Below are 142028 nucleotides of genomic sequence, written 5' to 3' on the forward strand. Positions count from 1 at the left end.
CTGGTTGTTGACCAGTACACCTCCAAAATATAAGAAAGTAAGAATCTCCCAAAAAAAGGAGAAGGCCCTTTTATAAAGTGTGAAAAATGTCCTTGATTGAATTAGAATTTGGACGTTATGTGGGCAAGAGATTGGTCCTGTCCTGGATCACCCTTAAAAACAGTTTCAGAGTTAATGTGAGAGTTCAAGATATAGTTGAAATGCATCTAACAGGGACACACATGAGAGACACACAGTCTTCAGAAAAACACAGACTCAGGGAAGGAGTCTAGTTGAGGAACTTATGTCAGAAGTAAGTTGTGGGCAGAACCTCTGGGAGCAAAGAAAAAAACCTGGCTATGGACTAGCCTGGCAATCAAGAATCAAGCTGGTGAGAAAAACAGACCCTGGGAGCACATCTAGGTGACCTGTCCAGCAGAGATACTGCTAAGAGGAACAGCACAAGGAGAGAAAGGAAATCAAGGTCCTACAGTAATAGCCGTGGGAGTTGCCTTGTTTTCCTGTGTTTCCTACGTGTGGGACTCACTGCCATTATATTCATAAGTTTGTACTCACTCTTCCCACTGTGTGTATTTGTGGGAATGCATATTCCAGGCTTATGGAAGGAATGTTTTGAACCTACTGTTTTTACTATGCCATCTTCTGTAAGTGTTTTTTGCTTTGAGTTAATTGTTAAGAGGATGCCTGGCGGTTTGTGAACTAAAGTTTTAGGATTGTAGACTCATAGGATATCCTTGAAACCTGGGAGCATCCAGTCCCTCTCCTACTCTGGGGTCTAATCTGCAACCTTCAGGATGAGGATTAGCTCCCAGAGAAGGGGCTACACAGAATTTAAGAATCTTGGTGTTGGACAGAGCCACAAAGGCCATCTAAGCCAACTAGTACTTGAAATTGTTAGAAAGTTTTTGCTTAAACGTACTTAAATATTTATAATGACAATCTTGGTTTGGGACCAGAACGAAACTGCGTGTGTTTGTCCTTCCTTGCCGAAGAAGACCATGCCATCAGAGAAATAATGACATGACTTGCACTTGACTTTGTTTTGAGTGAGGGAGGGCTGTGCAGGTCACCAGCCTCACTTCTCCTCCAGAGCCATCTGAATCCAGTGACCAGATATTCATCAGGATGACTGGAGATGACCCAGGATGAGGCAATTGGGGGTAAGTGACTTGCTCAAGGTCACACAGCTAGTGAGTGTCAAGTGTCTGAGGTGAGATTTGAACACAGGTCCTCCTGACTCCTGCACTGGTGTGCTCTATCCACTGCACCACCTAGCTGCCCCTCTGAATGAAACTGCACAAGTTATGAGAAAGCAGGATAAAGTGTGTGTGTAGGATTGCTCAGCCCTATCCCTAAACCTTTTTTTTTGTGTGTGTGTTAACAAAAGAAATGAGATTGATCCTAAAGACCTGTGGTGATCATGGCAAAGATCTGAAGGTAGTAACCTTTACATAAAGTTGTTTTAATAAATCATGTAATCACTAGAAACTCAATCATCTAAGTCTTATAAATGAAGACAATTGGTGAAAAGTAAAATTTTCAAATGTGGGCTGAAGGTTTTAAAGGATAGATGACTGATTTTCTAGTTTAGTAATGCTGAAATATATTCTATATTATACACCTTGAGCCATATGAAGTTCAATGATAAATTCAAGGTATCATGAAATGGCATAGCTCCATGAGGCTCAGTGTTATGAGTTTATAGGCTGAATAGCCTGGAGGGTGGAGGGAGCCTTTTGGGAAGGTGGTGCATGAATACAGAGTAACTTGGCTGGTAGACCCAGAGTTGAGCCACCTGTGGCCATATTCCCTTGTAGGTTAATTAATTTTATTGTTATTCAATTGTTTTTCAGTCACATCTGACTCTTCATGACCCCAGTTGGGGCTTTCTTGGTAAAGAAAATGGTTGGTTTGCCATTTCCTTCTCCAGCTTATTTTACAGATGAAGAAACTGAGACAAATAGGGTTAAATGACTTGCCCAGGGTCATGTAGCTAGGAAGTGTCTGAGGTCAGATTTGAACTCATGAAGATGAGTCTTCCTAATTCTAGACCCAGGACTCCATCCACTGCACCACCTAGCTGCCAAGGCTAATTAATTAGCAAATGAATTCATTGATAGCCTGTTTTTCTGAAGTTTTCAGAGAGTAGAAAAAGGGGCTGTGGAATAATATTCCTTCTGCAGCACCAAGTGTACACCAAGCCCATACCACCACTAGGGATGAAGCCCAAATCTGTCTCTTTCAAACTTATATATACTTATTAGTCCTAGTTTAGGGCCAGAAAACCCAAGTTTTAGAGAGGACCCCCTTGTTACATCTGCTGAGGATAAGAATAATATATGTTGAAGGTCAAAGACTGTAATTTTGCCTCCCTGATAAAAATATTATTGTTCTTAGAGCAATTCCTTTTCTTTCAACATACCAAATTATTTGCACCAGAAAATTCCTAAAGCAGTGAAAGCTAGAGTTTTTTTATAACATAATAAAGTGTGTTTAGTTAAAATTTTTGAATCTGAATCACGTCATTTTACAGAGAAGGAACTTTTCCAGGGTCATATAGATCCTGTAATGATCATCATCTAGCTTCTTCCTGAAAACGTTCTTTTGACTCCTCCAGTCCACAGGTAGCTCTTCCCTTCTAGGTCAGGGCCATAGCTGTGGACCTAAGCAGGGAGAGCCTGACCTAGGCTTCTGGAAAGTCCGTCCACACCTGCACCATGCACCTGCCCCAAGCTCCACCGAGCAGGACCCATGATGAAGAGGAGGAGGAAAGGGCGGGGGGAGGGGAGGACACGGTGTGAGATTCACTCCACTCTCCCCACCGTAGGACTCGCCCCGAGTCCTGGGCGTGCGGGAGAAGGTGACCCTTCTCGCAGCTGTCACTTTCGGACTTGAGGACTTCCAGAGCAAAGCCTGAGCTCCACCGGACGGAGGCGCCAAAGTACCAGCACACGTGCGTCCCCGCCCAACTCCCGCGGGCCCAGAAGGCGTCGTCACGTGGCCCCAGAGGCCGTCCTCCCCTTCATTTCCCCCGCCCCGCCCCCGGGCGTGCGTCCTGACCTACGTGCCCCGCGCGCGCCGGCGGCCGCGTGCGACTACGTAGCGTGCCTGCGTGGCTGGCGCATGCGCACAGGGAGACTGCCGAACCGCACCATTGCCGGAGTCATGTTGGGGGCGGAAGCCGAACGTGTGTTGCTCTACCTGGGGGAGGTAGAGGAGCTGGCTGAGGAGGTGCTGGCCGACAAGCAGCAGGTTCGCCAAGGGCCCAGGAGCGAGGAGAACGCGCTCTCAGATTCCTGCTCTCCGTACTCCTCCATTTTTTCCTTTCCCCGACTTTGAGCCTGGTCCTTGCACAAAGAAGGAAACTGAGGCCCGGGGGCGGAGGATGGGGGGGAGGAACGGGCCAAGATTGCGCCTCTGATCCCCTCCCCCCTCTCGGCCCCACCCTGACGTCTGGCTTTCTCCTAGATAGTGGACCTGGACTTGAAAAGGAACCAGAACCGGGAAGCCCTGAGGGCCCTTCAGAGAGACCCCAGCCAGTCGGGTGAGTTGGGGGCGAGCGGGGTCTGGGGTCATGCGGGTCACTCCCCGGCCTCTGCACGCCCTTCCAGGGGTGACCCTGGAGTCCACGTAGAGCCGCCTGCCCATGCTGGGGTGCTTCCTCCCCTGCGCCGCTTGTGGGGAACATTCGGCCTCTGGCCCAGCTTTGGGTTCCGAGCACTGACCCTGCGCCCTAGAAGACTGTGCTTGGAAACGGCAGCTTCGGTGGAACTGGTGTTCTCTAACTTTTAGGAATGTTGAGTGTCAGCAAGACTGGATTTACTGTGACTTTTTTCTTTTAGGGTCAGTATCAGTTAAACGTCTTTTATTCTACATCACAGCAGTAGAGCCAAGAGGGGAGGGAAAGACGAAGAAAACCAAATCAGATGGAATATTTACATCCAGAATTCACATCACTTACATATTGGGTCCAGAACACTATATACAGTAAATGCCTTTGGGGACATGGATATAAATTCCTTTTTTTTTGTTTGTTTGACATTACTTTCCTGTATAGTAAGATAGGGTTGTGGGGCTTTTTTCGGTATTTTATTTTTTAAAAACATGAGTGTACAGAAGTGGTTAGAGATCTCCATTTTCTTTCTTTCTTTCTTTTTGGCCAAACTAGGTCTTAAATTCTAGCACCTTCCTTAGGGAATTATGGATACATGAAGTCTTACAGAGAATACTCGTAATAGTGGACATATAGCGCTTGAGGATTTGTGAAGTGCCCTACATGTTATCTTATCCAATTCTTACAATAACCTTGTGAGATAAATACTAGTATCCCTGTTTTATAGATGAGGAAATTGGGACTGAGCAGGGTCAGACAGTAAGGATGAGGAAGGATGTGAGGCCCTGTCTTTCTGACTTCCAAATCCACTAAAAACTCTGCTTCAAGAGTCCTTGAGTATCACTAGCTAAATTTGGCATTAGCCCCAAAGATACTGGCCTCAGTGAGGGGTACGACTAGTGCCCTTATTCTGGCTTGTCTCCTTATCTTTGTAAGAGCCTTTTTTGATTCTCCACATCCCCCAACAGCTTCTAGCGTCCTCCCTCCCAAACTACTTTAAATGTATTTGTATCTCTTGATATGCCACATATATACCTGTGGTTTCCTCCATTAGAATGTAAGCGTTTCAAGAGTAGGAATTGTTTCATTTTTAGTATTTGTGTCCCACAGTGCCTGGCACATAGTAGGCGCTTAGTAAATACTTGCTGATTTATCAAGCTGACCATGCACTATTTACTGTTTCAGATAAAGTGATGGTTTGCTTTGGAAACATGTTCATCAAACTTCCTCGACCACGGACAAAGGATATGATTGAGAAAGGTAAGGAGCCCGAAAACTGTACTGTGAACACCAGCTTCACCTCCTAAATCAAATTTTACATAGCATTTAGGCTCAGGTTTTAATTCAAATTGATCACAAAGTCTGAGTTTCAAAAGTTTGATAGTCTTTGACCTGGAGTTTTAACTTTGGGGCATATACCTCAAAGAAGTCAAAGACAGAAAGGCGGGGTGTATGTGTGTGTGTGTGTGCATGCTTGTGTATACACATAAATATGCATAGATGTGTGTATATATATATACATATATACATATATATACACATATATCCCAAATTATTCACAGCTACACTTTTTATAGTAGCAAAAAACTTGAAACAGTGAGTATGTGCTGATTAAGGAATGGTTGTAAGAAACAAGTATGAGGAATTCAGAGAAAGGGAACATAACATTTGAATTGATGCAGAGTGGAGTAAGCAGAAATAGTAAAATGATAAACACAGTGATTACAATTTTTTTTTTAAAAAGTCAGCCCCTAAAACCTTCTTCTTGGGGTCAGTTTTTTTGGAGGGAAAGGGGTTGTGGGGCATCAGTGCTGAAAGACAAAACCAGGATCTATATCCTTCACTGGGGAAGAAGGAATTGAACATCCCACCATCCTGGTACAATGGAAGGAGCACTGGCTGGGCGGTCAGAATCTGGGTTCAAGTCCTACTTCTGCCTGAATTTGTAAAAAGACGTTGTCGTCTGTGTGATCTTGGGCAAGACACAACTTTGCTGGGACTAAATTTCCCCCTTTTCAAGATGGACTAGGTGGCCTCTGATGTCCCCTCCAGCCCCAAATGTCTGATCCCTGTGGAATCAAAATTAATCAGAGTAGAATGGTATGATTTGAAAACAAAGTAATTGACAGTTCTTGGTATCCTGCCCCAGAAAAGAAATTCCACAGTCTGACCAAGCCTCTCTTACTGTATACTACCTCTTTATTCTAGCCAGACCATCTCTTCACTTTCCGTCTGGCACGCCACTCCATGCTTTCTCATTTCTGTGTGTTTGATCTTGCTGTTACCTTTGCTTACAAGCATCTTCCTCATCTCATTGGTCTTCATAAATTATATACATTCTTAAAGGTTGAACTTGAGTCCTGACTCCTGCATCCTTCCATTTGCTGAGTCATTAATCTGTGCCACTCATTAGACAATTAAACATTTCCAGCGAGGCATTCTCTTTGGACAGTCAGTTTCTTTGGCTAGATGGTATGTAGTACCTAGACGTGTTCTATAATTCTTTGTTAATGGGAAGCTCTTGACATCAGGTTATAAGAATCATAGAAATGTCAGATTGCAAGCAATTTTAGAGACTGTCTAGTCCAACTCATTTGTTTTTCAAAGGTGGAGTCTTCAAGGAAAGTCACTTACCTGTGGTCACCTAGCAGTTTGTATGCAGGCTTTGTTTAATAAGTCTATGACTTCCTCCTTTCAGCCCAGCTTGCATTATGGTTCACACATTCTTAGCCTCAACTAACCCCTCCTCTTCCTCTCAGACAACAGTAAGCTTCATCAGCCTGGTTTCAACATTAGGCTGCCTCTCCCACCCTAAACACAACTGCCTTTTTTCTGCTATTCTTTGGGACCTTGGTAGAGCATAATAGAACTCTCATTCCCACTCCTCCAGATCCTTCTGTTGACAGGCAGTGTGGTGGTATTGTGTGGAGAGAACGCATGGCTTGCCAGGACACCTGGAATGAGTCTTGACGTTGCCAGTAGCTCTGTGACTGTGGAGAAGTCATTTGCTCTCCTAGCTTCAGTTTCTTCCTTTATGAAATAAAAATAATGCTACTTGCACTACCCACTTCATAGGATTTGGAAAGAAAGTGCTTTCAAAACCGCAAAATGGTCTGAAAAATGTTAGCTGCTGTTGTTTTTTTTTGTTTGTTTTCAGATCAGGAGCACCTGGATGAGGAGATAGAGAAACTCCGGAAACAGTTGAAAAGGAAGGTCAGCCGTCTCTTGGAAGCCCAAGGTAGGTTCATTCGTGGGGACTGAAAAGTGAGAAAAGCCAAAACCTGAGTCCCAGGTTAGCATGGATCTCAGAGGCTGGGGTAAAACAAGTAAATGTAGGCATCCAAAGAGTGAAGAAGAGGGGCACAGTGGACTGGCATGTGCCAAGGGCCTGGGCCATTCTGAACTCTTTATCTACAACAGTAATCTAGACCCATTGAAAGTTTCCTCACCTGTGCTTTCCAATTTGTTATTACTCACTTTGGTCGCATTGAATTAGCTCATGACAAAAATTGAGTCTAAGAGAGGGGAAAGGCAGGTATCACCCATGGGAGATCTTTATGATTTTGGGTGAAACCAAAACTGATTCCTCTTCCATGGCAGCAATTGAAGTATATCAGTGGGCAGGAAAGCCCCTGAGATAAATGGGGAAATAAAACTCTCGGAACCCTCAAGAGTCTTTCCAAACCCAAGAGAAGTGAGGGAATCATTGTTGCTTAGTTAGCACAAAACTGTTTTTGCTTAGCTTTTCTTATGATCCTATTAGTCCTTCCCATGGTAGTGTGTAGAAGCCAAGGAAGCTCTCTCAGCTAGAATGTGATGGGACCAGCCTGTACCTCCTCCACATCATTCTTATATTTCTCTGACCCATTGACTTGATTCTCCCTCTAGGTAAACCAGAGTTGAAAGGATTTAACTTGAAGCCCCTGAGCCAAGAGGAGATGAGAGCCCTTAATGTCATCTTGAAAGGATGAGGTGTGGCAACCAAGAACCAGCATGAGGACTTAAACCATTGACCCGTAGATGCCCACAGAACTGCTTCACAACCGTGGCGATAGGATATAGTAGGAACTAGCTTCACAGATCAGATAGCAGTTTGCTACTGAAGACTTTTGTTTATAGGATTTGGCTGCTCTATTAAGGCCAGGAACCTACAGCCTATTATTATCCACCCAGGACACCACCAGGGTGGGCTGAAACACAAAGCCTATTGATAGTCCTTGGAGAAGATCCAAGATGAGAGGCTGGGGCAGCAGCAGTGGGAGCATTAGAATGACTGCCACAGGCACTTCCAACAATGTCCTGCTGTCTGGCAGGGTGCATTTTTCCTTTGCCTCAGACCCACAGTTTGACTATTGTTCTAGGACTAGGGAAGGGAGTGGGAGAGAGTGAGCACTTCATTCCAGCATAACCCCTCCCTTCCCTGCCCTGGCTGTAGGGAAAGGGTGGAGAAGAGAGACTTGGTAGGATGGTGATGGAGAGTTTATAACAGGAATAGAACAGCAAAGCTCAATGGTGGTTTGTGATAGACAGGAAACTTTCTCTGTTTGTGGTTCACCACACAGCTCATGCAATGAGTGCTGAAGACAGAGCTCACATTTTCCAACACAACTCCCTCTTTTCAGTCCTTGAGTTCTGATTACATTAGAGCTTTTAATGGACTCCTGTTAATATCTTGTAGATCAGACTGAGACTTTGTCTCCTAAACCTCTCTTAGGCAAAGGGAAATTTCCCAGCAGTTGTTCCTTCGGTAATTGTAGGGCTTAGGGGCAACTTATTGAACATTTCTTGATGATAGTGTCCCTATCTACACTCCCATAGCTTCACAGAATTTCCCAGAGCCCATTCCTTGAGGTGAACACCCCACATATACCAGATGAACATCCAAAGACCCATAAAAAAACTGAGCAGAATGAAGACCCTGGATGGAATATCTAGTATCTGTGATCTGTGTTTGTTACACCTGAGATAGCTTTCAGTGTTTGCAAATGGTATACTCTTCTGTAAAGTCTGTGGCCAGTGAGATCAGTGGTAACCCACTGCTAGAGAATGTTTTTTTACCTTGTATATAAACTACTACACTTCGAATATGAGATCACTTTGAAAGGAAAAAATGTGTACTATAGATAATCATGCAGGAATGTGCAGTTGTAGGTTGGACTGTGGTTTTCTGTTAAGCCAGACTGGGAGCAGAGGGAGGAAGGGTGAGGCTTGTATTGCAGCCAGTGACTCCTAACACTGACATAATGATGCCCATGGCTGCACTGATCTCTTATTGACTCTTTCTGATGGGGACCTCATATGTCTCACTTAGGCTTCCTTCTCCCCACTCCAGCATGTTCATTCTTGGTTGCGTTAGAGTGCCTTCTGACCTTGAGTAAGGAGAGGCTTGGTCTCCCACTGCCACGTGTGCCTTGGAGCCACTCACTTCCCTTCTTTAACTTCCTTTTTCTGTCATATAGTAACTCCACCTTCAGATCTTAAGTGTGACTTCTGTGAAACCCTTCCTGATCTTTGGCAGTTTGGATGTTTTTTTCATAGTCTTTGAGACCTTACATAATTAGCATTATCTCAGCCCCTTCAAAGCACTTGAGTTTGTGTTATATTATAGTTCTCTACATTCTTGGGTCTTGTATGGGCTACATAAAGGGTTTGCGACGAGACTTTCCAATTTATGTCACCCCTAAACTTTTGTCATGATGCTTTGCATGAGTTTTTTTCTTTGTCTGGACCTGTGATTTAGCTGAAACAACTTCTCCAATACAGATCAATCACCATTTTGTAACTCAGATCCTTGTCAGGAGGGATTTTTTCACTGATTATACTTGGGTCCGCAACACAGTATTTCATAAGGTAAGGGCATAATAAAGTGGTGATTAAATAAATGACATGCTCAGGGTCACATAGCCAGTATGTATGTATTAGAATTAGGACTGCTCTGTCCTTAGAAATTGCATAATAAATGGCTAGTTGCTTTGTTACTCCCATAGGACAGATGTGAAGAAAGGCATCCTGACATTAAATAAAAAGCTGACCTTGGAAGTCAGGGAAACCTGGGTTCGTGCCCCACCTCTGACCCATGCTGACTGTGACTGGGTAAATCACTTATTCTCTCAGGGTCCCATGAAAAGTGCTGCAGAGCAACTGTTACACTGCATTAGAAGAGGGGCTTTCCTCAATAGATTGGAGTTCCTGATATCAGTGAAGTCACATGTAGTCCACATGGATGAGGAAACAGGTCCTGGAGGTTGTGACTTTTTTGAATTCCAATAGCTAATAAATGTTGGAGCTAGTCTTGTAATTGAGATCTTCTAACTTTGAGTTCACACTGTTGCAACCTGGTGGAGGCAATTGCTCCCTTGTCCTTCCTGAGCTGATTTCCCATCTCTAAAACCGGGGTGACTCTGCCTGTCTGCCTGGAATGGGGGAGAGTCCCGTGAGCTTATGTGCATAGGTGATGTCCAGCACTTCAGCCAACAGGACCCTAGCCTGATCAGAAAGAGAAGTCAAATGATGGTTTACTTTTATTAAGAAAGCTCTCTAGGACTGCAAGGCTTGCTGCATTTCTCTTTGTATAGGTCAAATCCTTAGTTCCTGATACAGAACCAGTGCAGACTAACCCCTATCAAGGTCACAGATCCATCCAGCTTCCCAGACTGGCACAGCTCCTGAGCACGCTTCACCCACAGCACATCCCGGAGCCAGCAAGTCCAGGAGGCTGATGGTTGGTGACATGCTGAGCCAGCAAAACTGTTGGCAGGCCTGAGAGAAACTGGAGGCACTGCTCCAAAATTGGGAGGGGTCACTGGGCACCTGCTTGGGCTCAATTTCCCCCTGGCCCACCATGATTAGCTGATAACTTTCTTCTGGCTGTGAAGAGAATGGAAGAGCTGTCTCAGCTGTTTCTTTCGATCGTTGTTGCAGCCTGAAATAAAGCAAGAGGAGGGGTGCTAGCAGGACCCCCTTATACTCACTGACTGCATGACCTGGAGCTGATAGGGAGAAGAACATGGCTTTGGGCAAACCTCAGTTTCTTCATCTGTCAAATAGGAATATGAATAGCCCATAGAGTACTTAAAGGTTTACAGGTACACCTCATGAACTCTTCAGGGTAGAGTGCAATAGTTACTACCCACATTTAATAGGTGATGAAACAGGCCTGAAAAGAAGTGGTTTGCTCATGGAATATGTCCTGGGTCTAAGATCAGCACTCCTTCCCTTGCTCCACCTCATACTATCCTCCCTCCAGGCAATTTCCAGGGAAGTGCCTTGAAAAGTAAGGCACTAAAGAAATGTAAGCTGTTAACACCAAATGAAGTTCAGGCTCTCTGACCTGCTTTTGAAGGCTCTTCACAATATGTGATGACTGCCTTCTGGGCCCTCTTTCACACTCCTCCCATCCATGGGCCTGTGCTCTAATCCATCTGGATTACCTGTCACATCCCACACTTGCCCCATCCTATGCCTCTGCCCGTGCACATAGGGAAACCCCACCCGGAGTCTAAACACCATCTGTAAGCAGCTTTCCCTGAATGTCCTTGTCCTCATGATCTTTCCCCCTGAGTTCATCTGATTGGGAACCCATAGAACCATCCCTGCTCACTCGGAGAGTTTAGAATGAAGCAGAGAACAGGCAGTTGGAAGTGGCTCTCAGATCTAGGGAGAGCTGACACAAAGGGCTTCAGAGCAGGGGGAAGTAGGTTCCCATGGACTGAAATTCTGGCGTGAGGGGAAAACTCATTAAGGAGATTATAAAAATGAGAGAACAATTCTGATGGGGACAAAGGAGTGTTGTCTAAAGAGCCATGCATGTACAGAGAACTCACTACTGACTGACAGGTAATGGTAATGTGCAAATCCAGTAGTTTTTCCACTAGACCACCCTCACCCCTCCTCCTGCTTGTATTTCCCTGTCCCCAGATCATGTCAGGCTGGGAACATGACCCCTCTGAGAACCTGCCGAGAAGCCCCACGTACCCAGGTGGGTGTTGGCCACAAAGTTCCCAGTCCCTGACGTGTCGATGCCCTCTTCCCTGCTGACTGGTCCATCGTTCCACATGAGATCAAAGCCGCCAACTCGCTTTTCCTTTCCTGTGAGCCTAGGGGACAGGCACAGCGGGGATGGCAGGGATGGGTAGCAAATCCCAGGATAGATGCAGCCCTCTAACAAGGGAAGCACCAGCCAAAGATCTAGGAGACTAGCATGAGTATAAACGATAGGCCCTGTGAGGTCAGTGGTGTGAGGGTTTTTATCTCCATTTTACAGAGAAGTCAGCTGAGGCTCAGAGGCCAAACAATTTGCTGAAGATTACAAGGCAACAATGTGGCAGAGCCAGAACCTGGACCCCGCTTTTCTGACTCAATTGTAGCGTACATATACCCTCCCTCTAAGAGGTGAAAGCTATAGAAAAGCTGTAGTGGGGTGAAGTTTGAGGAGAAAATACTGGGCTCATAATTAACAGCCCAATAACTGATATCTATAGCATTTTAAGATTTCAAAGACACTCCTTATCTATGATCTTATGTGACTGTCACAATAATCATATGTGACAGAGAGTAAAAACTCTTTCTGATGGCCATGGAGATAGGGAGCAGGGGGACCCACACCTATGATTCCATTGTTGCTTGATGTGGGTAACTTAACCGTTTGGAAATTCCCCCCTCCAGTACCGATTATACATACCCTTATCTGTAACAAATAGCTTTAGAAAGCTACCTGGAGGCCAGATCACATAGCCAGTAGGTGTCAGAAGCAGCATTTGCACCCAGGTCTTCCAGACTCAGTGAGATACAGCTGCCTCTAATCTAAGTATTATTACCTCCGTTTCACAGATAAAAGAACAGGCTAAGCAAGGAAGTGACTTACCTAGGGTTACACAGCTAATAAATGACAAAGTCTGAACTCAAACTCAGCCCTTCTGACTCCAGATGCTGTATGTATTCTTTCACATGCCACACTACACTCACTACTGGCTTTGAGTTCTACCTCCCCTGTTTGCCAGACTTCGCCTCTGCGGGCCTGTTTGTTCCTGTTAAGCCCTCCCCAATTCCCATGGCTGCTATGTGTACGTGTGTAAGAAAGTGCTTTGTAAATTGGCACGAAAGGGATCATCATCATTTTGATTATTTATATTACAGAGATCTCCAAAACAATCTCTGCCACTGTTTCTAGCCTTGACCCAAGGAGGGGGGAAGCCCTGCAGTAACTGATCACCAACATGTTTCTGTCTTGGCCAAGGACAGATCTGAAGACTTTGTCTAGGTCTGTGCAACTCCCCCTTTGTTCAGGGAAGAGTCTAGCCTGAGGCCTTTGAAGGGAATGGATCTGGAGTCAGTGGCTCCAGGTTTGTATTCCAGCTCATCACCCTTAGACCTCAGGCCAGCAACTTCCATTCTCTGCACCTCAGATACCCCATTTGGGAAATAAAGGGGCTGGACTGGATAATCTCTAAGGTGCCTGCCAGCTCCAAAACCCCATGATCCTTCTTCACGCTCTGGATTTCTCCATCATGCTCCAAGTTAGGTATCTTCCACCCCTAGCTCTCCAGCTTCTTTTTGTGTGTTGCCTTCCCCAATAGACTATAAACTCCCTGAGAGCAATGGCTGCCTTTTTAATATCCCTGGTGCTTGCTTAGAACAGTGCCTGGCACATGTCTTCTCTATTAAGTGTTCCTCACCAACAATTATTCTTTTCCCAGTAGGAAAAAAAAATTATAGTGTTGGTTAGGTCTGCCTTAGGAGAACTGGGGCAAGGGCTTCTATCAACCTAGTTTTTTGTATAGTTTAGCTATACAGAACATAATGGACAGAAAACTTCCCTCAGAGTCACTCTGTCAAATACTTGCTGATATTAGGCAAGTCATTTAACCTTCCCTTCATCCTCCTCTCCTAACTCTCTAAGACCATAAATTACAAAGAAGGTGCTGATCTGCTTCAGAGAGCTCAGCAAGAGCTCTCTACAATGAAATCACAGCTAGGTCTGTTAAAAAAAAAATTAGCTCCAGTTTGCATCCATAGGTCAGGAGTACCTTGATTTGTAAGACAACTATGTTCTTGAAAAGTTGAATAAATCACATTTTAAAAATAATTATAATAATTGGAAAAATGCAAATTAAAACTACTAAGTGCCACCTTATACCCATAAAATTGGCTAAGATGATAGAAAAGGAAAATGACAAATGTTGGAGGGGCTGTGGGAAGACAGCTATACCCAATGCCCTGTTGGTGGAACTATGAACTGGTCCAGTCATTCTGGAGAACAATTTGGAACCGTGCCCAAAAAACTATTAAACTGTCTATACCTTTTCAATACCACTACTAGGTCTATACCACAAAGAGATCAAAGAAAGAGGAAAAGGAGCCATATATACAAAAATATAGCAGCTCTTTTTGTGGTGGTAAAGAATTGAAAATTGAGATGTCTATAACTGGGGAATGGCTGAACGAGTTGTGGTATATGAATGTAATGGAATACTACTGTGCTATAAGAAATTATGAAGGGGAGTTTCAGAGAAACGTGGGAAGACTTGTATGAACAGATGTGAAGTGAGAAGAACCAGGAGAAGAAAGTACTTAATAACAAAATACTTAACAACAGTAATATTGAAAAGACTTAGCAACTTCGCAATTCTGATCAGTATAATGACCAAACAATTCCAAAGGGCTCAAGATAGAGATCTGACGGACCCAGAGGGCAGATGGAAGCATATTTTTTTTTGTGGAGGGGGCGGGGAGATGGAGATATGGTTAATGTGGGGAGTTTTTTTTTTGCATGATTTTACATATTTTTAAGAATTTTGTTTTTCTTGCCTTAATGAGTAGGGGAAAGGAAGAGAGTGAGAATTCAGAACTGAAAATTAAATAAAACTGAATTTTAAAAAATCTTATGTTAAATGCATTGGGAAAAAATAATCAGCCACAAATTTGGGGGCATTAAAAGTGTACAGAAAGGGCATTGATTAAGGTGGGAGTCAGGAGAGCTAGATAATAATCCTGTCTCCAAGAATTAAGAAATTATTTTGTGTAAATAATGGTTTTCATATGCTTAAAGTGAAGGCTCCTCAGAGCTCTTTAGGTTGGCATCAGTGTCCCTACCTGGCCTCCATGTCTACAATGTGCAGTGTATCTTCCAGAAGGCAAGCCTTGAGCTGATAGTCCTCCTGGCTGCTGGCAGCAAGGGATGGGGAGGCATTGACCTCAAGAAGCCACCTGAAGGTTAAGAAAAAGGAAGGTTGGTGATTTCTCAGTCCTGTAGTAAGATGCCAGATAACCTCAGATGGAATTCCTGGTTTATTCTCAACCTAGCTCACTGGTAAGAAAATGAATGTCCATCTACTTCAAGGAGAAATCAGCATCATTTGTTTCTATGATGATAATGGACCCTTTGTATGAACATTTTATCCTCAGAATGCTTTGAAGCCTTGTGATCCCCTAGAAGGAAAACTACTTGTCCAAGATTATACAGGAAACCAATGGCATATCCAAGGCTAGAACCCCAGTTGGAGCCCATTCCACAGTGTTACCTCAGTTACTGTCTCAAGGTGCTCTGAGTCTCTAGATCTAAATTTTCATATTTGGAATGTGGAATGCTGGTTGCCTTATCTAAATATTCTTTGCACCCCTTACTTAAGTTGTGACTTAAGACAGGTGTTTACCCACCCTCTCGAGTCTGAATGGAGAAGGCTGTGTTGTATTTGGCAATTGTTGGGGACTGGTGTTTGGTGTTCTTTGGGTATGGGGACAATCGGAACATACTGAGCATCTTCCTCCAAGCTGCATGACATGTGGCCTACTAAGGGAGAGGCTCTGTGGACACAAGTTTGGTTGGAGTCACACGGCTCTTGTCTTTGTACTGGTAACGGTTAGATATGGACCATCCTGTAACCTATAAAATGACCTGCCCTAAGAAGAAGCCATTCTGTAGGATGGATCGCTCTGTAAAACAGGTCTCTTAGCTCAAATGAATCTGAAATGAACTGTGGAACAGGCCAACCTCAGGGGCACCCTAAGCAAGGGGCTAGCCCATGGAATGGACCATTCCAAAGAATGGTCTGTTCCTGCCCACAATAAGCCCCTTACGGTTTGAGGTCTTGGTCGATGAGAATGTCATAGCCATATAGCTCAAAGCAGTGCTTATCACTGATGATGACTTTCTGCACGCTCTGCAGGCTTTTGATGAAGATGTTGTCCATATCCTGAAAGAGTGTCTCCACCGCCTCCGGGCCATGCTTGGAGGTCAGATACTGGCGAAATCGCTGGATCATCCATTTGCAACCCTGCCACAGAATCATGGGGTACATGGAAGGAACCTCAAGCTTCAATATCCTGTAACTAGTTCACAGGGATCAGGGGAGATAGGAAAGATTTAGAGCTAGTCCAACCCCATCCCACCCCCATCATTTTATAAAGGAGATAATGGGGACCCAAAGATGTGAAATGTCTGCCTCAGTCACAAAGGCAGCAAGTAGCAGAGTCTGGGTTTGAACCTGGGGCCTCTGACTCTCACTCCAGGGCTCTTTCCTCTGCACTATACTGTTCTTGAATACCTGGGATTATTTGGGGGTCCTGAACTGTCAGTGACAAGAGCCAAGTGATTATTAAGTGAGCATATTAGGGTTTAACAAAAAATCAACTCTTAAGAGGTATTCTTGGTTCAGATCACAATCAGTTTCACCTCCATCTCTATGGGAGAGCTTGTTCACAGTAACAAGGTAATCTCAGGCATAGAGTTTCTGCTTAACCCTCACCTAACCAGAAAATTCCATTTCAATTCTGTTGTGCTGATAAGTCATTGTCTAGTTGTTCCCAGACACAGGGCCTACCCTCTGGGAGCTTATGGTTAGAGACACTGGAACCTTCCTTTTTGGTTCTGTGGCAGACTGAGTCTTTTGGGCCCTCATTTATTGGTTGAACTAAGTGATCTTTTGGGTGCTGGCATACAGGCTCTTCCTCATTTTTTTTCTCCTCTCAAGGTCTGAGTACAAAAAAAGTTCACCACCTAGGATCAGTATCTTAATACCCTTGCCTATCCATCATGGATCAAAATGTAAAGTTCAGAAGTAACAGCTGTGTATAGGGTTTCTACAGAGTCTGTGAAAAAATAAGCCACAGATCACAGAATCTTGAGGCTGAAGGAGAAATCATCCAGTTTGTTTAACAGATGAAGAGAAACAGGCCAGGGGGATGAAGTACCTTGCTTAAGCTTACACAGAAAGTTAGGAGTGGAACCGAGAGCTGCATCCATGTCTTCTGAAACTCAACCCCTTCCTTTATTGTGGCAGGGAAATTATATGGGCATCTAACTTCATATGAGAATGGCTGAACATCACTGTGGATATATGGCATTGCAGGTCTCCTGACACTTACCTGGTTGGGAAAGGTAGGCTATGGTGGATCGGTGTGGCTAAAGCCTTGCCAGTGGGAAGTCCTGGCACTAGAAACTCGTCAAAAGACCAGGAGGGGCCCACACAGCTCAGAATGGAAGAGCCCAAGAACCTAGGCTGGGGAACAGTTTTGTGTCCAGATGTTTCTTCTCTAGGGTGCCTAGGCCTTCCTGGGCTCATTTGCCAGGAAGCAAGACTGGCCTGGAGGGCCACATGACAAGGACCTATATAAGACTCACTGGCTCAGCCACTCAGCAGTTGGAGGGATCTGTAGCAGATCTATAGTTGTTGGAGTTTTATATTACTTCTTTTCAGTGCTAGTGAAGCCCTTTGCAAAGAAAAATACAAACCCCTCTCTCAAAATGAACTAAGGAGAAGAACATGGTAGACTGAAGAGAGAGTAAGAGAGAGAGAGCTGGAGTTGGAGTCAGAGGACCTGGGTTCAAATGACACCTCTGTCATTGTCTGTGACCTTGAGCAAGTCACAACTTCACTGGGCCTCAGTTTCCTCATTCGTAAAATCAGAAGGCTAGACAGCCTTAGAGGTGCTTTTAATCTCTATATCTATGATCCCATGAAGGATGCCTCCAAACCAAACCAAAGACCATCCAGTGGAAGCAGAAGATATAGAAGGTTTTTTCTCCAATAACTCTGGGGTCATCCAGGAAAGGGTAAGTAAGGAAGGGCAGAAAATAAAAGGGGCAAAAAAACCTCTGAGTGAATCAGGAGTCCAGTGTGGAACTTTCTCTGCCTTCAGGTTCAGTTCCTCTCAGAGTCCGCCCCAACAGAACCATCCAGTAGAATGGACTGCCTGGTAGAACAGGTTTTCTTCCTTGAAGGAAACAGCCCCTTACCCCAAGCCCCCTAAGGCTTCAGATGTTAATAAAGGCATAGTGGCCCAAGAACCCTTGCTTCTAGGACCCTGGCCCCCAGAATGTTTGTCTTTGGTCCATGGCACTGGGTCAGGGTGGCAGTTACAGATGCTCTCACCTTCTCTGGATCATAGTCAGGGGATGTCTTCTGCACAGCCACGTTGGTGAGGTGAACATCTGACAGAAGTCAGCAGTTAAGGTGTAGGACTAGAAGCTAAGAAATTCTTCTCCCCACAACTGAGCAGGGAGCTACCCATGTCCCCAATCTTCCCACACTTATCTTAGTGGTGAGTTTTTCCATCCTCCATTCTAGGATGAAGATAAGAAAGAAGTAGCATTTAGAACCTCAGAATCTTATAAAGCCAGAGAAGTAGTGGGCTGCCTCTCATTCATTTCAATTCTACCAACATTAAACACCACAGGCATTGTGTTAGGTATTGAAAATCTCTAGGCAAAGGCTGGACATCTTCAAAGATGTTGTAGAAGAGATTCTTGGTCAGGTACAGGCTGAATTAGATAGCTCCCAAAGTCCATTCCAGGTAACTCTGAGATTCTCTGATTCTGTGACCCCAGGTCCAGAGCTCTTCCAAGATGGGAAGCCCACAAGAAGTCCATGGACTATATTTAAATTAGAAAAAGAAAAGAGCATAGGCCAAGGAACACAGGGGATGGCGGAAAGTTGTCTGGCAGGAAATTCACCCAGTCTACCATACCCAATTCTAATCTCTCTCCTGAACACCAAAGGCCTACTCTACATGGCCCTACCTTTTGAGGTTCCTTTGGCACCTCAAATCAACATGGCTAAAATAAAACTGATAATCATTCCTCCAACTTCCTCTTCCAAACTTCCCTATTTCTGTTAAGGGCTTCATCTTCCCAATCACTCAGGTTCAGGTTCATAACCTCAGAACCATCCTTGACTCCCATATCCAATACAGTATCTCCCACACACAATCAGTTGTTAGGCATTTCCTATCCTACACCTTTACAACATCTCTAGCATCCATCCCTTTCTCTCTGCTCACCAAATCACCACCTTTGTTCAGGCCCCATCTGGTCTTACACTTGAACAGTAGCCTCCATATTGAGGCAGCTAGGTAGTACAGAGGATAGAGCACCAGTGCAGGAGTCAGGAGAACAAATCTCACCTCAGACACTTGACACTCACTAGCTGTGTGACCTTAGGCAAGTCACTTAACCCCAACTGCCTCATCCTGGGTCATCTCCAGTCATCCTGATGAATACCTGGATTCAGATGGCTCTGGAGGGGAAGTGAGGCTGGTGACCTGCACAGCCCTCCCTCACTCAAAAAACAAAGTCAAGTGCAAGTCATGTCATTATTTCTCTGATGGCATGGTCTTCTTTGGCAGCAAAGGACAAACACACAGCCTCCATATAGTCTTCTTTTTTTTTAGCCTTCCCTCTCTAATCCATTTTCCACATTTGACCAGACGAACTTCCCATGATACAGGTCTAGCCATATCACTCCTCTATTCAAAAAACCCTCCATGGATACACGTAGCTCCGAACCCACAACCCACAGATCAGCTACAGGGGAGCAACTCACGGTGAATTCTGCACCCAGAGGCCACGGAATATTGGAGCGAGGGAGATTTCTGTTCCGGAGAGACCTGAAAACCTCTCGCGGGGGGTCCTTCGCGCTGCAAACGCGGAGCCCAGCCCAGACCTGTGGCGGCCGTGCCCCGAGAGGTACAGATCCGAGCAGGCTTCAGGGACGGGATCTCCAGCGACCGCACAAGTTCCTCCGCCCACAGGTGACGGGGTCGGTGAGAGAGTCTCTTTGGCGGGTTGAGAGGGGAGTGGGGTGCCCCCATGATTCGGGCCCCCCCGGGAGGTAGAAGCTGAGAGGCGGCTGCAGACAGGGGCTCCCCAAGCGGGCGGGAGCCTGGATCCATTGTGGAAGGTCTGTGCATAAACCCCCTGAGGGAACTGAGCCTGAGAGGCGGCCCTGCCCCGACCTGACCACCTGAACTTAATTCTCACACTGAATAGCAGCCCTGCCCCCGCCAAAAGCCCTAAGGCAGGAAGCAGCATTTGAATCTCAGTCCCCAAACGTTGGCTGGGAGGACCAGGAGGCGAGGTGGGTGTGAGGAGAATATTCAGAGGTCAAGTCACTGGCTGGGGAAAATGCCCAGAAAAGGGAAAAGAAATAAGACTATTGAAGGCTACTTTCTTGGAGAACAGACATTTCATCCCTTCCTTTCTGATGAGGAAGAACAATGCTTACCATCAGGCAAAGACACAGAAATCAAGGCTTCTGTGTCCCAGCCCACCCAATGGGCTCAGGCCATGGAAGAGCTCAAAAAGGATTTTGAAAATCAAGTTAGAGAGGTGGAGGAAAAACTGGGAAGAGAAATGAGAGAGATGAAAGAAAAGCATGAAAAGCAGATCAGCTCCCTGCTAAAGGAGAACCAAAAAAATGTTGAAGAAATTAACACCTTGAAAACTAGCCTAACTCAATTGGCAAAAGAGGTTCAAAAAGCCAATGAGGAGAAGAATGCTTTCAAAAGCAGAATTAGCCAAGTGGAAAAGGAGATTCAAAAGCTCACTGAAGAAAATAGTTCTTTCAAAACTAGAATGGCACAGATGGACGCTAAGGACTTTGAGAGAAAGCAAGATATCACAGAACATAGCGAGAAGATTGGAAAAATGGAAGATAATGTGAAATATCTCATTGGAAAAACAACTGACCTGGAAAATAGATTTAGGAGAGACAATGTAAAAATTTTGGGACTACCTGAAAACCATGATCAAAAGAAGAGCCTAGACATCATCTTCCATGAAATTATCAAGGAAAACTGCCCTGAGATTCTGGAACCAGAGGGCAAAATAAATATTCAAGGAATCCACAGAACACCGCATGAAAGAGATCCAAAAAGAGAAACTCCTAGGAACATTGTGGCCAAATTCCAGAATTCCCAGGTGAAGGAGAAAATATTGCAAGCAGCTAGAAAGAAACAATTCAAGTATTGTGGAAATACAATCAGGATAACACAAGATCTAGCAGCCTCTACATTAAGGGATCGAAGGGAATGGAATAGGATATTCCAGAAGTCAAAGGAACTAGGACTAAAACCAAGAATCACCTACCCAGCAAAACTGAGTATAATACTTCAGGAGAAAAAAATGGTCTTTCAACGAAATAGAGGATTTTCAAATTTTCTTGATGAGAAGACCAGAGCTGAAAAGAAAATTTGACTTTCAAACACAAGAATGAAGAGAACCATGAAAAGGTGAACAGCAAAGAGAAGTCATAAGGGACTTACTAAAGTTGAACTGTTTACATTCCTACATGGAAAGACAATATTTGTAACTCTTGAAACATTTCAGTATCTGGGTTCTGGGTGGGAGTACACACACACACATATACACACACGCACACATACATAGAGACAGAGTGCACAGAGAGAATTGAAGAGGATGGGATCATATCTTAAAAAAAAAATGAAATCAAGCAGTGAGAGAGAAATATTGGGAGGAGAAAGGGAGAAATTGAATGGGGCAAATTATCTCTCATAAAAGAGGCAAGCAAAAGACTCATTAGTGGAGGGATAAAGAGGGGAGGTGAGAGAAAAACATGAGGTCTACTCTCATCACATTCCACTAAAGGAAAGAATATAATGCACACTCATTTTGATAGGAAAACCTATCTCACAATACAGGAGAGTGGGGGACAAGGGCACAAGCAGGGTGGGGGGGATGATAGAGGGGAGGGCATGGGGAGGAGAATGCAATCCGAGCTTGACACTCATGGGGAGGGAAAGGATCATAAGAGAATAGAAGTAATGGGGGACAGGATAGGATGGAGGGAAATATAGTTAGTCCTATACAACACAACTATTATGGAAATCATTTGCAAAACTACACAGATTTGGCCTGTATTGAATTGCTTGCTTTCCAAAGGGAAGGGGTGGAGAGGGAGGGAGCTAAAGAAGTTGGAACTCAAAATGTTAGGATCAACTGTAATGTTCTTACCACTAGGAAATAAGAAATACAGGTTAAGGGGTAAAGAAAGCTATCTGGCCCTACAGGACAAAAGAGAAGACGGAGACAAGGGCAGAGAGGGATGATAGAAGAGAGAGCAGATTGGTCACAGGGGCAATTAGAATGCTTGGGTCTGGGGGGGGGGAGGGGAGAAAAGGGGAGAAAATTTGTAACCCAAAATGTTGTGAAAATAAATGTTAAAAGTTAAATAAATAAAAAAAAAAAACCCTCCATGGCTCCCTATTGCTCCTATGGTAAACACAAACTTTTCAAGTCTAATGTTTAAAATTCTCCAGAATCTGATTGTAACCTACTTTTCTAGCCTTATTTCATATTATTCTCCTTCATACATCTCTATTCCAGCAAATTAGCCTATTAGGAATGTTGAGTTCTCTGAACTCAGCTTTTCACATCCAACCTTTGTGTAACTGCTTAAGCCATCCCAGATGTGTGGGTCATTTGCCCCAGGCAGTCCTCTCCTACCTCTCTCATGCCCAGAACATGCTCTCTCACAGTCACTTCTCAGAATTTTTGAAGGCTCAGTTCACATGTCATCTTCTCTATAAAGCTTTGCTTCATCCCCTCTCCCACAGTTGTTAATATTCTCTCTCCAAACTTTAAAATGCCTTAGGTGTATACATATCACTGACACTCAGTATTCCAGGGTTTGTCAAGGATACAGTGATCATCAATACTGCTCAGCGTGAAGCGTGTATTGGAGAATCGAACAAAGCCATCTCGATATAACCAGGCCCGAAGTGGGATGTACTGTTGAGGAGAAGAAAAGCCAGACAGAGGGAGAGAGGGAAGGAGGAGTGGAGAGACACAGAACAAGACATAATAAGGAGAAATGGGAGAGGAAGGGACAGTGAGGGAGAGGAAGGGACAGTGAGGGAAAGGCAGGGAGAGGAAACCAGTTGGGGTGGAGAGAAGGGAGAGACAAGATAGTGGGAGAGAAACAGTGTAGGAGAGCGTGTCGGAGAAAGATGGAAAATAGAAGAAGGAGGAAGACAGTGGGTGGCAGAAAAATGGAGAGAGAAATGAGGGGAGGCAGAGATACCAGAGAAAGGGAAGAAATTATCAAGGAAGAGAGAGTGGGGACACGGAGCAAATAGAGAAGCAAAGGTGAAGGGAGCAAAGAAAGAAGGAGACCCAGGTGTCATGTCAGGGAAAAATTTGTTTCCATCCCCTGGAAAATTTAAGAATGTGCCTCCCTCCAGCTTTTCAACTTACTTCCTTAGTTTACAATTAAACTGGACTAGAAAGTTCACACTGGTCACCAGGGCTGATCCCCAGACTCAAACCACCTCCCAATGAATTCAGCCAATGAATTCAGTTACTTACAGACATCACCAGGACATACACTCGCAGGTCAAATTTGCGCCCTATGGAGCAGAGAATTAATGTTAGGCACAAATCACTTTTTTGATTCCATCCCCATCCCAAGCCAATTAGTGTCACACAGAGAGCCTGTTATCCTGTAATCCTAATCCAAATCAGCTGGCTCACAAGTATGATGCCCTTCTCACAATGGCATAACAAAGTATGGATGGTTCAATATCCCCATCCCCACTGCTGAACCCACAACTCAAAGCACAGTACCACTTACACAGGATTTCTCATTTCCATTTCTTTTAAAATCACAGTTTCAATTATTGGTGCCACACTTTATCTCCCACCCACTATTCCCTCTCCTGGTGGATAAGGACAGGGTCTCAGAACAAGGAACCTCAGGGAGAAGTCAGGTCACCAACCAGGGTGTGCCTTGTATAACATATGGTTGCACCACTGATTGGTTTGGCTTAATTTTTTTTTTCTGTTAGAAGGGAAGGCTCATTGGAGGTGGGGGTGGGTATTCTGGAAAGGACCGCAATACAAAATCAAAAGGCCTTTTTAAATCAGATTTTAAAATAAACATTTTTAAAATTTTAATTTTTAAAAATTAGATACAAACTATATCTAGAGGAAAAAAAGAAACCAGGCTACCAACTTACTCCTGATACAACAAACCCCGGAGAGTATACAGACTACTGAAGCAACAAGAGAAAGTAATCCTACCCTCTAAGGCACAATAATTGATTCTCCATGAGGAGAATTCAAGGACTGAGGTTTGTTCCACAGTAGGAGTTTAATAAAGTTTACTGTGGTTACCACCAGCAGCTGTCTCACCCCAAGAGCGATACACACAGAGATCACACCTCCAATCAATTCAACAAACAATCCATCTGCGTGGAAGGCACCATGTTCTATGCCAGAAAGACAAAGGGACAAAGACAAGATGACCCCATCTCTTTCCTCAAGGAGCTTACATTCTTCTAGGACAAGACTGACAGACAGGAGGAGGAGGAGGTGGTGGGGTAGTTCGTTGGGATCCTGCAAACAGCAAAGTCTTATTCTCCCAATATGCAACCAGAGAGAAGCAACCTCTGAAAATAACTCTCAGGATGGATTGGTGTAAGCAGCCCTTTCCGGCAAGGGTTCTTAACTTGGGGACCATGGATAGTTCTCAGGGAATCTGCAAACTTGAATGAGAGGGGGAAAATCACATCTTTATTTTCTCTAGCCTCTAACGGAACTTTGGCATTTTCTCCAGTTATAAAGTGTTATTTTTATTTTTAAAAAACATTATTTTATGAAGGTGTTCATGACACAAAAAAGGTTGTGTCATGTTCTCCATCGAGTGCTGTCTGTACTTGGAGGCTTTGGGTTTGACTCTTGGCTGCGTGTCATTTACTGCCTTAGTAAATCTCAATCTCTATCTCTCTATCTCTCTCCCTCCCTTCCCCCCACTTTCTACAAACACACACACACCCCCTAGTACTTGGGTCTGCTTCCTTCTTTGCTCCTTTCCTCTTTGTCTCTCTATTTGCCCAATGAGGCCTTCAATAATAAGGGCTACATCTTGGATGGTGATGATGGGAGAAGGTGCATCTAGCTGAAGGACCATGGTGCTGAGTGAGAGATGTAAGGTGATTATGATGATGTCCATGTAGTTGAACAGCTTATGTCAGCAGGGCCTTTAAGATTGGCAAATCTTAACAACCAGGTGAGGTAGGTAGTACAAGTATTCTCCCCATTTTACTGATACAGAACTAAGGATCAGAAAAGTGACTTCTTTAGTCACACAGGGAATAAATGTCAGGGCTAAGACTCATCTCAGTTCTTTGGAGAAGACGAGCGCTCTTTCCACAACATTGTTCCCCAAAGTGATACAACTGATATGACCAGAGATAGGTCTCCAGCAACAGGACTGGGCTGCACCAAGCTGTGAACGCAGGCATCCCCCTACAAACTCCTTGTGAATCACAACACTCAGATGCAAGCCCACTGGGATCAGGCTTGTGGTCAGGAACTGACATGTCATCAACAGGCCACTGGGGGACAAATCATGTTATTCTGACCTAACTAGCACCTGATTCTAACCATTGAGCCAAACCAGCCAAGAAGATTCTCAACTTTTGGGGAAGAACTGAATGACTGATGAGACATAAGAGTTTGACTCTGGCCTCCTATTTCCTTAAAAAAAAAAAAGTTTTATTGGTGCCATTTGTTTTAACATCATGGTCATTCCTGAAAATACCCCCTCAATCCCCAACCTACCCCTCCAAACCTGGAATCAAACCTTCCTCATAACAACAAAAAAGTTAAAAAAAACCAAAAACCCTCTTGACCTTGTTGGACCCCCCAGGCAGCACTGGTTTCCAGTAGCCTTCTTCGGTTGAGAAAGGGATGACCCATTTTATGACCTGCTCTCCTAAACCTTTGCTGGGTTTCTGATCACTCAGTTAATCATCCTTTAAAGTACTCTTTTCATTTACATTATTGTCATTATGTGTATTGATCCTCTGGTTGTACTGATTTCACTCTGCATTATTTCATACATGTCTTCCCAGTTTTCTCTGAATCTCTCCTATTCAGTACATCTTATTTTGCACAGGAATATTTCGTGATATTCATAATACCACAACTGATTTTGCCACTTCACAAAATACTGTGATGAATATTTAGGTATGTACTTCTGTTTCTTTGACCTTCTTGGGGTATATGTCCAGTAGTGGAATAGGTAAGTCAAGGTAAGTCAAAGTGCATGAATTGTTTGATCACTTTTCTTGCAAAATTCCAAACTGATATTCAGAGCATTGTATTCAGTCATCACTAGACCAACAGCAAATTAGTGTGCCTGTCTTTTCAGAGTTGCTCCAACATTGGCTTCCATTTTTTGTCATCTTTGCCAATTCGTAGGATAAAAGGTGAGACCTCAGAGTGGCTTTAATTTGCATATCTTTTGTTAATGATTTGAATTGTTCTCATTTGGCTATAGTATGCATTTCTTTTTTTGAAAACTATTCACATCTTTGGAACACTTATCTATCGGGGAAACATTCTTGGGTTCATAAATGTCATTCCCTGTGTAGCTTAGATATCACACCTGTATGAATGATATTTGTTACAAAGATTTTTCTCTAGTCTACAATTTCTCTTATTTGATATGCATTGCTTTTATTTGTATAAAAGCTTAACTTTTGTAGTCAAAATTTTCTGTTGTATCTTTTTTCTAATCATCAGGCCTAACCCTTTTTTTGGTTAAGAATTCTCCCTCTAACCATACTTTATGAAAGATACCTCCTTCTGTTACCTAATTTTTAAAAATGTGATCTTTTATACTCAGGTCTCATCTAGTAGTTTATTACAGTAAATGCGATAAAATATTAGTGGCCTTTTATTTTCAAGGAAAGTATTGGTTTAGGATCAAACTATGTCTGGTTCTCATCTATGCCCTTTCAGCTTTTAACTATCCTTCTCATCACTGGGTGAAGCTCCTGCACTAATATGGTCAGATTTGGAGGTTTTCAGAGCTGAGAAGTTGAAATGCTTGTTCACTCAATGGGAAAGAGCTTTATTTGAGATTTTCCTCCCTATCTGTGCAGGAACGGGCCATATCCCTAACTTAAAAATCAACCCCACTGCCTAGAGGATCAAAGTCAAACTCTCTTGCCTGGTATTCAAGGCTTTCCATGATGTACCAGAATTTCCCTTTGTAGCTTTATCTCCCATGACTGACCAACTATCTGCTTAAGTCAGGTCTCTCTCCTCACCATCTCCTGCCCATGAAATATTTGTCTTGACCCCTGTGATTTTACTAACACTGTGCCAGCCAGGAATGCTACCCCTCCTCTTCATCAATCTGATACCCACCAGCTTAAGCCACGGGAACCAAACTCAGGTGGAAAACACCCAGGAGATTTGTGGACTACATGCTTAGCCAAACCCTGTGACATTGAGGCCAGTGCATCAACCTTAGCCTTCACTCATAGGGGTACAGTCCTCAGAACGAGGGGAGTGAGAGTCCTTTTGTCTGTCCTCTGCCCTGGTTGGACCATATCTAGAGCATTATGTTCAGTTCCAGCTGTCACATTTTAGGAAGGCTACTGACAAGCTGAAGTGAATTTAGGGAGTGACTGGGATTCAGAAGAAAGCATGGAATCTGGGTTACATGACTTTTGAAAGAACTGAGGATATTTAGCTTGGAGGAGAGAAGACCAGTCTTCAATTAGCTGACATTCCACCATAGGGTAGGATGTGTAAAACTCATCTGGCTTGACTCCAAAGGTCAGAAATAGGAACAGAGGGTAAAAGGTCAATTCTGGCTTACACTAAGAAAGAGAATGCCAACAATCAGAGCTGCACAATGATGGAAATGCTGAGACGGTGAGCTCCCTGTCACTTGTTATGATAAAGCAAAGGCTGGATGATATTTGGGGATATTCTAGAAGAAATTCATGCATCACATAGAGAGCTGGATTATATAAAGTCTGAGGTCTCTTCCAACTGCAAGATTTAGATGCCAAGATTCTACCCATCACACTTCTTCTTCCATCTTTCCCTGAGTATTATCCCACACAGTGATTTCTCCCTTTTCTGAGCTTCTACAATCTTACTGTAGTCCACCTATCTACTTGTTTTGCATGAAATTCTTGGGAATCTTTGCATGTCTGTCCGTATTTTCTCTTCCTAAGAGAGGTGATAAATACTGTAAGCTCTTTGAGGGCAGGAGCTGGGCTTAAACCACTCTGTCTTTCAGAGGAGACCTAGTACTAGGCTGGACACAGAAAGGGTCCCCAATAAACATCTGGTGCTTGACTAGTCAAAGAGGATTGGGTAGGGCACAGGGAGCCACTCTACCTCCTATCAAATAAGGATTCTCGATGTAACGTTGAGCTACATAGTTCTCCACTGGGATGTCATCTTTCTGGTCATCGGAGCGGCCCACATCCTGACAGACACAAAGCCCCAACTTCTGTTTCCTTCATGACCGGCACAAGCTAGAAAAGATATGATGGGGAGCTCCCTGTCCCACCCCGGGCTTCCCCCTCCAGTCCACCTGCCCCCTGCCAGCCTCCACACACACATGGCTTCCACAGGGTTTGCTAGCATTCTGGGCTGGCTACAACTCCTGGCTATGGAACTTCTTAGCAATAGTGTCTTGTTGCCATGCTGGAAGTCAGGGGCACTCCTATACATATAGTAGCCTTCCTGTTCCTCCCTGCCTCTGGCTAGAGGGCAAGGGAAGGACAATTGTCCTGGGATGTTAGTCCCTGCTGGCTTCAGTTTCCACTAGGGTCCACCCTCCCCACACATTCCTAGAAAAAGTCTAAGAGGGAAGGTTTACCAATGCCATGTCACCAAGGTAGGACCCTTAGAGATAATCTACTTCAACACTGTTTGCCAAAGGTCACGCAGAACATCAGTGGAAGAGTTAAAAATAATGGTGGTCCTCTGGCCTAGGACTCATTATCCCAAAGGGGAGTAAAAAAAATGAAAGAGTAAGTTTTCAGGGCCCAGAGATAAAGGTGAAAAATTTGGACCAAAGAACATAGTTGGATCATTTTCAAGGTCATCGCAAAGCCAGAAAGTAAGGAGACAAATGCTTTCATTTGGGGGAATCAAAATTGATAGTAGGGGAGAAAGAAGAAGAGAATCTCACCTTCCTCCAGTCTATGATGTCTTTGAGCTTTCGGAAGAGGAAAATGCCTTTTCCCTGGGACCTGGCCACCTGGGTAGGGGAAAGGGGAGAAGAAAGCAAATAGCAGAAAAGGGAACACTTGATTAGATCTTTATGGGGAAGGGTGTATAGATAGGAATGTCTGGTACAAGTGTGAATATGTGTTCTGTACATGTGAGTGTGTGTGTGTGTGTGTGTGTGTGTGTGAGAGAGAGAGAGAGACAGAGAGAGACAGAGAGAGAGAGAGAAGGGAGAGAATACAAACAGGGTGTTCCAAAAGTCTCAGTGCAGCTATAACCTTTAATAGATTAAGAAATTACATAGGTGCATGTATCACCAACCTTGCTTCCATCCTGGTCCTCACAGCCATAACCAGGGGAACAATCCTTGTGGAGAATGTTCCCTCCATTCTCATCATCACCAACAATAGCTGACCAAGTGCCATCACCTAGCAGGTAAGCTCAAGAATTCAAGGAACAGCAGCATCTCCCAGACCCCTAGCTCTCCTGCCAGTCCAATCTGAATAGCCATCAGCCAAAGAAACAACTCCTGTAGGGAAGGTGCTAACCACCCTCACCCACTGCTAGCCAACAAACAAGTAGACAGATCTAACTGATTTAGCAAGGCACCCTGAGGGAGGGATATTCCTGGCAAATTAAACTCTCACTCCTGACCACTTTTGTTGTGGTTCAGTTGTTTTCAGTTGTTTCTGACTCTTCATGACCCTATTTGGTGTTTTCTTGGCAGAGATACTGGAGTGTTTTCCATTTCCCTCTCCAGTTCATCTTTACAAATGAGGAAACTGAGATAAACAGGGTCAAGTGACTTGCTCAGAGTCATACAGTAAGTTTCTGAGGTCAGATTTGAACTCAGGAAGATAGTCTTCCTGACTCCAGTGCTCTATCCACTGTACCACCTAGCTGCCCCTACATTCTACATCTTTAACAAGATATCCCCTTAAAGTTTAATGAAGCCAGCTCAAGACTCTGAATCCAAGAGTCCCAGGAATGGCAATATCACCCCCACCCACCAACCATGCTTCCAGTCTACACCTGTAGCCATTATCCAGGGAAGCAACCCTTGTGTAGATGTGGCCTGAACATTGCTTCTGCAGCTCCTGCCTCCTTAGCAGCCACAGCTACAGAAGACCAAAAAAAGAAAGTTCTTGCCACCAAAGTCCTTGGCATTGTCAGATGCTTCGATATCAGAAATGGATATGGTTTTATCAATGGAAATAACATTTAAGAAAAGATAACCATACTATGTGTTATAGGGGATGGCTCTCTGGGACTGGGGAAAACAATGATGATGTAAAAAACATAAGACATCAATAAAAGCTTATCTAAAAAGCAAAGAATATATAATACAATCTGCTTTGCTGCTAAGCCCTAAGCACCACAGGCCTTTCAATCTACAGCTGAAACTGAACATGACCTCCTTGACAGCACATAAAATGTACTTAAAAATGCTTTTTCATTCATATATGAGTGAGTACATGTGTCTCAGTGTGTATATAGACATATATCTGTATATATATATACACACACACATATGTACATAGACATGGATATACAGATAGATTAGATAGGTAGATAAAATTTCATTCCTACCTACTTGGGAAGAAACACTCCTTTAATGCTTTGTTCATTACTTCTCTTCCTTCTCCCAACCCAAGCCTACATGCCTTGCTGACCAGAGGCCCCAAGAAGCTGGGCCCTGAGCAAACCTGGGGTTCCTGATTTGAGTAGTATAGGCCCTTTTGGCCTTGTTTCCCTCCCTCAATGCTCTGCCAAGTAAAAGGAGCCCCAGAAACAAAAGGTGTGATTAGCAGTCACTGCTCTATTACCCAAACAACACTCAGTTCACTTCTTTTCAGTTTTTTTTCTTGTCTTTGAAATACATGACATGATGATTTTTTAGTAAGAGATTTACTAAATTTGCTCTTAAAATGTGCTTGCAATCCCTGAACTCAAATCAACTGACTATGGTCAATGGGGAGGGGGAATGGAGTGAGATGAAATCATTCAGGATGACAACTAGACTTCAACAGCTCTCCTGGAAAAGCTGAACTCTGTGTCATTAAGGGTAGCCAGGGTTGGGCCCTTCCAAAGTCCCAGATGTCACTTCATGCCCCTTATTAATAATAATCATTTACATGTGTAGAGTATTTTACTGTTACACATTCCCACCCAATGTCTTATTTGATCCTCATGACCACCCTGGGAGGTAGAATGGAATTATATTATCCCTGTTTCAGAAGAGAAGGTTGAGGTTCTACATAGCTTGTTTGAGGAGACCACATTTGCTTGCAAATGTCAGTCTGCACTAAAAGCTCAGGGCTTCTGACTCTTAAGTCCAGTGCTGAAATCCAGCATAGCCTTAACAAAGTGGGTTTTCCTGTTCTTTGGGGCAGGACTAGATCTGATCCACATAGTGGAATATGCTTGAGAAAACATATTCTGGACCATTGTAACCTCATATCAGTCCATCAACAAGCTGTTTATTAAGCTCCGATAATATGCTAGGTGCAAGGGATATAAAGATAAATCATGAAACAGTCCCTGCCCTCAAGGCCTTATACTCCAACAAAGAAGACAATCTGTACATATGTGATTGTATACAAAATACAAACAAAATGAAGACTAGCAGGACAGAAAGTCAGGAAAGGTTCCATGTAGATGGTATACTTGAGCTGAGTATGGAAGGGAAGCAGGAATTCCAACAAGCGGAAATGAGAGCAGAGTACACTTTACTCAGGGGGATGAAGAGCTGCCGGGCAAAGGAATGTGAAGTGTGTAAGTAACAGCACATAAACAACGCCCTTATGCATCAGGAGAAGTAGGATGGGGTTAGGTGGTGAAGTGATCGAAAAGTCTAAAAGACAAATTTATATATGATCCTAGAAATAAGAGGGTTTTACTTAGTGGGGGGGGGGGGGTAATGTGGTTAGATCTATATTTCAGAAGAATTGCTTTGATAACTGTATGGAGAGTGAATTCGAATGAGGGGCCATTCATGAGGATGCTGTTGCAATAATGGTTCAGATATGAGGTCATGAAGGCCTAAACTGGGAGGCAGTGTGTGGAGGTGTCTGGGTGGTTGGAGAGAGGAGGACATATGGGGGAAATGTTGTGGAGAAAGAATTGACAAGATCTGGTAAGTGATTTGATATGTGGGATGATGAGAGTGAGGAATTGAGAATGACAGAGAGATTTTTGAACCTGGATGACTAGGAGGATGGTTATATTCAACAGCAACAAAGAAGTTCAGAAGATGGATGGGTTTGGGGAGGGGGAGGGTGAAGACAGTGATCTATTTGGGTCTATTTGGATCAAGTTGAGTTTGAGATTCCTAACAAGACATTCAATTTGAAATGTCCAACAGGCAGTTGGTGATGTGGGACTGAAGTTCAGGAGAATCAGGCTGAAGAACTCTGAGTCACCAGCATGAGATAATAATGATAGCTGAACCTATGGAAACTCATGAGGTCAACAACTAACGAAGTCTGGAGAGAAAAGATAAGAGGGCTCAGGACAGAGCCTCAGAGAACACCTACAGTAAGTGAACTTGGCATGGATGATGATGCAACAAAGGAGAGTGAAAAGAAGTTGTCAAACAAATAGGAGAAGAGCCAGGTTACAGCAGCATGTCACAAACACTCCAGAGAATGGAATATCTTGGAAGGGAGGGTGGCTAATAGGCACTAGCAGTTTTAGTTGAATGATGAGGTTAAAAGCTAGATTGCAGAGGATTTAGAAAATAGTAAGAGGAGAAGAAGTGAAGGCATGGAGAATAGATAGCTTCTTCAAAGAATCTGGCTCAGGCAAGGAGAGGATATATAGGATATTACTTGGGTAAATGAAAGACCCTAGGAAGTGTTTTTAAGGATTAAGGAGATCTCAGTGTGCTTATAGGCAGCAAGGAAAGGTTGTAATAGGGAGAAACGGAAGATTTCTCTCACAAATAGGGAGAAACTGAAGATTAGAGAGAGGTGATGCTAGTGGGGAAAACCTGCCAGAAGATCAGAGAAGACGGGAGGAAGGATATATGTTGGGGGTTGTCCTTGTTGAGATGGGTCATCTCCTCATTAGAGAATAAAGTAAGGAGAATATTGGAGGAGTGGCAGAATGATTTCAAGGCATGTCAAAAGGAGAAAGGTGAGAAGAGGGAGCTCTAGGGCAAATGATCTCAATTTTCTCAGTAAAATATGAGGTGAGGTCCTCAGCTGACAGATTGGGTAGAGATATGCTCTAGGAGGATAAAGAAAGAAGAGAGGGTCTGGAACAATGACTGTGGAAAGTGGAATAAAGAATCAGTTATCAGAAGGGAATAAAAAAGATTGCCTTGCTACAATAAAGGACCCAGTTAACATAGTTGCATGGCTTCTGTTAGCTTTGTTCGATAGATTATGAGTAGAATAGAAGAGACAAATCAGGCAAGGAATCTGGGGTAGGAGTTTGGCAAGAGAAGAGCATTGATAAGACAAAGGTATAAGGAATTCAAGAATATAAGATGGTGGAGAGTGAGTTGGTTCATTAACATGTCTTAGCAAGGGAGGACAATGTATCCAAAGTAGGGGCAATGATGGCACTGAGGGGTGGAAGGATTGGTGGTCACTATGAGAATGAAGAATGCTACAGGTTCACAAGTAGTAAGGCACAGAGACATGGAATGATAAATTATGACCAGACAAAGGAATTTCAGGGTTCTTGATGGGGGGAAGGGGTAGAATACTTATGGGTGATGGCAAGGTGACCACCCTTGACTATAACTGAGGTGGAGTGAGTGGAGAAGCTGGTCATGGGAGTTGAGCAGACTGATGAACTGGAATGTCAGAGTACTTGAGGGAATATCAACATACATGCTGATAGCCTAATATGAAGATAAGAGCTGAGACAGAGAGGAAACAATGAGTTGTATATCCAGTTTGGCAACGAAGGATAAACACACACACATACACACACACACACACACACACACACATCCAAGTCATTAAGAAAGGGAGGGGTCATCCAGAGGATAATCAGTTAATAATCACAAGGACCTGAATCAGGTGATAAATTTGGATGGAGTGAACTTGAAAGAAAGAGAAGTAGCTTAGTGATGGTGGTAGAGGGAGAGGCTAGAAGTGGCAATGGAGAGCAAGGGGTATTCAAACCTTCTCTCTAGGACCACTGAGTCAGTGGGGGTATTGGGAGAGGGTTCAGATTGCAATAGAAGGGACATCCAGTGTCTGTGAGTGGCAAAAGATGGACAGCCCATAAGAGGAAGAGGTCTAGAATGAAGGGAAGTTTGTTCATTACAGATCAGGAAGTCTAGGAGGTCCAGAGGAAGGGACAGGCAGATATGGAGTGGGACACTGTGGGGTCAGGCTGAGGTGGGCAGGTTTGAGAGACTGAGCAAAGAGGGGTTTGCTCTTGGGAAGAAGAAAACTCAGATCAAGCGATGAGGTAAATAAGAGTGAGGGGAGAGTCTGCTAACCACTGAAGAGTGAGATAGAGTATTTGTGAATGGGAGTAGCTTTGCTGATCAGATTCCCTAATTTTTTAATAATTTCATAAAAATTTAAAACACAGACTATCAGAGCAACTTTAGAGATCATCTAGAACCAGGTCTCTATTTTGTGGGGGCAGGGGTGCATTAGCACACTCCCCTCTCTCAATTGTGCTTTCCCATGTTCATATATACTCCCTTCTTTGATCCTCACCACAACCTGTGAGATTGGAGGCCAGAGAGAGTTATCCCCATTTGGAAGATAAGAAATGTCTTGCCTAAGGTCACCAGGCTAATAAGTGGTGGGGCTGGGACCAGAATTTTGCAGCAATGCTGCCTCCAGGGCCAGTATTCTTTACTCTATATGCCTTGTTCTATGGCTGCCGGGAGGAGAGAAGCCCTGGCCTCAGGGCTCGAGGTACATCATCTATAAAACGGAACCGCTAGCTAAGAGGTGGAGGAAGCCTCTGCTACAGTCCTTTTCTTACAGACTAACTCCTCCTCTTAATGATATTCCCTTAACTGCCGCTAATTGAGGTTGTGAGAATCAGTCTAATACAGGGTTTCTAGTTACCAATTAGCACAAATTACCCTTTGTCAATGTGGATAATAGCTAGTTGGAATCATCTAGGCCTCAGATTCCAGTGCTCATTTGCATAATTACCTACTGAGTGTTCAGAATACAGAACCTCTCTTCTGCTTCAGTCCCAGGGTCCAACTTGAGGTCAAGAGCTCCTCACCTCTCTTCTGACTACGGTGGCTAGTCACCCAGTGCCTGATCTCTCCCTTTCCCATCATTGTGTGCCCAGCACACCAAGCACAAGCTGCTTTTGTCACCTTCCTAATACACAAATTTGATCCTGACTTCTCAGGACCTACAAATTAAAAGTCTAAACTCTTCACAGTCTGACCCTACCTTCCCTTCCAGCCAGTATTGTGAGGTTCAAATAAGATAATAGATGTAAAGCACTCTGCAAATTTATATCGATGCACATCATCATCATCATCATCTTCATTGATTAGCCTCCAGTCATCAGGCCTTCCATCTAGTGAAGAGTTCATTCTCTGAACCTTCTACTGCACTCTTGTTTACTGAGCATACAGGCAGGTGCTGGTAAATGTTTAACTATGGGGAGGGGAAAACACACTTTTATGTTTAATCTGCACTATTAACACTTTCTTTAGTCTAGACAATAAACAAAACAATAAATGACACCCTGATTTATAGATTGCAGATTTCTGAGGTATAAATGCTCCCGGTGAAAATTTAACAATCTGGTTTTACAAAGCTAGTTAGAGCTGTCTTCATCATATCTCTATGTCCAGTCTCCCTCTCTCATTACAATATGCTCCATGTTCCTTCTAGTCAATTCTCTACACATATACTGTGGTACTTCCGCCTTCCTCACCTGTGTTTACATTATTCCCTTCATTGGTCCAAATTCTACCCATCCTTCTCCGAAGTATAGCATGGTCCCAAACTGAAGCCCTAGGTTTACAAAGACTCGGTGCAATCTTGAGAGCTTATCACAGAATTTCAGAATTGGAAGGGACCTTTCAGAAGTCATCCAGTTCAACTTATAACTAAAAAAGAATCTGCACTACCTTCATCTGTGGCCATTTGGCCTTCTCTTGAAGACCTCCCATGGCCTCCAGTCCACTACATTTTGCAACAGCTCTAATTGTTTCACTTTTTTTTCAACATTTTTTTTTTGAGTTCCAAATTCTCTCCCTCCCTCCACTTCCCCATCTATTGAGAAGGTAAGCACTATCAGATCCATTATACGTGTTAAACCATGCAAAACATATTTCCATATTAGACATGATACAAAAAAGCAAGAAAAATAAGGAAAATTTATAATGTTTCAATCTGCCCTTAAAGTTCATCAGTTCTCTCTCTGGATGTAGATAACATTTTTCATCATTAGTCTTTTGGAATTGTCATGGATCATTGTATTGATCAGAGTAGCTAAGTCTTTCACCAAGGATTCCTGTTACAATATTGCTGTTACAATGTTAATGCATATGATATTTTCCTGGTTCTGCTTACTTACTGATACTTTGTATCAGTTCATATAAATCTTCCCAGCTTTTTCTGAAACCATTCTCCTCATCATTTCTCTTTAGCACAATAGTATTCCTTCACAGTCACATACCACAACTTGTTCAGCCATTCCCCAAAGGATGAGCATCCTCTCAATTTCCAATTCTTTGCCAGAATAAGAAGAGCTGCTACAAATCTTTTTGTACATATAAATCGCTTCCCTTTTTCTTTGATCTCTTTGGCACACAGTTTTGTAGTGGTATTGCTGTGTCAAAGGGCTATGCGCAGTTTTAGAGCCCTTTGGGCATAGTTCCAAATTGCTTCCCCAAATGAATGGAGCAGTTCACAATTCTACCAAAAGTGCATTAGTGTACCTATTTTTCCACATTCCTTCCAGCATTTGTCATTTTCCTTTTCAGACAACTCTAACTGTGAGGAAGCTTTCCTTATATTAAGCCCAATTTTTCTTCTTTGCAACTCCCACACATCGCTCCTGGTTCTGTCCTCTAGGGCCAATCAGAACAAGTTAATTCCCTTCCATATGACAATCTTTCAAGTGATTGAAGAAAATAAAATGTCCCAGTTGAACTTTCCCAGCTAAGATTTCTCTTCTACTGGCTTAAGGATCCTCGGTTCCTTCAAGAAACCCTCATAAGGTATTGACTCCAGGCTCTTCATCTTCCCAGGTGCCTTCCATTGGATGGGCTCCAGCTTATTAATAGTCTTCCAGAAAAGTAGTGCCCAAAATAGAAAGCATCACTTCCCTCCTTCTGCTGAGGGCACTCCCATCCATACAGCCCCCCAGGTTTACAATCTAGGAGTCATCCCTGACTTATCCCTTTCTCCCATACCAACCCCCCCATCCAATGAATTGTCAAGTCTTGTTGATTCCACCTCCACAACATCTCTCAATCAAATTCCATCAATCCATATCCATCTTCCACCACAGTTCAGACCCTCATCACATCTTACCGAGACTATTACAATACCTTCTTAATTAGCCTCCTGGCCTCTGGTCTCTATCCTATCTAATCCACCCACTATAGAGTTGCCAAACATGTTCCTAAAGCATGCAACTACCTCATTACTCTATTCCAGAAATGTTAGTAACTCCCAAATATTTCTATGATCAAATACGGATTCTTTTATTTGGCAGTAAAAGTTCATTACAATCTGGTTCCAGACTACCTTTCCAGGCCTACTTAACAATACCCTCTTTCATGTACTCCACATCCTAGCTAAACTGGCCCAGTGATGGTTCCTCATGACCACAGCATTCCACCTGTCATCTCCATGCTCCTGAAAAGGGTGTCCCCAGTGCCTGGAATTCACTCCTTCTCTGATGCCTCACAGAAACCTTCTCTTCCTCCAATGGTTCAACTTAAGAGCCAATTCCAATACAAGGCTTGCCCTGATATCACCAATTGCTAATCCCGCAATTCGTCCTCTTCCTCCACCCCAATTACTTTGTACTGTAGTTACTTTGTAGAAGCAGCATGCCATTAAAGGATGACTTCTGAGTTTAGGAAGACCTGGGGTCAAGTCCTATCTCTGACATATATTGGTTTTGTCACTCTGGTGCTGACCTGCATAGGTAAAGGGAGTTTTGTAATCTGGGAACTTCTTATACAAATGAAATCACAAATCTAGTCCCAAGGCCCAATTACTTTGTATAGATTTCATATTTATCTGCTTTCATGTTATTTCCCCCAATAAGACGCAAACTCTCCAAGGATAGAGATAGTTTTTGGTTCAGTATCCCTAGCACCAAACATATTGCCTGATACATCTGTTCAGTCGTGCCTGACTCTTCATGATTCCATATGGGGTTTTCTTAACAAAGATACTGGAGAGTGCTTCTCCATTTCCTTCTCCACCTCATTTTACAGATGAGGAAACTGAGGCAAACAGGATTCAGTTGACTTGCCCAGGGTCACACAGCTTCAGATCTTCCTGACTCCAGGCTGAGTGCTCTATGTACTATATCACCTAGATGCCTGAGGTATTTAATAGATGCTTAGAATGAATACTCTAGGTATGTTCTGCACAGGGGAGACTCTAGTAAACCTCTTATCTCTTTCTTCCGGAAAGCACAGCCTCTCAGTGCAGTTCAAATTGCATTTCCTGGCTGACCTATCACTGTTGACTTGTACTGAGCTTGCAGTCACAAACCATTCTGTGTGGCTCAGCCCAACACCCAGGCTTTCCCATGAGAAAATTAGAATTTTCTCACTTTGCTCAGGGTCTCTCATGGGAACATCAGAATATATGGCTCCTGTCTCAGTCTCCACAAAAAGGAAATGCAAGCACTATACTACATACAAGACAAACTTTATTTCAAATTAAAAAAATAATACAAAACATATAGTGTTTTAATCCAGGCTCATAAACAGTCAAGACAATTCTTTCCTCACTAGTGAGCTCCACCAACCTCAGAGTCCTGATACAATTCTTCAGACTGAGTGCTGTCTTGTGGTTTCAGATCTACTGCAAATCCCCACCTCCTTAGTTCAAAACTATATTTCACTGAGTGCTGGTAATGTCTCCTTGGCAAAATGGATTTACCTCCCAGCAGGAACAAACAAAATACAATGAACAGCATAATGTGCATTACTCCTGGTATAGAACCAATAAAAGCCAAGAAACAATCCTCAGCTGCATCCATGTAGCAGTCTCTCCCTCACTAGATCAAAGGCTATTCTAACACCAGAACTTCTAGTAAATACACAATTTACTTTGCTTGGACTCCATGGGTGCTCCTCCTGGAAGCAGGCAATAGAGACAATACAGTTTACAGTTGAACTGATGTTCAACTCATCCATTCAATAGGGCCAGTCTTGATGTAAAGACTTGGGAGCTATGGACCCAGAATCAGGATCTCTAACTCCTCCTCTGGTCTTCGTAGTTCCATACCCCTGATCAAAAATACATGCGAGAATGTGTTTGCTCTTTAGGAGTTTTGCAACTGCAAATGCCAACTTTCTATCATGAATGTAAAAGAGTTGCTATTTCTTGCCAGAGAACATGTACATGCGTGGGTAGTTACATTGGAAAACTGAGATCTTTTTCTCCTTGACATTAGAATCACTGTGAAAGTCCGCTTCTCCCATCCTATCTGGATCAAAATTCATACCTAGAATTGAAAGGGAAAAACTGTACTCTTTAAAGCAAAGATGCTATTCTTCTCCTTTGAGAAGCAAATCCCAAGGCCTTTCTGCTAGGCTAGAAACAAAGAAAATTCCTTAGGATACTCTAATTGTTTCTTTTCTACTTTCCTCCTCAATTTCACTATTTTTCTTACATTATTAAATTTTGGGGAAGCTCTTTCCCATCTCCAAAAGTAAAATAATTCTCACTTCAATTCAAGTGAAGTTACTTTTTGTTGTACCCTACCTAGTTCTTGTAAATTATCTATCATCCTAAGCAGAGGTTAAGACAGATGAACCCTTGATCCCATTCTCACCATCCCATCCAACCAATCACAGTCCCAGGAATCTCTGGGAACTAGAAAAACTGAAATATCTCTATTTCAGAAATGAGACCCTTTTTTATATGTAAAAAAGAAACCTGAAAGCCATCTTAGGAAAAAATTTTTTTTAATTTTTAATCAGTTTTAATCTTATTTTCATTTCAGAATTCTTTCTTCCTCAATGAGAAGACAAGAAAAAACATTTTTTAAAATTACAAATATGTATAGTCAAGCAAAAAAAAAATTAGTCATGTCAAATAAAAGGAAGGAAGGGATCCTGAGTTTATGAAGGGCATTAAGCAGTTCTACCCCCAGTCCCACCCACTTCACCCCACATCCTCCTAATACCCAAATAACTGGTGGTAAGCCATTTGTGGTTCAGCATTGGAAATTCCTGGGGGTCATAACACTCTCCTTCCCCACTAGCCTATTGCTGAGCTACTCACCTTTCTCTTAAGCTACCCACTTTCCTCCACTGACCAATATCTCAGGGAGCTGGTAGCAATCCAATGCAAAACAAGTCTGAGGAGCCTGTCACTTGAGATCCATCATCTTGAGACCACTTCTGAATACAAGGTATACCCTTCCTGCAAAATTTATGCATATAGCATGTCTTCTTTCTCCTGGACCTTTAGTTTGTCACAAACCATTCATTTACTCAGCAATGGATAAATATATATAGGAGTATTTTCTATTCCTATAGGAGTATCAAATATGAATATTTGATAAATCTTTTTATTTTCTTTGAATCTTAAGAATAACCTTGATTCAAGGGTGAGGGGGGTGGGGAATAATCATCCCCACCCCAAACAAAGTCCCTCTGCTCTGTGAAACAAAGGCTAAGGCTGATGGGGTGGGGAACGGGGGTGGGGGAGATGGGGAAGGACTAAGAGAGGGAAGCAACATAGCTATACTCTCCAGGCCTGCCAGAGTATCCATGCTGCTTCTCATACATGAACCTTTACTGCTTGTCTCTGTGTGTCCCCTCCAGGCCTGGAATGTAGTTCCTCTCCACCTCCAGCTCTTGGAAATCCATTTTTCTTCAAGACCCAGCATAAGCAACACCTCCTACATAAGTCCTTTCTTGCTACCCCAGCTGTCAGTGCCTCCCTTTCCCAAATTAACCTCATAGTTATTTTGTTTATGCCTATACTAGATCCCCATCACATATATTCATGGTGTCTTCCCAACTGAATTTTCTTGAGGTCAGGACAGTTTATTTTTTGTATTCACCAAACACAGTACCCAACAAAAACGTAGCACTTAATGTATTTCTCTCTCTCTCTCTCACGCTCACACACACACACACACACACACACACACACACACACACACATCTTATCATCTCTCCCTATCTACTGGTTCCTTCTCTACTGCCTTCAAACATACCCTAGTTTCCTCCATACTTCTATCCCACTCCCTAGCCATCCCCTCAATCTCTATCCTATATTTCTACTCCATTTCTTGATTGTACTCCTACAAAAGCTGCTTAAACTCTCTCCAGAGTTCTAATTTAGTCCTCAACTGGTTTCCAACCTCATGACACAGGTGAAGCCATTTACCAACCATCTCTTACCTGCCAATTCTGACAGTCTTTTCTCCCGTCTCATCCTTCTTGACCTGTCTGTTGTATCTACACTGTTGATTCCCCTCTCTCCCTGGATGCTCTCTCCTCTCTGTTTTTTTGTGACACTATTCTCTCCTGGTTCTCCTATCTATTTGACAAATGCTTCCTTATTTCCTCTGGATATCATGCCCCCTACCTATGAGTGCTCCCCTAAGACTATTGTAGAGGCTCTCTCTTCTTTTTCCCTACACTCTCTCAATTCTTGGCCTCATCAGTTCCCATGAATTTAATTATCATATCCATAAAGCTGCTCATAGATCTATATGTCCAATCTCAGCCTCTTTCTGTTGATGTTAGGATTAAGTCCTACATCACCTACTGCTTACTGGACATTTTGAAAGGGATCCCCCAAGAGACCTCTTAAACTCAACATGTTCAAGAGAAAAGTGATCATCTCTTCCCCAAAACCTACTCCTAGTCAGAATTTCCCTATATCTTCATATATATATTCATATATATGTACAAATATGTGTACACACACACACATATATATGTATTCAGATATATATCTTCCCTATATCTGTCAGAAGCCTCTCTATCTTTCCAGTCTCTCATATATATATATCTCATATATAACCTTGGTGTTACCCTCAACTCCTTACCCATTCATGTGTCAGCCTGCATGGCCAATCATTGAATTTTGCCATTTCTACCTTCACAACATTTCTCATATCTGACCACTTCTACTCACACCGTCACCTCTGGCGTAGGCTGTTGTGATGCTCTCCTGCCTCATTTCTTCCCACTCTAATCCATCCTCTTCACAGCTGCCAAAGTGGTTTTGAGTGATTTTCCTTAAACACAGATCTATGTTATTCCCCTTCACAATAAATTTCAGTAGATCCCTATTGCCTCGAAGATAAAATATAAATTTTTCTGTCCCCTTTCACCAACGCTACCTGGACTTTGCCCCTGGATCCCTGGGCTCTAGTAGGTGAATGCTCACTTTGTATTGACCAAACCAAGATCCCAACCATTTCCAAACCAAATTCCAAACTTGTTTCCCTAGCTTCTAGCTATCCTTTAAGTGTTGTCTTCCCCAGAGTAAATCTAAGATTCTTGAAGGCAGGGACTTTCTTGCTTGCCTGGATTTGTACCTCTAATATTTAGTAAAGTGTCTGGCCATTAGGAAGCTCTTGGTCAATGCTTCATTATTCATTCATTCATTCATTCATTCATTCATTCATTCATTCACTACAGCCTAGTTGAAGTAGCAGGTATCCTGAGGGAGAGACAATAGGTAGAACGTGCCAGTTAAGTCAAACCAATGCAACCACTTCAACCACCTTCCTCCCTGCAGCATGATGGAGACAATCTAAGATCCTGAACCCAAGAACTCCAAGAATGGCATTATCCACCCCTCTCCTACCACCAGGCCACATGCCCTGCTTCCAGCTCAGCCCGCAAACATATCATAGAAAGCAACCCCTATAAAGATGTGAGGTGGCAAATGCCTCTGCAGGTGCTAAAGCCCCCACCTCCTGAGACCCTGAAAAGAAAGTTCTCAACATCAAAGTCCTTGACACTGTCACATGATTCAAAATAAGAAACAGATAAGGTTTTATTGTGGAAACAACATCAAGAAGATGCACTGCCATGTTTTGCTGCTGCACCCTAAGGACTATGGACCTTTCCCATCTGACTTGCAGATGAAATCTCCTGTGTGCTGTCTCCCCTTCTAAAATAAGAGCTCTGAAAAGGTCTGTCCACAATTTTCTATTTGTAACCCAAACACTCAGCTTTGGCTAATTTGCACCTAATAATCCATCTTTCTGGTTTAATTATACTTTACTCACCTTCCCACATTCTACAGTCCAGAGAAACTGACCTCATTCTGACCCTCAAATACTACCCTTCATTCTCATCTCTTTCCCTGTTCGTGTACTAGCTGTGCCCTGTGCCTGGGACACTCACCTCTGCCTTAAAGAATCCTTCACTTTCCTTGAGTCTCTACTCAGAACCACCTGCTGTCTAGGATGGTTTTACTGTTCCCTCTCATCTGATAGTGCCCTTTTGTTCCTCCATAACTGTGTTGTACTTAACTACCTAGCATTTATTTTGTATTTGTACTATTTATGCTTATAAATTTATAGATTGTCTCCCCCAACAGAATGTAAACTTCTTGAGAATAGAAAGAACTTCATTTTCTTGTTGTTTTTAGATCCTTATCTCCTAGCACAGTCACTGACACATAAGGAGACACTTTAGAAGTCTGCTGATAGCTGGCTTTGGAGAAGGATGACCAACACACTCATCTTGTCTAGCCTGCATTCTACTCAATCCTGTAATTACTTAAACTATTGAATTTAATATGAGTTACAATGGATTTCAAACATTTAGTAGGGACCAAAACAATAAGCAAAAGAATAGGGAAAAATCATCTCTGCAAACATATACTACAAAGTGAGGGGGGATGGAGTAAGATCTTATCTTATTGCCTGAGAGGTAATCTCTGAAAGGACTCTGACTGGGTGGGTATGGTAAGGTCTCTGGTACAGCCTGATAGAGGTTGGCCAGCTTCAGCTACCTAACACCTGGATCTCCATGCACCATGTCTCTAAGTTTTGAAGGTCTGGATATCTTCTCCTTTTGCCCTATGAGGTCTCAGAAATTGCTCAGACTTCTGGTTCCTGGATGCCACTACTAAAGCATCTGGCTATGAAGTTTCCCCTCTTCTTTCCTCTAGCCTGAAAGTCTTCTTACCTCTAATCAGAGTCTGCACCTCTTGAGTGTTAGTTGACCTCAGTCCTTCCTTCTACAAGCCATATTTGAAAAAAAGTCTTGGAGTCACATGGGGAATCACCGTTTGTCATCTACATTATCTTCTTGCCCATTATTGTTTTCTCCGAACACATTAGGAGGCTGCCTGTGATACACTTATAGCAACAACATAGGTGTAACAGGTGGTTTTTATCATGGTCACTAAGGTTACATTGGCAAAAATGACTAAAGATGGAAAAAGTAAACACTGGAGAAGCTAGAGAAAGATATGCACACTAATACACTACGAATAGAGCTGTGAACTGATCCCAAAATTCTGAAAAACAATTTGGCATTATGCTACAAGTAAGAGACTCAAATGTCCATACCTTTTAACCCAGAAATTCCACTGCTAATCGTATACCCTGAACTGGAAAGGTCTCATAGACACCAAAATATTCATAGCATCACTTCTTTTGGTACCAAAAAACTGGAAACAAAGTAGATACCTATTGATTTGGGAATGTCTAAACAAATTGTGGTCATGAATACAATGAAGTGTTACTACACCATAAGAAACAATGACTGTGAAGAAATCAGAGAAGCATGAGAAGATTTATATGAATTGATGCAGAGTGAAGTAAACAGACCCAGAAAAAGAATATGCATAATAGCTACAACAATGTAAATAGAGAGAACAAAACTGAATGCTGTGTAATTACATTGATCAAGTTTGGCCCCAGAGAACAGATGAGAAAATGCAATCTCTTCTTTGTAGAGTTGGGTGTACAGTGGATATGACACAGGGGTGTGCTGCAGCTCTAACCAGCTTCAGAGAGCTGGTTGTTAAATTTTCAATGTGAGAACTTATACCTCAAACATTGCCAAATGCTAGAAATCAGGCTTGATTTATTGTTTTGTTGATTTTTAGACTTTAGAAAGTAACGGAGAAAATATTAATTGCAGGTAAGACTTATAAGTGTTATTGTGTATACTTTTTTCTCTCAGACAGTCAATTGTTGAACGTTTACCAGCATATCACTGGGTGTGGAGATGTATATATTGTTAGATTAGGTTACTATGGTTAATTTTACTGAACTTGCTTTTTCCCCCTCTTTCTTTTTTTTAAATTCTTTATTGCAAAGCAAAAGGGGTAGGGGAGGCAGGGATACTTGAGAATATGAAGGACAAAAAGAATAAAATATTTCAATAAAAATGAAAGGGGAAAAAAATCAATGAAGCTTAGATCTTTCTCTCCCTCCAAAAAAAGTCTTCAACAGGCACCTTTAATGCTTGACCCAAAACTCAATGAACATCATTAAATATATCAGATAAGGCTCCCATAAATGCAGCTCATAGTCTGCTCTGTGCTAGACTCATCCTACATTCCATTCTCCATCCAAGCTTAGCTGGGAACCTCTAAAATTAGCTAAATTCCCCTTGAATCAAGCTAGCAAACCAGAGAAGACACACGCATTTTAAAATGAAAATACTTAATCAAGAACAAATCTACTAGAAAAGGAATAGGGAAGAGAATCTCTACAAACATACATACTCTAGGGCAGGGGTGGGAAACCTATGGTTCTTAGTAATAATATTAATTATATAATTATTATTAATTATGATACAATAATTATTAATCTTTAATAAAAGGATTTGTTCTGTGAAATTTCAATTCAGTCAAAACTTGAGGACCTAGAGGGTCACATGTGGCCTCAAGGCTGCAGCTTCCCCACTCCTGCCTAGGAAATAGAATATTATTTCCAAAGAAATGATGGGAAAGACTTAAGAAGCAATCCCTGGATAGACTCCCTTTCTGATGTGGGGAGGGTACTGAAAAGTCTCTGGCACAGTTCAATGGGGGTTGGCCAGCTTCAGCCACTTGAAACCTGAACCTCCGCTCAGACCATCCCCTAGTTCTGCCTCTTCTCCATAGTCTGGCTTTCACTTCTTGCTCTAAGGAAGTTTCATGAATGTTACAAGACTCTACGATTGTGCTTTGGGCTTTGCAGTCTCTCCCTACAGCCTCCCTCTTCCTCTAGCCCAGAAGTTTCCTTGTCCCTAATCAGAACCCAGAATTGCCCTGTGCAAGTGGCATGTCATCTCTTGGAAAGCGAAATCCTGGGTAACTTCTCCAAACAAGAATTGCTGTCTGGGTTCAGTAATCAAGGGGGATGTAGTCAGGATACGCCCAGTTACCCCAGTGTTGTTCAGTTGTTTTTAGTTGTGTTTGACTCTCCATGACCCCACTTGAGGTTCTGTTGGCAGAGATACTGGGGTGGCTTGTCATTTCCTTCTCCAGCTCATTTATAAAGATGAAAAAACTGAGGCAAAGAGTGTTAAGTGACTTGCCCAGGGTCATTAGTAAGTGTCTGAGGCTGGATCTGAACTCAGGAATACATCTTCCTGACTCCAGGCCCAGCACTCTATACACAATGGCCTTGTCTAGTTGCCCTGTTAACCTAGAAATGACCATTCTTGTGCTGAGCTTGGGTTGGTGCCTTTCTAGAGCTCTTCAAAAATGGACTGAGTTACCTAAGGTAACAGTGAGCTCCTGAGTGCCAGATGATATGCATCAATAATTTGTATTATGAATGGTAGAGCTTGAAGGGACTTTATAGAGATCATTTGGTCCAATCTCCTCATTTTATAGAACAGGAAGCTAAGGCTTGGAGGAGGAAATAACTTGCCCGAGATCATATGGTAGCAGAAGTAGTCTTCAGGGTTTTCTGAAACTTCCAAATCCCATGCTTCATCCCATTATACCATATACCCTCCCTACTCATGGTGACATTTTTTTTACATACTATCTTGTACCATTACTGACTTTACATCTTACTACCACCCACCCTCAACTGTCCACGGGAACTGGGAACTCCCAAAGGTAGAGACATCTTCATTTTGTCTCCCTCACAGGGCTAAGCATAGGGCTGGGCAAATAGGAGGTGCACACTAAGAATGCTGGAAAGGACCCTAGTGATCATGTCTTCCTGCAGCTTCATTTTACTAAGCAGTAAACTGAGGTCGGAGAAGGAAAGTGACTGGCCCAAGGTGACAGAGGTATTAAGCAGCAGTGTGCTTCAAGCCCAGGGCCTCTGCCTCCAAACCTAGGGCTCTCCCCACTTCCCTTGTTGAATTTTTAAGAAAATCAACTGAAGGAACAGGGGATTTATTCATTATCTTTGAGTCTCACAGACTGATTTCCATGATCCCCTAGAACCATGGTCTCCCTCTACGTGTGTGTGTGTGTGTGTGTGTGTGTGTGTGTGTGTGTGTGTGTGTGTGTGTGTGTGTGTGTGTGTGTGTGTGTGTGTGTGTAGACTCTCTCGGACTCACTGGTTTCATGATCCAGGTGATGCCGGGAGTTTTTCGGAACTCCTCCACAAAGAGATGATAATCAGAAGGCAGTTCAAAGGTCTTAGGGAAAAAGTCACACTTAGCTGCTTCTAGTTTGCCCACTTCTCTCTCCAGCTGCTTCCGAAAGCGTTTCAGGTTCTTCACCATGTAGTTCTTCCTTGTTAGCTGAGAGACCGAATAGAAATGGGGTCAGCCAGTCCCCACAGCTTCCCACATCCACCTGAACCCTTGTGCCCTCTGAACAGGCCAAGGCCCGTGCTACTTGCCTCCATGCTCAGTTTATACTGCTGCCTGGAGAAAGCAATTCCCTTTAGCCTGGATATTCCAGAAACTCAAATAAGCTGAGAAGAGGAGACTGCCCCAAATAAGTCTAATCCTTCAAGAGGGACCTGTGATCTATCATGGCGTACCCATTAAGCTTCTCCAGCCCCCCACCAAATGCTTCACCTCATAGTGATTTCTGAAGTGGCTGATTCGGACATGTTCATCCATATAGGTGTGGTCAAAGTTCTCCCGAAGCCAGCTGACGTCACACCAGTAGAAATCCCATTCCCCCTCACTGTAGGGAACATGAGTTTTGGTCACCAAGGTCACTGAAGAACTCTAGTCACAATAATTGAGAGTAGATAGGGAAAAGCCAAGATCCCACCTCCTTATTCTCTGATTACTGAGGCCCAGAGAAGGCCCATCTGTAGGTTAAGGGCAGCAGAGAAAGATCCCTCTGGAGAAGGAATCAGGGGAACTGGATTTAGGTCTTGACTTTTCCAGGATTCAAACATAGATCCTCTCTCTCCAAATCCAGTTCAATATCCACTTCAGAATATCACCTCCCTATTCATGCATTTGTGAAGATGATGGAGAGTTAGCTAGGAAAGGAAACCTTGAACCCCATTTCTCAACTATAGGAGAGAAAGTAGGAAAAGAAAAAGATTCTAGAATTCAGTGAAAAGGTCTCACAAATGAATTATGAGTTCTCAAATGAGCGACCACTCAGATCTATATGCAAAGGAGTTAGTTCTACAGGCTACAAAGAAGCAACTTGGAGGGTCCCTACTGCCTTTCTATGGAGGTAAGGCTAAGATTTCCTGTCCCAATTCCTAGCAGAAATGGGTGCTGGTAGAGAGGTGGGCTCCTGGTTTTTTCCTGTCTACTCTCAATAGGAAAACCACTGGTGATTCAGAAAAGAGGTTACAGTATCTCTAGGCTCTTCAAGCCTGAGCAGTTCACCCACTAAACTGGGGGCTGTACCTAAGGTTATACAGGGGGCTGAGACAAAAAGACCCTTCAGCACAGTGTGGTTCGAGCAGATTGCTTTCTTCATGGTAACACTGTATGAATGATCAAGAGCTACCCCATCCTCTCCTTAACCAAGGGAAAAATGGGAACCCAAAGGACAGTAGGAAACACTCAGAGCAGAGACATGAGGGAAGGGCTGTCTTACTCCTTCACTTCCACCCATCCAGGCCTTCGGCGGAGGACGTCCATAAGAGTATTCATGACTGTGCACTTGAATCGGATACATACTTTCTGGTCCCTAAGAGACACATTCACATCAAAAATTTCAGAAAGTCAATGACTTTCCAAGGGAAGTTCTGGGAAGGCAGAAGAAGGATATAAAAAGAAGGCCTAAGTCTCTTTGATGGGCCTCTCCTTCCTTCCCTTCCCTCCCCCACAGCCTTCCAACCTTTCTTCCGACTCCCTCCTAGCTTCAGAATTTGGAATCCCAGAACCCTGAGCTTAGGATCCTGAAATTTTTAAAAATCAGGAGTGAAAAACTAGGCTAAATGGGCAGGGGGAGGGGAAAATATGACGAGGGAAGATAAGGGAAGAGATTTTAGTGTTGCCAATCAAAACATACAACAAAAGTTATCTCATACACACTTAAGAATCTCAGGGCTAAAAAGGAACTTCTATGCCATTCAGCCCAATACCCTCATTTTACATATGGGGGAAAAAAGAGGCCTAGTCAGGGAAATAGGATGTATTATAAATCACAGACTCATAGCTGGAAATGCTCTTCGAGGTCATCTGGTTTCTGACCCCTTCATTTTACAAATGACGAATCTGAGACCTGGAGAGATGAAGCCACTTGCCTAGTCACAAAGATATTAAGGGCACAGCCAGGATTTGAACCCAGTCCTCTTACTCCACAGCCAACGTTCTTTCCACCACTGCTCAGCTGAAATGACTTTGGAACAATTACAAAATCAAAAACCATTCTGCCCTTCTAATCACTCAGCTCTCTAGCTGGCAGAAGACATCAGGGAACAACTCTGAGCCTCGCTTCTCATTTATAAAATAAGGGCCACAAAGTCACTACTGCTGACGCTCCCAGAGACTGTTGGGAGGATCAAATGAGATAACAAAAAATGGAACCGCTTTACAGATGGGTAGAGCCATGTGTTATATAACTGCTTCTGGTCTTGGTACTAAACAACCAAAGTTCTTTCCTTCTTGTCTTCCTCCAAAGCCAGGCCACTCACCGCTCTTTCGCCTTTGGTGCACCATGGTTCTTAGCACACTGATTCTGGAATTTAAAAAAAGGAGGCAGGAGATGAGCAGCAATTCCACCAGACAGAAGTACAAGGCAACAGGAAGACCCTTTTCTTATAGGTGTACTGAAGGACAGGAAAGAGCCCCACATATCCTACCAAAGATCAGACTGTTACCACAGAAGGAAAGGAGGGCTTGTGAGGCTGGTCTCTGTATCTGCAGAGATATGGGACCATTTTGTTCTTGGATCATAAACCATCACCTGGTCACAAAACCTTGGGCAAGTCCCTTCCTCTCTCGGTGCCTCAGTTTCTCCCTCTTTTAAATGTAGAAGTTACAAAAGTCCTAGGGTTAAATTAAACCAAACCAACCAATTAATAAGCATTTATTATCTCCTGTGTGCCAGGCACTGTGGATAAAAAAACAAAACATCCCCCATCCTCAAGGAGCTTACATTCTGTCACTGAAACAATATGTACACAAATAAGGAGAGTATACACAAAATAAAATACAAATTGGGGTTGATGTGGTGGGGGAGGCCTTAGAAACAGAGGGGAGCAGGAAAAGCCTCTAGTAGGCAGTGGCTCTTGAGCTAAACTTTAAAAGGAAGCTAGGAATTATATAAATTAGAAGTGAGAAAGGAATGCTTTCCAGGAAAGGAAAAAAGCAGAGAGGGAGAGGGAACAGCCAAGGAGCCAGTTTGGGTATAACAAATAGCACATAGTGCAGGTAGGCTGGAATCAGAGAGTGAGAGGATTTAAATATCAAAGGAGCTGTGTTTTAACCTGAAGACAACAGGGAGCCCTGGGAGCTTTCTCAAATGGCAGTGGCTGGGGCAGACCTGTCCTTTCAGAATATCACCCCAAAAGTTATGTAGAGAATCCCATGGAGAAGAGAATGACTTGAGGCCTGGAATAAGAGGGTGGAGGGTGATGTGAATGAATGAGGTCATGGGCTCAAAAAATACTGTAGAGATTGACAGGACTTGGCAACTGTTTATGAGAGTGAAGGGGAGAGGATGACCCCTCTAAGTTACAAACTTAAGTGTACAGAAGGATTATGGGTATCATCATTGGAAACGGGAGTTAGGAAGAAGGTGCTGGGGGAAAAGGTAATGAATTCTACTTTTGAAGTGGTGGGTTTTAAGAGCAGTTAGTGATGTAGGTCTGGGGCTCAGGAGAGACTACGGCTGTTTATGTCATCTTCATACCCATGATAATTGAATCCGTGGAAGAAAAATCATCAAGAGAGTAGATATAGAAAGAAAAGAGAATTCAGGACAGAGCCTTAGGGGGATTATATATGTATGCATGCCTGCATGTATATGCATATGTGTGTATGTATGTCTAGATATACACACATATGTACTATGAGCTTATACATGTATATACATATATGTATGTATATGTGTATACACATATACATATATACCCAATTTTAAGGGGTGGGATACATATAAAAAAATAGTGGCCAGAGAGAGCCAAGAACATTTTAACTATGTGGGAAAATATTCGCTGTTTGACAAAAAACTACTTTTGTTCTGTAAAACTTGGACTCAGTCAAAAGGCTGCTCCCAAGGCCACATGTAGCCTCAAGGACGCAGGTTCCCCACCCCTGGTCCAGAGGGTGAAGATCCTACTTCACCCACAATGAAGATGTCATGGCTTAAACTGGCAAGAAGGGGAAGGGCCCCTCCTTACCCTGCTCCCTCTCTTTTATCCCTCCAGCTCAGATAGGCCTGGACAGGGGGTTGGTTTGAGCCATGGTACCCTTGGAGCCAGGGTAGCAGGTGGGGTGGTACAGCAAGCCGGCTTGGAATGGAATCCCTGAAGCCAGGGTACCTAAGACTGGAGCCCATGCTGGGTTTTGGACTTGCAGAAGTGGGACTGTGCACTATAGGAACTGAGTAAACTGCCTAGTTCTAGTAATATTACTAAAAACAGAGAAAAGTGCAGATTAATTATTGTGATGTAAAAACAAAAGGCATGAAAGAAATGTCATTTTTTTAAAAGGACAGATTAAAAAAAACAAATGAAGGAGTTAGACCAAACAAATCTTTAGCGTTCCTTCCAGGTCTGATAATACTTAAGTCCACAGTGCCAGACCTTGGGCCTGGGCTCTGGAGAGCCCACGAACTGCAATGGGACCTGTCAGGGAGGCAGGAGGTAAGTTCAAGGACGATCCCGGGAGCCCCTCTCACCCCACGAAGACGCGCGGCTGACACTTAACCCCCCCCCCACGTGGCCGAGAACCCTGGCTACACGGGCCGCATCCAATGCAGAGGATAGCAAAAGGCTTCCTGGAAAGTGATGGAAGCCTGGGAGTAAAGGGAACCCTGTAAGTCCCGACCCCTTTCAGTGAAGGACACTCCCACAGCCACTAGAAGGGAGCCTGTTTCTCTCTCCACCGCCCAGCACAGCCTTGGCGGCCCAATGCATGCCGGGACTTGTAGTCTCTTGCCTTACGTTTCCCTTCCCTCGCCAGGGCAGTCAGAAACATGCGCAGTCCAGGAGGAGCTCTCTCCTCCGTCCCCTACCCCCGGCCGACGCTGGCGTTCGTGGTTCTTCGGCAGCTTCGTCTTCCTCCTCGCGGAGGACGGAGCGCTGCTGCCGGCTCGGCCTTTTCTTACCTTCGGTTTGGACATTGCATTGCCTCCCGGACTTCGGGGGTAACCCCGCCCCGCCTGCCTTAAAACGACCACCGCGTCCTTCTCCCGCCGGCGCGTCGCGTTGCCCAAGCAACGCTTTGGTCCGCGTCCTCCCCTGCTTCTTCCCCCACCTCCCCGCCCCGTCCATCAGGGGCTGAACTTGAACGCGATAGGCGGAGCCGAGGGCAGGGGCGGGGCACAGGCCCTATCGCAGTGCGCTCTCCACGTGTGTGCGCGGCGCTGCCCTGCCCGCCGCTGAGCAGCTTGGGGAGCACTTGGCGTTACCTGGTGACGAAATTTATTTTCTGTAGGGTACGTGACTGGTTAATTAAGAGACCGAGAGGGGGAAAGCGATCTAGCCAAAGGCACACAGCAAGTGAGTGGCGGAGGCAGGATTCATTGCCTCCTCGGTCCTGGAAGCCTCTCCCAAGGCTCCCTCCGCTGTATATGTGTGCAGTCCCACCACGTATGCGTACTTGTGTTTAAGGATCCTGTGGATCCCCTCCTGAGGATGATGTAACTTCCAGCCGCCCCCCTTTTCGGGTGTGTGTGTCTGTGTGTCTGTGTGTGTCTGTGTGTATCTATCTCCATCACTCGGCCTCCACACAGGGGGTGGCACCTCTGCGGAGGTGTCACTGTCTGCCCTGAAAAACACAACTCGAACATGTATTAAGCAGATACAGTGTGAGGCACTGTGCTAGACCCTGGTTATAGCAAATGAAACATTCCTGGGCTGTCTGCACCCATAAATAGACAATGTCTAGATTAGGGCTATCCTCCCTTAAGTAGACCGATCCTGGGAAGACGTGTCTATTACTTCCTCCTCTAAAGAGGATCCTTATTTAGAAGTCGAGGGACGCGGGTTCTAGTTTGGGCTCTATTACCAACTGAATGTGTGCTTTTGAATAAAATCACTTCTCCTTAGTGGGTCTTATTGACCCCATCTGTAAAATGGTCCCTTCCAGCTCTGACATTCTGTGAGTCTATGAAACTAAGATAAATATCCTCTCCTTCCTATTTCTCTCCCCTCACTTAACATTCCCTTTCCCTCACCCAAGGTATAGAGAGGCTGTGTATCTTCAACTAAGCACAGAGATGACAGGGATCCCATCCCAGAATCAGTCCCTGGAAATAACTCTTTCCCTCCTCCCCTTCCTTCCCCCGCCCCCCCAACATGTCCAGCTTCCCACAGACTCATGCATGGTGCCTGCTTGTGACAGCCCTACCAGGGTTTGCCCTCCCCCCAAAGGTGCTCTCTTCCCCTGAGCATGGCCAGTGGGGCTCAGGCGAGAGCTAGCCTCCCACTGCAAGGTTGAAACAATCTCTCCTTGTCCTTAGTGGGGGTACAAAAGACAGCCCTTGGGGGTAAGGGACACTGAGGCTTTTGTTCATTTAGCTTAGCCTGGCCTCCAGTCAGCAGCCCAGCAGTCTGCACATGATTAGGGAATAGGTGGAGCCTTCCGGCTCTGCCATTGTCTCCCAGCCCTAGGCTGCCGGGGCCAGCTCAGGGAGAAGTAGCACCTTTGAAAGCTAGTTGGATCATCGTATCGGGACCAGGAGAAACAGCCCAGCGCCTGCGCCTGGATCTGACTTCCCAGGCAGCCAGGGGCCCTGTCGGGCTGGAGCCTGATTGGGAGCAGGAGGCAGGGGCAGCCGGCTGGCCCACAAGGACCATGGGGAATGGCATGAACAAGGTAAGGACTCAATAGGGATAGAGGGTGGATTGAGCCTCAATGCAGACCTCCAACTGTCCAATCCCACCATCCCCCATCCCCTAAAAAAATTTCTTCTGAGACCAAATCGACTCAAATCTGTTCAACCCACTGCGGAAGGGGCTGGCTCTGTATATACCCTGTCTCTCCCCTTTCCTCCCATTTCAGTTCTGTCCTTCATCTCTGCTATTCCATCTCATCCTCACTGTGTGCCACCTCTCCTTTGGGGCTATCTACCTGTCTCTCTCCCTCTTTCCCTCCCTTCCTTCATCTCTGGGTTCCTCTATACATTTCTCTGTTTGTCCTGTTTGGTCCCTTTTCTTCCCTGCCTCCCTCCCTGTCTCCATCTCTGAGTCTGTATTTCTGCCTTTCTCTCCTATTCTCCCTCCCTCTCCATCACTCAAGACCTTTTCAGTACTTATCTGTCTTGTTTTTGTTCCTCTCCATCCCTTTCTGTCCTTCTGTCCCCATCTCTTTCCATCTATCCTTCCTTGCATCCTCTGTATTTCTGTTTTTCTTATCTGTATCTCCCCCTCCCTCTGTTTCTCCATCTCCACATTTCTCTTGGAAGTGTCTATGTCTCTCTATATACTCCTTCCTTTGTCCTCTGTCCTTCTTTCCATTTCTTAGTGTGACTTTCTATCTTTCTCAGTGACTTTATATCTTTATCTCTGTCTCTGTTCTCTTCCTGAAGGTCTGACCCTATCCCTTTCCCTACCTGACTTTCAGAGATCTCTAACTTAGGGTCAGGATTTTAGTGTTCCCTTGAGTGCAATGTGTCTCTCATCAGTATTCTGGGTCCTGAACTGCCAGTCTTCCACATCCCCCTGGAGCTATTAACCCAGCGAGGATCATTAAGATACCTCCCCAGGCTAACATGGTGCCCAATTCAGCTCCGACTGTCAGGATTCTTGGATTCTCCTCCCTGAGCTGGGCTAGCTCCTGGGTCCCTGGGTGCAGATTGGGTCATTCAGAAAGAAGAAAGGGTGGGTCAGTTGTAGGAGAGGTGTCACAGTTACAGGGGTCGGGATGGGGCACAGGGGTCAGGGGAAGATGGAGAGAAGTTGTGTGTCTTCAGGCAAGCTCAGGTCACCCCTTAGGGAATGTTTAGAGACCAGGCTGTTTCTGATATCAGTATTGGTATAATTAATGGAAAGAGGATTTGGTGTCAGAGGGACCTGGGTTTATATCCGAGTCCTGCCACTTACTACCCCATAAGACCTTAGATGAATCACTTCCACTCTTTAGGTCCCAGTTTCCTTATCTTCAAAGTTGAAGGGATTTGGATTGCTTGATATCTAGCTCTAAACCCTATGATCCTGTAATCCCCAGCAACATCAAGGGTTTGAGAAGCATGGGCTGCAAGGCCAGAAGACCTCTCCTTCATTCCAATTCGTGTGGACAGCCCAGTGATTGGGTGAGGGGAGAAAGTACCACCTCTGCAACCTCACTGTGGCCCAAATCTGACCTTCCTCCTTTCCGTGCTCTTACAGGTTCTTCCTGGACTCTATCTGGGCAACTTCATTGGTAAGCAGTGCCTGTCCCCAGGGTCCAAACACTGCCCAACCCGACCCCACCTCTGCCACCCCTCATACAAAGCCTATAGACCCAGCACCTGGATAGGCAAAACATTCCAAACATCCCATAGCTCTCCAGGGCTACTGGGGAGAGCCTGAAAGTAGGAGGCCTGGATTTGTTCCCCAAGTCCGTGGCTACCAGCTCTATGCCTCAGTTTCTTTCAGTAGAACAGAAGTTCCTCTGCCTCAGGGAATGCCTATAGCTCTGAAATTCACCCAGAGGCTTTAGTGGTGGCCTCTGTTCTGAAGGAACTGAGGTTGAAATGAGAATACCTGAAGGATATTTAAGATTGGACAACTCTTCCCCTTGACTAAGGATACATTTTCTCTTACAAAGAGAATCTAAAGGCCTGGCTTTGGTCAAGCCACCAATTGACTCATGTGTGACCTTGGGTAAGAGATTTCCCCTCACTAGACTTGTTTCCCTATCTACTGAATGAGGGTCAGTGGTGTATAATGGGAAAAGCACTGCATTTGGAGTCAGAGTACCTGGGTTTGAGTCCCAGTTCTATCATTTAGTTCTTGTGCAACCTTGGACATTGTGGCCTTTCTGAGCCTCAGTTTCCTCCTTTGTAAAATGGGGGAGGAGGTAAACTAGATGATGTCGAGTGTCACTTCTAGCACTGATATTCAGTGTTTCTAAAGTCCTAAGTATAGACTGCTCAAGGTAGGGGAGGAAGAAAAAAGACACTGGGGGAAAGAATAAAGAGCAGGGGTCCAAAAGCAAGACTACTAGCTGACAGACCTCCACACCAGCTAGTCCAGGAAGGCATCCTGCAAACTCATTTCCCCAGGGGCTGGAAGCTCATTTAATTGGTCTTCTTCCTGATGATGGAGGTGGTCAGAAAGCCATGGCAGAAGCCTGTGTCCCAGGACTCTTCCCAGAGTCAGTATGGTTTCAGAACAGGAGGAACCTGGGTTCTGTTTCTGCATCTTCTGTTAATTGGTGGCCTGACCTTGAGCAAGTCTCTGCCTTTGCTTGGGAGAATAAAATAAAGTAACAGATGGGATCCAGTTTTAAAAACCTAAAGTGCTGGAGAGGAAAGGGATCGTGTTACTGCAACTGGCTTGGCCTGCGATGCTGCTCCTAGCCTGTCCTGCTCTGGACCCAGTCCAGGATGTGTCCAGAGTCTGACCTAGGGCTGGACAAAGGAGGCAGCCACTGGGAATGCAATGCCCAGGGGAACACCATGGGACACCCATTTTAAAATTTGCTGCATAACCTCTTACAATCACCTCAAGAAGGATAATAATACTTACAAGACCTCCCTTTATGACAAAGTTGTTGGAGGGTCATACTGCATAAATCTTAAAACACTATAGAGACGTAAGTTGTTACTGTTACGAATGGGGAGGAGACAGTCCTATTCTGCAGGGCACACAGAGACCAATGTTGGCCAATATCCAATTGCCTGTGTTACAGTGAGAAGGGCAATGTGGTATAGGAGAAACATCGCAGCACCTGGGGTCGAGAAATCAAAGTTTTTGTCCTGTCTGGGCCAGCTGTCCCCAGCCCAGACCCTTTCACTGGCCACCAGGAAGCTCAAAGGGCTTTTGCTCTGACCCAAGCTACTAAGTTTACCCACATGCTGTACCCAGCACATACCTGGCTCCTGTGGGAGACAACAGACTGTTCTAGCGTTGAACTATGAAACCTCCCACCACCTTTCATGAGCGCGCGTGCGTGCGCGCACACACACACACACACACACACACACACACACACACATATACTTGCACTTACACTCATACCCACATATAATGACATACTCCAGGAAATGGAATTAATTTTCAGTGCTTACTGATGGGGAAGAGGGAGGGGTCGCTTATGTGGATGAGGCAAAAGCAGACTTTTAAAAAGATGTTTTATTGATGCCTTTTTTCATTCCATCACAATCATTCCTGGAAGCTTCTCTCCCTGCCCCATCCATCCCTCCCCCACTGAAATCTTCAGTGTTATGAAGAAAAACAATTAAGCAAAAACACCCGACATACTGACTGACTACATCTGACCATACCTGCAGTTTATACTAGGGGAGACTTTCGGAGCTTTTGGCCATAAATTGTAGGGATTTGCACCCACCTCTAGGCCAAGAACATCTTCCTTGAGACTTGCTTTCTCCTGGGTGATGGGATTTAGGAAATTTACCCTAGGGTACCCCACCATGGCCCAGACCTCCACCATCCCCCTTCCTATGACTTCTCAATCTTTTCCCAGTGTCTTCCTTTTATCCTGACCATCCTGTCCCTCAACTCCAAAGGCCTAGTACCCATCCCCTTCCCTTTTGCCTTTCCTAAGTCCCTGTTCCTTCTCTGGAAGGCTTCCCTGCCCTAAAATAGCTTCCCCACCTAGAACTGTGAGGAAAGTCATCTTAGAGAACACAGAACATTAGAGTTAATAAGGACCTTGGAACACCAGATAGAGATTGTCAAAGCTAGAAGTAACCAAAGAACATAGAATGGAATATCTAGAAAGGACTTTTAGATTCAAGACTATCAAAGTTGGAAGGGACCTTATTGACCACCTAGAACCACGGGTTTGCCTGTGGATATTTTTAGGGGTCCATGAGCTTAGATGGGGGAAAAATTACATCTTTATTTTTTACTAATCTTTAGTTTCCTTTGAAATCTTTTATGTTTAAAAGCTTTCATCTGAGAAGGGATTCATTCATAGGTTTCATCAGATTGCCCAAGGGGCCCATAATCCAAAAAAAGGTTAACAACCCCTGATCTGGACCAACTTCCTTGATTTACAGAGGGGGAGGCTAGTGGGCTAAAGCCACACAGGTAGGTAGGGATCTGTTCCTCCTGATTCCAAATTCAGTGCTTTTTCTACTGCTGCATTTGGGTGCCTGAAATTCCTACATTATCTTCCTCCTTCCTTTTCTAATGTAAAGGATTGACATTCTAGGTTAAAATGCAAATGTGTTCCAGGAAAAAGTGACCCTTAAAGCCACAGTCAGCTTTTAACACCTTAGCAAGCATTAGTTTATCTGAAGCCTAGTAGACAACAGCCCTGGACTGATAACCAAGAGTTATGCTGCCCCCAGGTGTGACCTTTGGTGAAGAGAGGAAGAAAAGGGAGGCAGGGGGGGCAGGGGAATGGGGGGCATCTCAGCCTGCTCTTCCAGGCTCTAAGGGCTATAAATAAACCCACCAGATCAGCACTGGCTTTTTCCTCCTTCTCAGATGCCAAAGACCCAGACCAGCTGAGCAGGAATAAAATCACGCACATCATCTCCATCCACGAGTCTCCCCAACCCTTGCTGCAGGTATTGGCACCGTTCCCCTTCAAGCTCCACAACCCCAGGAATATGTTCTTTAGCCAGTGCCCTGCCTGAGAACATGGCCACAGTGGCCCCAAACCCAGGATCATTCTCAGTGCAAGGGTGAAAAGAGCTTTTGTCACCCTCTTGAGAATGAGGACTTAGAGCTTCTGTGGGGGTGGCGGTGGGGATTGACTAGGATGAAAAGCTATTTGGGGAAGCTTAGAATGGGAGTCAGGAGACAGGGGTTCTAGCTCCAGACTTGACTTATTTGGGGTGGGGTAGGGTAAGGAAGGGAAGTCCATGACCTCTGATTTTATCAGTAAGGGGAATTTCCAGTGTGGGAATTCCATCCACAGATGCAGAGTCTACACAGAAAGGTTAAGGAATTTGCTATGGTCACCCATTAGAGACAAAACTTGCATCCTAACTTCATGCTAACTTGTCCCAGTACCACTCACCTTGATGCTGAATAAGTCAGTCTTTGTCTAAACTTTAGTCTCTTTTCTGTAAAACAAGGGGGTTAGGAGTAAATGGTCTCTAAGGTCCCAGCTAAATCTAACATTCTGTGTTTTAAAGTTCCCTTATACTTTTGATACTCTATGTCTTACGTTCTAAGCTCCCTTTTAATCTCTAATATTCTTGGTTCTAAGGTCCCTTCCAGCTGACATTCAGCGTTCTATGTTCTAAGGTCCATTCTAGGTCTGACATTCTGGGCTTCAACTCCCCCATCTATAAAAGGAAGGAAATGAACTCAGGTCCTTAGAACTCTAAAAATCAGTTGCGCTATTGAGGCAGTCTGTTCCCAACCTGATCCCCACCCCCAAAAAAAGGATATGACTGGAGGTGGCTAAAGAAGGCAACTATGTAGGACATAGCTATTTTTTTTTTAGGCAAAAGGACATGTTTTAATATGACTCCTTATAAATGCTCATTTTTTAATGCCAGAAAGTCCTGTTGTCAGGGCATGGGGAGATTTATTTTGAGATAAATCAAGTCACCTTTGTTACAGTCAGTGCCAAAGACTTTGAGGCCCACAAGAAGCCATACCTCTCCTAGCTTTACCTGGTTATTAATTCCCATGTTTTTCCTTTTGTCCTCACAGTTGTTTCCTACATCAGGACTGGAAGTCAAGAGATTTCAGGTTTAAGCTCTTGCTCTGTAACTAATTTACTGTGTGACTTACCCCTCTCTGGGCTCAGTTCCATTGACTCATAGAATATCAAAGCTGAGAACTAGAGATCATCTAGTCTTAGGGTCTGCAAAACTAAGACCTAGAGAGGGGAAATGAATTGGACCCAGAAATGAATATGGGACTGGGCATTGGGGCTGGGAAGTGAGAAGCTGGCACTTTGGCATTTTCTGGCTTCCTGAGCTTGTATTCTTCTTTTAGGACATCACATATCTTCGGATCCCAGTGCCTGACACCCCTGAAGTCCCTATGTAAGTACTAAGACTATTGCAGGTAGAAGCAGGGGGCTGTGCATAGGTGTGGGGGGAAAAGGTAGTGAGCACCTTCTGCTACAGAGGAGTCTACAGACCTCCATTTGAATCAGGCAATGATACCCAGTGTGAAATGTCATGGAGCACTAAAGGGTAACCCCAAACCTCTTAGAAGGGATGGGAATGATTGCATAATTTATTCAGTAAATTATATTTCATCATCAGATTTTTAGAGCTGGAAGGTGGTCACTTTAACTTCATTTTTTTAAAGTTTTATTGATTCTTTTTGCTTTTACATTACACTTACTTCCTAATAGGACACCCACACCCACACCCTACAAAATGAACTTTCCTTTGTAACACAAAGAAGAGTTAATGTGCAGTTATTTTTCAGTCCTTTCTGACTCTTTGTGAGCCCATTTAGGGTTTTCTTGGCAAAGATACTGGAGTGGTTTGCCGTTTCCTTCTCCAGCTCATTTTACAGATGAGGAAACGGAGGCAAACAGGGTTAAGTGACTTGCCCAGGGTCACGCTAGCTAGTCAATGTCTGAAGCCAGATTTTTTCTCAGACAGATGAGTCTTCCTGACTCCCATAAAGAATATAGTTCAGTAAAACCAATGAACACACAAACTTTGACAATATACAGTATTCCACACCTCTTTAGACAGAGGAGTGAGGTTCATCTTCTCATCTTTTCTCTAGCAATGCTTAGTCATTAAAGTTACACATGTTTTGGTTTTACTGTCCTTTCCATTGCCATTGCATTCATTGTGGATATTGTTTTCTAGGTTTTACTTTTCCATGTTTCTCTGAATTCTTCATAGTCGTTTCCTACAGTACACTAATATTCCACCACATATGTATTGACCCTTCTGGGCTACCTTCAGAGAGGATTACTACTACTCTCAGGTACTCTGGGCCCACATTCCTAAAACTATATTACAGGCCCCCATCCGTGAGCTTTATCTTCAAAAATTAGCCAGCAGACACAAATAAAAGCAAAGACGTTGATTAAAATGACATAGTAAGGCCAGTAGCTATAAGACAGTCATTCCCCCACCCTCACCCCAATAAGCCTGAGACTCATTTTCCTGAAAATACGTAAGAGTCTTTGGGGAAAATGGGTGTAAACGTATAGTACACTGGTAGTGAGACATAGAAAGGGAATATGTGACCGAGGCAACTTCCACCTCTAGCATTATTGACCCTAGTGTCCTTTCTTTTTATTATGGAATCCTGATGCTGCTCCCCTTTAGGGGCAGCTTCTCTGCCAGGCTGGTCATTTACCTGGGTACCCAGGGTTCGCCCCCTTCAGAAACTCAACTCTTAATTGCTAGGGATAGTTCTTGCTTTTGTCCATAGTCTACTGTCTTTGCTGCCCCTGCTAGCACCCAGAGATTCTTCCTGCCTTAGGTTTTTCTACCCGATTCTTTCTCTGTCTGTATCTATTTGGACAGCGTGAGATTCTGCTGCCCACTGGGAGTGGCATCTCCTCTTTAGAGGGTAGTTTCATTGCTGTGGCCTATGTGAGGTAGAGGAAGGGAATCCTTTCCTTCCACCTATACCTGCTTCTGGCTTTTACTGCACAACTTTTTGAACTGGACAAGTCACTCCATTTCCAAGCATGTGGTCGATGGGAAATCAGGTGTGGAAAAGAGAGAAATCTCTTCCTCTCCACTAAGAAGTTCCCTCTCAGGAGCTAGATTCTTCCTCAGCTGCTGGCCTGGGATGACTAGCAAGCTAGCTTTTTAAGAGCTAACCAAGGCTACACCAATATTTTCTCAGCCAATGGTGGGGCTCTCCTTCCAATCAAATTAAATCAGAGGGTCTCCCCTCCCAATACTTCTTAGAGGGATGACAAGGCATAGACATGTCTTTATACTTAGTTTAACATGCCCCTTACTTTTTTCTATTATGTCTTAGGCTAGACAGTGGGACAGATTTGTATAACATAGTTTTTTTTTAGCCAGTCTTCAATTAATGGACACCCGCTTTGTTTCTAGTTTTTTGCTACCACAAAAAGTGCTGCCAAAACCCTTTCACTTTACAGAATTGTTTCCTTAGGACCATGGTAGTATCTTCCTAGACTGGAAGCTAAGATACCTGGGTCCTAATCTCAGCTGTACCACTAACTCTTTGTGTAACATCTATCTCTGTTTTTTCTTCCTGTGTAAAATGGAGAAGTTGTAATAAATCGAACATTCTTAATGTTTTGGGTACCATGGAACCCCTTGTCAAGTTGATAAAACCTAGGGACCCTGATTTAGAATAGTATTTTGAAATTCATAAAATAAAATGCATAGGATTACAAAGGAAATCAATTATATTATCACAGAGTTGTCAAAATATATGCATTAAAAGAAAGTTCACAGACCCCTGGGTGAAAGAGCCCTGGCCCAGATGTTCTTTACAGTCTCTTCTAGGTCTAACATGCTATGTCTTCAAAACCATAATTCATATTTCTAATGTGACTTGATGTTTGCAGAGCACTTTCCCCACCAAGAGAAAAATTACCTGCTTATGTGATTAGTAAATGTTGGAGCCAAGGACTTGAACTTGGAAAAACTAACTTAAAGTCCATCTGTCTTTTCACTCCAGTCCATGAAGGTTCCTTCCAAATCCAATGTTCTGTGTTCTGTGTCCTAAAGTCTCTCTCAGCTCTGACATTTTGCGTTCACAAGATTGCAGATTCTAGGGATAGGGCAGACCTTAAAAAGGATGTCTAGTTTCATTTTATAGATGAGGAAACTGAATTTCAGTGACTTACTCAAGGTAACTGAGATAGTATGTCAGAGGTAGGATTCAAACCTAGGTTCTGTAGTTCTAGCTGCAATACTTTTTCATTAAAAAAAATAATAAATTCTTGATCTCTTTTGTTTTCCCAATATATCCCTTCTCTGGGGCAGCTATGTGGCACAGTAGATAGAACACCAGCCTTGGGGTCAGAAGGACCTGAGTTCAAATCTCAAATCTGGCCTCAGACACTTACTAGCTGTGTGACCCTGGCCAAGTCACTTAACCCCCATTTCCTTCAAACAACAACAGCAAATATATCCCTTTTCCTTCCCCTGCAAAGAGAGTCATCCTCCGTGACAAAGAATTTTTTTTTAAAGAGAAGGGGGAAAGTAAAGTCAGCCTAAGGAATCAGAACATCAGCTGAGTGTGACAGGATGGGCCATGTGCAGTGCCCTCTGCAAAGAGAGGAAGGAGGGAACTGCATTTTCTCCTCTGTTGTAGGGGACTAAGCTTGGTCACTCTCATTACCCAGAATTCAGTCTTGGGGTTTGTTCTTCTTTCCATTCATTACCTGGTTGTAGTCATTGTGTGTATTTCCCTGGTGTGGCTGATGCTCTTTGCACTGTACCACAGTTCATCTTTTCCAAGGCTCTTCCCTGCTCTGACATTTTACATTCTAAGATCCCTCACAGCTCCAGCAATTTTTGATTTGTCTTACCTGAGGATCTCAAGGTGCTTTATCCAGTGATGCCTTAGAGGAAGAAAGGGGCGTGTGGCAAAGGCAGGCACAAAATGGAGAAGCGACTGGACCAGAACCTTCCAGGAAGGTCAGGGTACACTGGAGCAGAGAACTCAGGAGCCCTACCTCCCTCTTTGCCTATCAGCCATTCACCAGTGTCTCTTTCTCCCCTAGTAAGAAGCACTTCAAAGAATGCATCAATTTTATCCACTACTGTCGCCTCAGTGGAGGGACCTGCCTTGTGCACTGGTGAGCCACCCTGTAACCCAGAATCCTGGTCACTGCCTGGGAGCCTCCTCTTTGTATAGCAGGATGAGGACCCTAGGAAAGAGTTTCAAGTGGGATTTATCTCCCCTTCTTTGGCCCATCCTTCACCCCTTTGTTCAGAAAACACTTTTTCAAAGGATCTGTTAAAGTGCCTGGAATCCCATTCTTCCTGACCCATTCCTTTGGGGACAGTAAAGCAGAATGGAAACAGCACTAGGCTGGAAATTAGGGGGACCCCGGGTTCAATGTCTAGGTCTGATACTGATTCATTATATGACCTTGGAAAATCTCCTTTCTTTTCTGGTGCCTGGCTCCCTCATCTGTGCCATGAAGGGATTAAACTAGATAGCTTCTGCCTGGAACAGTCTTCTTTTAAAATCCCAGTTTTCTTTGCTGAGTCTAACATCATGAATATACCTAAGGAGGGATTTGTCCATCCCTTAGACTTCCAGCCTAGCAGTTGCCACCACCACCACCCAGGAGCTCCCTACTTGAAAGTTTTATTGAAGGATGTATAAGAACGAGGGTCTACAGTTTTGGGCCCTGCCAGGGGAAAGTCAGCCTGCTTGAAGAAGTATGGTTAGCTAGGAAACTGAGAGTTATATGAGATGCCCTTAAGAGGGAGAGAAATATTGCAAATATAGGCCAGAAACACAGAAGAGAAGTGTTACCAACTTCACAACTGGACCAAGCTCTAGCCCTGCCCTATCTCTTCTTCCTCCCACCTCAACTGCCAAGGTGGCTGTGCTCAGTGCCAAGGAGGGTGGAGCCCAGGGATCTGCCTGAATCATAGAGCAGCAGAACTGGAAGGGACCTTAATTGGCCCCGAGGACATAGAAAGGCAGAACTGGAAGGCATCTGTGTAGATCTGGTCAAACTTCTCCTACATATGGTCACACAGAAAGCTATCAGCAAAACTGAGATTTCAGGACTCCCATTCCTGTGTCCTTTTCACTAAGCTATAGTTCTGGATGAGGGGACCAGGGAACCGAAGGCAAGAGCAACTCAGCTTCTTCAGTTCCTGAGAACAAGGAGAAAATCCCCAGGCCAGAGTCCAGCCAGGAAGAATTCCTCTCCTTTGGAGAGAATAGGCTGGAATAATACCCTAGAGGAGAGGCGGAGAACAGAAGAGAAAGAATTCCCCGGGCTCTAGGATCATGAGTTCTTCCACTTGTGAGCTGCCCCTGGAGGATACCATGGGTCATTCCAGAGACCCCTGTCCCTGTTAAATGATGCTAGGATCAGTGCCCTCCTCTCCACCCCTCCTCCACTCTCACCCCCCCCCCCCCTCCCGGTCCTTCAGTGACCATTAGGAGATTGGGCGAGGAGAGGAACCACAGTGGGGGGTGGACCTAGTTGCCCAGGCAGCAATGCCAGTAACAAAAAGGTTGGGTATCCTCAGCTTTGCAGGCATCTCCCGAAGTGCCACCATTGTGACAGCTTATGTGATGACGGTGACAGGGCTGGGCTGGCGCGAGGTTCTGGAGGCAGTAAAAGCGGTCCGCCCCATCGCCAATCCCAACCCAGGCTTCAAGCAGCAACTGGAGGAATATGGCTGGGGCAACGCCCGGAAGGTAATGGAAGAGGCTGTATGGGCCTAGTTACAAGGATGGGAGGAGAGGAAGCAGGGAGATTTACGTTCTCCTCAAGGTCTGTCCTCCTGAGAGCAGACTTGGATAGGGAAGTGGGGGAAGGTTCTAAGTACCAGGACCAATTTGAGGCCCCCAGGGAGTGGGGAAGGTGGTGGGGAATAGAATAAGCATTTATAGCATCTACTGTGTGCCAGGAACTCAGCTAAGTGCTTTTACAAATATTATCTCATTTGATCACAATCTACCAACTTTACAACTTGGGCAATCAAATCTAATCATTAATCTTACCCTTTATGGTCCTTCCAAGCCCCCTACCCATTGGGCCATCCTGGAACACAAAGTCAAGGGCTGTCCTCATGGGAGAGGGACCCCAAGTCAAAGTCCACATTCCAATTCCAAATTGGCCTCCCTGTGCCTTGGCAGATGAAGTGCTATGTGGCCTGGCATATCCAGGTCTGTGTCTGCAGGGCTGATAGGTTCCCCTCTCACCCAAAAGACTGATGAGAGATCTCCTGCCTTATCTGCTGCAGGACCAGAGGTCTGCTAAGGGATGCCTCTGGGTGGGGCCCATCAGGTGCTCCATCCCTACCCTTATTCAGAAGGTCACACTAGGTGTGAAACCAGGGTCCACAGAGCCCATCAGGAATGGGTAAACCATAAACTTCTCCTCTAACCCTAATTTTCAGACATTTCCCGTAGAACCTTGCACTAACATAGACTTATGCCACTGTCAGAGGGGAGGACTCTCATAAGGATTGTCCCTATCAGGTGTAGGGAAGGAGCTTGAGTCGAAAATCCATGGACTCTGGAGTTGAAAGAGAATTTAGAGGTGCTCTTATTTTACAGCTTGTCTCTCCCTCTTTAACATTGCCTGATGCCAAGCTTCAGCCTAATGGCTAAGCCTCCTGGGTGAGACTACCCTGGCCTTCACAGATGAGACTAGAGATGACTTCAGGGTTGAGGGAGGAAAGACTGGGTTGTCTTGGTTTTGTCCCTCTGGTTTTGATTTCTCAAATTTTTTCCCCATCTCCCATTTATGTTCTTCTCTGACCCTCCTTTCCCCCCACTCCACCCCCACCTTCTCCCTTCTGGGCTCACAGCTGCGCAGGCAACTAGAGGAGAGATATGGAGAGAGTCCATTCAACGATGAAGAGGAGATCCGGGCCTTGCTACCCCTATGCAAACGCTGCCGGGAGGCATCCCCATCAGGCAGTGCTGAGGGTACCCTCCAGAGACTGGTCCCCCGAACCCCTCGAGAGGTCCGGAGGCCTCTCCCTCTTCTCGCCCGAGTCAAGCAGACTTTCTCCTGCATCCCCAGGTGTCTGTCCCGGAAAGGGGGGAAGTGATGGCTCTAAATTATGTCCAGGCCCTTATTTACAAAGCTGAGTTGGGTGGGAGTCAGGCTTAGGAGCGACAAGGCAGAGAACTGGAAGGATGGACAAGATCAGACCATGGCAGAGACACACAGCTGGGAGCAGCCTTGTGGTTTGGGCTGGTGCAGATCCCCTGCCTGCCCCAAAGAAGAACAGACCATTCCTGGGCTTGAACTGGCTATGCCTCTTCCTGCTGATGGTTTCTCCTTCCCACCTATTTGTGTCTGTCCCCTGTCTCTTGTCTCCCTCTTGTCTCTATGTCTCTGTTGGTTGCCTCTGGCCCCTGATTTCCATAGGGTCCAAAGGAAGGTCCTAGTCTCCCTCACCCCATAAAAGATAGTCCCAGATCTGAGCTTCTGGGTCATACCACCTGATTCCCTGGGTCCCACACGTCTGGGTCTGGTGTCTGTGAGTCTGTCTCCTGTCTGCGTCTCTCTCTGTGTCCAGTCTGATAAGGCCCTGCTGTAGTAACCGGTGCCTTAGCTTTGGGGGAGACCCAGTCTGCCTGGATTGACTGAGCCCCTGCCTTACTGAGGAAAGGAGCTGGATAAGACCTTGGAGATAAAATCATCCGGTCCCATCTCTTCATTTTACAGATAGGGAACCTAAAGTCCAGGGAAGTAAGGAGAGTTGTCTAAGGTAGTAAGTGGCAGAGGCAAATTCTCATGCAGCCCCCTGAGTCCAGATTCAGAGCTCAGAGACAGCGTCCCTGAGGGAAAGTAGATCAGGGTGGGTTTGGTCTGTGGGCCCAGGGGAACCAAGGAGAATGGGTAGAAAAAGAGAGACTGAAAATGGGGGTGCATGGAGGTGATAAGATTAAAAACATACTGAGAATGTACTGGCAGCCAATGAGGAGCTTTCTCTTGGTACTACAGGCGTTGTTATCCCCATTTTACAGATGAGAAAATAGTCTGAGAGAGGGTTAAGTGACTCACATATAACTAGTCAAGGTCAGAAGTGAGACTTGAATACTCACCTTACCTGACTGCAAGTCTGACACTTACCACTATACACTGCCTCATTTCAAAGAAGGAGGCACCAAGACCAGAAAAAGGAAGGGGCTTACCCGAATTTAGAACCAGAGCCAAGTTGAACCCTTTTTCTGGGAGACTCTTAGGAACACCAGTCTGGTCTCCAACCTCTTTTTAATTACCACCTCAGATGGAGACTGGTATCCTAGAGGAAAGAAAGGCAACGTATGAACAAATTAGATCTTTTGGGGACTTTTTTGGTAGGGAGAGGATTTCCTATAGCCAAGGCTGAGCAAGCAGCTAGTGGGGTCCCAGATCATGCCTCAGAGTCATCCAGGATTCCTGAACATTACCCAATACGCTGAAACTAGTCCAGTCCCTGACAGTGAGCCCCCAAAATGCTCATAGCTCTCATTCCCCCGAGCAGTCACCCTCATTGAACCTCATCCTTAGTCACATCCTTTCCCCTACTCAAAAACCTTATCATTTCACCTAACAGTTTAATTTATTTTTATTTTTTAAAAAAGAGTGTTAGTGGATGCTTTTGATATCACAGTCATTTTGGGATATCCTCCTTCATTCCTCCCCACCTTCCCATCGTTGAATGTTCTCTCTCTTATGAAAAAGAAAAACAGTTAAACAGATCCAACCAATTCAATGACCTTGTCTGGCAGTGTAAGCAAAATTCTTCCTTGATAGTCCCCTATATCTCTACAGAAAAGAGGAAGGTGTTTCCTCATCTAGTCTCAGGGCCAAGATTGGTCATTATAATTTCATAGAATTGGACTTCATTTTAATGGGGGGGGGGGTTATTTGTTTGTTTACATGGGCATAGTCATTGTATATATTATTTTCCTGTTACTTCTTTCTGCATCAATTCATACAAGTCATCCTAAGTTCTTTGAATTCCTCAGATTGGTTATTTCTTACCATGAAATAATACTTGTTACATTACACACATTTATTTATCCCTTCCCCGATGGGCATACATTTATTTCTAGTTTAGTTTTTTTTTTTTTACCACAAAAAATACTCCTTTAAATTTTTTGGCATGCATGGGACCTTTCTGTCTTTGACCTCCTTAGAGTATATGCCAAGTTATGGAATGTCTGGGTCAAAAAGTATGAAGAATTTAGGGACTTTTCTCACATTATTGTAAATTATTTTCCATAATGGTTGGACCAATGCACAATTCTATCAGTAGTGTATTAATGTGCCTGACCTCCCACAGTCCTTCCAACATTGACCTTTTCTGTCTTTTGTCATCTTTGGCAATTTTCTGGGTGTGAGATAAAACCTCAGAGTTATTTTGGTTTATATTTCTCTTATTGGTGAGTTGGAGTAATCTTTTGTGTGGTTGTTATTAGTTTGAAATTCTTTTGAGAACTTTCTTCATATCCTTTGGCCACCTGTCTATTGGGAAATGGCTCTTTGAGCACCTTCATTTAACTACTGTTATCCTCACTGAATCCCCCAGCCTCTCAAGAAGCCCATGTTCCTCTCACAAAGCTTCCATTACTCTAAGAACTTAGACTTCATTCCCTCACTGAGCCTTCATCTCCCTTCTCAAACCCTGCTGAGTTCTCATCCTCTCACTAGGCTCACATAGCCACTCACTGAACCTCTCATCCTCCATCACAGAGTCACAACATCTCAGAGGTCATATAGTCCAGCCCTTACCTAAACAGGAATCCCCTCTGCCCAACAGGTTGTCATTCAGCCTTTGATTGAAGACTTTCACTGGGGTAGAGAGAGGGAATCCACTGCTTCCTGACAACCCATTCTACTTTTAGACAGCCATCCCTCACTAAGCTTCCCACATTTTTTCTTATCCCCTAGCCCCCTCTTCCCAATCCATTCACTTAGTCTCCATCTCCTCCCTCAGGTGCTGTTCTCTTCACTGAGTTCCCTATGCCCTCAGAGTCATCTGTGTTTTTCATGAGCCCCCATCTCCTCAATGAACCACCATCCCTTCACCCAGTCCCCATCTTGTCAATGAGCCTTTATCCTCTCATTGAGTCCCTGCATTAATCACTGATTCCTCATTCTCTCAGTGAGCCCCAATCCCATCACTGAAGCCTGAATAACCCTATTGAGTCTGTATACTCCTGGATGATCTCCCATCTCCTTTGCTACTTCTTCATCCCCACATTTAATCTATCATGCTCTTCATCCTTGACAACCTCTTTCCTATACCATTAAATCACATTTGAAATCCCTTCTAGATGTCACAAGGAGGACCTTTGTCAGAAATCCCCAGGCCCCATGTAGCTTGGGACTGTGGCCACATCTACCTCAGCTTCTTCGTATTCCTGCCCCTCTTTCATACACTAGCCCTTGGGTTCTTCTGTAGTCTTGGTGTTGGGCCACTTCCCAAGAGGAAGGACCCTTACTGGGCCTTCCAAGATTCACTAGTTCACTTACCACACACACTGAACTCTTCCTGGGTTCTTAGGATGAGGCAAATGGGGAGGCTATACCCCATCTGATCCACTCTATCTGCCCCCGCAAATGTCCTTAATGTAGGGAAACCACTTCTCCATGAACCTCCATTTCTCAGTCGCCACTGATTTTGGCGACTCAGAAAGTAGAGTTATGGACCTTCACAAAGATGCAGCCCACAACTCAAAGGCAAGAATGATTAACATCAATGGTCACAAAATTCATGGGGGAGATAAGGAAGTAGCCTTTCTAAAGCCACTGAAGAATAATAAGGAAGATAACAATTCCCTCTCTGGGCATTCAGACTCGTAATTTTGCAAAGAAACATTTTCCTATCTGTTATAGGAGAAGATGTAAAATATCCGTGCTTACAAATGAGACTGAGAAACCAGCAGTAGAAAAATAACTCACCCAAGGTCACAAAGACAGTGGTAGCTGGAACTAGAATTCTGGACTTCCAATGAGGCCCTTCCCCCCACACCTGACTGTCTCCACTTTCTGGATTGGAAAGGATCATCGATTTAGAGCTGAAGGAGATTTGAGAGACCATTAGTTCAAAGCCACTTTTTACCCAGCAAACCAAGGAGTCACACAAGTGACACATTCTAGTGCTGACATTCTCACAATAAAGGAAGCCAGAAGACGAAGAAATCAACTAAATTTGAGGCTCCTGGTTTCTCTCTGGAGAGACAAACGCAGGAGGTGATTTGGTTGTTCAGCTGCAGCTCATTATGAAACATCCTTTCACGGGATGTTGGGGTCATGTGATGTAATGCTCATGGTGAACATCTGTATAGTTAGTTGATAAGCATTTATTAAGTACTTGGGCAGCTCATAGCACAAGCAGGATTTGAAACCCAGATACCTGACTCCAGAGCCAGTGCTTTTTCACTATGCCAAGTAGTGAGCATTTCCCTAGCCAATAAGCCCAGCATTCATTCAACAAACATTTCCTGAGCATCTTCTGTGTGCAAGCTGGGCTTTGTGTTGTGGCAGTCAGTTAAACAGATGAAATGAAACATAGTCCCTAACCACAGAGAGATCATTAAGCTGCTTGGGAGATGGGACCAACCCTAGTTAAAACTATCCTTGGTTGCCTCTCACCTAGTGAGTATTTATAAAATGATCCTGGCATTCAAGACCATCCATAATCTGGCTCCAAACTACCCATCAACCCTTATCTACCACTATATTTTAGCCAAACTAAACTGCTCTCCTATCCCATTCTCTCCTATCCCCTATGCCTAGAATATCCTTCATTTCATACCAACATTTCCATCTCCATCTGTTGGAGTCCCTCCTCAGGCCCCAGCTCGTGTGCCACCACCCCCATGAAGCCTTCCCTGGCACCCTTTTTCCTCTGCTCCAGATGGAATGGATCTCTCTCAGACTTCTTACAGCACTTTGCCCATATTTCTCCATTGCATTTATCTCAAAGGAATTTAAAGTTGGAAAGGAAGCCATTTAAACTTTACCTAAACTACACAGTAGTACTGAGGTAACCTCCGGTCTTGAGATGCATTCCACCACACTAGAAAGCCTTCCAGTACAGTCCTGGCTACAGACTTCCAAGGACTAACAGCAGCTTGGTAGAGGGAGACTTGGCAGCAGCAGTTGCTACTTGATCACTCAGGGATAAATTCTTCAATCACTGAAAATCCATGATACAAAGAATACAGTGCAATACAAAGTGACCTTCCATGTTGCATGGCTCTTCATCCCCTTCCACCTCTGCAGAGAGGTGGACAGAGGGTTGGAAAAGAGGACAGAAGGTGCTGGGAATCCCACACATTTAGATCAATGTGAGATCCTTGTCCAGTGTGGGAACCTAGAAGTAGGAATGGACTCTCCGGGGAAGTGACACATTCTGGTTCTGACGTCCTCACAGTAAAGGGAGCCAGAAGACAAAAAGAAGTCATGGCTACATTTGAGGCTCCCAATTCTCTGGAGAGACAAATGCAGGAGGTGATTTGATTATTCAGCTGTAGCTCATTATGAAATATCCTTTCATGGAATGTAACACTCGTAGTGAACATTTGTATAGGTAGTTAATAAGGACTTATTAAGTGGCTTCTATGTACCAGGCACTGTGCTAAATTTTGAGGATACAAAGAAGGGGAATAAAACCAGTTTGTTCTCAAGGAGTTTGAATTCTAAAGGGGAAGACCACATATAAATAACTGTACATACAAGAGAGGTACAGTGCAAATAGCAAATGATTTCAGGAGGAAGGGGCTGGCAGAAGGGGGAACAGGGAAAGACTTCCTGCAGAAGGTGGTCTTTGATCTGGGTCTTGAGGGAAACCAGGAGGCAGAGATGAGGACAGCAAGCATTCCAGGCATGGAATACAGCCAGAGGAAAGACCACAGAGTCAGGAGTTAGAGTATGATGTATGAGGAGCAGCAAGTACTCCATTGAACCTGGATTGTAGAGTGCTAGAATGGAGTACGACCAGAAAAGTAGAAGGTGCTAGGTTGTGAAGGGCTTTAGATGCCAAATGAAGAACTTTATCTTCAATCATTGAGGTAGTAGCAAGCCACCCAAGTTTATTGGGTGACATGGTTAGACATGCACTTTAGGAAATTATTTTGGTAGTTTGGAGAGTGGGTTGAGAGACCTTCTAGTTAAAAGGCTATTGCAATTGTGTGGGCAAGACTTGACAAGGACCTTTGCAAAAGTAATGACCATGTGAGTGGAAAAAAGAGGACATAACACAGGAAATGTTGTGGAGGTTAAAAAAAATTGGCAAGATCTAGCTACCATCACATTTGCTATATAAGATGAGTATGAGTCATGGATGACACCAAGGCTGAGGGAGCAGAGGTTGGTGGTGACCTCAATAGTAAGAGGAAAGTTAGAAAAAGGAAAAGGCTGAGGGGAAAGGAAATGGATGAGGTAACCTCATCTACTATGAGATAACTACAGTTTAAAAGAACAATTAACAGTCAGGTAATACTTGAAAGTTTACAAAGTGTTTTATGTACATTTATTAGGCACTTTTCAATGTACCAAGATCTCCAGTGCTAAGCACTGGAGATATAAATACAAGCTGAAAGACAATCCCTGCTAACATTCTAATAGGGTAAGGCAACCCACAAAAGGGGGTGGTATGGAGAAGAGGGTGGGGAAGGAGAAAGGACTGAGAATTAAGGATCCCAGTGTAAGGGCCATGGGCTTTTTGAAGTCTAGAAAGTCAGGAACAAGGTCCAAAGGGTTGGTTGGGCACTTTCACAAAATAGAAGCTGTAGGAGGAATTCACCTATGGGAGAAGGGAGGCAGGCTTTGCAGAGGGATATATCACGGTGAACAGACCATGAGGAAGAGGAGATCCCAGGTACTTAAGGAATTTCCAGCACTAGTCAGCATAGATGGAGCATGGTCTTGAAGTCCAGAAAGAAGTTACGAATAAGGTCAACAGGTTAATGAAAGGTAGATTGGGGGGAGTTGTTTTTGTACAAATTTGTGATTTTTAACAGAGTAGAGAACACTACATGAAGGATATTCCCAATGCAAATTAGCAACTGTTCTGTAAGCTATGATAGAAAGGTGTTTGGGACAATGAGAGGGTAAATGACTTGTCCAGGACAGCCTAGTCAGTATGTGTCAGAAGCAGGACTATACTCCAATAATAAATGGGCATTACTTATTGCACCATAATACCTTCTAGTTTATGGGCTAACATCTGTTGCAGACGATGAGAAGGCAGACAAATTCTATAAAGAACTTGATTAAGAACCTCTAGATTAAATAAACGTGTACTTTATTTTTAATTATTTTTTCTAATTACATGTAAAATAATTTTTGACATTTTTTAACGTTGAATTCCAAATTCTCTTTCTCCCTCCCCTCTTCATTGAGAACATGAGTAATTTAATATAGATTATACATCAACATACACTTCAATGCTTGGTGACTTCAATGCAAAGGCAGGCAGGGAAAGTATAGTAAAAAATATGTTGACATTATAGCTCAGGAGTAAAAAGTGAAAGAGCTTGAAGACTTAGAAACCACGCAAAATGTATCATGAGTACTTTTTCAGGAAGAGAGGACATTCTTTTCATATTAAACATCAAATGACATACAAAAAAGTAAAATTAAAGGTCAGAAAATGACTACTTACCAATTTCTGAATCAGCTGCCTGGACACAGTTAGATCATCAAATTATTAGAGCCATAATCTAAATCAATGCCAGGCTTAAAAAAAAGAATAAAAATGAGAAGGCATAGCTTGCAATTTTGAAAGTTCCAATTTATCCCATTTAAACAAGCTGTTGAAGCAAAATAAAAAGGGGGGAATTAAAAAAAAGTTATACTGAGTCACCGTTCCCTAAGGAAGTTTCAATAATATAAACCAGTCTCTAGATGAAAACAGTCTGGATACTGTTTCAGCCAACAAACACCTGATTTTGAAGGCCTGGCAGCCAATGACAATAAGAGTTTAGTGATAGAAGAGGTCATTTGTAAAAGCTTACATTGTGGAAGAGTGGAAGATCATGAGCTATATTTCCTGATAAAAGAGGGGAAAAAATAAGTTTAGAAAAAGCTTAGAAAGAAACTCAATTAAGCCAGAGTAACCTGAGTGCAGGTGAGACTGAAAATGGAAAGAGAGAAAACAAATGAAAGGGGAAAAGATTTGCCATGATATTTATATTTTCTTCATCAATTACAGTGGAGACAACATATTGAACTCTGACGTCACAAACCTCAGGAAGGCGCAGGAAAGGCACTAAGCAAAATGAAGATAGGAATTCCAATTGGCCGGTCCAAATTATGCATACGCAGAAGTCCTTACCATGGGCAAAAATTCTGAGGCCACTCAGGGATTAAGTCCCAGGGAATATGAAAGAGGGAAGAGTACCCAAATGCTTGAGAGGAAAAAAAAACTTTGTAATAATATTACTACCAAAAAAAGTAATCAAGAAAATATTAATAACCATTCAACTACACCTGCTTTCTCATCTCTGTCAAATCCTTTTTCCTACTAAATATTGATACAAATAATCAATATGTATATCAAGAGTATCCTTGAAGTTATGAGAAAGGAATGGGCAGATTTTCATAAATGTTATTCTGCTGCAGACCACATCTTCACAATCATTCTATTAACTGAACAATTCATACAATATCCTATTGTGCTTCTTCTTTTTGTTAACTATTAAAACACATTTGCTCCAGCAGACCAAGTTGCTACCTTAAAGGCTTTCCTCCAACAAGGTGCTTCTCATGTATGTATCAAAAACCCTAAAGAATCCTTGAAACATTCAACAGAAATAAATATATAGGTAGATGTTGGTTGGCACAAATAATGAATTCCATGAAGTGGTTACATTATTCTGAGTAGCACTGCATGTTCTGTTGAGCTGAAACTAATGGCTACATTTTACATAATTATAACAATAACATAAATTTGCATACATGTGACCAGTTCAGGAGATTCATTAATTGAACTAATCTGGACCAAGCTGTAATGTGATCTAAGAATGCAACAAGAGATAATTGGTAAATAATTGTTGATCTCCATTGGTATCTACTAATTGTCAAGTGACTTAGTTAAGAGAAGTACCTTTAGCAAACCAGATGAATGTCCTGTGAGGATTTACACAAGGGCATGGCAGTATGAGAATGCATGGACAGTTTGCAATCTACACTACTGAAGGAAGTCCTCATATTATTGAGATTACAGATCCATTGAAGCCTTAAAGCAGCAATAATAACAAAAATACATTTATAGAGTGATTTACAAAGTACTTTATATACATCATGATATTTGATTCCCTCCACATCATAGGCAAAGGTCATTGATTTGCCTTAAAGTCCTTTAGTGATGTGAAACTCACTCTCTCTTGAAGTAACAAGTTCTGCCTTTGGAACTGTATAGCTGTTTGGACAACTCAGATTATTAGACAGTCCTTTCTTACATGAATCCAAAATTTTCCCTTCTGCAATTTTTACCCACTGCTCCTAGTTCTGGCCATTAGAACCAAGCAGAGCAAGCTTATGTTCAAGGGTTCTGAAAAAACAAGCCACTGTCTATGGCATCTTAAAGACTGGAGAGAATAGGAAAAATGCTGCAAGACTGAAAAAGGGTGTGACATATTTTCCTTATACGTGTTTAAAAGGGAAAAAAGTGAAGTCTACAAACTATAGGTCAGAGAGCTAGACAAGTTCTATAATGATATTGCTTTAATGAAGACTCTCGTGTGTTATTAAAGAAACAATTTGTGAACATTGGAAAAAGCAAGCAGTGATCATCAAGAGCCAGTGTGACTTTCCCAAGAACAAGCTATTGGTTCAGTCATTTCAGACGTGTCTGACTCTGTGACCCCCATTTGGATTTTCTTGGTAAAATATACTGGAGTAGTTTGCCATTTCTTTCTCTAACTCATTTTATAGATGAGGAAACTGAGGCAAACAGAGTTAAGTGACTTGCCCAGATGGTAGAACCAGGAGCAATGGGTAGAAGTTACAGGGAAATAGATTTAAACTTGATCAAAAAGACTTTGGAAAAGAGCAGCCCGGAAGTGGAGTGGGGTGGAGAGTGACAGAGAATACCTACTATGTACCAGGCACTGGCTAAGTGCTTTAGTAAATATTATCTCATTTGATCCTCACAATAACCCTAGGAGACAGGTGCTGTTATTATTTCCATTTTATAGTTGAGGAAACTGCAGCAAACAAAAGTTGAGTGACTTTCCCAAGGACACACAGCTAGTAAGTATCTGAAGCTGGATTTCAACCCAGGTCTTCCTGTCTCCAGACCCAGCACTCTATCCATTTTGCCCATGGGCTTCCTGGACTCTGAAATCACCTCCAGCTCTGAAATTCTCTGATTCTATTTTATTAGATTATAGATTTACAACTGGATGGGGCCTTGGTGATCACCTAATCTAAACCCATTCACCTGTTTTATAGAAGAAATTGAAACACGAGCTAGGGAGTGTGGGGCGGGAGTTCACATATGTGACTTACCCAGAGTCATACAGCTATTAGATATCTGAGGCAGGATCTGAACACAGGTCTTCCTGACCCCATGCCCAATCCCTTTTTGATCCAAATTTATCCACGTACCATGTTCTACAGCTATCATGTCCCGCACTAAGCCTTTCCTCCTCCAGGCTAAATATCACCAGTGTCTTCGACAAATTCTCCTTTTGCCTGGCTTCAGGATCTCTCACTCTCCTGCTTGTCTTCCTCCAAACACACTTCTGCTGCCCAATGTCCTTCCTAAACTGGTGCTCAGGACTGCTGGCAGTGCTCCAGATGAGGCCTGGTGAGAGTGGGGCAGGCCATCAGCTCCCTTGTTGTGGACTCTGGACACTCAGCTTCTGTACAGGCCCTTTCCTCTTCTGGCTGCTGATTCATCCAGGATATAAGACTTGGTGGTGGTGATGATGATTGTAATTTTGATAAAATATATATACCATGTAAAGGTTTATATAGAGTGTCCCAAAAGTTTTAGTTCAATTTTACACCATTAAAAGTTTTAAACCACACTAAGAATTTTGGGACTCCTTGCATACATGATTTCATTAAAGCCCAGTGAGGTAGGTACCATAGGTATTCTTATCCCCATTTTACATATGGGGGAAACCAAGTCTATAAAAGATGTAATCACTCGCCTCTGCTGCTGAATGCAAACTCAGGTCTCTCAATTCCAAGTCCAGCATTCTATCCGCTATGCCACACTGATCTTGTTTGTTCTGATTAAGTTTCATTTAATTAGATTCAACTTCTCATTCTAACCTGTTGAGATCCTTTTGGATCCTGACATAATGTATTAATTACTTCTCTCAGGTCATCTATGTCTTTAACCAGCTCATGGAGACAAACCAATACCTAGTACATTCCACTAGAAACCTCTTTTTAATTCCCCAGACATTTTTAAAATCTCCAGACATACACAACGCATGTGAAACACAAATGTAAGAAACAACCACTCTCAAATTTCCAAAAGCTCACATATAAATGGTGGGGTAGAGGGATGGGAAACAACATGGAAACAGATAATCAAGTAAGTGCATATTTGAGGATGTAGAGAGGGAAGGGAAAAGGAAAGGCATCTGTATGAGCTGGCAGCGGAGTTGAGCCTTGAAGGAAGGCAACGGTTTTAAAGAGGCAGAGGAGGGGAGGGGGGATTCCAGTTACAGGGGAAAGTCACAGAGATAGGAAATGCAATGTCAGTTCCAGGGAATGGAAAGTTGTCTGGTTTGGCTGGCCCATTGAGTGCATGAAAAGGAATAATGTAAACTAAATTTGGAAAGCTACAAGGGGAGGCAGCCAGTCTGTACAAAGTTTTAAACGCCAGAATGAGGAAATTGAATAGTCCTTTAGTGCACAGGAACAAAAATCCTGAGGGATAAGAAGGAAGGCTGTTATTGACCTGGGTATCAGGGAAGAGAGGGAGGAAAGAGGGATAGAAAAGAAAGAAACCGAGAGAAAGAAGCAGGGTAGAGAGGAAGAGGGGGAAGGGGAAAGAGGGAGAGATAAGGGGACCAAGGGACTGAAGGATAGTAAGGGCATGGAAGAGAGGGAAAGGGGGTGAAGGTAGGAAGAGAAGGAGGAAAAAGGATGAGAGTGGAAGAAAGAGGAAAATAGGAGGGAAGGCGGGTGGGGGGTAGGGTGCAAACCCCGTGGCAGAAAGGGAAAGCGAAAGCTCCCTGGGACTTTCGCTTTCGTTACCTCTGCAGAACCTCAGAGCCCCCCAGACACTAGGCAGCCCTTCCTGTCCAGTCCCATTTCGGTGTCCTGCTGAGGGCCCTGTTCCTTGTTCTCTCTCCTTAGACGGCTCGGCCCCTGCGAATGTAGCGCAGGGGTGCCAGGGTCCTGCCGGGAGCTGTCCCGGGTGCCTCGCTTAAGCTTGCTCCTAGTGCGCTTTATCTCGAGGTTCCCTCCGCGGGGAGGAGGACAAGTTCAAGGCCATGACAGAGCCAGGTGGCCCCTTGCGTCTGCGGGACTGGCTGGTGGCTCAGATTGAAAGCGGCTGCTACCCCGGGCTCTGCTGGGAGAACCGAGAGAAGACGATGTTTCGCATCCCCTGGAAGCACGCGGCCAAGCAGGATTACAAGCAGCAGCAGGACGCCGCGCTCTTTCGGGTAAAGTGGCCACGCTAAGCAGACGCCAGAGGGGAGCCTCGGGAGGCGTGGAGCCAGGACAGTTTGACTCGCAGTGGGGCCACCCACGTGGGAAGAAGTGGGGCTAGGGCTGGTGGGAAAGCACGTCGGGTACCATTCTAATCAATTCAACCCCCTAGTGAGGCGGCAGACAAGATGGGACTGGGGCACGGAGAGAGGGATCCGAGTTTCAGTTACTGACACAGACCTTCAGTCCTGGGTTTCAGTTTCGTCTTCTGTCAACGACAAGATTGGACAGCATGATTTCTGGGCTCCCCTCTAGCTTTCGAGTTCTTTGTCTATTGGAAGACCATAGGTTCATAATTTGAGAACTGAAAGAGACCTTAGAGGCCATCTAGTTCAATTTGGTCACCCATTTTTTACAGATTAGGAAACTGAGTCTCAGACTCAATTTACCAGGTTACCAGGAATCACACGATTATTGAGTGTCAAAGGTGGGATCTTCCCAGTCTTCCGGAGAGTAAGTCCAGACCTTTATCAGAGATCTGACCCCTGCTCCCTGGAGGCCTCAGTTGAGGTGGAGAGGCATCATTTACTCAGGAGAGGTGGAGTACAGACAGACCACGGAAACAGGTCGTATGGTACAGACCCTGAGAGCATTACGTCCTGTAGGGTAGAGGAGAGATTAATATGGTTTGGACCAGATGCCCTCAGTGGCAACCAGATGGTACAGTGGACTGGAGTTCAAATCTAGCCTCAGACACTGGCTGTGTGACCACGGGCAAGTCACTTATCCTCTTTCTTTTGTTAAAAATTGTTAGTCATTTTAAACTTAAATACCTAAAGACAAAAAGGGAAACATATCCATGTATACAGCACAACATAAATAGAGGATTCAACATAAAACCATAAATTTCCAGTTCATACTTTAGTTTTTAAAAAAAAACTGTAATAAGGACTATGTAATAAGTTCTATGTATCATTTTCATAGCTACCCAGCTTTTCCATGTTTCCTTCTAAGTTTTCTTTTGTTCTCTGGCTTGCACCTGTTTTTTCTCCTTCCCTCGCCACCCCAGAGAAGGTTACCATTAAACACAAATATATATATATGTATGTATATGCAAAACCACACCATGCATGCTTTTATTTATCAGTTCTTTTTCTGGAAGTGGATAGTATCTTCCTTCATAGCTTCTTTTTAGTTGATTAAAAGTAGTTATAATACTCAAAATGACTTAGATATTCAAAGTTGTTCTTAGAACAATATTACTGTTACTGTGTACAGTGTTTTCTTGGTTCTGCTTATTTCACTCTTCATTATTTCATGCAAATCTTTCCATATTTTTTCTAAAATCAACCAGTTTATCATTTCTTATAGCACAGTAGTATTCCATCACAATCATATTCCACAATTTGTTTAGCCATTCCCCAACTGATGGGCATGCCCTCAATTTCCAGTTTTTTGTCCCCACAAAGAAAGCTGTTATAAATATTTTAAAGCATATAAGTTCTTTTCCTTTTCCCCTAATCATCTTGGGAAACAGGTCAAATAATGGTATTGCGGGGTCAAAGGGTATACACGGTTTTATAACTCTTTGGGCAGAATTCCAGATTGCTCTCCAAAATGGTTAGATCAGTTCACAGTTCCACCAAGAGTAAATTAGTGTCCAATTTTCCCACATCTCCAACATTTGTCACTTTCCTCTTCTATCATTTTAGCCAATCTGCTATGTGTAAAATATCATCTCAAAATTATTTTAATTTGCATTTCTCTAGTCAATAATGATTTAGAGCATTTTCATATGACTATAATATAGCTTTGATTACTTCACTGAAAAACTGCCTGTTCATATCCTTTGACTATTTGTCAATTGGGGAATGACCCATATTCTTATACATTTGACAAAATTCTTTGTATGAGAGATGAGACCTTTATCTGAGAAACTATCTGTAAAATTTCCCCCCAAATTTTCTGCTTTTCTTCTGATCTTGGCTACATTGGTTTTATTTGTACAAAAACTGTTTAAAATTTAACAATCAAAATTATCTATTTTATACCTTACAATGCTCTCCATCTCTTATTTATTCATAAATTGTTCCCCTATCCATAAGTCTGATAGGTAATATGTTCCTCATTCTTCTCATTTTCTTATGATATCTCCCTCTATATCTAGGTCATGTATCAATTTTGATCATCTTGATAAATGGTATAAGATATTGGTCTATGTTCAATTTCTGCCAGATTGCTTTCCAGTTTTCCCAACAATTTTTACCAAATAATGATAATCCCAAATAATCCCAAAAGCTTAAATCTTTATACATGTCAAACACAAGGTTACTATAATCATTTACTGTTGTATATTGTATGTCTACTTAGCCTCTTTCAAGCTTCAGTTTTTTCAACTATAAAATGAGGGTCTAAATAGCACTGACCTCCCAGGGTTCTTGTAAGAATCAAATGAAATGATGTTTGTATATGCTTAGTGCAATGTCTGGCACATAATAGGCACTTAAATATTAAATACCTCCTTTCCTTGGATCTTAAGCTATAGAGTAGGGAGGGAGAGACCTCAGGAAACATCTGTTCTAATCCCATTCTCTCATTTGACAGATGAGGAAGCTGAAATGCAGAGAAGTTAAATCACTTGCTCAAGGTCACACAACAATTAAGCAGAAGAGCTGGGGTTTGAATCCATATCTGACTACAAAGTCAGTGAGGTTTCTACTGCACCAAGCTAGAAGGGACTTTTGAGACAATCTAGTGCCAACTCCTCATTTTATTAAAGAGGGAAGAAGCCCCAAGATCAGGCAGTCAAAGGTTTCCTGGTAGAGGAGCTAGGATTTGAACTGGGCTTCGAAGGACAGGGCAGATTATCAGCTGGCAAAGAGAAGCAGAATCACAGAATTAGAAGCAGTTTCAAAGGGCATCTAGCCTAATCTCTGCAACATCCCAGACAAGTAGTCATTCAGTCTCTGCTAGAAGACTCCGGTAAAGGAAGTTTTCACATGGACGCTAGATGATCTCTATTTGAACTAAGAACTAAGATGTAGTTTCTCTCTCCCTCCCTCCCTCCTTCCTTCTTTTCCTTCCCTCTTTCCTCTCTCCCTTTCCTCCCTCTTTCTTTCTTCCTTCCCTCTCTCTCTCCTTCCTTTCCTCATTCTTTCTTTTCTTTTCTTCTCTCCCTCCTCCCTTGCTCTCTCCTTTTTTCCTTCCTCTCTCCTTCTTTCTCCTCTTCTTTCCCTCTTTCTTTTCTTCCTCCCCTCATTCCTTCCTTCTCTTCCTCCTCCCTTTCCTTCCCTCACTCTCTCCTTCCTTCTTTCCTTCCTGCCTCCTAGATTTAAATCTATGCCTTGCTACTTATTAGTTGTGTGACTTTGGACAATTCACTTAACCTCTCTGTGCTTCAGTTCCTCAGTTGTACAAGATGGTTCATAAGATCCCTTCCAACTCTACATCCTAAATATTTATTTGTATATATTTGACTAAGACAGTACATACAAGATGAATTGAAAAGTGAGAGACTGAAGATGAAGAGACCAGATAGAAAACTCTCCTAAAAGTCCAGGGGAAAGAGGGAAAATATCCTGGTGCAGAGAATGGAAAGGAGTAGATGAAGGGGGTAAACGATCTTGAGCTGAGATTGACAGGACTTGGCATGATTGGTGCTAGAAAATGAGAAAGAAAAAAGTCGCAGATGACTCTAGGTTCCTGCTTAGGTGATTGAGTGGCCACGAGAAATAAGGTAGCTTGAAAGAGTTGGTTTCTCAAGGGAAGATTCTTCTCATTGTCAAATTCCTTACCCTACAATCTCCTCCCCCAACATCCTTCATTAGAACTTGGCCAGAGTGCCCTCAATTTGCCCCTTCACATAGGCAGGATCCCCAGAGCTAAGTCCCAGGAGGGTAGAGAGAATCCCACTGAGCTCAGAGGCTTGAAACTTGAGTCTTGTTTTTCCCCCAGGCCTGGGCCATTTACAAAGGTAAGTATCAGGAAGGCACAGACAAAGCTGATCCATCTGTCTGGAAGACTCGCCTTCGTTGTGCCCTCAACAAGAGCACAGACTTCCAGGAAGTGATTGATCGGAGCCAACTGGACATCTCTGAACCCTACAAGGTCTACCAGATCATCTCTGAAGGAGCCCGCAACCTGGGTATTAAGGCATTCAAGAGTCGGGGTTTGGGGAGAAAGAGATCCATGTTCTGTTCCTGGGGTCATCAAAGATTCTAAGCCTTGCTGTGGAGGGGCTTTAGAGGGTTTTGGGGACCACTAGAGGCAGAGGAAAACAAGACTTTCCAAGGGCCCTGAACTAGGACCTAATGCACTTGCTTCCCCTGCAGAGGATGAGGGGCAGAAGGACCATCTGGAAGCCCACAAAGATCTATCACCTGAGCCTCTCCAGAGGCCAGACCAGGTCAGTGTACTGACACCCACTCTACCTCTATCCCTGCTCCTTCATCCTGACACCCAAAACCTTCCTCATCACTCCATACTTACCAGCCTTATCACTTCCAGTCCCACATCCCCATACTCCTCCTAACTTGGGGCATGGAGAGTTGGGAAGCTGTCTTTCTTATAGCCTATCCACATCTGATTTCATTCCCTCTCCCTTTGGGTTGTGCTGCCCACGATCCTGACTCCAAAGCCTGGAGATGTGTCTGCCAAGAATTAGATGCTGGTGTGTGATTGATTACATGATTGGTTGGTGAGTCCTTCTGCTTAGCGGTGACTTCTCCCATCTTCTTTCCTCACTGAGACTCTTATTTCTTCCTGGAAGGCCAGCTCACTCTGATGAAACCAGTGGCTGGGCTCTAGTCTCAGTTTCCCCCAAGCCCTCAGCCCTCATAGGCCCTCTCTTCCACTGCCTAGGTTGGCTCAGATTCAGCTGCTGAGGAGACTAGCAAGGAAAGGATTTCTAAGGGCTGCCATCAGGTTTCCCCAGCCTCCTCCTTTACCAGCCCAAAGGCTGAGTCTGGTAAGAAAGAGGCCTCTATGGACTTGGGTCTTCCTATCTGCCCATTTAACTCTTCCCTCTCTTTCCACTCCCTGTTCTCTTGTTTCCCAGAGGTTTCCTGATCTCTGAACCCTGAAGGAAGGGAGCTGGTAAGGAAGATGGTCCACCATGTTAGGGTATACCAGTACCTTTTCTATCATGTTCTCTCCCTATACAGGGTACCAAGTAACAGGCACATTTTACAGTTGGAATCCTTCACAGAGCCACGTTCTGCTAAGCCTGACCCCCCATGAGAATGTCAGCTCCTCTGGTAAGGATCATCAGCCTGGAAGTTTCCTCTGAATAGTCCTTATGCACCTCCCTTGCCCTAGTCTCAAGGTTGATCCTGTGCTTTGCCCACCTGTGAGGCAGAGAAGTGTTATTATCCCTGCTATTCACAGAGAAGGAAGCAGGTCGGAGAGATTAAATGATTCACCCACAGCCATCCTACTCGTGAAGAGGAAGAATCAGGACAAGAACTCAGGTCTTCCAAGTTCAGCGTCCTCCATACTACCCCTTGATGTATTTTCTTACTATGAAATGGGTGTAGAACCAGAGTGGGAAGTGATCCAGGTCAGGTTTGGACCTCAGCTTATCACTCACATACTCAGTCCCTTCCCCTCTCCCCAGCTGTCAGTTCAGAGTCTAAGAAAGCTCAGGCAGAGGCTATCACTGGGTAAAACTAAATTCCATTCATGCTACTGAATGACCCAGTCAGGAATTCTTACCCTGGGGTCCATGACACTTTTTAAAAAATATATTTCATAACTGTATTTCAACGTGATTGGTTTCCTTTATAATCCTGTATTTGATTTTATTTCAAATGCCTAAAAACATTTTTCTGAGGAGTCAAATAGGCTTTACCAGATTCTCAAAGAAGGCCAGGATACAAAAAAAAGATTAAGGACCCCTGGCTTAGACACAGCTATCTGTTCATTCCCACATGTGCCCACAGAGACACACACGAGGCTCATAAACACATGTACCTATTATCTGTATATACTAATGCCGTAGTTAACACATGTGCTCATGTGGGCATCATACACTCAGCATGTCTATATGTGTAATGCATGGACCCACATTCATACTCACTGAGTTGAGACCATACCTAGATTATCCTTCTCCTTCCTCAATGAGTTCAGGGCCTGGTTTACTTTCTCTCTACTCTAACTCCTGGCCTCACACTAGAGAACTTCAATGTACATATTGATATTCTCTCAAATATTTTAACTTTCCACTTCCTGAATATACTCAGTTCTCATCATCTATCTCTCCACTTGACCTCTAACCTTGCCAGCATCCATAAGTATTAAGTTTTTATGCTACTAATAGCCAGCATCGATATAGTATTTTAAGATTTGCCAGGCACTTTGCAAATAATTATACCATTTGATCCTTACAATAATGATGGGACCTAAGTGCTATTATTATTCCCATTTTACAGATGGGAAAACTGAGGCAGGAAGTGGTTAAATGACTTTTCCAGGATCACACAACCAGTAGGTTTTTGAGATCAGATTTTAATTTAGGTAGTCCTGACTCTGGGTCCATAACTCTCTGCACTGCATCACCTAGCTACTCATAGTACATGTTCATGAACTCAAAAATTATTTGATCATAGTGGATAGAGTTGGTCTTGGAGCCAGAAAGACTTGAATTCTAGTCTTACCTCTCATATATACTGGTTGTGTGACCTTGGGCAAGTCATTTAATTTTTTCAGTGCTCTAGGCTGCTCTTTAAGACTGTTAGACTATTATGTTACAGAGAAAGTGCTGACCTGCACTGATAGAGGAAGATTCTTCATGTAGGAATTTCCTATATTTATGAAATCCCAAATCCATTCACTATCACTATCTCTAATTTTTTCTTATGCCTTAAGACCCCTAACCCTATTCTTTGTCCCTGAGACCTTCAATCACTCTGCCCCCTCAAACTTTTCCCAGGCTGTCACCCCTACACTTGTCTTTCCAACCTCAATCCCTTGATGAACCAGCTCAATATTACCCTATCCTCTATTGCTGAATCTCTTGCTCCCCTTGTCCTGCTACTTTGCCATTTGCCTTCCCACTCAGATGCCAAAGTGATTCTCCTAAAGCACAGATCTGACCAGTGACCCTTATTACCTCCAAAATCAAAGACAAAATCCTTTATTTGGCATTTAAGGTTCTTCATAGTCTGGTCCCCTCCTACTTTTCCAAACTTTTTATACTTTATTTCCCTCTGAAAACTCTATGATCCAGCTTCAGTGACCTTACCTGTTGTTCTTCAGCTCTCCGTCTCCTTTCTCCTCTTGGTATCCCTTCCTCAATATTCAACTCAGATGCAGCCTTTCTGTATCATTCCAGCCACAGATTTCCTTCTTTCTGCCTTGTACATATCTTGTATGTACCTGTTTATTTATGTGTTGTCTCACCATTAAAACATAAGCTCGTTGAGGGAAAGAATTATATTTTGCTTTTCTTGTGTGCTCACTGCTTAGTATGGTATCTGGCATACAGTGTGCCCTTAAGAAATGATTGCTGTCTTTCCACTTTTCATTCATGCAATAGGTATGCATTGAATATTTAATATATGCCTAACTTTATATCAACTATTCTATGACAGAGAACACAGAAATGAAATACCCACTGCCCTCCTGGGGCTCCCTGTCTACTCAAGGAGACAAACAACAGAGGATGGAATTAAGAAATCAAGGGATGGGTCATGTGGCTCAGACTCTAATCCCACTTCCTTCAGGAGTGTTTCCTGACCACTCTCAGCTCAAAAGAGAACATTTCCTCTCTACCTTACAATTCTGCCTGTCTGTTCTACTCACTGGGCCCTAACCACAAGCTTCCTGTTAACTAGTCATTTCCTGTGTGCGAGTCCCGTCTCCTCAGCTAAACTGTGCATTACCTGAATGCTAAGACCTATCAGCTTTGTCTCCATCTCCTCCTCAGTACCCTGGACAGGGCTAGGAGTTTAATCAGTGCTCAGAAAATGATTGTGTAGCTGATTTGATGTATTACCCACTTCAGACTGCTGGCTCCACGTCCGTCTGTACTACCGAGATGTCCTGGTGAAGGAGGCCATTGCTCACACTGCCGAGGGCTGCCGCTTAACAACCCGGCCCGTGCCCATGGACAGCATCTATGGCCCTGCTGGGCTGGAGCAGATCCAATTCCCATCACCTAAAGCTCTGCCAGGGGCCAACCCATCTGTCACCCAGATTCTGGAGCGCCTTTTGCCTCACCTGGACAGGGGAGTCCTGCTCTGGGTAGCTCCTGAGGGGGTCTTTGCTAAGAGGCAGTGCCAGGGCCGGGTTTACTGGCGAGGCCCCCTAGCACCCCATTGTGACCAGCCCAACAAATTGGAAAGGGAGAAGACCTATAAGCTGTTGGACACTCAGCAGTTCCTGGATCGTAAGCTCCTGGTGGGGTGGGGGGAGCAGCAAGATCCAGTTTGGGGGATAAAGGAGGGTTACTGATCTGGAGAGGAACCCAGGAAGAGAAGGACACCCTTTTCTGTGAAATAAGATGATTAGTCAGGAGGCATGGGTCTGAATCTGAGTTTTACCATTTACTACCTGTATGTCCCCTGAGTAAAATTTCCTTGAGCTTCAGTTTCCTCATCTGTAAAAAGGTCATATTTCTACTCCCTACCTTACAGTCCCATTGTGAAGGAAGCATTTTGTCAAAGTTAAAGTGATATAAAGGTACGAGCTGCTGAGAGAGAGAGAGAGAGAGAGAGAGAGAGAGAGAGAGAGAGAGAGAGAGAGAGAGAGAGAAAGAGAGAGAGAAAAGGGAGGAAGTGAGGGAGGAAAGGGAAAGGAGGGAGGAAGAAAAAGAAAGAAAACAATTATCTAGGGTTCTTAATTTAGGGGTCCATGAACTTGGGGTTTTTTGCTATTTTGATAACTATATTTCATATAATTGGTTTCCTTTGTAATTCTATGCACATTATTTTATGTATTTATAAACATTACTCAGAAAAGGGACCCATAGGCTTTACCAGACTTCTAAGGGGTCCATGAAAGTTAAAAATCTGAGATAGGTAGGTAGATAGATGGAGAGAAAAAACATTAAGCTCTAACTATATGGCCTAAAGAAGCTTACATTCACATGGGGGGAGACAATACATAAAGGAGATGAGGGAGTGAGCTGTGTGTTGAGAAGATTACAGGCAAAATAAGGTGAAAACTCACCTGTCAGAGGTGGGGGACCCAGGGATAGGGTTCTAGTGTGAGGAGGATAAGGACAATAAGAGAAGGTATAATGTGGAGACTGCTGGGAAATAGTGGGGAAACCTGGGTACCAGGAGGAAGCTTACCTGTAAGGGAAGGGAAAGAACTGTCGGGCAGAATCTTAGATTCCAATGGGAGAGATATAAAGATGATGGGTTGGGAGTCAGCCATGAAGCCAGAAAGACTTGCCTTCTAGTCTTACCTCTGACATCTTTTGACTGTACAACTCCAGATAAAGTCACTTAACCTCTCAGTACTTCAGGCAGCTCTTTAAGACATGAAGTTGCAGAGAAGGGACCTACCTGTATTAGTAGAGGGAGTTTCTGTATGTGGGAATTCTATATAATGGTGTCCTGATCCCTAGCTTATGATTTAGTACTCTATTTTATGAGTTGCTAGAGGAAAAAAAGAAAGAAAGAAAGAAAAGGAAAAAGAAAGGAAGGAAGGAAGAAAGGAAAAGGAAAAAACGTGTCACTTTAGTGGCCAATCTTGTCTTAATGAGCCTCTTTACACTTAGGCTAGTTGGTAGAAGACAAACACAGTCTCTCTAGGTCCTGGTATCTGAAGCCTTTTTAACATGGCAGAAACAGCCAGCAATAGTAGCTGTTTGCAGGACTTCAAGAACCTATGGTCCTATCCACTTCCTGACACAACAAGGAGTGGAAAGAAAAGGGAATGAACATTTAAGTGCATACTACGTGCCAAGCGCTACACTAAGGGCTTTATAAGTATCTCACTTGGTCCTCACCACAACCCTGGGAGGTAGGGGCTAGCATCCCATTTTATAATAAAGGAAACTAAGGCAGATAGAGGTAGAGTGATTTGTCCAGAATGGAAAGAGGAATTTAGTGGAAGAAAAAGAAGAATGTACCTAAAGCCTCACCACTATTGAGTGGTCAAGCCAGGACTCAAACCGGGTCTTCTGAGATTGAGGCTGAAGCTCTTTTTCCATAGTCCTGGACTGCCTCAGTGCGTATATTCTTGCCCCTTGGACCACCTGCCTCACTGGGTTATTGTGAGAAAGTGCTTTATAAACAGTTAAACTCTATAGAAATGTGAGCTGTTATTACTATCATCAAGAATGAAGAATGAGTATCTGAGGGCAGTAGTCAGGGCCAAGCGCAGGGCTGGGTACTGCTATTGGCAGCAACTGTAGGATCGGCTGGTTCAAGGTTACCTAAGCCCAGCTTCCAAAAAAGCAGGCAGGGAAAATGTTATAGACCTTCAATGCAGTTGGACTGGACCATCACTGGAACATAGGCATCATTCCCTCTTGCCAGGGTCTGGGATCCTGACACAGCCCAAGAGTTGGAGTTAGGCATCACCAGGACCCACTCTTTCTCTTGTGCCTTACAGAGCTGCATCGACACCTGTGTCTTGGGGAGCCCACACCCCAGTACCAGATCCAACTGTGCTTTGGAGAAGAGTACCCAGGTCCAAGTTGCCAGTCCCAAAGGAGACTCATCATGGCTCATGTGAGTTTGGGGAGGTGACAGCCAGGCATATTATATCCAGTGCTCTCTATCCCTCTGCCTCCAGGGGATCCCACCCATCACACAACCATACCTTTTGATTTTGGACAAGTAATTTCTCTTAGGGCCTCAATTTCTTCCTCTATAAGACCAGAAAATTGGACTAGATCATCTCTAATGTTCCCTCCAGTTATAATATTGGCACTCTGTGTTCTCAGGTGGCCCCCTCCAGCTCTCATTTCTATCACTTACCAAACTCTATGCAAGGCTTCACTGGGGTCTTTCTTCCCTTCTTTTTCTCTCTGAATCTCTCTGGTCTTTGGGATCATCTATGGGAGCCCCTGAGCTTGGGAATAAAGAAAGTAAAAGGATTAGGGGATAATTAGGGGAAAGAGGAGGGCAGGTTACCTCCCATCCTTGGAGGACCTTCAGGGTCCCCTCCTCCTAAAATATATAGCTAGCATTTATATAGAGCTTTAAGCTTTGCCAAGTGCTTTACATATGATCCACATTTGATCTCACAATAACACTATGAGGGTGTTTTATAAAACCCCACTTTACAGATGAGGAAACTGAGGCTGAGAAAGGTTAAATGAATTGCAGGGACCAACACAGCCACAGTGTCTGTGGCAGGATTAGCCTCAAGTCTTCTGGACTTCAAGTCCAGCACTCTATCCCCTTGGACACCAGAACTGCCTCTCCCCCCTCTTCTTAGGCCCATGTTTTCTTGGGGGGCATCCCCTCCTCAGATTTCACAGAGTCCTTAAGGCATTGAGGGAGGGGGCAGGGAAGTGGGGTCCTCTAAGGGGGTGGAGCCAGGAGTATGGTACCTGACGAGAAGTAAGGGTCAGGAGGGGCCAGGAAAGTAGGAACAGCCTCCCTTACCCCATGCCTCCTTCCTTTCCCTTTCTTCCCAGGTGGAGCCCGTGTTTGCCCGAGAGCTCATTTTGCACGCTAAGCGTCTTAGTGCCCAAGATCCTCCGGGTTCCCAGCCCAACTCTCCAGAGAATGTAACCCACCTTCTGAACCAGCTGTGCCAACCCTGACTGTGGCCCCATGTCACCCAGGGCACCTCCCCATCTCCGGAGCACTTCCCCAAATCCAGAGCACAGCTTCATCATCTCCAGAGCACGCCCCTTTATGGTGCATCTCTAATCAAGCTGGGCCAGTATACCTGGGGCTAAACGTGTTCACCTTGTCTACTCTCAAGCATGTGGTGCCCTGCCTTAGAACAGGTTTTGTATGTGCCTGTTGGGTGTGTGTGTTGGGGGTCAATACGTATAAACTAAACTTCAATGCGCTTTAGGAATTATTCATTAGAGGACCCCTGGCAAACTTTTTAAAAATAGACATCCTGAGTCCCCCAAACTTCGCATATCTCAGGGAATCGGTCTGCCTTTTTTTTAAGGGTATGTCCCATAGTGTGGAGAGCTGATGAGGAGCCATTCACATTCTTTCCTGCCCTTGGAATGTGTTAGAGGGAACCAGAACCTGTCTGTGCTGGTGTGACTGTTAACTGAATTTTTAAAATATATTTAGCGTTGGTTTCCGAGTCAGGAGAAAACTAGGTTCAGCGCTCACAGCCACATTTATTAGTTCTGTGATGGTGGGTAAGTCATTTAACCTCTGAGAATCAATTTCTGTGAAATGGTGATATTCGTGCCTGTAATACCTAACTCACAGGGCTGTGGTAAATTATGTGGAGTATTTGGTAAACTTTTTAAATGCCTTATGTAAATATTAACTGTCATTACTTCTTCATTTGAATTTCACAAGGAGGGACAGGGAAAATAAGTTCTAGGTGAAGAAATTGAGACAGGAAGAGAAGAGATTTGTCACAGTTTCAGGGTTAGGGTTTGAAACTAGGTCGGCTTCTAATTCCCAGCCCAGGACTCCTTTCCCTTTACTGATGTTATCCTCATTAGCATTCTGCTTCAGGTACTGAAGACAAGAGTCCAAAGACCTTCATAGACTAGGTTAAAAACCTCTCTTCTCTTTCCACTTACCTGGGACAGGGTCTTTGATGACAGAAACTGAGTCAGGAGTGTCAAAGAGCCTTATAGAGGTAGAGGCTGAAGTGACCTGTCTGCTCTTCCCTCTCCCTCTATACCCTTCTTAGCTGTGTGCTGGAAAGGACCTTAGTGATCATGTTGGATCATAGGCATTTTATGGTGACTCAGAGGATATGGTATGGAGGGGCCAGGAGGGGCTTCTTGGAGGGAGGAAAGGGACTTGCCCAAGTTAACACAAGTTAGTAACAAACCAGAGATTCAAATCCAGGTCCTCCAATTTCATTATCTTCCCACTGATCCCTGTTTTCTGGGTCCCAGGGCAGAAAGTCTACTTCAAAAACCACTAATCAGCCTTAAAGTTGAATAGGTCCTTCTTCACCCTGCACTCTCCACCCAAGATCCATAAAGGGCTAAGGCAGGTTGGAAGGAGATGTGACAGCCCAGCAAGACAGACTTTTCTTCAAAGCTCAGCAGAGGGAGCTAGGGCCAAGGAGCTTCAGTACTTACTGAAGTCTCTCCCCCACATCCTTCCTCAGCTAGGTCCAGGAGCTTCCCCACGCCCATCCTTTCTCCTCCTCCCTCCCAACAGCCCCTATCCTCCCCTCCAGCCTCACAGCCCTCTTCCCTCTCCTTTCCCACCTCTCCTGCCTCCTCTTCTGGCTCTTGGCCCTCATTCCTCCTCCTCCTTCCGCACCTCCCCTATTCTCCCCTCTCTGCCTCATGGCCCTCCCTCCTCCCTCTCTGTCCTCACAACCGTTATTCTTTCTTCTTTCCCAACAGCTCCCCCAGAGATCCCTCTATCTTTATAATCTCCTCCCCCCTCCCCCAGTTTATTCTCCCTTTATTCTCACATTCTAGTCTTCTCCTCACCAGGGAAAAGAACAATTTGGCCCTTGTTTGAAAAGGGGAAAAGATGGAGTACTGAAGGGAGAGTGGGATGACTGAAGAAGAAATATACAGAAAAGGAAGATAAGGAAGAAGGCAAGAGAAAAGAATGGAGAAGAGAAACAGGGAAATGAATAGAGAAGGAGAGGTGGTGAGGGGAGAGATAAGGGAAACAGGAGAGCTCTGAGCAGAGCAGAGATTTAATGGGGAGAAAAGTGCTGGGATGAGTACGGAGGTGGAGGAGAAGCCAGAAGAAAACTCAAGGAAGGAGAGAGAAGTAGGATAAGGAGGCAGTTGGGAATCTCGAGTCCGACTTTCCATTTCTCTTCTCACTTCTGCCTAGTCTCTGCCTCGTCCTCCTGTTCTTCCCCTGGGACCCTCAGACCCGAAGCCTGTGGGGGCCGGGCCAAGGCTTGGCCCCTCCCCAGGCCCACAGGAGCTGGGCTGCCTCTGGTCGGGACTGGCAGCTGGGTGGGAAAGGGGTGGGGGTAGAGCGGCCTGATCCCTCCCCTCAAGCCTTTCCAGGCCACAGGGGCTGGGCTGGCCAAGGGCTTTTAACCAGCTGCAGGAGGCTCCTGACCGGCTTTTGGCTTTTGGAAGGGAAAGAGATGCAGCCTGACTGTCCCACTCCACGGGGGCCTGGCAATGGCCAGGGCCGAGATTCAACGCCCAGCCGGCCAGGGCAGGACCTGGGTCCCAGCCGTCCAGGGGAGCTAGCCAAGCCCCCCTACAGCTACATCGCCCTCATCACCATGGCCATCCAGAGCTCCCCGGGCCAGAGAGCCACACTCAGTGCCATTTACCACTACATCATGGGCCGCTTTGCCTTCTATCGAGACAACCGGCCTGGCTGGCAGAACAGCATCCGGCACAACCTGTCCCTCAATGAATGCTTTGTCAAGGTACCCCGAGATGACCGCAGGCCTGGCAAGGGCAGCTACTGGACCCTGGACCCTGACAGCTACAACATGTTTGAGAATGGCAGCTTCCTGCGACGGAGGCGCCGCTTCACCCGCAAGAGGGGGTCTGAGCCTGAGACGGAGACGCAGAGGAAAGCCAAGAGCAGGGCCCGTGGTGGACCGGGTCGTGGGGGCTGTCGGGCCTCTGGGATGCCAGATCTTCATAGAGATGCCCGAGAGCAGGAGGGGGCCTCTGGCCAGGCTAAGGCCACCACTGGACCATGCCTAGCCCCACCATTGGAGCTGCCCGAGTCCCAGGGCCTATGCCACACCAATTCAGAGACATCACCCAATGAGAGCCTCTTTGGGGGACTTACAGATGCCCTCCCTACAACCTCAGCTGGTCTGTACCTTTCTACTTCTGAGCCACTGGCCCTGCCAGCCTCACAGATGCTGACAGACCTGAAGGAGCCTCCTGAGCCAGCCAGGTCTCCTGGACAGAGGGTGGACCCTCGAGAACTGCCACCCTCTTCCTCCTCTTCCTCTTCTGCCTCTCCATGCCCAGCATTCAGCCTGCCCCCAGTCTTCCCTGCCCCCCAGGGCCCTCAGCCCTCCCCAGCTCGATTCCCTGAGGGAGAGGCCTATGGCAAGGCAGGGCTACCCATCTTTGGCAACTTTGGTGGGGCTGAAGCTCTGGGTGGCAGCTACCAGTGCCGAGTGCAAGCCCTGAGCTTCTGCATGGATGAGCGAGGCTGTGGCCCAGGCCTGGATCATTTGCTTGCACCCACTCCAACTTCCCCAGCCACCCCTACTCAGTCACCTCCCTTCCAATCCCCACTATCTCTTCGGGGAAACCAGAAGGAGCCCTGGACCGGGGGGCCTTTCCCACTCCAGGGAGGAGGAAGCTACCAGCTAGGGCTACCCCATTGCCTCTATCGGACACCAGGCATGTTCTTCTTTGAATGAAGTTTCCCTTCCCGTCTTCTGCTTCTTCCCTTGTACAGCCAGACAGGCTCCCCCACCACTTCATGCAAGAACAAGCTAAAGAATGAACTCTTACCTGAGGGCTGGAGTTATTTGTTATTCTCCCGGGGAAGATGCCCTGCTCAGTCTGTTCCCAGCACTCTGAGTCTCTGAGAGAGAGGGTGCCAGGGGTGGCAGAAGGTAGGGCTCTCCCCTGGGTGAAGATGGGGGCCAGAAAAGTCTGTGCCAGCAAAAGGGATGGTTCCCAAAGCCAGATGAAAAACTGAGGATTAAATCAGAGACTATTACAATGGGAAGGGACTTTGTAGGTCATCTAATCCAACACCCTCATTTTACAAAGGAGGAGACTGAGTGACCCAAAAGAAGGGAAATGACTTGTCCAAGGTCAAACTGCTAGTAGTTAGGAGATCCAGAGCCCTAGCCCAGATCTTCTGACTCTTCTTAATACAAAGTTCTTCCTACTACAGAACAGTTCTGAAGAGGCAACAGAAACAGGAGATCTTTGTCTACCTTGACTCTGCCTGATCAAGATTCCAGAGTTTCGTGTAGTGACCTCATGCCCCGGTCCCTTCATGGACAAACTTGGGGAGCGTGGGGAAGGTGTGAGGCTGGACCTATGTCAGATTTTACTCGACACTCTAATAAAGCAAGTGAGTCTTGAAAGATACCATAAGCTTGGCCTAATGGATGGGTTCCAGGACTCCTTCCAGGGCTGCCCCTGGGTAGCAGTTTCCCCATGGGAGGAATGGGGAAGGGGCTGGGTTGAGTTTCTTTGTCCCAAGAGGACTGCTCTGCTGGGGGACTTTTGGTGGGAGTTTCCTGCCTCTCAGGAAGGGGGAAAGAGGGAGATTGGAGTGGGAGGAGAAAACAAAGGGTGATGGAAAACAGGGAAAGGGGAGAGTCCAAAGAGGAAAAGGAGTCTATTCCTTGTCCTTTCCAGATGTTTCTCCTTCTTTCCCCTTAAATGGGGTTGGGTACTCGCAGAGACTTTGCACTGACCAAGAATCCCAGGGGATAGACAGTGAGGGAGATGGATTCCTTAGGACCCCAACTATCCACTTCCTCTACCCCAGTCCCAGGAACTTGTCCCTTCATTTTCTGGGCTCCTACTCTAACACTTCTAACCCACAAATCAGACACTCCCACCTCACCCCTACTCCAAGTTGTTCTTGCTATATGAGAGGTCAGATCAGAGCTGGTGAGACTCAGGGCAGAGGCATCCCCATTAGAGGTGAGGAGTAAAGATACTCATAGTATCGTAGTATTCCAGTCTCAGAATTGGAAGCACTCTCAGAGATTCTCTAGTCCAGATTTCTTATTTTATACAAGAAGGAGTTGGGGAAGTGATTTGCCTTCAGTCACAGAGTAAGCTTAAGGTAGGGTCAAGATTTGGACTCAGATTTACTGATTTTCAGGTCATTATTCTTTTCCACTACCATATTACCATATTCTGCCTTCCCTATGTTCCATTCAGTACCTCTAGCCACTGGGGAGCAGGTTCCAAAGAGTCCAGCCCTTCCTGAAATATGGTTTTCCTGGCCTCCTGTACTTTCCTACCCCACCCCCTGTCTGGGGAAGAGTAAACTTGAGGCCCTGAGAGTTCTGCGCTTCTTTCCTTACCCCAGCCCCTTCCTCTTTTCTAGAAGTCATCTGAGTCTCCTCCCAGTGATCAGGGTAATTAGGAAGGTCAGGGTAGGGATATCTTTTAGCCTCCCTCTAGGCCAATGGAACCATTAGTATCCGAGGACTAGGATCCTTTGGAGCCTCCCCCACTGCCACATCTCCCCTTTCTCAACTCTTGTGAATCAAGGAGAATGTATGTTGCAGATCGAGAGACACAAGACATTAATGGTTAAAGGGAAGAGCTGGAGATGGGAGACACTTGTTGCAAAGATGATGAATTCTCCCAAAAACCCTTCTTCTAATTACTGGAATGAAAAAGGACCACAGGGCTAGGGGCCTGAATTCCTAGGTTGTTTTTCCCCACACACACTCTATCCTACTGGGATGTCCCTAGCAAGCAACTTCCTTTTTCGGAGCCATTTGGACCATGGGAAGCCAGATTCTCAAGGTTTCTGGAGGAAGGGAGAAGGATGTTCATCCTCTCACTGGCCTGGGACAAGGCAGGGACTGCTGCTTCTGGGGGGTTGGTCTCTGCCAACCCTAGTACCTACTCCTGAGTGATCTCTGTACGGAGATCTCTACAGAGGTTTCTAGTAACCCTTTTTCACCAATTGTCTGTTCTGTAAAGGCTGACGACAGATACCTGGCCAATGGATTCTTGGCTTCCCTTTGATAGCTAAATGTGTCCAACAGCACCCCTAACTCTCGTCTTCCTGTGTCCCAGGGGTGAGGGTGGGGAGGATGCTAGAGTCAATCCTGAACCAACTAGGATCTAGGGAAGGAGGAAAACTGAGGGTTAACAATGGCCTTATAAGTTCAATGCACAGAATGAAGACACTATAAGAGAGATGCAGACAGTATAATAGGTAGCAACAAAGCTGGCCATGGGGACATACAGGTATGTAGCATACAAGGATGGATGGACACATATCCACACCAGTACAGGGAGGGTAAAGGAGGGGAGAAGGCTGAGAAGCAGCTGCTGTGAGGCCCTCTGAGGACCCAGGAGGCCCCCAGGCAGGGTTGGGAGGGATGACGGGCCTGTGTACCAGGGCATGAAGGAGGATAACACCACCAGGATTTGGGTCCCACTCCTGAGACCAGAGCTGGAGGGTCGGGCATGTTGAGGGAGGCTCCCTCCACATCTGGTAGGAAAGCCAGCACGTAGGTGGGCAGGGAGGGAGGAAGCCTGTGCTACCCTCTGGGCTAACTTCATCTCCCAGTCCCAATCAAATCCCAGGTTGATTTGCCCCCCTCTCTCAGCCCTTCCTAAATCTTCATTCTTTCCTCTCCGGAAATAAGCTCTCAGCTTTCTCCTCTCTCTTTGCTTGTCTCAGGCTCCACCTCTTGTCTCCTCTCCTACCTCGGTCCTCTCTCCCCTATCTGTTAGCCCCCACCTCCAGGAAGCCCCCCTGGCTGACCAGCCCAGCTGTGTCTGTCTGGGCTGGCTGATCAACCTAAATGACCTCGGTCTCGTCCCTCCCTCCCTTCCCCTTTCAGACTCCCTCCCTCCCTTCCCGGGGCTCCCTAGGGGCCTGGGAGGAAGCAAGCCCGGGGAGCAGTGCCCTGAGCTGTCTGGTTCCCACAGACTCGCCCCTGCTGTGGGCAGCCCCTCATGGGGGCCGGGCCGGGTCTCAGAGAACGGGAGCTGAGCTGGGAAAGTGTTCCCAAGGCCAGCTGCATTCCCCCTACACACATACACACACACACACACACACACACACACACACACACACACACACATACACACGCTTCCCTCCTTTCTCTCCTCAGCTCCGCCTCCCAGAGAAGTGTCTGCCTCAAATTTTATGACCTCAGTGACCTTGGAGGGTAGAGATGGAGGAGGGTAAAGCTGGTGATGAGAGAGAGGAAATTGAAGGAAAAGAGGTTTTGTGTGACTACGAGTATGTTGTTTGTGCCTAGCTGTGTGTGAAAGAGCAGGGGTATATGTGTGTCCGGGAAGACCTACGTGGGAGGGATGTACAACGAATACAATGGCTTTAGGGGGTATAAAGGGTGGAAGAGAGATGTATACCAAAGTAATATGTGTACCCTTCATAATCCTTAAAATACCATTTAAATTGGAATTATGACTACAACGTCTAGGTGTGTTTATCAAAGGTATAATTGTGAAGCGTATATGTATGTTTCAGAGTTGTGTGTGTGTATGGAGGATGTGTTTGTATAGCAGGTATGTGTGTTTGGGTCATATATATGTGTAGAGGGGATATTTCAGGGGTGGTATGTGAGTGTACAGGATATACCATGAATACATGTATAAGGTATATATACCACAAGTATGTATGTGTATGGGAGAATAGATGTGTATTGACTGGGGTCTCTATTTCTATGGGATATATATGAATTTGGGGGGAAGGCAATCAGGGTAAAGTGACTTGTCCAGGGTCACACAGCTAGTAAGCATCTGAGGTCAGATTTGAACTTAGGTCCTCAGGACTCCACTGCACCACCTAACTGCCCTGTATATATGTATTTCTATAGGTATATGTAGAATGGTATGTTATAAATATCCTTGACATTCTACTACAAATATAAAACTATGCCTAGAGTCAAGAAGACCTAAATTCAAATCCAACCTTATGTATTTATTAGCTGCATGACTTTGGACAAGTCACTTAATCTTTGTCTGCCTCAGTTTCCTCAACTGTAAAATGGGGATAATAAAAGCACTTACCTTCCAAGGATGTTGTGAGGATCAAATGAGATAATATTTGTAAAATATTTAAAGTGCTATAGAAATGTTTACTCTTCTTATTATCAAGGTTTGTGTATGTATGGAGGAGTGTGTACAGGAGATGTGTGTGCATAAAAGAAGTGTGTGTGAATGGGGATGACATCAGCATCATTATTGTGTTTGTATGGAGCATCTTTGTGTTTGTACGGGGAGGTTATCTGAGTATGAACTGGAGAATCAAGGATATGTGTCTGGTATGTGGGTGTATCAGAGTATCAGTTCTTTATCTGGTTGGGGTGTGTGGTGTGTGGTGTGTGTGTGTGTGTGTGTGTGTGTGTGTGTATGTGTGTGCACGCGCATGCACGCAGCTATGCATGGGTATGGGGGGTATGTGTATATGGGAAATGTGTGTGTTGGGTGTGTGTGGTGGGGGAGGGTATTCATATGTTCTTTATCTGATGGTTCAGAGGGAGGCCTTTCCTTCCCCTGCCTGGAGCCCTTCCCAGGCTCATTCTTGCAGGGACCTTGTGACCCCAGTTCCTGTGCTCTTCATGCTGTCCCCTGAGCCCAAGCAGGGAGGGAACTAACACCAGGCTTCAGATTTGGGGGATGGTGAAGGTCATCCCAGACTCTCACTTTTTTCTGTTGGAAGCCCCCAGCCTATGACTCCCTCTACAGGATTCTCATTCCCCATCCTCCACACCCCCAGCCTCAGGCCTCTCCCACATAGAGACATGGCTCCTTACTAAGCTAGGGTGCCTCTGCCAACCTCTCCTCCCTAGGCTCAGTTCCCACCATCTCCCTGGGTGGTGTTGGGAATGCTAGGGTGGAGGGGGAGAGGGGATTCAGGGATCACAGAATTTATAGCTGGAAAGGACCTTAGCAATCATCTAGTCACTGACTTATAGAATCCAAGCTTTTAGGGCTGGAGGAGAAGTTAGAATACAAAATGTTATGGTTGGAATGAATCTTAGAGGCCATTTATTCCAACCTCCTCATTTTAAAGGGGTGGAAACAACCCCTGAGGGGTGAAGTGGTTTGGGCCCCTACAGTCAACAGTGGGGAACCTCCCCCACGGTCCCTTTCTGGGGGAAGGGGCAAAGAGCATCAGGGCCAATTTCCCCCCCCACCCCCACCCCACCCCCCGCCAAATCCCCCACATCTCCTACCTGGGAGCAGACAGTGCTGAGCAAGCAGCCCCTCTCACTCTAAGCTGCCTCATCACCTCAGCCTAGGATTCTCTGTTCTGAACCTTAACAAGTAATGGAAAGCAGGCTAAATTTAGAGTCAGGAGATGGCTTTTCCAATCTCCATTCTGGTACTTGGCAGACAAGAGATCCTAAGCAAATCACTTCTCCTTTCTGAGGCTCAGTTTCCCCAAATGGAAAAAAGGAGGAAGCTGGACAAAATGGTCCTTTCCAGCTATCAATTCTAACTATAACCAACATGAGCCGCAGATTTCCTCATCTTTAAAAAAGAAATTATCAGATTTAGAGTTGGAAGGAACCTTTTTTTTTGAAAAATTTGGACTTGTGATTTCATTAACAAGGGTTATTCCCAAAATGGAAACTCCCTCCACTGCTGCTGATTGATAACCCCTCTATAATTTATAGTCTTTAAATATTGCCTGAGAACATTGAAAGGTAAAGTAGCTAGACAGACCTTGATCACATAGTCATTCTGTATCGGAAAAGAACTTGAACCCAGGTCTTCCTGACTCCTAGGACAGCTCTCTAGCCACCACTTTGTGAGACCTTAAAGGAAAGATCCCTTTTGTAACTGGTCTTAATTATATGTACCTTCAAGGTTTGTCGAGGGCTTTAAAGTCAAGGGTTTTACAAATATTATCTCATTTCATGCTCACAACAGCTCTGTGAAGTAGGTGCTATTATCCTCTCCACTTTACAGGTAAGGAAACTGAGGCTGAGAGAGAGATCTAGGGATTTGCCCATAGCTCGTCAGTGAGTATCTGAGGCATGATTCAAACTCAGGTTTTACTAACTTCAAATCGAACACCACTCCAAAAAGTTGTCGAAAATTGTTATGATGGCGTAGCCACCAACAAAACAAACTGCCTGATTCTGAAATGAGAGATTAAAAAGGGAAAAGGAAAAACTAGAAGTCAAGGAGAGTGCCCTTCAGATGAGGAATGTCTGAACAACTGGTGGCATATGAACCTGGAACCAGTTTTCAAATGCACAAAAGAGAACAGAGAGAAACACAGACAAGCAGGACAGTTTTGAAAGTAAAACACAGAATTTTATACATATATATGTGTGTGTGTGTGTGTACATGTATATATATACACAGAGAGAGAAGGAAGGAGGGGGAAGAGAAAGAAGAAGAGAGAGAGGAGAGAAAAGAGAGAGGGAGAGAGAGAGAGTTAACCAAAAGACACAACTCAACAAGACAATATATGTATGTGTATGTGTGGAGAGGACGGAAAGAGAGAGAGAGAGGTTCTCCCTATCTCACCTTGAATAGAAGTACAAAGACTCCTCACTATCCCATCCTACTACTTATTATCAAAATGTTCCATTCCTGATCTGGACCAATTCACACTTCCTTAGGCAGCCTGACAACCCTATTCTGGGGGAGAGGGAGTATATTCACTATTTTGGTTCCAATCTAGTGCAAACAATCCAAGGCTTTAGCCCTACTGTGTTTTGGGACTTCTCTGACTGACTTCTCCACCATACTCCAGCATTGGGTCCCTCTGTATTGTCTTTCCATTTTCAACTTTCTTTTGGTTTTTGTCTTCCCCCTTTAGACTATAAGCTCCTTGAAGGCAGGGATGGTCTTTCCTTTTTTCATTTTTTGTATTCCTAGCAATTAGCATAATGATTAGACATAGTAGGTCCTTAATAAATATTTCTTGACTATTGACTAGTGCAACTCAAGATTGCTGAGTTTAGAATCTGACTGGCTTCAGCCTCTTTAGTAGCAGGCATTTTAGACATGCACCACCACACCACACTAGTATATGCTTTTTTCAAAAAAAAGTAAATTGCATTAAATGGAGATTCATGATTTCATATACAGAACTCTTTTCATGTTAGACTGTGTAGATGGAAATGTTTTCTTTTCTTGGTGTTTATGTTCAGAATAAAAAGCTAAACATTTTTAAATCTTTGTTACAAAGGGTGACTCCATGGGCAGAAGAGGGGAGAGTAATAAATTCAGAAATGGAAGAGATATTAAAGAAGATATGAGTAAAAGTAAATTTTTAAAAGATTGCTATGAGGAAATCATTTTTAAAACTTCCTAGAATATTTTCATAAGACTCTCCTCATACAGGAAGAGAGTGATGAGTCCACCCCAGTGTCTGTGGAGAGGTAGAGTCGGCCTGAAAGCTTGGGGCAGGGAGGGGGAACCTATGACCTCGAGGCCACATGTGGCTCTCTAGGTCCTCAAGTGCTGCCCTTTGCCTCTGGCTTGGGAGAACAGAGGCATGTGTGTTTCAAGAGAGGAGACCCACGGTGCTAGACCCTTTTTGGGGAGAAATCCATAGAAAAATCCAAATCCACTGGAAAACAGACATGCAGGGAAAGCCAGAACCTCAACAGACTTCCAATTTCTAACTCACATCCTCTCCTAAACTTCTGGATCAACTCTGCCTCTCTCACAGGTGAAAAAGGGGGGAGTCAGCCTTCTCTCCTCCCGTAGGCAGAATCTTGTGCAGCTGATCCAGCTTGAACCCAGGCTTATAGTACTGTGGAATTGGGAGCTGTTTTTGTTATCACAAGCAGTAGCGGAAGTCAGATGATGAGAGTTATAATTCTCTCTCATGTTATATCATATAGAGAGCTATCACTTATAAGTTATGTTACAGTATAAGTGATGTTATTTAATGATATATCTGACATTATATAATGTTTTACATAAAGTTTATAAATCACTGTCATATCCATTACCTAATATGATCCTCACAGTGAAGTAGGGAAGGCAAGTTGTTGTTGAGTTGTTTTCAGTCATGTCTGACTCTTTTTGACGCCCATTTGGGGTTTTCTTGGCAAAGATGCTAGAGTGGTTTGCCATTTCCTTCTCCAGATCATTTTATAGATGAGGAAACTGAGGCAAACAGGGTTAAGTGACTTGCCCAGGGTCATTTAGCTAATAAACGTCTGAGGCCAGATTTGAACTCAGGAAGATGAGTCTTCCTGATTCCAGGCCTGGGACTCTATCCACCTAGCTGCCCCATAAGGCAAGCATTACCCCATTTTGTAGAGTTGAGGGCTGAGGTGCCAAGAGAAAAATGACTTGTCCAAGATCACACAGTGTCAGAGCCAGGACTTAAACCCAGATCTCCTGATTCCAGGTTCAAGACTTGTGCCTTTACAGCCCTTCAGACATGACAAGGAAGGATTGTAACTTGGGAGACAAAATATAGTCTTGATAGTCAAATGGATTTGCAACATAATTAACCTGGATATTCCCTCCAACCATGCAGCTGGAGTCCATCTGTGCTGCAAGGCCTCTAGCACAATGAGTGGACCCCTGTGGCAAATTTATTAGAGGACATGGGCAAGAATTCCACAGCAGGGCTCGTTAGGGATGAATATAGAGACCTACCTGTACAGGACAAGAGAAGAGCTGTACCAAAGCTTCCAGGCAGGACTTTAATCGGCTAGCTCCACTTCCTTCCTGGGGTTCCCCACATGAGCAATAATTGCCACTGGCACTAAGGGAAGAAGGATTTATAAATTCATAGTTTGTTAAGTGAAAGAAGAGATTTTAGAGCATGGAACGTGGAATGTCAGAATAGCAAGAGGTCAATTAAAGGTCAATTAGACCAACTCTCTCTTTGCACAGGAGAGGAAGCTGAGGCCCAAGGTGGGGAAGGTATATGTTCCAAATTGTAAATTAATAGTCAGACCATTTGAGGGCTGGGCAGGTCAAGGGAAGGGTGGGGGTGGAGCAGCTGGTACAAGCCCAGCCCAGCCCAGACTGAGGCACTGGCTGGGTGCTGAGTCCCAGACGTTGTGATCTCATCTCCCCACTCCACCTTAGACTCCCCCGACACTCCTGAGACCAGTGCCCCCACCCAGTCCGGCTTCCTGCCTCACATTCTTTCCATTCTGGACTCCCCACATGGTTGTTGGCAGCCCCCTGGGCCCTAGCCTTCCAGAATCAGAAAGGGAGGAACAGGGAGACCATCTTAGAACAGGCAGTCACTCCACAACCCAGGTCTAAGTGTAATTATAATTAACTCCATCCAATAAGCAGTTATTAATAAAAGTTACAGGATTTTAAGGTTTGCAAAGGGCTCTGCTAACAACAGCCTCATAAGGTAGATATCACTAGGATTACTATCCCCATTTTATAGATGGAGAAACTGAGATTTTCATTAAGTGATATATGTATGGTCACATAACTAATGAGTCACAGAGCTAAAAGTCAGATACTGGTATACTGGTTTAACAACTGGTTCTCCAGACACAATGTACTCATGACACACTTTTAAGTTGAATCTGCCAGTATTAAACATTTATCCATCATTTTCTTAAATCTAAACAATAAATTAAAAATAATAATAAAATAACAATAATATAACAAAATAACAAAAATAAAAACAATAAAAAATTAAGTGCTGACTTGCAGCTTGTGGATTTTCAAGGCACAAATGCTAACAATTATAAACATAACAAAATTAATATAATATTGGCTCCAGGGAGTCAGTCTCAGAACCCAAGACCACCGTCACTAATTTTCTATGTGACCCTAAAAAAAATTGCTTCATCTCTCTGTGCCTCCATTCTCGCATAAACTGTTCCTATCAGGCATTCTTGGAGGTTCAGAGGGAATCCGCAGAGATTGGTACTAGCCCTGACATATAATATTGGAATAATAATAGAGGAAACTCACTATGATTTCAGGATGGCACCTTCGCTCCAACTTTTAGTCTACGGAGTTATCTAGAGTCTTGAGAAGTTAAGTGACTTGATCAGGATCACGCAATTAGTGTGTGTTAGACATGGGACTCAACCCAAATCTTCCTGGATTCTCTCAAGGCCTATTCTCTATCCATTGTGCCTCTCAAAGCTTAATTGTGTGTATACAATATACATATATATTATAATATTTACATATAATATACATGTAAATGTACACATATAATATAGTCATATAGTATATGGGCATGTGTGTGGTGAGAATTTTGCGTTTACAAAAAATTTCCTATACATCAACTTTATTTTAAGTGGCATTAATGCCTTTTTTAAAAAACCATTTTCCCAGCACTCTGCTGCCCTCTCCAAAAGAGTACCCTCTCTGGTAACATAGAAGTAATAAGTTAGCCAAAACAAAATCAAGACACGATAAGTTCACCATGTCTGACAAGGTATGTCTCATTCCACACCTGCATTTCAGCACCTCTCTGACAAAAAAAAGGGAGATGTGCTTCTGCATGAGTCCCATGAAGCAGTATTTATTCAGCATCTCTACCTTTGCAGGGCAGCTAGGGATAATGGTTTCTTTTTAATCACTTCTACCAGAACCTCCCTCATTCCTTATTTCCTCAAACTCTCTTAGCTTGACCAGCAGTGGGATTCTTTCCTTGATCCCACTGAGGCACAATAGGATTAAAAACTCAAAATATTTCAGCATATCATTAAGGGAAGAGTAACAAAGAAGGTACAGGCTTATGTGCTCAAATTTCAAAAGGTGAATAGGTTCTGGACTGGAAACTGGAGGAGCCAGTGTTCTAGTCTCAACTCCCAACTAACTGGCTGTGTGTCTTGAGACAAGTCAATTTACCTTTCTGAGCTTTGGGTTCTTCCTCTGTGCCATGGGTACAATTGCTTCCCTACTTCCTTCACAGGTGTGTAATGGGGCGGGGGGGGGGGGGGGGGGGGGTGGAGTGGAGAGGAAAAGTGTTTTGCAAATTGTAAAGTCCTCTTCTGGGAGTAGTATTATGCACAAATGTGTTGCTTTGATAATTTACAACCCTGGTCTGTCTGTTCTTTCAGGGACCAAGTTTACTCCACCTCCTTCAGCAGTGTTCTTTTGTTCTTTTTGTATCCTAAGCACTTAGCATAGCGCCTGGCACAAAGTAGCCACTTAAAAGTCTATTGACTGAATGACTTTTTCCTCCCATCCATCTCCTTGTCAAGATATGAGAACAGAGAAATAGGAGCTGGGACTTGAGGCATTGAGTGCTACAAACAATAGCCTACGTTTCTACAGCCCTTTACAATGTACCATTTTCAAAATGTTGGTAGATCTATAAAGGAAATGTAAGGAGATCCTATTGGATAAGAAAAGGATACAGGATTTAAGGTAGGAGGGCTTGGGCTTGACACATGAGTCTAAAGATGAGACCCAAGGCAAGTGACTTTCCCTCTCTGAACCTCAATGCCTTCTTCTCTACAATGAGATGATTCTCTGGCACCCTTTGTAAGCTTTAAAGCTGAGAGGAAAACAAAAATAATAAACTTAAAACAATCAGAAATAGTCATTACAATGTAAATGAAAAGAATGACTAAGGCATCCAAAGTGAATTCTGCAAACACTAAACACCAAGGTTAGCTCCTAGGGAGAGAGAAAAGAAAACAATTCCCCCTTTCCACCCCTCTACTTTTCACTGTTAAGGGAAATAGCCAGGGAAAGAACACTGCCCAGAACCACAGACTTTTCTGGATATATTAATTAATTGGGCAGGACTTTTTTTTCTTCTCTTCTTTTTAATTGTTCACGAAAAGTTATGGCTTTCCTAGGAGGTGGGAGGAGAGGGATGCAGCTGGAAAGGTAGGTCATGTGAAAACAAAACGTATCAGTAAAAATCTATCTTTAAAAAATGATTGTCATGAAATTACAAAGAACAAGTTTGGCCCCAAAGAAGAGCTATAAGATACCTTCCCCCAATTCTTTGCGGGGGGGGGGCAGGGGGGGGCGGGTCTGGGAGAGAAGAGGAGCAGATCCTAGAGGACGGAACATTAAGTAATACTGTGACACTATCAATACATTGATTGCTCTTGTTTATTTTTTTCCTCTTCTTCCTCTTTTTCTTAAAAAAAAAAACGTTTATAAAGGATGGATCTCAGGGGCAGGGGAGGAAGGATACAAGGGGAAAATTAGTAATATTTTTTAAAATATCAATGAAAATTTGGTTTAAAAAAAGTAGGAACATGAGCTGTTCTGAGCCTGGAGCCAAGATGACTTGAGCTCATCAGCCTCAGACATTTGCTAGCTGTATAACCCTGGGCAAGTCACTTAAGCTCTGTTTGCCTCAGTTTCCTCAACTATAAAATAGGAATGATAACAACATCTACCTTGAAGGACTGTTGTGAGGATCAAACGAGATATTTGTAAAGTCCTTCGCACAGTGCCTGGCACATAGTAGGCACAATATAAATTCTAGTTGCCCTCCCTTCCACTTCTTGTTATTCTGATGTGATACCTCACTGTGGGGTGGTGTGACCTTGAGTTCTCAAAGGTTCTGTCCACCTGATGTAGGCTGTGGAAGGCTGTGTGGATCAGAAGAGGCTTCAGGTAGGGGCCAGGTGACCTGTCATCTGGAGTTCAGCTTAGCTAAGTTTGGAGGTTTGACACCATACTGACTTCAAGTAAAGTAAAAGTGGTTTGTCCTCTGCAATCCACACAACTGCCTGCTAAGGCAATAAAGGGGCTAATATCTCCACTGGTAAAGGGGGGTACTCATATTGATGAAGTCACAGATGTTTGAAGCATCGAAGCCAGTCGTATTATTACAAATGAGAAAACTGAGGTCCGTCTGTAATGGAAATTACCAAAAGGAAGAGGGAGGGAATGATCTGACTAAAGCCACATAGAAAATTAGTGGCCAACATTGAACTTGAAAAACAACCACAAACAAATCAAAATTGAACACTGTGCAATGATTATGGCCAAGCTTGGCCCTGAAGAAGAGATATTGAAGTTCACCTCCATCCTTTCTTTGCAGAGGTGGAGGGCTATGGGTATAGCCATTGCCTACACTGGCAGTCTTAGTTAATGTCCTGGTTAATTTTGTGAAACTTTCATTTCTCTTTTAATCTTTATTACATGAGGTGATTTTATAAGTTGGGAGAAGATATGGTAGGAGATGAAGGTGATGTAAAAACATAAGATACCAATAAAATGTCTACATAGCCAAGGACCATTTGTAGTCACATAGAAAGCAGTATGTGATGCTCAGCAAAGTGGCCAGAATGGAGCATTTTTAACCCTAGGTAAGAAGAAATTTTTTTTGTAAGTTGTTCAAGTTAAAATTATGGTGTGTCTAGTAGGCTTGGGTATATTATCACCCGATAAATAAAGGGATTTTGGTACTATGAAAAAAAGAAAACCACTCAGATCTCTTGCTTCTGATGCCAGGTACTTTCTAGCAGTGTTTCTGCTCTTGAGAGGCAGCCTAGCAGAGTGGGTCAAATGCTGGTCCCAGGGTCAGGAAGATCCATCTGGGTCTGAATCCTGCCTCAAATGTTTGCTACCTGTTTCACTCTAGTCATTTAACTCTAAGTCTTTGAACTTCTCTGAGTCTCAGTTTCTTTATTCCCATTTAAAATGGGGATGATAGTAACAGTATAATAATGATGAGGTGCTATTGCACCTTATCTTGAAGGGTTGTTTTGAGGTCATAGGAAAAATGTATGTAAGTACAGACTATTATTATTAATTACCTCAATGACCATGGGGTCCTTACTGCCTCTCAGGGTAGAGGTTTGACAGTTGGGAAGATAAGCCTGTTTCTCTTGGGTCATTGAGGGTAAACTGGAGGGAGTGTGTGGCTGAAGTCAGGGTGGAGACAGAGAGAACCAGTGGACCAGGGTAGAAGGTGGGAGAGACAACAGAATGTCCTAACTCCTAGGACATTCTCTCTTTTGATCCAGCCCTCTGAGGACAGCCTGGCCAATGATGCAGGAGGGATGTCAGGCCCTTCCCCCTCTTCCTCCAACAGAAGCCAAGGAAGGGGCAGGGAGGGGAAAATTATAATAGAGGGGAAAGGTTCAGGACCTTGGAACTGGGTGAGCTGCTCTGAGCTCTCTTGGTCCCCTTCCTCACCCATCTAAGGGCCTTTTATTATGATCACAGGATCTAGAGTTGATAGGGACTTTAGAGGTCATCTAATCCAACCTAATCATTTACAGAGGAGGAAACTGAGGCCTACAGAGTGAAAGTTACTTGCCAAGGTCACACAGCTTCCTTCCCTCCTCTTCCTCTTTCTCTAGGAGTTTCCCCACCCAGACCTTATCTTCCCCTACACCCAGCCTCTCCCCCGAACTCCACTTCCTGCCTTAATTTCTTACATTCCTTTTCCCTGGGACAGACTCCCCAGGACGTCCTCTTCCCTTCCACCCACTTATGCCCAGAGGAGGCAGACCAGGTCTCTAGAACTGCTTCTATCTCCTCCTGCTGACTACACAAGAACTCTACCCAACATGCTTTAGAGTCTCCCTAGGAAGGCCAAATAACCACAATTCAGGCCTATTTACTCTGTCCCTCTCTAAAAGGGAACCTCAAGGTCTTCAAACACATCGTTTTTGTTTTGTTTTAATTTATTTATTTTTAGTTTTCAACATTCTATTTTATAAAATTTTGAGTTCCAAATTTTCCCCCTTTCTCCCCTCCCTAAGACAGCCTACAATCTGGTAGGCCATACATGTACAATCATATTAAACATATTTCCACATCAGTCATGTTGTGAAAGAAGAATCAGAACAAAAGGGGAAAACCATGAGAAATAAAAAAAAAAACAAAAAAAGAGAAAATAGTCTGCATTGATCTGCATTCAGACTCCATAGCTCTTTCTCTGGGTGTGGATGGCATTTTCCATCATGAGTCTTTTGGAGTTGTCTTGGATCTCTGCATTGCTGAGAAGAGCTCAGTCTACTGTAGCTGACCATCACACAATATTATTGTTATTTGTACAATGTTCTCCTGACCCCATTCGCTTCACTCAGCATCAGTTCATCTAAGTCTTTCCAGGTTTTTCTAAAATCTGACTGCTCATCATTTCTTACAGAATAATAGCCTTTCATTACATTCCTATAGCCCAGCTTATTCAACCATTCCACCATCAATGGGCGTCCCCTCAATTTCCAATTTTTTGCCACCACAAAAAGAGCTGCTATAAATATTTGTTGGTCCTTTTCATTGTTCATTAAAGAAGTCTGGTGCTTCCATCCTATAACTAGAGAATTAGATACCCCATAAACCAGAGGTCTGAGGTAGAGCTGATTTAAGGGAACCCCAAACCTCCCCACCTGGTTTCCTCTACCTTGACTCTAGTCAGAGACATAGTCACACTACATCAAAACTAGAAGGGACTGTCAAACAAAAGAACATTGAGAGTAGTACGTCTGGTCCAACACTTTCATTTACAGATGAAGAAACTGAGGTACAGATGTGAAGAAACTTGTCCAAGGTCACATGATGAATTAGAGAGTTAAAAATCAAATTCAGATTTTATGATTCCAAATCCCACCATAGGATGTTCTCCTGTGGGAGTCAGTCCACAAGCACTTGGCATCATGTGCTAGGCCCTGCACTCAGCACCAGAGACAAAGAAAGGTAAAACACAGTCCCAGCTCTCTCACGTACAAGATACATACAGGCCAGATGATTTTCTTGAGGTTGTAGGTGGCTGTTGCCAAGCTGAGAGTGACTCAGGAAAGAAGCCAGTGGGAGGAAAGGAAGAGGAAAATTCTGAGGTTTATATTCACACGGACTGTAAGCCTGAGTAAGGTAAAGCTGAGACTGTCCATTTTCCCTCTTCCTCTACCCTCTTCTCTATTATTATTGTTCATTTGGTTCCACAAAGGTGAAGGGAAGGAAAAATTCCATCAACCAAAACCATTCTAATCCCTTCCTTGGGAAGGTTTTGGACCACTCTCATCCACTTACGATGTCTTCTGTCCCTCACAGGAACAGGCTCAGGGACCATCACATTTCTTAAGGACAATATTGGTGCCCCCCACCATTGCCTATAGATAGAACTTTTCAAATCCCTCAAGGATGAAGACTTGTATGAGTGAAATGAGAAGGATTAAAAGAATAGTTTATATAGTGATAATAACATTATAAAGACAAACAACCTTGAAGGACTTAAGAACTCTGATCAGCGAAGTAACCAATCATGATTCCAGAGGACCATGATGAAAGATGCTACTTACTTCCTGACAAAGAGGGGATGGACTCCACGGAACAAAATAAGATATACAATTTTTGGATATGGCCAATGTGGGAATTTGTTTTGCTTTACTATGTATATATGTTGTGAAAATTTTGTCGTTCTTTTTTTATGGGGATTAGAGGAGTGAAAATATGATTTTTTTGTTCATTAAAAAATAAAATTAATTCTTTAAAAGGATGATCCTGGCTTCTTCACACCTTTGGGTGTGAGAGATGGCTTGGGTCCTTTTCATATTCTAGGGATGACTCCAGCCCTCTCACAACCCCTAATCTTCACAGCCTCCAGAGATGACTTTGCCTCTGGATGACTCTCTGTTGGACTTTAGGGACATACCTCTCCCTTCCCCCAGGGCCAAAGGTGGCAGCTGGAATCAGAGGCTACTGGACCCAGACAGGAAAGACAACGTCACTGACCCAGGCCTAATCCAGACCAGATGGGGCCTCTGTGGCTTCCAGACTCACAAGGGTGGTCACTGGAGGGAGCTGGGCCAATGCCTGGTGACAGGAAATCATCTTGGAAGGAACCTCCCTGAGCTGAAGAGAGACTGGAGGGAGGCAGAGGAGGGCAGTTGCTGGGTAGTAGTACCCATTTGTGGGGCAGGGCACCAGAGCAAGGAAAGAGTTCCCAACCTTGTTCGCTGTTCTTGGAGTCAAAAGGGCAGAAAGAGGCACTGGGACTTGGAATCGGAATGAGATTTGAATCTTGAGACTGCTGGCTGCCAGTTGGTGCTCTAGATAGAACACTGGGCCAAGGTTTAAGGAGAACTGAGTTCAAATTCAGCCTCAAACACTTACTAGCTGTGTGACCCTGAGCAAGACACTTAACTACTGACTGCCTCAACTGTAAAATGGGGCTAATAATAGCTTCTATCTTTCAGGGTTGTTTTAAGGATTAAATTAGTCACTATTTGTAAAAGTATTTAACCCAGTCCCTGGCACATAGTAGGTTCTTAATAAATGCTTATTTCCTTCCTCTCTTCCTACTTACCATCTATGTGCTTTGGGAGAGGAAGAAGAATAAGCATTTCTATGATTTAAGGCAAGCAAACTGGTAAACCTCTTTGGGACTCAGTTTCCCTATCTATAAAATGAAGAGGGTTGGATTGGATATCTAAGATCCCTTTCAATTCTAATATTCTATGACTAGTCCCAGCTCTGCCACACAAGAGATGGATGATCCTGGACAAGTCCCTGGACCACTCTGATGGCTGTCCAACTATGAAATGGAAAAGCAGGTCCAGCTAGGTGATCTCTACCACTCCTCAACCAGAGGGCATCATGAGGCAGGTCCCCACGCAGAGGGGAGTTAACAGCTGGGGAAGACTGGCCTGTACCCCTCAGACCTTCCTCCAATCCCTCAGTGAGGGGTGGCAGAAAGCCAACCATTTGGAATCTGCCTCCTCCCCTCCTCCCTCCTCCTGGCTGACTGGGCTGCTTGGGGAGACTGCCCAGGGCTGGGGCCACGCTGACTCACCAGCCTTAATCAGATGGTGGGAAAGAGCCTCCTTTACCGCCACCACCCCACTTCCCCCAGGCCCCACCTCCTGGCGGCTGTAAGCAGGCTGGGAGATCTGGTGAGAGTGACATGTCTGGGGCCCATGCCAGGGCTGGGTTGCTGGCTGCTGACGCCAGTGAGGGATGGGGGTGGGAGCAGGTCCCCCAGAAAACCTCAGCTTAGGCCCAGGGAGGGGAAGGGAGACAAAGAAAGAGACAAGTCACAGAGACCCTAATTTTTCTGTTCCCTACCCCATCCCCAAACTCCATGCCCTCTCAACTCTGGATTGGGAGAGCCACACTACTCTACACATAGACTCTAGCCACCTCAGTTTTCCCTCTCTCATTATTCTCCACCCCCTGAACCTAGAAATCATTCAGCCCTAGTACCAATTCTAGCCCAAGTTTCCTGGAGCAAATCACTTCCTTCCTTCATTCACCCATCTGTAAAATAGGAGGAATCCTGGCCCTGCTTCCCCCACAACAGGGGTGGGCATAGGGAATCAGAAGAGCTGGGGGACAGGAAAATATTTTGAAAAGGACAAAGCTTTGTTCCATGGGGAAGCAGACTCCATCCTTCTCTCTAAGTCTCTTGTTTTCTAGTTTGTCAAAATGAGAAAAATAGCAGCATGAAGCTGGGGAAAAGAAAGCCACTCTCCTGTCTGTCTTGGAGTCAGGAAGAGCGGACCTTGTCTCATTTCTGACAGAAAAAAATGACTTTGTTCCTGAGCTAGTTACTTAACCTCTTAGTGCCCCTAGGCAATTTTCTCAGGCTATAAATTTCAGAACAGTAAAAAGAAGTTCCTCACTGGGAGCAGTGGAGTCACAAATCTAGACAAAAAAATGGCCACACTTACCTACTCCAGACTATCATGAGAAACTTCAAGCACTGTAGAAATGTATTATTGTTAATTATGATTATCAGTATTATGAATTATCATCAAAATTAGCTGTGTGGTTTTGGGAAAGTAATTTTATGTCTGTGAATGTCATTTTCTTCATCTGTAGAGTAGTAGTAATAATATACTATGTACCACACAGGGTTGTTGTGAGGTTGTAACATCTGTAATGTTAATGGAATATGAAGATCTTCCCTGTCCATTCATAGGCCTATGTGACCATATAATGTCCCTCTTTCCCTTGGAGCAAGAGCTGTATTCCCAGGTCTAAAGGTACACAGGTATTTTAATCACAGCTGTGATACATTCTGAGTTAATAGAGCCTACTGGGGTAGGAACTTGCCTAAGGAGGAGCTTGCCAAGGGAAGTTTGCTTATATAAGAGAGGCGTGCTTGTAGGAAGGTTTTCACACTTATTAGTACTAATTAGGCACTGAGTCAGGTGGGTTGTAATGCCTTCTGGCTCTAGCCTATTAGTTGAAAACTATATATACTGTGAGGTTGGTATTTTATTTTGGGGGCTGGCTCATGAGAATTCCCTGAACAGGACTCTGATTAGCCATTTGTTAAGAGTGCCATTGCCACCCCCCACCCCTGCCATGTTGGTGCTCTTGTAGTCTAATGGTGTATGTAGGTGATTGTATTACTTTGTTCAGACAGCGGGAGCCCTGTCTGTTGATTCTCTACTAATTTCTCTGCTTGGATTTTCTATACTCACTTTCTACTTATCTATTATTGAAGTAAGATTATTGACCCCTTTAAAGTTGTTTTTCCTTTAGAAAAGAAGATCAAAGAACCTGTACTAGCAGCCCTCCTGTGTGCTGGTGTTATTAGTCTTACACCTCCAAGCAGCTTCAAGTTGCATTAACGTTACACCATCCTACACCATCCACGTAAGGTAGGTGGAGTAGCAGCCCAGGGTCATGCTTCATGTAAGCCAGGAAAGATGTGACTCTTGGTTGGCTGGTATGGTTGGAGCATAGAGCTGTTTACCTGTGGAAGGGGCAGGCACGGCAGAGGCTTTGAGAGAGAACCTCTAGGTAGGTGGTCCAGAGCAAGAGAGAGTCAGACAAAGGAGATGTGAACTTTTGAATAGCTACTGGGAGAACCAGCCCCATTATGATCCTTGACTGTCTGAGGGCTTATCACTCTGAGACTGCTGAAAATGCAAGTCCCTTGGGTGACATCATTCTCTTTCTCCTGGTTTGAGCTAAGATTTTATCTGACTTCCAGTTGAAGAGTTTATTTGCTTGTGTGTTCTTTGGTATCTTTTAACCTTTAGAATTTCTTCAATTTCAGTTTGCTGTTTTGTTTGAATAAGTGAGTTTACTTACTATTTGCTAATCACGATGGATTTTTGTGTGACCAGCATTTGGTGGGAAGGAGCTAAACTGGGAGTACAAGCCAAGGAAGGGCTACCTATCCCCTTGAGAGCCATCAGGGTGAGTTTTCCTTCTGACCTTGGAATCATATATCTAAACTAAAGATGTTTAAGGGATGGTGGATACATATAATTCTAGTCTAATACTGTTCTTCAACACTGGAAGAGATAACATAGTCTTGGCTTGATCCTGGATCTCTCTTCCCTTCCCTACAACCTCCAGCTAGGCTGCTGGTGTTACCAGCATGGCCCTTCTCCTATTCTCTGCAGAGGTGGATCATATCTAGCTATGTAACACACATACACACATGCATACTTATATATGTACACAAATCTACATACACATACACATGTGTGTGTATATGTACACACATATAAATATATTTAAATAGCCCCACAATACATCTTACATACTATAAGCATGTGGGCTAATATTATCATTATTGTTACCTAAATGGGCACAGCACATAGCTTACACAGGATGGGGATGACATAATCTTAGAGATCTATGGAGGAACTCTCCAAGAAGGAAATGGGTCATATTTCTGAGAAAAATTGAGAAAGAAATTATTTTGGGGGTCCTTTCCTGAGAGGTAGGGAGGACAGATCATAGAATCAGATTTAGAGTTGGAGAGGCCTTAGAAATCATCTCACTCCCTCTTTATACAAATGAAGATTACCGAAGTAAATCACTTAAATCTTCATGAGCCTCAATTTCCCCATCTGTAAAATGAAGGGATTGTATTAGATGATTTCTGAGGTCATTCCTATCTTTATGGATCTATGATCTGTGAGGCCTAGAGAGCTTAAGTGACTTTTCTAATAATGCAGGCAGAAAGTAGCAGAACTAAACCTAGATCCTCCATCATCATATCTAATACTATTTGTGTTATGCCCCACTGTCTTACAGGAAAGGGCTCAGAGAGGGCATCCTTCCCTCTGGTTGGACCCCAAGGACTGAACATGGGGCCTTTGCTTACCAGAAGACTGCACCACTCCCTGGCAGAGCTGGATGCCCCACCCCATTAGCTCACTAGCACTGGCTGGACCATCGTATTTTCCCTCTGTGCAGACCCAAGGCGGATCTCCCCACCCCAGCCTCCCCAAATGACTCATCCCACCCTCTCTGGGTGGCAACTCAGCCTGGGTGGGGGAATAAATAGGACTAGGGCAAGAGGAAGTGGTGGAGATGATCCAAATGGCAGGTGGAATAAAAGGCTGAATGGGAGGCCAGGGAACTCCTGGGAGCTTTAAAGTTTCCTTTATCCCTGGGGAAAATTCTCTGACCACCCACTGTGATTGTGAACTAAATCTCCCTCGTTCTGCAAACCTTGTTAGCCGGGCTTTCTCTTAAAGTCAGAAAAGCTGGGAGCTGCTTCCCATGCCCATAAGTTTCCTATTATTCCCCCCTACTGCACCTGTCTTCACAGTCAGCTCTACTCTCTGAGCCTGTGATCTTCCCTAACTCACTTCCCCTTTCTGAGACTATTTCATCATCCATCAAATGATCACACCTGCCCTACCTTTTCTGCTGGGCCTAAGCCTGTTGATAAGTCCTCCTCTTCAGCCTAGGAAGCTCTGCTTTTGAACCAGGAAGCAGAGGGTAGAAAGAAGGCCCTCTTTCTACAATGGAAACAGCTCTAGGCTGTGGAGTCAGACAACCCGGATTCCTCAGCAGAGCAGGGTAGGGACAAATCCCTATCTCTTCATGAGCTTCCATTTCCCCCCATTTGTAAACTCTTGTGTGTGTATGGGGTGACAGGAAGAGGGGAACTACGTAGTCTCTAACATTGTAGGATAAGAGAAGGGTCATGTTCGAGGGACAGACCACTGGGACTGGGAGCTGATGTGATTTAGAGAGCAGGGAAAACTACTCCCCAGGTCCTTTCATCGTCTGACAGAGGGGTAGGGGGGAACTATGTCCCTCTTCCTCCCTCCCCTCCCCTCCCCAAATTCAGACTGATGCTGTTCAACCTGTACATTTATTTACATGAAAGCCAGCGCTCTTGAGTCTCCTCTTGATTCTGTGGATGTGACCCATCATCCCAGACCTTACCCCAGGCTGCTGTAACATCATAACTGTCCCATGGAACTATAATGGCCTGGCAGTGATACATCACTCAGACCATTCAAGTCTAGTGGGAGGGTGGGATGAGCAGTGAGGCCATTCCTGGGCACTTTTGGATGGCAAAGATGTCATCTAAAGACCTGCTCATGTCACTGTGCCTTCTGAGGTTACAGAGGAAGGAGAGATGGCAAAGGCTTCTGGATAGCAAACCTACAAGAGCCAGCTGATTCTGTTAGGAGACTGCTGGAGTGCCCCTGCTCCCCACCTCTGCTTTCCCAAGTTCTTGCTGACCCATGGTGGGATGTGTATACGTGATGCGGGGAGGGAGAGGGAGAGAAGGGACATAGGGAAGGGCAGGGCTGCCCTCCTCCTGAGTTCTGGCTCACTCACACACAGAAGTTCCTGCCTGTTGGTGGTCACTATGAAATGATGCTTTCATTGGGTGAGGAGGCCAGCTAGGGGCCCAGCTGGACTGCATTAGCACCATAGCCTCTCTGGACTCTAGCTATGTTGGGGAATCCTTTTCTGGGGAGGAGGCAGGTTCTATCTTTCTCTCCCTCTGTTGGTGGCTTGGGAAGGCCAGAGGGTGAGCAGAAAACACAAAGCCCTTGTCTGTCTGCCCCTACCCTCACCCCCCTAGCTAGGGACTCCTTCTGGGATCTGGGTCAGGGGCTTGCTTCCTTCCTTCCTTCCTTCTGCTCTGTGCAATGAGCCTTCTGGCATAATAGGAACTGTTTTTATCCTGGAATCCCCCCCACCCCAGCTGTAAAGCTCACCCAGCAAACAGTGATTTGGAGTCTGGATACCCTTCATGTTTAGGGTAACTGGGAGCATATGGGCACCCAGGATCATAGGATTTAGGGACTAAAGGAAACTTAGACAACACTTTAGTAAAATCCCCTCATTTACAGAGGACGAAACTGAGGTCCAGAGATTTTGAATTGTTTGAGGTGTCACAGCTAGTAAGTAGCAGAACTGGAATTCGAATCCAGGTCTTGTGGCACCAAATACGGCTCTCTTTCCATTATGCCATAATGTCTCCTACTTTTCCAAAGGCCCCTAAGTCTGACCATGAGCCACACCTACCTACTAGCCCCAAGAAAGTACTATTAATGTCACTTGAGGTTGGAGGGTGGGAAAAGGGATTGGTGCAGTGAGGCTGCTTAGATGTAGCATGGGATATAAGGTCCAGAGGTCAGAGAAGTTTCTGGAAGGAAAACTGGATGGGACTGTAGATAAGCCCAACCCCCCTGAATCATGGGCTCCATGGCCCCAACAGAGTGAGAGGGACTCTCCCACTGAAATCCCCCTAGTGCTCAGAGACTAAGACCCAAGACTAGGAACAAGTGTATGGAATTTGGAGTCAGAAGACTTGGGTTCCAATCCCAGCTCTGCTATCTGATCACTGTGTGACTACAGAGTCCTTTCCCCACTCTAGCCTCATTCAGTTTCCCCATCTGTCAAACCAGAGAATTGGACCAGATGATCTTTACTACCCCTTCCTGCTTGAAATCCTATGAAGCCTGTGTATGAGGTGGTATCCAGTCAGAGAAGCATGACAGGGCCCAGAGACTTGGTGATGCGTTTGTGTGTTGAGTGCCTGGAGAAGAAGATTCTTTGAGAACAGGGAGGGATTTGGGTCTGGTCACCTTTTGGCAACAGAAACCCCTACCCTGAGCCGGGGAATGGGTCGGGTCTCAGTTAGGAAGCAAGTCCACCAAGCACAAGCTGCTGGAGTCTAGGCATGGTCATCCCGACTGGCCTTTCCTTGAGGGCCTGGCCCATTGCCCTCAGACCCTCCCAGTTGCAGGGCCCTGGCACCCCTGGATTGTTTTGTTGCAGCCTCCACACAGCCCCCCTGACCTCAGACCCCCAGAGTCATCAGGGCTCCTGAGCTGCTGATCTTCTTGAATCGGTTGGCAGCACTCACAGCGATGAAATTTTTCTAGGGCAGAATAGAGAGTGTCTAGTCAGGACATGGGCTTTCTTCCACCAAGATTCATTCAAAGAGCCATGGCCCTTAGGACACTTATGTAGATCATGTTAGTATTTCACCCATATCCCTCTGTCAAAATCCTTCAAGGCCCAGCTCAGCTACTGCCTCTTCCAGGAAGGCTGCCCTGATTTCTTCCAGATGGAAATGTCCTCACACTCCTCAGACCCTGCCCTAAATCACTTTGTAGTACCTGTCCTGTAGCACGGATCACACCTTGTTTTGTATCAGAGGCAGTGGAAAGAGTGCTGGCTCTGGAGAGAAGAGGCTTTCAGTTCAGATCCCATCTCTGACACATACTGCTCATGGGATTTTGGGCAAATCCTTTTGCTCTTTGAACTTCAGTTTTCTCCTCCACAAAATGGGAATAACAATAATTGCACCAGGGCTCTAACTAACAAATGAGGTACCTGGAGCAAATACCAAAATATGTGACCAAGATAAACATGAAAGACTCCCTCTCATCAACCTTTTAAAGATAATTCAGTTCTAACTAAATCCTAAGGTCAAATGTTTCTGAGCTGTAGCTCCACCAAAGGAATACATATAATGTTGGTGCCCTCTAAATTTCAGCACCCTGGAACAAAACCCCAATTGCCCCATCCTGGTTACAGTGGTGCCTAAATCTGTCATGAGGAAAGCTCTTTGGAAATCCCAAAGGAGTGAAAAAATGGCAGTTATTTTTGCTACTTCAATTCTTCAGGAATCCACTATTTCATCAAGGCAAGTACTACTCTGCCAGAAGCCATCACAGCATCTTCACACCTTGGAGGGTTCTCATAAGGTGTTGTAGCCAAAGCACATTGCACTGGGGGCTGGTGTGGAGGGATGGGGGTGGGGAACAGCGTCAGCCATGAGCTTCCTCTCTGCATTCAGCTAGGCTGGTTCTCCTGAATCAGACACACAGTCTAGCACTAATCTGTTTTCAAAGTCGTCACAGGTTGGCAAGATCAACCAAAGTCTGTGCTGCCTCTGAGAGCCCAGTATCACCTACCTCCATGATGCTGGAAGGCAACATCAAAAGGTTTTATTTGATCATTAATACAACTGTAATTATTATAGTTTACAAGTACCCACTGCCCAGGTCTCACTTGACCTTTATGTAAGGCCCCTGTTAGAGTACAGGTTTGGGAAATGTTTGCTAAATTGAATCAAATCATATGCAGCTCGATGGAACAACAGACAGGGACCAGGCCTGGAGTGAGGAAGACCTGAGCTCAGATCAAAAAGAGATATTTACTAGCTGTGTAATCCTTGGCAAGTCATTTTACTTCTGTCTGCCTCAGTTTTCTCACTTATAAAATAGGGATGATAATAGCACCTACTTCCCAGGGTCAATGAGATAATATTTATAAAATCTTTGGCAAACCTTACAGCTCTTTACAAGAACTAGTTAACTATGATGATGAGGATGAGGATGATTAAACTGAACTAGATGACTAAGGTCCCTTCCAACTCAAGTTCTGTGATCCTCTGTGACTCTCATGGTACATATCTTGAATGGATGGTTTTTTGCACCTTAGAATTTGAGCTCCTTGAGGGCAGAGATTGTGTTTTCACCTTTTTAAAAAATTCCTCAGCAGTCAGCATATTGCCCGGCACACAGTAAGCACTTAATAAGTGCTTGTTGATTGACTGACTAACCCAAACTGAATCAAATAACAGGACTGCCATTCTGGCAGCAATTGAAATGTAGTGGAAAGAGACCATCACCTGAAAACAAAGGGCCCAAGTGGTATTTTTGATTTTGCTCTTTACTACCTAGGTGACCTTGGGAAAGTCACTTACCCCAACTCCAAAAGGTGGGAGGGGAGTTTGGTCTTGATGGTCTCTTCCAGCACTTTGCCTTAATGCCAAGGCAGTGAGCTTAGGGCAGCCTGCATCCCTGAGCCAAATCCTGTGAACTCCTCCGGATCCCTTCTGCCGGCCCCACCCTTGTTGGCCTCATCCATCCCCTGTTTGACCCAAATACCTTCCAGCGTCGCTTCATCACATATTTCTTGAGTAGGATTTGAGACTTGAGGAGTCGGTTACAGCGCTTGGCCTTCTCCGCCAGGTTGTTGAGCCAGGGGTGTGCCAGACACTGAGCTGCACTCATCCGTTCTCTGGGGAGATGGTGGAAGGGAAGGTGGCTCCGTCAGAGTCCATATCTACACTGCCCAGACTCTGCACAGCCCCACTGACCCACATATCCCAGACCCCATGGAGGCATGGGAGAATGGGCCCTTGGCTGGGAGGAAAGATGGTTCTAGTCAAAGAATCCCAAAATGCCAGAGCCAAAAGGAGCTTTAGGGATCATTTTCATCACAGTGCAGCATTTCTCAAATTTCTTAGTCTCAGGACTCCTTTACACTCTTAAAAATTATTGAGGTCTCCTCCAAAGGGCTTTTGTTATTGTGCAATATATCTCTCAATATTTACTATATTAGAAATTAAAATGTCTTAGGATTCCTATAAAAATAGTTTTGACTCCACAGATTCTGCAAAAGGGTCTTGGGGACCCTCAGGAGTCCCAGGACAACACTTTGAAATCCACTGAACTAGTCTAGCCTCATGTCACAGCTGGGGGAAAGAGATTTTCCTGCAATGAGTAGCAGAATCAGAACCATAGCTTGGGTCTCCCAAGTTGTAGGTCATTTTGTACGGGTAATTTAAAGCAATGAATGGGACTAGGGTCAAGGTGGGGTCACAGAAGGGAAGAGTCAGGATGGGAAAAAACGACAGGGGCCTAGGCCTCACCCAGGGGTCTTGATAATGAGTTTGGATACAAAGTCCTTTGCCTCCTCTGAGATGGTCTCGAAGGTCTCCTCATCAAAATACCAATTGGCAGCCAGGACATTGTTGAGGGTCTCAGTGTCATCATCTCCCAGGAATGGGGAGAGGCCACTCAGCCTGCCAAGAGGGGTGGGAGGGGGTGGTATGAGTAGGAAGAAGGGGTTATGAGGGAGGAGAGGAGAGGGAGAAAGACAGAGTCAGAGTAGTATGGCTATAAATGCCAAAAGATGGAAGGAAAAACTATTCATTATAAGAACTGTCTCAAAGTAGAATGCATGACTTCCACTAGAGATCTCAGCGGTTCTTAACTTTGTGTCCTGACCCCCCTCAGCAGCCTAGTAATGCCTGTGGACCCCTTCTCAGAATTGTATTTCTAAATTCATCAAATAAAATGCAGGGTGTTACAAAGGAATCCAATTACATTGAAATACAGTCTTCAAAATATTAAAACAATTAACAGATGCCAGAATTAAGAATCCCTTCCTTAGAAGAGATGAGTCTATACAGCTGGGAGTGTGACCACCTGCTCAGAGATTTGTATAGAGGATTCCTATTCAGATATGGGTTAGACTAAAAGGTCTCTGTAGCTCCTTCCAACTTGGATTCTGTAATTCTGTCTAGAAATAATCTGAGACTTCTTTGGCTCCGTCTATGATTTCATGATTTTATGATTTTTTTCCAATATCAAGCTGCAAAGTGAACCTAGTTCAGTATACAAGTAGGTGCTTAATAGCTATTTGTTGAATGAATGAGTGAAGTAGGGGAGGAGGCATGAAATCCAAGTGTCTTGGCCTAACTTTTTCTTTATCAGAAGGAAAGGATGCAATTTATGTCTTCCAGCTACAAAATCTGTACCATGCCATTTTCATAAACCCCCACCTCCAAAAAAAGTAGGGATACTTTACTATAGACTTCAGAGAAAGATGGGGACAATAGAGGTTACAGTGGAGAGGAGCACCATCATGGGGAAAGTTCAGAAAGGGTGGTGAGAAGGTTTAAAAAAAAAGGAAAGGAATCCCTCAAAACAATATACGCTATAACTCCAGGAATGCAGACAGAAAACAACCAAACAAAACTGAATGCCATGAAGTAATAATAACCATCCTTGGCCTCAAAGAAGAGCTAGAAGAATGCGTCTTCCTTCTTTGCAGAGATGGGGAACTATGGGTGTGGAACACTGTTCGTAATGTCAGATTTGGTTGATGTGTTCATTTTTGCTGAACTGGATTTTTTTTCTCTATTTTATTCTTTGTTTTAAGGGAGGGCTGTCTGAGAGAGAGGAGAAGGATAGTTTAGGAAATATAAGTGATATAAGAACAAAGGATATCAATATTTAAAAAAAAAAAAACAAAGATCCCAGCTCCCCTATCCATGTAGATGGGCCCCTCCTCTCCAACAGAGTCACAAAGAGTTCCCTGGAGCACTGAGGAGCTATATGATTTGCCCATAATTCACATAGATAGTACATGTCAGAGTACTACAGAGTACAAGTACATGTACTTGAATCCACGTCTACCCTGGCTCTGAGGCTGAATCTCTACAACACCATGCCACCTCATATATCATACCTCATTATCTAATATTAATTGGAATAATAGGTGGATAACTGCCAAAGTGGGTAGATCAATCAACCAAGAATCAGGAAGACCTGAGTTCAAATCCAGTCTCAGACACTAGCTGAATAAGTTATTTAACCTGTGACTTCAATTTCCTCATCTCTAAAATGGGGATAATATTAGCACCTGAGATATTTGTCAAACGTACTTCATACACCTTAAATCAGCTAGTCAGTTCTGAAGTTAAAGAAGTTCCTCTTCCTGAGTTCAAATCTAGCCTCAGAAAATTACTAGCGGTGTGATCCTAAGCAAGTCACTTGACTCTGTCTGCTTCAGTTTCCTCATCTGTAAAATGGACCAGAGAAAGAAATGGCAAACCATTCCAGTATCTTTGCCAAGAAAACCCAAATGGGGTCACCAAGTCAGATACAACTAAATCAACACAACACAAATCTTAAAGTTCCATATAAATACCAACTTATTGCCAGATTATACTTTGATACTTTTCAAGGCACCTTCACATCTGTTATTTCATTCTGTTGCTGGGAGGGAAATGTTATCATCCCCATTTTAGAGACGGGAAATCTGAGGCTCACAAAAGGGAATAGACTTGGCCCAAATCACCCAGCAAGTCAGTAGTAGAGCTGAGACTCACACAGAGAGGGCTCTTTGTGATGTCCCAGCAGCTCTGACCCCTGAAGAGGGACTGCCTGTCCCAGTCTGCTCAGAAGACATCTGATCCTCTACCCTACAGGCAGCAGGAAGCACCCTGTGGTGGGAAGGTTCATTCCTCCTCCAACCCTGGATGCTTCCCTGAAAGTTCACACCCCGCTGTTCCCTTTCTCAAGTCTCTGAGAACCTCCAGCTTCAGAGACTTGAACACTGGCCCCTAACTTCTTTCCTTTCGAAGGCTCTGATAATTCACCTCTGGATCTTAGGGATATTATTTCCTCTCTTGAGAGTCTGGTTTTTTTTTCCATTCCCTTTCCCTCTATCTCCTTTACTAGCCTCAAGAAGGCTAGCAAATAAAATAACCTTAACCAAAATGCATATTTCTACAGCATTTTAAGGTTTACAAAGTCCTTTTCTCCCTCTAACAACCTGGTAAGGCAAGCTGGGAATTATGATTGATGAGAACAGAGATCTGTCTGATTTTGGTTCAGATCGGTGACGTTATGGGTATGTGTGTATTCATCCTTCGTTGCCGAAGAAGACCCTGCCATCAGAGAAATGATGACATGACTTGCACTTGACTTTGTTTTGAGTGAGGGAGGGCTGTGCAGGTCACCAGCCTCACTTCTCCCCCAGAGCCATCTGAATCCAGTGACCAGATATTCATCAGGATGACTGGAGATGACCCAGGATGAGGCAATTGGGGTTAAATGATTTGCCTAAGGTCGCACAGCTAGTGAGTGTCAAGTGTCTAAGGTGAGATTTGAACTCAGGTCCTCCTGACTCCTGCACTGGTGCACTATCCAGTGCACCACCTAGCTGCACTTTGTTATGGGTATAGGGAAGTCTTAGCAAGGAAACTGCTTTCACCAATGCCTGTTAGCAGCTGTTCTGCAACCTACAGCCTTAGAAAGTTACCTTCGGGCCTTGAGAGGTTAGGTGACTTGGCCCAGGGTCAAATAGGCAGCAAGTGTCAGAGGTGGGACTCAAACCCAGCTCTCCTTGGCTCTTAGGCCAGTTTTCTATTTATCACACCTCTCTTGTGATCTATTATTATCTCCATTATACACTTGGAGAACCTGAAGAGACTTGTTCAGAGTTATCCAGCAGATTAGTGACAAAGCTATGACAGAGACTGGAGCCTCCTGACTCCAACTCTAGTGACCTTTCCCCTATCCCTGTTCCCAGGATTTAGAGAGAACTGGAAAGGACCATGGAGATCATCTAGCCCAAACCCTTCATTTCACAAATGGGAAAACAGGACCAGAGCAGTCCAGGACATACACAGGTGATAAGCAGAAGCAGGACGCAATCCCCTATCTGCTGGCTCTAAGTCCAGCACCCTGGACACAGCTGGCCAGGCTATGAGTTCTATAACCTCTCCTTTCCACCTTCAGCAAGGCTAAACCTCTTCCCCTTTTCCCTGGGTTTCAGGAAAAGGCCAAGGTGCCCTGCTCACAGCATGTAGGTGATCACGCCCATACTCCACATGTCTGTTTTATCAGATATCTGGTCGTAATTCACCACCTCTGGGGACAGGAACTCAGGGGTCCCAAAGTTGACTTTGAGCTTCTGGTTGGGATTGTACCTGGAGTGAGAAGGGGAGAGGGGGGCACAGGTTCAGGTTCAGGTGCCAGTGGGTGGGTGTTGGCTTCCAAAAGGGTCGTTATCTTTTCCCTTCCCTTTCCCCCACTCCTTCTACTTGCAGGCATGCAGCCAGGAAGCCCAGGGCATGCTGGTGTTTTCAAACTCCTCACCAAACCCCTGGGAAGACTGCAAACCACAGCCTGGGATACTCCCCTTCCGCTAGCCTGCCTTCCCCTCCCTACCCGAGCAGGAGGTCATGGGGCTGAGGAAAAGTGGCTCTTCCCTACACCATCCACCAACCCTGGGGCTGGGGGAGGACAGGACAGGGGAGGGAGCAGGGAAGGGGTACCTCCGTGCCAGGCCAAAGTCGATGATCTTCACCATGTGTCCCGTGGTGCTGACACACAATATGTTCTCAGGCTGCAGAGACAGGACAAGGCCCCCACCCCAACACAGCCCCTTCAGACCCAGAGGCTCCTATTTCTGCCCTGGCCAGGACACCTATCCTCATTGCCCCAACACCACCTGCCACCCCTCTCCCCAAATAATCTCAGAGGGACTCCCTGGGGGAAGGCCCTCCCTGCTCCCCTCCTTCAACTCTTCAAATTATGTCTTTTCTTCAAGGCATCATGACATGAGCTTTAATACTGGCCCTAACACTCACTCTATGACTCTGGTCTCCACGCTGGGCCTCTTCCCATTTCTGAAGTGAGGTGGATGGACTTCACCATTCCTTCCAACGCATGTTCTAACATTTTGTTAAGGCCCCCAGCTCAGTCATTCTATCTTCTAACATTTTGTGTTCTGACATTCTGTTAGACCCCTCCCCCAGTTCTGACATTCTATTTTCTAAGGCCCTTCTCCCACATCCTGACATTCTATGTTCTAAGGTCCCTCCCAGCTCTTCCAACCTATGATCTAACATTCTGTTAGCCCTTCCCTGTCCCAGTTCTGACATTCTATTTTCTAAGGACCTCTCACCCTCTGCCATTCTGTATACTAAGGGCCCTCCCAGCTCTGCCAACCCACGTGCAAACATTCTGTGTTCTAACATTCTACCAGGCCTCCCCCACCCCACGTTCTGACATTCTGTTTTATAAGGATCATCTATCCCCCATTCTGACATTCTGTGTTCTAATATTCTGTTAAATACCATCCTCAAGTTTTGATATTCTACTTTCTAAGGACTACCTCCCCCAACCTGACATTCTGTCGTTGTAAGGTCCCTTCCAGCTGTCACATCCTATTGTCTAACACACTGTGTTCTAACATCCTATTATATACCTCCCCCCAAGTTCTGACATTCTATTTTCTAAGGACCCTTCCCCCAAACACACCATTCTGCCATCCTGCGTTCTAACATCCCTCCCAGTGTTCTGAATCTTGCCATTGTCTGTCCCTCTGGGGAGGGGAGGACAGAGCATCCCTCCCCATAACCTCTGTATAATTCAAACCCAGGCCTGGTATTTGGTGATGACGAGCCAGTAGAAAGAGTGATGTTGAGGCAGTTTGTCTCCACTGCAGGCCCCATCTTCCTGTCAGGTGCCCAGCACCCCTCTGCAGCCGTTGGCTTCTCAGAGCCCCCCACCTTGGCCAATCTGTCCTGCTCAGACAGTATCCTGGGCTGGGACCTCTCCCCTGTTCCCCCAGATCTAAATCTATTCCCGGCAAAAGTTTTGATAAACTCGGGTATTAATGAATGGTAAGAACAGAATTCTAATGGTCAAGATTCTGGCACTGGCCCAAGATGGTGGGTATGTGATCTTCCCAATGCCTCTCAAACCATGAGTTAGTACATCTTGTCTTCTCTTCTAGGTTATAATAATTATTATTCACACTTCAAAATTCTGTAGATTTTAACATTTACAAAGGGCTTTCCTCACTCAGCCTGTGAAGCACGGAATGCATTATTATCCCTATTTTAGAGGTGCTTAAAGTAAGGCTGGAAGACCCCCCCCAGGAAGCAAGGGTCCTCTCCCCATGTAAATTCTACAAACTCAAGAGAGTGTTCCACCCAAATAGAGTCCATAGGATACTCAGTGGCTGATTCTTCCAGGTCTATTCATAACCACCATCCCATGCCCCTCATCCATCCACTGACCCAAGCTCAGGCAGGCTCTGGCAACCCACATACCTTGAGGTCTAGGTGAAGGACTCTCATTTTGTGCATAAAGAGGATTCCATCACAGATTTGCCTGACAAACACCATGGTATCCACCTCCGTCAGCTGGTAGTCCTCATCCACAATTCTCTCAAACAGCTCTCCGCCCTCCACACTGGGTGTATAAGACACTACCATGACCCCAACATCCAGCCACCCTTTCTTCCCACCCACCCCATCCAGCAATAATCATCATCAGAGCTGACATTTCCATATCAATTTCCACACACAGCTCTGTGAAGGTTAATAGCATGAGGATTATCAGTCTCATTTTACAAATGGGGAAACTGAGGCTCAGGGCAAGATTGCGACTTTCCTAGGATCACATAGCCAGAGAGCATTCAAATACTTTTGCTCAAAATCCAAGCCCTCTACTATCTAGCAGCATCCCACCTTTCTGGCCTCAGGCTCATGTTCTCCATACCCTGTGGCCCAGGGATGGGGAACCTGCGTACTCTACCCAAGCCGCACTTTTCTCAGGACCCCAATCTAGCAATGCCCTCCTTTTCAGCCAAACCTTGACACGACCTTTGATTCTTCTTTCTCCTTCACCTCTTCCATCCAGTTAACCTGTAAGTTTTGTGTCTGAATTCTCTCTCATACCTCATCCATCCTCTCTGTTCCTCCTTTCACTTCCCTTGTATGGGCCCTCAATACTATCTGCCTGGATTCTTTCTATTTTCACATTCCCCCCACTCCCTTCAATCTATCCTTTAACCTGTTGCCAGAAAAATCTTTCCTGCGTATAAATCCATATGGTCATGCCCCTACTCAAAAACTCTAATGACTCCTTGTTACCAGTCAAATAAAAGTTAGAGTCCCTTTCTTGGTGTTCAAGGCCCACAACTATCTAGCAACATTTTACCTTTCTACTCTTATATTCAACATTCAATCCAAGCTGGACCTCTCCCAAGGCACCTTATAGTGACAAATGCCTTTGTTCAGACAGTATTTTCTATGCCTAGAATGTTCTCCCAATCTGTGTCTTTTGCTTGTTGGAATCTCACCCATTCTTGAAGGCCCTAGTCCTCCAGGAAGTAATCCCTGATCCTCCTCTGATTTCCCATAGCATTTTCTTTGCACTGCTCATTACATATATGAATGAAATAATGAAACATTGTATATCGTAGCAACCATGTCTGTATCTTTTCCCCTACCTCCACCCCAACTAGAACCCGAGCTCTGTAAGGGCAGGACCCTGCGTCATCTAAACTTTGTGACTTCCCCTGCACAAAGCAAATGGCTCTACACATGGTGGGTGTCTAATAGATGTTTCCTGAACAGATGTTTATTGACGTGGTAATGTCAGAACTTGAATTCAGACCTTCTGAGCCAAATGCAGAACACTCCCCACTACCCCACACTGGTTAGATATGTGTTTGGCACAGACTGAAGGCTCAGGTGTGGAATGAGCTCCTCGACCTTCTCTAAGAATGCCCACCTTCCCCCTAGTCATTCACTCACAACTCCATGAAGAGGATGATCTCATGTGAGGTCTCAATGGCTGCATAGAGCTGGATAAGATTACGGTGGTTTAGCTGGTTCATCACCTCAATTTCCAACAGTGCCATCTCCTGGGTTCCAGAAAGTCAGAGAACATTGACAGTATCACTATCACTGCCATCCACATCACCACTAGCCACTTTTTCTTTTACTATTTTCCATATTTGCCATTATCATCATCACCTCCATCACTACCACCACATCTTCCATCCTAGTCCCATGTTCACCAGCATCATTAATATTACAGCAGCAGCACCACCGCTACCACCACCATCATCACCACCACCATCATAATCATCACCACCAGTCACTCTATCCATCACCATTAACTCTACAGCAGTCTCACCACCACCATCATTATCATCATGTTCACCATCACCTTCATGATCCAGCCTTGAACAAATGTCTCACAGCTTGTAGTCTTGTACTGGCTGCTAGAATTATACAGGCTAGGTATCGTTCCGAGGCGGGAATGAGGGCAAGAGAGAGATAGACCTCAAACTGCCCTTCTTGGACTAAGGGAAAGTCTAGAGTCTGATCAGGCAGGGGGAGCACTAGGTAGGGAGAAAGTGGAAGGATCTGCAGTTCAGGTCCTCTCTCCCTAGAGCTCTCTTCCTATAGCCTTCTACAGGGGAGAGGGATTCTAGAAGGGACATGTATGGTAGATGGAGGGAGCTGGGAAAGACAGGATGCCTGAAGAGCCAGATTCCTCCTGGAATCACCCAGCATGCCAGTGCCCCATTCACTCCCAAAGAATGAGTAGACAGGCAAGCTCTACCTGCTTCCCCAGTAGACCCCCACCTTGTCTTTTGGGCTTTGCTTCTTGATGATCTTCGCAGCCAATTTGAGGCCTGAGGCTTTCTCTGTACATGTGCAAACTTCCCCAAATTTCCCCCTAGAGAAAGGAGGAATGGCGGATCAGAGGGCCATTGATCAAGGGAACAGGGTATAATATGCCCAAGGATGGCATTGATCACTGACCCCACCCACTCCCCGATAACTGACCCTGGCTCTGTGTGACCTCTGACAAGGTCCTTCTTCTCAAAGAGTCTCATTTTCTTCATCTGTTTTTGTTCAGTTGTTTCAGTTGTGTCCTACTCTTCCTGACCCCATTTAGGGTTTTCTTGGCAAAGATACTGGAGTGGTTTGCCATTTGCTTCTCCAGCTCATTTTACAGATGAGGAAACTGAGGCACACAGGATTAAGTGACTTGTCCAGGGTCACACAGCTAGTAAGTGTCTGAGTGCAGATTTGAACTCAAGAGGATGAGCCTTCTTGACTCCAGGTCTGGTACTTTAATCACTGTGCCATCTAGCTGCCCCTTTCTTCATCTATAAAACTGTAATGACCAAATGGGACCACCATGTAGAGCCAATAATAAAACAGATAAATTAAGTAGATTGTTGTTGCTTGTCCTTCTGTCTCAAAGAGGACCATGACATCAGGGAGGTGATGACTGACATGCAAGTGAACTGGATTTAAGTGAGGCAGGACTGTGCTAAGTCACCAGCCTCACTTTCTCCTCCAGAGCCATCTAGGTCCAGTAGACAGATATAGATCAGAACCACTGGAGATGGCCCTCTAGTAGATTTGAGGAATAATTAAAGGATCCTTCAGGCCTCTCTCAGGAGGTCCACTTTTTCCCCAGGGGAGATCCAAAAGATCAAAGCCTACAGGGGAGGAAGAACCAGGAAGGATCACTGGTTTTGTATGCACGGTATGCATGTGTGTATACAAAAGAACATCAAAACGTTACAGAAATACAGCCCACCTTTTAAGTTGGGCTTACCCAACTTAAACCAACTCACCCCCATATCCTCTGACCTGAGTAGTGAGAGGCAGTTTGACTTAAGTCAGGGCTATCCAAGGTCAGGCATAATAATAGCTAACGTTAATCTGTGTGCTTTTATCAGGTATGCTGGTAAATGTTTAATAACCAGCTCCTGAAAAAAATGCATATACAAAGCACACATTTAGGTTTAATCTTCATTATCATTTTCTCTGTCACTTTCTTAAGTCTAGCCAGAGGTTCCCAAAGTGGGTGATACTGTCCCGGGGGGGCGCCGGAATGATGGGAGGCATAGTAGTCTCAGGTGCAATTGGGGAATATTGAATAAAAATAAGGGGGCAGTGAAAGCCTAAGCAAAGAAGAGAAGACAATTTTGAAAAACTGTTCATACATGTTTTATCTGTTGTGTAACAGATAAAAGTGTAACAGAGCTAAAGTCATAATGATTATGTTATTTTCCAAATAAATATGCAAAATGCAAGTTATAATTGATCCGTGGTCAAGTCCACCAATAGGTCTTAACAAGCAAGTGTTGGCAGACAAGCCTGTTGTCACTGCTGGGAAATCCAGCCTGCATCAGCAGAAATATGTGCCTGTAATGACTTGTCTACAATACAATTCTATATGGTTACATGACACAATATTGTGCCATCAAAATTCCAATGCAGGATAAAACCCCACAAATTTACAATAAATTATTAAATTTAAGGTATGTCATTTTAAAATATATGTATTTTACATTTTTTTGAAATGATGCAAATTTCAAGAAACCATTAAAAGGTTAAAGAAAGTAGATTTCGGGGGGCGGTGAGTAATTTTTTTTTGGAAAGGGGGTGGTAGGTCAAATAAATTTGGAAACCTCTGGTCTAGATGAACAACAAAACAATAAATCAATAAAGCAATAAATGACTCGTAGATTTTTAAGAGGTGTAAACGCTCACGTTGAAAATTTAGCAATTGGCTATGCTGAGCCAGCTGGTGTTGGTTCCGGCATACCCTAGCTTTAAAGTCTACAAAGCATTTATAAACATTCCCTAGTTTGAGCTTTACAACCATTCTTGGGAGGAAAGCACTGTCATTATCCTCTTTTGCAGACAAGGAAACTGAGTCTTAAGACTTGCTCAGGTTCCCATAGCCAGTAAGGGTGGCAGAGTTTGAACCCAGATTTTTCCAGCACTCTTTTCCACTCCCTCTCAAAATGCACTACTGCTACCTTGCGAAAGGAACGACATCCCCACTTCCCTTATATTTACCTTTCTCTACCTCCAATAAAACAAGACAGATGTGGGGAAATCCGTGAAACTCCCCCTAGTTTTCCCCCCTAGGCATTAATACTCTCTCCCTTTACAAATTACCTGGTATAAGACTTCTTTGAGTACTCGTTGGATCTACATAGTTGAATATATTCTCCTTGAGGGCAAGAACTGCTTCATTTGTGTCTATATCACCAATGCCTGGCAAAGTGCCTCACACAGAGGAGGTACTTAATAAATAGTCGGTTGAAATCAATTTTAGTCGAATTCAATTCAATACAGTCCAATTGAATTGAATTCAACTAGCATTTATTAAATGCCTTCTGTGTATTTGCCAGGCAGGTTGGACCCACTTGGGCCCATCTATGTTAAAGGTGGGCAGGTAAGGATCTCCAGTGTATATTTCCTCTCCCTGCCTCCTCCTCACCCTCCTCGTCATCCAAACAAGCGACCTGCCTTAATCCCCAGCACCTAGGACAGATGCTTAATAAATCTTGTGGAACTGATTCCCTTCCTTCCTCCCTCCGTCTGCACCCAAACCAGTCTGGCATAGACTCTCCACCCATACATCAGTGCGGCTTCTTACCCTCCAAGTTGATTCTGAGAATTGATGGTGAATTCACTGCTCACATTTGCGGTCCTTAGCTCCACAATTCGGTGGGGAAAGGGAGCTGGAGGAGGGGGGCAGTCATCTGAGAACAAATAAAATATACCTTCATTAAGGCAGGGGCTGACCTTTGTCATTCTCTGGTGCATAGCACACAGTGTGTGTTCGTCCTTCATTGCCGAGGAAGACCATGCCATCAGAGAAATAATGACATGACTTGCACTTGACTTTGTTTTGAGTGAGTGAGGGAGGGCTGTGCAGGTCACCAGCCGCACTTCTCCTCCAGAGTCGTCTGAATCCAGTGACCAGACATTCATCAGGATGACTGGAGATGACCCAGGATGAGGCAATTGGGGGTAAGTGACTTGCCCAAGGTCACACTGCTAGTGAGTATCAAGTGTCTGAGGTGAGATTTGAACTCAGGTCCTCCTGACTCCTGCACTGGTGCTCTATCCACTGAACCACCCAGCTGCCCCATGGTACACAGTAGGTACTTAATCAATGCTTATTCACTGATTAAGAGGCTGCTGAATGCAGAATATAGACAGGGCTAAGCAGACAGAATCTGAATCAGCTCTGGGAAAGGAGCAGAACCACTCTCCCTTAGAAAACCATCACCACAACTGACCCATCCATCCTCCTAGGAACTCAAGTGGACCCCCAGTTCTGTACTTACTCTCAGTCGACTTCAGCTAATCCCTGCTAAATCCCTGGGAGCAAGCATTAAAGGCCAATAAAGTGGATGGGAGATATTACATTGTAATGGAAGGAATACTAGTTCAGGAGTCAGGAGAACTGGATTCGAGTCCTGACTTTGACTAATTGTGTGAGCCATGGGAAAGTAGGTTGAGAATCAGAGAACACGGAATCATAGAATTGTAGAACTTAGTACTCGAAGCTTTGAATCTAGCCCTACTACCTATGTGACCCTTAGATTAAGTGACTTGACCTTTCCAGGACAGTTTCTTTCTCTCTAAAATGAGGGAGTTGAACCAGCTCTGTCATTATAGTCCAAGATCCCTGAAAGTCTCCTATCCCCACTGCTACCGTCAAGTGTCCAAGGCAGGGATCTGTTGGGGCCAAGGAACCTCTCCCTCCTTGGAGACATTCTTCCCTGATGGCCTTATTCCTGGAAGCAGGGGCTGAAACACATGCTAGTTATGAGAGAGAGGCAGCAAGATGGCAGATAGCGTCTGACAAGGACCATAAAGATCTGAGTTAAAATCCTACATCAGATTCTTCTAACTGAATGACCTTGGACAAGTCATTTATAACCTTTTTCAGCCTCAGTTTCCTCATTGGTGATATGGGGATAATAATAGCACCTGCCTCCCAGGATTGGGCACTGTAAAGTTTAAAGTTCTATACACGTCAGCTGTTGTGAGCCATATTGAATCCAGCCTCAGACAATTCCTAGCTATGTGACTTAACCTAGCAAGTCACTTAGCTTCTGCCTGCCTCAGTTTCCTCATCTATCAAATGGGGATATTAATAACACCTAGGGTTGTGAGGATCAAATGAGGAAATAATTGTGCTTAGTACAGTGCCTGGAACATAGTACGTATTGTATAAATATTAGTTATTATTTATTGTTCTTGTTATTTTGGGGAGAGGGAAGAGGGAGAAACCCCCAAAGACTCTGAGGAGCCACGTTTGCCATAGACAGAGGTTGCCACCTAGTGCCAAAGACCAGGACTACACAGTCTTTGCTCAGGACTGAAAGTAAATGGGTTGGATCCCTGGGAGCAGTGGCATGCTTCTCATGGCAGGCAGCCCTCTCAGAAGCTCCCTTCAGACCCGTGTAACTGGGAGCCCAGCCTGTTTGCAGCGTGGCGGAGGGAAGACTTTGGGTCCAGTGTGGCAGGTTGTGACTGACTCTCCACCATCTCCCTGACCCCACATACTCTCTTCACCCCACTTTACCTCTCCCCAGGGCTCTAAGTCTGTTCCAGTCATACACATCCCTTGGGGAATTAAAGACAAGTATTCATCGGCTCAGGTGGGATCCCCAAACTTGGCAAGGCCTTCATGTGCCCCTAGGAGGCTGCTAGGTAGTACAGTAGATAGAGCACTGGGTCTGAAATCAGGAAGACAAGTTTCAAATCTGGCTTTGGATACTTATACTTTCTAGCTGTGTGACCCTGGACAAGTCATTGAACTTCTGTCTGCCTCAGTTTCTCCAATAAGAAGAGAGGGATAATAATAGCACCTATCTCGAAGGGTTGTTGTGAGGATCTACTAATATTTGTAAATCACCTGGCACATAGTAGGCTCTATATAAATGTTTATTTCCCTTCAGGCTCATTTTGTTCCTCCTCTACTCAAGAGTATTCTGTGATTCTCTATTGCTTCATAATAAAGTCACAGACTCTAGATCTAAGAGGGACCTCATAACAGAATATTTGTGCTCCATACCAGTGATTCCATGTGTAGGGAACTCCAAGGGTGGAAATTCCTTCCAGTGATGAACAGCAATTCCTCTCTAACTTATGGTCTTATGGAGCTGCCTGGGAACATTTAGAGGTTAAGTGACATTCCCATGGTCACACAGCTAGAATGTGTCATGCAAAGTAGCGGTGGAATATTTTGAGAGGGAGTGGAAAAGAATGCGGGAAAAATCTGGATTCAAACTCTGCCACACTTAACTATGTTTCAACCCAAGTCTTTCTGACTCCAAAACCATCCCTCTATCCAGGATGTCTATTCAGCTACCTCTTTCATAACAGAATGTTAGAGCTGATTGTGATCTTAGGATATAGCACAACAGAACGAGAAAGGACATTAGAAATCATTTAATCCAACTCCCTTAGTCAGGAACTACTACTCCAATTATAACCCTTCTGGAGTCCCCAGGACTGAGAGAATTCCCATCACACCTGCCTGTAGCAATGCAGCCTAAGACCGTGGGGAGTTCTGCCTGCACTGAGCTCCGGAGCCCATTTTTTCTGTGCCCTGAAGATCAGCATTTACTTACTCTGATCCACGTGAGATGAATCCCCAACCAAGACTGCACTAAGACCTTTCTGAAGGCAGGGACTGAGGTCTACTTATGTCTGCATCCATTAAAGTGAGCTAGGTATTTCATCTGGAATCCTCCTAACTTCATAAGTCACAAATCCTTCACTTCTGTAGCTTTCTCACAGCCCCTCATATGTGTACCTGGAAACTAAGAATCTCAGTCATGCATATCTAGAAACCAACAAGCCCAACTCTTCACATCCATATCCAGAGACAACCATTCCCAACCTCTCACTTCAGTGAAACAATCTGAAATCCCTCATCTATATCTAGAATCCAACAATTTCAACCCTCCTCATCTGGATCTAGAACCTAACAATCTCAACTCTTCTCATCAATATTTAGAATTTTATCCCTCACAATTATGTCTAGAACCTAATAATCCCACCCCCTCTTATCTGTATCTGGAACATAGCAGTCCCAATTCATCTTATCAGTCTCTAGAATTTAACCCCTCACAGTTCTGTCTAGAATCTAACAATTCCAACTCCTTTCATCCATTATCTAGAACCTAACACAATCTCAACTCCTCTCATTAATTATATAGAATCAAACAACCCCAAATCTTCGTCTATCACTATAATTTAACCTCACATTTGTGTCTAGAATCTAACAATCTCAACTTTTCAGATCTGTATCTTGAACCTGAGAAGTCCAATCCCTTCACATCTGTATCTAGAACCCAACAATGAAACTCTCTCACATCTGGGAGCTGAATATATTGAAAAAGAGCAATGGATTTGGAATTAAAGAATCTGGGTTCAAATTCTTACCCTGTGGCCTTGGGCAAGTCACTCAACTCTCTACCCTTCAGTTTCCATATCTATGAAATGGGAGAATTGGACTAGATGACTTCCAACTAGATCTTTTCTAACTGCATATGGTCCTTACCATAATCCTTCACATCTGGATTCAGAACCTAATGATGACAGTCATTTACATCTGCACCAAGCTACTCAGGCACATTGTAGATGCTTAATAAATACCTAGTGACTGATTGAATTTATAAATCATTATCTCGATTCTCCTAAATGAGGCAGCCAGATGGCTCCATGAACATAGCATTGCACCTGGAGTGAGGAAAGTTCAAATCCCCAGACCTTCCTAGTGGTATGACTCTGGGCAAGTCACTCAACCCCAGTTTGCTTCAAGTTTCCTTATCTGTAAAACAGGGGTTAAATAATAGCACTTGCCTCCAAGGGTTGCTGTGAGATCAAAGTGCCTGGCACATTGGAAGCTCGACATAAATATTAACTATCATTGTTATTATCACTATTCATAACACCCCTGTGAGATGGGTTGAGAAAGGATTATTGTCCTCATTTGATGTGAAGAAAGTACTTTGTAAAGCTTGAAACACTATAGAAACGGGACATGTCATTATCATGGTTTTTGTTAGCAAGTCTGCTTTCTTCCTTTAAAGAGCAAAACAAAACTTTTTCCTTTGGTCTGAGAAGGATCTCAAAGCATTTTCCATACTACTGGGACTTCTGCCTCACTAGGGTGGAAGAAGTGTAGGCATGGGATAGGGGTGGGAGGACAGATGGGATGCTGGGGAGGAAACCAGAGCTGAACTCCGACTTCTGCCCCAATGCACGAGGCTGCCTGGTTTTCCAGCCCTATCCAGTGACAACTGCTCTATGTCAGGGTCGGTATCCCTGCCTCGAGCCCTCTCCTTGGCCAGGAAGGGAATCCTGAGCTCAGTGAGCAAAGGTCAGGCCCCAACTTGTCCCCAGGCTGGGGGTGGGGGGAGAGTAGGGTTGGCAGTGTCTTTTCTAAGTCTAATGTTACTGCCCTAGGGGCCATTCAGGCTGGGCCTTGGATCTGCTTGGCACCAGATCCTGGTCCCTTTGGTTCTTCAGCAAGCTATAGACCCCCTTGAGTTGGGGGAGGAGAGTGCTAGAGTTTGGGGAATATGATCCTTAAGCCCTAGATATGGGCTACCCCCCTGCTGAAGCCCACCTCATTGCTAAACCTACCCAGAATCTCAAAGTTTTCCTCTTTGTTGGCACTAGGACAGGCAGTCTTCTCTGTCGCATCTTTTTCCAGGGGAACAGCCTGGAATACGATCCCTTCAGGGTTGTCCCCTTCTCCTTTAGCTGAACTGCTGTCCGGCTGGGCCTTGGGAGGACTAGCTGGACTGGGCTGGGCCTGGGATCGCTCTCCTTCTGGGCCCTGAGCCTTCTCCAAAGGCTTCTCCTTCTGGCTCCCCGCCTGAGGATCCACCGACTGCTTCCCTTCCTCTGCAAGCTTACTGGAAGCATCAGGGGTGGAGCTGGCTTGCCCAGGGATGGTTCCTGAGATCTGAAAACCCTGCTCTCCACTGAAAGCTTTCTCTGCTTCCCCCAGGCTCTTCTCCATCGGTTTCTCATAGCTGGCAAAGAGGGAGAGGGTAGATTTCAGATCTACTCATCCCCTCAATGGTCAAGGCTCCCCATTCCCCAACCATCTCAGGGACCCAAGAAGGGTCCGTGCTCACAGCAAAGGTTACCAGAGAGACAACTCCATCGTCAGGTCAAATTCTAGGTGGCAGGGTCAGGGATGAAGGGAATAGGTGTCCAGAAAAATCCATGCATGATGTTGAAAGGTCTGATAAGCTATGTTCCTCAGACTAGGGAGGACAAAGACTGGCACCCCAGAGAATGAAACAAGGGGAATAAGTTTACAAGATTCTGGACTTACACATCTTACAAGAACTGAAAGAAACCTTAGAGACATAGCTAGGGCAACCCTTCCTCATTTTGCAGAGGAGAAAACTAAAGGCTCAGGGAAGGAAAATGACTTGTTTAAGAACACACAGGTTGGTAACAGAACTAAGACTGGTACCTGGGTCTTCCTGCCTTTCTCTGGTATTGGCTCCAAGGTCCTATAGCTCAGGTGAAAAGCCCTGTGGGTGCCAGGACAGGAAAGCACTTACCTTTGGATAGTGGCAGGGCAGCTGGGGCTGTGCAAGAAGGGTGGAGGGGCCTTCCTGGGGTCTGCCTTGCCTGATGCCTTCTTCTCTCCCTTGGCCTGTTCTCCTTCCCCTTGGCCACTCTTGTTATCCTGCCCAGTCTCAGACTCCTTGGTGGCAGCTTCTGGTTTCTCCCCTGATGATTCCATCACTGGGGACTGTTGGGGCAGGGCAGCCATTGGTCCGGCACTCCCCTCTGCTGCCAGGGATGCCTCCCCTGCCCCTCCATCTGGGTGGGCCACCCCACCAGCAGCAGCAGGTTTCTCCTTGGGGGGGCCTGGGCTGCCAGGCAGGGGCTGGCCTGGAGGTACAGCTCCTTTCTCCTGGACCAGAGAAGCCTCATCAGCCCTGTCATTGGGGGCATTGTCTGCAAGTGAAAAGGTGATATTAAATTGGGTGGTCCCCTAAGCCCCACCTAAGCCAACTTGTTGGAGCTCCCAGGCCCTGCCCTGGTCTTCTTAATCCTCTCCCCACTAACAATAACAACGACTTATATTTCTATAGCTCAAGCAACAGATATGGCAAGGATTAGAGCTTTCACCAACCCTTCCCCTACATTGTTTTTTACTAAGGTGGACTAAGGTTCAGACAATCATAGAATCTCAGAGGTAGAAGAAACCTTAAGCACCATCTAATTCAGTCCTATCATTTTGCAAAAGAGAAAATTGAAGCCCAGAAAGAGGGAGATGCCCATGATCACATACCACTGAGACTGAAATTCGAATACAGATTTCTCTCGACTCCAAACACAGCACTCTTTCCCCACCACCTTATTGTCAGGGCTTAGATTCCTGGTCTGTGTGCCAGACCTGTCCTGGTGGGCAACTGGATTGTGCCCACAACTTGCCTCTCTGTGTCTGAGATGCTCATGCCCTCCTCCCAAGGACTCGCTTCCCCTAACTGGCTGACAATGAGACCCATCCCTGTGCATGCTCCTTCCCAGGAATGCTCAGAAATGACCCTCTGCACAGGGTGGTTGTGCATCTTTTCAAGAAGGGGAGTGAGAATATGCCGGGGGTTTGCCCAGGGCCCAGACCCTAACCTCCGGTCTGCTAGATGACCTGGGGGCATTTTCCATCTCTCTTGAGGAAACCTGTGGAGTAGTGGGAGAAGCCCTGGATTTGGAGTCCGAGGAGCTTGTTTCCAATACTGATTCTGCTACTTATGAACAGTCATTTTCTGTCATTGGGCCTCTGTTTACTAGTCTGTAAAATGAGGGACTTGGACTTGGCAGCAGTCAGTCAACAAGAATGTATTGAGTACTTAACTATACTCCGGGCCCTATCCTAAGAGTTGGAGATGCAAAGAAAGGCAAAAATCCAGACCCTGACCTCAAGGACCTCATGTTCTAATGAGGAAGACAACAGTCCCCTGTCAGCCACCCAAGGCTCCAGAAGGCATCCGTTACTGCTCTGCCCTGTATGCTGAGCTAGGGACCCTAAGCAGAGGATGGCAGGAAATACCACAGTTTAGGGCCCAGACTCATAAAGAGCAGGATTTCAGCCCAGAGGCTGGCAGGGAGGGCAGAAGGCTGCCTTCAGCAAGTTCTCCACCAGCTAGCTCTCCCCAGGCACTACCTACCACCTGCTAACTCCCACCCACAATCCCAGCACCTGCATCTGCTGCTGGGGTGGGGGTTCCTGGCTCTGGTGCTCCTTCGCCTGTGGTTGCCATGAGGTTGCTGGTCCTTCTGTTTGTCTGCCTCTAGTCTGTCTGACTATTGCCTGCAAAGAGATGAGAGGAGGAGAGGTTTCAGTCCCAGGGAACGAAAGGGCAGAAGGGAACAGGAGGGAAGCTAGGGGAGATGCTGACCAAGATATATGCTAGCAGAAGTGGGAAATCCTGAGAACTAAGGGGCGGGAGAGAAGGCACTAGAGGCAGCTCTAGGGTATGCCAGGGGGGATAGGGAATCCAGTCCTGACTGTGGGGTGAAATCTGGGGGGTTGCACAGACTGAATATGAATCTAGATGGTGCTGAATGGTAAGGGACTAGGGGACCGGTGAGAGAAGGGGGTGGGGAGGTTACCTGGTGGCCAGGCCGGGGCCGGGGCAGAGACGTGTGGCTGCCGGAGCGGGTGCCGCTCTATAACAAGTACAACAGAGCTGGGGAGGCCGTAGAGGGGAGGAGGAGGAGGTGGTGCAGGACGAAAAGGATCCCTTACACGGGGGCCATGCAGCTATGAGCCCAACAAGCTTCGACTTTCGGGCCACCTGTTCCTCTTGGCCCAGTTTCAGAGGACACGCCATTCTTCTCACGGCCACCCTCCCGGCCAACAGGGGCTCAGGCTTGGGGGAGCTGGGGCAGGGAAACAAGCAGAAGCAGATGAGAGAGCAGACAGGGAGGAAGCAGTCACTGCACCATCACCCAGGCCTCGGCACCCTGGACCTAGGGAGAGAACTGTTCCTGACACCCAAGCTTTTCCTTTTTCCTTGCAGCCTGCATGGTACCAAGAGGGTGGCTGGACTAGCAGGGTCTTGCCTTGGGATTACCCTC

The 142028-nt window shown here is 44.7% G+C and overlaps 6 protein-coding genes and 1 long non-coding RNA gene across 13 annotated transcripts; 5 read left to right on the plus strand and 2 right to left on the minus strand.

Annotated features, from left to right (window-relative positions):
- The first annotated feature begins 2988 nt into the window (after positions 1–2988).
- PDRG1 (p53 and DNA damage regulated 1) lies at positions 2989–9498 on the plus strand. Its single transcript, XM_072631630.1, has 5 exons — positions 2989–3252; positions 3469–3544; positions 4799–4873; positions 6771–6851; positions 7502–9498. Exons 1-5 carry the CDS (start codon positions 3124–3126, stop codon positions 7582–7584), a joined length of 444 nt encoding a protein of 147 aa, XP_072487731.1. The 5' UTR covers positions 2989–3123; the 3' UTR covers positions 7585–9498.
- Positions 9499–9509: 11 nt separating this feature from the next.
- Positions 9510–52798, minus strand: TTLL9 (tubulin tyrosine ligase like 9). 2 transcript variants are annotated; one of them, XM_072631622.1, is made up of 14 exons: positions 52685–52798; positions 50046–50089; positions 49004–49096; positions 48010–48121; positions 47542–47727; positions 28855–28923; positions 28053–28143; positions 23214–23254; positions 22550–22637; positions 17983–18041; positions 15689–15885; positions 14705–14818; positions 11588–11709; positions 9510–10535 (listed from the first exon to the last, which is right to left on the minus strand). In XM_072631622.1, exons 1-14 carry the CDS (start codon positions 52697–52699, stop codon positions 10459–10461), a joined length of 1308 nt encoding a protein of 435 aa, XP_072487723.1. In that variant the 5' UTR covers positions 52700–52798; the 3' UTR covers positions 9510–10458. The 2 variants fall into 2 exon arrangements, with proteins under 2 accessions (XP_072487723.1, XP_072487722.1); XM_072631621.1 differs by lacking the exon at positions 52685–52798 and having other exon boundaries at positions 50046–50303.
- On the plus strand, positions 32264–69707 carry DUSP15 (dual specificity phosphatase 15). 5 transcript variants are annotated; one of them, XM_072631625.1, is made up of 8 exons: positions 32264–32429; positions 55908–55941; positions 59181–59263; positions 60363–60401; positions 60651–60700; positions 64351–64425; positions 65846–66017; positions 67136–67473. In XM_072631625.1, exons 1-8 carry the CDS (start codon positions 32355–32357, stop codon positions 67379–67381), a joined length of 774 nt encoding a protein of 257 aa, XP_072487726.1. In that variant the 5' UTR covers positions 32264–32354; the 3' UTR covers positions 67382–67473. The 5 variants fall into 5 exon arrangements, with proteins under 5 accessions (XP_072487726.1, XP_072487727.1, XP_072487728.1 ...); XM_072631627.1 differs by lacking the exon at positions 32264–32429 and adding an exon at positions 54169–54396 and having other exon boundaries at positions 67136–69707; XM_072631626.1 differs by lacking the exon at positions 60363–60401.
- A 9782-nt stretch (positions 69708–79489) lies between these two features.
- On the plus strand, positions 79490–92316 carry LOC140518990 (interferon regulatory factor 4-like). The gene is made up of 8 exons (XM_072631623.1): positions 79490–79913; positions 83854–84043; positions 84231–84304; positions 84760–84865; positions 85062–85154; positions 87902–88285; positions 90463–90581; positions 91496–92316. The coding sequence occupies exons 1-8, from the start codon at positions 79740–79742 to the stop codon at positions 91622–91624; spliced, it is 1269 nt and encodes a 422-aa protein (XP_072487724.1). The 5' UTR covers positions 79490–79739; the 3' UTR covers positions 91625–92316.
- Positions 91737–96025, plus strand: FOXS1 (forkhead box S1). Its single transcript, XM_072631624.1, has 2 exons — positions 91737–91813; positions 94076–96025. The coding sequence occupies exon 2, from the start codon at positions 94084–94086 to the stop codon at positions 95338–95340; it is 1257 nt and encodes a 418-aa protein (XP_072487725.1). The 5' UTR covers positions 91737–91813; positions 94076–94083; the 3' UTR covers positions 95341–96025.
- Positions 96026–113435: 17410 nt separating this feature from the next.
- LOC140518996 (uncharacterized) lies at positions 113436–116928 on the plus strand. 2 transcript variants are annotated; one of them, XR_011972066.1, is made up of 3 exons: positions 113436–115116; positions 115518–115660; positions 116510–116928. It is a non-coding gene; the product is annotated as an uncharacterized lncRNA (long non-coding RNA). The 2 variants fall into 2 exon arrangements; XR_011972065.1 differs by having other exon boundaries at positions 113438–115116; positions 115588–115660.
- A 674-nt stretch (positions 116929–117602) lies between these two features.
- Positions 117603–141817, minus strand: MYLK2 (myosin light chain kinase 2). The gene is made up of 13 exons (XM_072631631.1): positions 141561–141817; positions 141148–141258; positions 139499–139901; positions 138561–138955; positions 133543–133648; positions 130716–130809; positions 129876–129985; positions 128385–128526; positions 126600–126670; positions 126123–126251; positions 122400–122552; positions 121633–121765; positions 117603–119612 (listed from the first exon to the last, which is right to left on the minus strand). Exons 2-13 carry the CDS (start codon positions 141206–141208, stop codon positions 119532–119534), a joined length of 1878 nt encoding a protein of 625 aa, XP_072487732.1. The 5' UTR covers positions 141209–141258; positions 141561–141817; the 3' UTR covers positions 117603–119531.
- Positions 141818–142028: the final 211 nt, after the last annotated feature.

The sequence above is a fragment of the Notamacropus eugenii genome, chromosome 1 (genome assembly GCF_028372415.1).
Source record: "Notamacropus eugenii isolate mMacEug1 chromosome 1, mMacEug1.pri_v2, whole genome shotgun sequence".
Lineage (NCBI taxonomy): Eukaryota > Metazoa > Chordata > Mammalia > Diprotodontia > Macropodidae > Notamacropus > Notamacropus eugenii.

Coding starts and splice junctions, on each gene's coding strand:
- TTLL9 (XM_072631621.1), bottom strand. CDS start 50,206: ATGTGGGGCTCTTTCCTGTCCTTCAGTACACCTATAAGAAAAGGGTCT. Junction 22,638..23,213: donor TGTATGTCCTGGTGATGTCT/GTAAGTAACTGA, acceptor TCTCCTCAACAG/TACATCCCACTTCGGGCCTG. Junction 18,042..22,549: donor GAGCAGTATTGATGATCACT/GTATCCTTGACA, acceptor GACTTCTGTCAG/ATGTTCACCTCACCAACGTG.
- FOXS1 (XM_072631624.1), top strand. CDS start 94,084: ATGCAGCCTGACTGTCCCACTCCACGGGGGCCTGGCAATGGCCAGGGC.
- PDRG1 (XM_072631630.1), top strand. CDS start 3,124: ATGCGCACAGGGAGACTGCCGAACCGCACCATTGCCGGAGTCATGTTG. Junction 4,874..6,770: donor AAAGGATATGATTGAGAAAG/GTAAGGAGCCCG, acceptor GTTTGTTTTCAG/ATCAGGAGCACCTGGATGAG. Junction 6,852..7,501: donor CCGTCTCTTGGAAGCCCAAG/GTAGGTTCATTC, acceptor TTCTCCCTCTAG/GTAAACCAGAGTTGAAAGGA.
- LOC140518990 (XM_072631623.1), top strand. CDS start 79,740: ATGACAGAGCCAGGTGGCCCCTTGCGTCTGCGGGACTGGCTGGTGGCT. Junction 85,155..87,901: donor TGAGAATGTCAGCTCCTCTG/GTAAGGATCATC, acceptor TACCCACTTCAG/ACTGCTGGCTCCACGTCCGT. Junction 90,582..91,495: donor GGAGACTCATCATGGCTCAT/GTGAGTTTGGGG, acceptor CTTTCTTCCCAG/GTGGAGCCCGTGTTTGCCCG.
- MYLK2 (XM_072631631.1), bottom strand. CDS start 141,208: ATGGCAACCACAGGCGAAGGAGCACCAGAGCCAGGAACCCCCACCCCA. Junction 130,810..133,542: donor TCTCAGAATCAACTTGGAGG/GTAAGAAGCCGC, acceptor TCCTTTCTCTAG/GGGGAAATTTGGGGAAGTTT. Junction 126,671..128,384: donor TCCTTCACCTAGACCTCAAG/GTATGTGGGTTG, acceptor CTGTCTCTGCAG/CCTGAGAACATATTGTGTGT.
- DUSP15 (XM_072631625.1), top strand. CDS start 32,355: ATGAGGTCAACAACTAACGAAGTCTGGAGAGAAAAGATAAGAGGGCTC. Junction 59,264..60,362: donor CTCCCCAACCCTTGCTGCAG/GTATTGGCACCG, acceptor TTGTCCTCACAG/TTGTTTCCTACATCAGGACT. Junction 64,426..65,845: donor GGGACCTGCCTTGTGCACTG/GTGAGCCACCCT, acceptor GGGTATCCTCAG/CTTTGCAGGCATCTCCCGAA.